The sequence below is a fragment of the Pelobates fuscus genome, chromosome 12 (genome assembly GCF_036172605.1).
Source record: "Pelobates fuscus isolate aPelFus1 chromosome 12, aPelFus1.pri, whole genome shotgun sequence".
Classification (NCBI taxonomy): Eukaryota; Metazoa; Chordata; class Amphibia; order Anura; family Pelobatidae; genus Pelobates; species Pelobates fuscus.
In genome coordinates, this window is record NC_086328.1 from 98,271,483 (window position 1) to 98,415,661 (window position 144,179).

Sequence of the window (144,179 nt, forward strand, 5' to 3'; positions counted from 1 at the left end):
CTCTGTAGATGATCTGGATATCCAAGGATGGCCTGGTTTCCCACCATAGACTGCAAGGGATTTAGCTTGGTTGAAAATAAAACTAAAATGTATTGATACATAAAACAATAGAATGTAACTTTAAAAAGATAAGTTTAAGATAATAGCCAAAACGCATTTCGCCTCTATGGCTTCCTCAGTTGGCTGTATGTTAGTCTCTGTGTCCATGTGCATCTTTAAATGGCAATTTCGCGGACTTTTAGTGCATGGAACGCACCTTGCGTTCCATTTCCCGGTCGGCGCTTACTTCCTGGTTCCGGTCACGTGGGGCGGTCTTTTAGTGCGTGGAACGCACCTTGCATTCCATTTCCCGGTCGGCGTTTACTTCCTGGTTTCAGTCACGTGAGGCGTCACGTGGGGCGTCGACATTTTCGTTTTTAAATCGTGGGTGGAACGCAATGAAAAAGCAGATCCCTTCTTCTTTAGTAAAGTCTATATGGGTTAACCAAGAGTAAGAGACAAATCACTTCCTTCCACTATCAAAAAGATAAAATATTTACTATCAAAAATCAATTAACATTTTTTCCAAAAACTTAATTTATATCCTCAGATGCCCGTGTGGCCTTATATATGTAGGCAGAACAATCAGACGCCTACATGTCAGAATTGCAGAACACATAAGGAATATTAAAAAGGGTTTGGAAACACATAGCCATATCCCTGTTATCTACATTCTCTGGCAATAATGGTTGCGCATCACTCATTTCTTCAAACGGATGTGTGAATAACTCCTCTGACATACCAAGTGAAGCGGCTGTGGTGCTAGTTTTGGTGGTGGCGGCAGGCGGGTGAGTGGTATCTTGAGAGGTGCCCGAAGCTAAGCTGGAGGAGAATGGTGCGTCACGGTTCCGAGCGGAAGCTGTAGAAGATTGGGTGTCCTGTGTTAGCCAGTCAACTATGTCCTCAGAACTTTTCAAGTTCAGGGTACGTGGCCTCTGAAAACTGGGCATTATTCTAGGGCCAAAGGGAATCACAGCACCACAACCACGATGGCCCCTGCGGGGTGGCCTGCCTCTGCCTGTCATTTTTTTGGGGATTAGTGGTACTATGCGTGCAAGCCACTGTGAGACCAGATATGAGTGGCACTGTGCAGTGGCAGAGGTTGGCAGAGTAGACGCTGTAGGTCTGACACACCCGCTTGAAGACTACTAACTGCTATTCAATCTATAACAGTGAAAAAAGTTTTTTGTTTTTAAATGTCAAGCTTAAGCTATTGTGACACCAGATATGAGTGGTGGCACTGGGCAAGTGGGCACAGTATCCACTGTGAGCCTGACACAGAAGCTGGCAGACAACTAACTTCTATTCAATCTATTAATGTCACGATTCGGGGAACCCAACACGCTAACACACACACACACACACACACACAGAAAAGGTGCAGTACCGGACCTTAGAGTGGCCGGGCTAAGCACACACAGAATAGTCAGGAGACAAGCCGAGTAAGGAGAACCAGAAGACAAAATAACGAGAAACAAGCCGAGGTCAAAAGGTAGGAGAAAGTCACAAAGTCAGATTAACAAGCCAGAGAGTACGTAACCAGAAAACATAAGTTCAGTATCAATACTAGCAAGCAAAGACCACAACAGGGCAGGGAAGAACAGGAAAGGTAAGTATTTAAACCCTGTGGTTAATTCTGATTGGATAACTTCCAATCAGAATTAACAATCACACGTGGGAGATATCTATGTCTCCCACTGTGATTGTCGTACTGTATCTTTAACGCCGGGTCAGGTGGCTGACCGCGGCGTGTATAAGAGTGGGCGGTCCCCCAGCGTTCAGCATCATGCATGCTGCCGCTGGGGGACGGAGAGGACGACGCGGGCGGCATCCGAGGCTGGGAGGATGCCGCCCAGCGAGCGTATGCCGGGAAAGGACCCGCGGACGGCTGGAGGGTGAGTGCCGCGAGCGGACTGCAGCCTCCCCTCGCAGCCGCCCGCGGGATCCTGACAATTACAGTGGAACTTTTTTTCTTTTTAAAAGCATGCTATAGTCACACCAGATATGAGTGGCAAAGTGCACTTGCAGAGGTTGGCAGAGTACAAGCTGAAGGCCTGACACCCAGACGCTTGCAGACAACTAACTGCTATTAGCTTACAGTGAAAAAAGTTTTTTCTTTTTAAAGGCACGCTATAGTCACACCAGATATGAGTGGCAAAGTGCACTTGCTGAGGTTGGCAGAGTACACGCTGAAGGCCTGACACCCGCTTGAAGACAACTAACTGCTATTCAATCTATAACAGTGAAAAAAGTTTTTTGCTTTTAAATGTCAAGCTTAAGCTATTGTGACACCAGATATGAGTGGTGGCACTGGGCAAGTGGGCACAAGCTGGCAGGCAGGCAACTGCAATTAGAAAAAAAAAGCAGACTGATGTTCTAGCCCTAAAAAGGTCTTTTTGGGGTGCTGTTTTTATAGCAGAGATCAGATGAGTCCTTCAGGACTGTAGTGGACACTGAATACCCTAGCCTAGCTATCAATTTCCCTATCTAATGAGCAGCAACTACACTTTCCCTCCTCTCACTAAGAATGCAGCTTCAGAATGAATCTAAAATGGATGCTGTACAGGAGGTGGGAGGGTCTGGAAGGGAGGGTCTGCTGCTAATTTGCTGGAATGTGTCTGCTGACTGTGAGGCACAGGGTCAAAGTTTGCTCAATGATGACGAATAGGGGGCGGATCGAACCGCGCATGTGTTCGCCCGCCGCGGCGAACGCGAACACACTATGTTCGCCAGGAACTATTCGCCAGCGAACAGTTCGGTACATCACTATAGAGCAACATACACAACTTAAATGTAATTAAAAAAATAATATGACTAGCACGCCAAGGGACTTCAAGGTCTTATTTTGCCACAGTACTATAAAAAGGTTGTCTAGCCCTGTTCTAGGGAATACAGATATTTCTGTAAATATCAAGTCTAAAAAGATCTTTAAAGTGAATCTACCTAATGACAAATGAGTTAATCCACTAAATAAATAATAACAGTTAATTGTGTGCCCTCAGAGTAACTTTTGTAGAAAATATAGTTTTTACTAAAGCAATTCAAATTACATATTTTATGGAATCAATCAACTCTCTGTGTAAAAACAAACTTGATTTTAAGGCTACACCCCCTCGGACAAGCTGCTTGGTTGTTTTCCATAATTTTCTTTCGACATCTAGAATTGAGGAAAAAATCCATACACAGGTAAGTAAATAAGCACACAGACAGAACAACACATATCACACATATATATATATATATATATATATATATATATATATTGAAAAACATCACATAAGAACACAGCTGAGCAAACACAAGCACATGTCATAGAGAATATAAAATGTTAAGCTTAAAAAACATGTATCACCAATGGTATAAAATATATATGCGATTATTATCACAAGGAACTTAGTAGGCAGCTTCTATATACTCTTCAAACTCTTACCAAATCTTTTATAAAGTAATATACATTCTAAATAGGACCAATTTAATACAATTATAAGGACATAGACTAATTGACTTAAATGAACAAGAAAAGGCCTTCTACATTAACCTAACCTATAGGAACTAAATTATTTAATGTTTTTATATGTTTTTATGAAGGCAATCCAACATAGCAATGTCATATTATTGATAACATTTTAAATAACACTTCATGCACCATAACCAGTACAGCCTGTTGTAAAGTTTAGGGTGTCAGGAATGCCATGGCACCCTTCATTTTAATAATTCAAACTGTTTCAGAACAGTTTCTTCTCCCGGTCACCACTACCTTAGCCTGAAGTGCCAAAAGCTCTTATTCTGTGCTAAGCCTGGTGGTGCAGGTTCATGTCATTGGTGGAAAGTGATCCCCTCAGGTAAGAAGTGCTTTAGTTGTTATAGTGCTTGGAGTGATCCTTTAAGAGATCATTTATTTTAATGTACAATATGATTAACAAGTTTTAAAGATTATCCAAGATTTATTACAACAGGTTTATAAATATATTACAACTTATATCAAAGTATTGGTATTATGCTGGTACATTGAGTAGCATTAGAAGGTATATAAATAAAAATTCCCAGGCTTGCTTTTCCCCATTTAGATGAAATGTTATCACCTGTTGTTTGATCAATAAGGGGTAAGCAAAAATAAGCAGATTTATTTCCCAGCATGTTTCAATTTCATGGGCAATACATTAACAACATACTTCAGAGATATGCATCATAGTGATTTTATTAATTTTGTATAGAAACCAGGGAGATAATATAAGATTAATATTTAAAAGTCCACAATTAATGCTAATGCCAGGCTCCTTTTTTAATATCTGCTACTTTTCTCATACCTCACCTCTGCCAATCCTTACCTTGGAATTGGTGAGATTTCCTTTAGAATTACTTTTTTTTTCTCAACTGAAAAACTCTTTACAACTGTAAACGTAATACCAAATTAGTCCTAATTAATATGTTTAATTCATTTTGGTTCCTCTGTTCTACCAAGACACTTTTATAAATACACATTACAAAGTGGTGTAATGCAATGGCTATTATAGCCATTCCCATTAGTCATTTGGAAATATACATTACAAAGTGGTGTAATGCAATTGCTATAATAGCCATTGCATCACACCTCCTTGTAATGTGTATTTCTGAATGTGTCTTATTGTAATATAGTATTGCTTATATATTTTTTTATTTCTTTTTTGTTGTTAGTTTTTGTTCTGTCTAGTCCATATTAACTTTTTAAATTGATTTATTAAATGTTAAGTTTTATTATAGGGTAATGCACCATTTAGTATTCCATTCTCATTAGCTAGGTGTTGCATCCTCTAACTTTCCTTTCTTTGTTATGCATTGTTATGCTGGGGACTCAAATTAAACTTTATTATCTGTTAACCATAGGTAATAAAATTAACTAAATTTTGTTACGTATGGATCTACATGTATGTTTATTTGCTAATATTTATATGGTTAAATGTTTATAGAGATATTCAGTTAGAGATGGTTAGCTTCTGCAAAACCTCTCACACTGAATGTAATCACCAGATCGACACTCCAGTGGTGTCCCATTTGGCAACTATTTGGGGAAACTGCTAATATATCTAAGTGGTTAAATATCAATTACCTATCACCTCTATTAGCTAGCCTTCACTAACATTTAGATACTGGAGTTAATCTTTGCAACAGTAATTACAATTTCTCTCTGTTTTTTGCTAATTGGATCACAAGTTAACCCTTTGAGATCCCCAGATATTTTGACCATTTCTAATAAAGCCTATACCGAAGGGGTTATCTCTGAGCTAACTTGCAGTCAAAGAAAAGCTTTAATAGCTTTTGTACTCACTTTGCCTCATTTATTGTTTGGATTTGTTATAATGCAACTGCTTCTAAACAATACCCAATTAATATCAGCATTCTAAACTTCACCTTGTGTTCAGTTTTGAATGAGGATATTTTATCTTTGTATCTCACTAAATAGGGGTTAATCCCCAGACACCACTGGAGTGTCGATCTGGTGATTACATTCAGTGTGAGAGGTTTTGCAGAAGCTAACCATCTCTATAAACATTTAACCATATAAATATTAGCAAATAAACATACATGTAGATCCATACGTAACAAAATTTAGTTAATTTTATTACCTATGGTTAACAGATAATAAAGTTAAATTTGAGTCCCCAGCATAACAATGATTAACAAAGAAAGGAAAGTTAGAGCATGCAACACCTAGCTAATGAGAATGGAATACTAAATTGTGCATTGCCCTATAATAAAACTTAACATTTAATAAATCAATTTAAAAAGTTAATATGGACTAGACAGAACAAAAACTAACAACAAAAAAGAAATACGAAAAATATATAACAGTACTATATTACAATAAGACACATTCAGAAATACACATTACAAAGAGGTGTGATGCAATGGCTATTATAGCAACTGCATTACACCGCTTTGTAATGTGTATTTCTAAATGACTAATGGGAATGGCTATAATAGCCATTGCATTACACCACTTTGTAATGTGTATTTATAAAAGTGTCTTGGTAGAACAGAGGAACCAAAATGTATTAAACATATTAATTAGGACTAATTTGGTATTACGTTTACAGTTGAATTTTTGTAACAATAATTAAAACATCTCTATATATCCTGCAAACTATTTGAAATAGGTAAATACCAAGGATACTTCCTAACTAACTATCCTAAATTTGCTTTCAGAGACTGGAGTATCTTTTAGCATAATAGTATTAACTATTTGGGGAAACTGCTAATATATCTAAGTGGTTAAATATCAATTACCTATCACCTCTATTAGCTAGCCTCCACTAACATTTAGATACTGGAGTTAATCTTTGCAACAGTAATTTAAATTTCTCTCTGTTTTTTGCTAATTGGATCACAAGTTAACCCTTTGAGATCCCCAGATATTTTGGCCATTTCTAATAAAGCCAATACGAAGGGGTTATCTCTGAGCTAACTTTCAGTCAGAGAATAGCTTTAATAGCTTTTGTACTCACTTTGCCTCATTTATTGTTTGGTTTTGTGATAAGTGTTATAATGGAAATGCTTCTAAACAATATCCAGTTAATATCAGCATTCTAAACTTCACCTTGTGTTCAGTTTTGAATGAGGATATTTTAGCTTTGTATCATGTTTAAATGTTAAAATGCATGGCAAGCAATCATCTCAAAAGCAAATATGCAGAGTCTCACTATTTAATTTGTGTGAAAAAAAGAATTATAAGAAACACAACTTTTTTTTCCCCATATTTAAAATGTGTTTGTATTGGTAACCATTTGATATCCTAGCTGGTAAAGAACACTGTTTTTCACTTACCTAGGTATACAGAATCAATCTCACCTACACCTACAGTATCTCACAAAAGTGAGTACACCCCTCCCAATGTTGTAAATATTGTATTATATCTTTTCATGTGACAACACCGAAGAAATCACACTCTGCTACAATATAAAGTTGTAAGTGTACAACCTGTATAACAGTGTAAATTTGCTGTCTCCTCAAAATAACTCAACACACAGCCATTAATGGGAGGGATGGATCAGCGCTGTAGATATCTAACTAGAGGGAGTGAAAAGAGGCTGGCAGCTAACCCCATGAGTAGGGATCCCTCTTTCCCTACTAATGTAGCACCACAATTTTGATATGTACTGTGATATATACAGTATGTATTGTATAATATATAAATATATAGCTAAAAGTCCAAAATGGTAAAACAAGTCCAAGAGATAATGTAGTTATGCACTTATCAGAAGTATTTTTCTACCAAGTGTCTGGGTAATTCCTCAATGGGTGTAGCAAGGTGGGTTCAGCAGTGGAGTCTGTATGAAACAACAGAAAGGAATAATAGGGTAGTATGTTCTTACAGGGGAAAATAAAAGGAAAACAATATAGTCCTACTCACGTTTTATGGAGCTGTAACTAGCTCCAGTATGAATGGCATATAGTGGTACAATCCCCACTTGCAAGGATACGTGAGAATGAAGACTTTGTAGTAGGTGGACTATGAAAATAAATAAATGGAAACATACTCACGTTTGCCAGAGCAGGCAGACTGCTCTATGGATCAGGCATGGGTGGTATAATCCCCACCAAGGATGTCTTTGGAGTAGTACTCACTGGAGATAAAAATCAGGTGCAAGGCAGCATGAGTTAAAATAAAATATGTAGTGATAATAAAAATGTAGAAAAAATAGTAAAAAGGCACACTCTAGTAAAGTGTAAAATAAGCCAAAGTACCTTTATTCATACAATAATAAAACACAGATTCAAACAGCATAAATAGTAACCACAACGCGTGTCACCTCTAGGGCTTCTTCAAGTGGAGCTAAAAAGGAGTGATCTGTGATCTATAAGGGTTTAAATAGGGGAATGAGGATTCACAGTACAGGTTCCACTCAGAACAGGTCTCGCCATGGTCGACCAAAGAAATAAATGAATGTCCTAGCATCATATCCAGAGGATGTCTTTGAGAAATAGACATATGAGTGTTGCCAGCATTGCTGTAGAGGTTGAAGTGGTGGGGGTCAGCCTGTCAGTGCTCAGACCATATGCCACAAACTGCATCAAATTGGTCTGCATGGTTGTCTTCTTAGAATGAAGCCTCTTCTAAAGATGATGTACAATAAAGCCTGCAAATAATAAACTTATTTGGTTCAGATGATGTCAAGCATGTACAAAGACAAGTGTGTCTTGCCTACACTCAAGCATGGTGGTAGGGGTGTCATGATCTGGGCCTGCATGAGTGCTGCCGGCACTGGGGAGCTACAATGGCAACATGTACTGTGACATACTGAAGCAGAGCATGATCCCCTCCCTTCAGAGACTGTGTCGCAGGGCAGTATTCCAACATAATAACGACCCCAAACACACCTCCAAGACGACCACTGCCTTGCTAAAGAAGCTGAAGGTAAAGATGATGGACTGGCCAAGCATGTTTCCAGACCTAAACCCTATTGAGCATCTTTGGGGCATCCTCAAACAGAAGGTGGGGGAGTGCAAGGTCTCTAACATCCACCAGCTCCACAATGTCATCATGGAGGAGTGGAAGAGGACTCCAGTGGCAATCTGTGAAGCTCTGGTGAACTCCATGCCCATGAGGGTTAAGGCAGTGCTGGAAAATAATAGTTGCCACACACAATATTGACACTTTGGGACCAATTTGGACATTTCCACTTAGGGGTGTACTCAGTTTTGTTGCCAATGGTTTAGACATCAATCACTGTATGTTGAGTTAATTTAAGGGGACAGCAAATGTACCCTTTACATTGTAGCAGAGTGTCATTTCTTCAGTGTTGTCAAATAAGCATCCTCCCTCAAACCTGCATACGAGGAGGTGCTGGTGATTCCTCCCATTTTACCTTTGTGGAGCAATCCTGGTACATTGCCAAGCTGCCTCAAAAAAGCATATATAAGGTTCATCACAGAATGGTCAACCTGTTGCCTTCCTCTTCTCCATTTCAAAAATTTCACTGCTAAGAAGATGGGAACATTTAAAGGGATCCCATTGTGGATCCTTTTAGTCATCTTGGGCTCGTTGAATGGTAAGAACATATTACCCATTTAATTTTATCAATAACATTAAGAGAAAAAAAAGCAATGTCATAAATGTTTATAATATGTAGTCCTTTTTCAATAAATATAATACAAAAAATATCAATTTCCATTTTAATTCGCTCCTTGACATTTTAACTTTTTCAATTTAAGTACTTTTTAAATACGTTTTCAGTTCTCTATTTTTATCAGTATAGCTTTTGCATATTGCTGGAAAAAAGCTGCAATTCTGTATTAAGCATATGGACAAATATATTTTTTAATATAGAAAATCATAATTAAAAATGATTGTCAATTATTAAAAGGTGTAAAGACTGTAAAAGATAACCTTATGAGGCTAATGAAAGTTTAAAAAATAAATTCATATAGAAAGAATTCCTAAAATTCAATGTACAACCTCAATAGGGAAGCTCGATAGAACTAAAGATATTTTTAAAATAGTATTAAAATACTAATTGAATATTGTAACATTGATTGCATTAAAACACCTTTTCCTTGCTGCACTTTAAAGTATTGTATGTAAAGTATTTGTTTACCGTAACTGGGCAATTCCAGGCAGCTCCTTAGCTTTTATAATTCCAAAGTAAATTATTCTCACCTTGTAAGATCTGGGTGAATATTTAACCCTTTGGCCAAAATGTCCCTTTTGGTCATGTTCCTTCATCATGTGTCATTTTGTGTTGATTATTAGGAAGGCAAATCTAGTAGTATCTTGGCAGACAAAAAGCAGAGGTTGTGTAGGGGAATGCATTCCTTTAAATGGCATTAAAACTGCCAACTGGCTATGAACAACAAATTATATTGCCAGGGGTGTGTATGTGTGGTTATAAACTTTAGATTGTAAAACCTTTTGGTATTTGTTGTTTTTGTTAGTTAACCACACAGTTGATTTAACTTGTCATGGTTCTGAAGAAAATAAAAGCGGATTAGGCAGTCATGTGTGTGTTAAAATATGCACTTGTAGATGAGAGTGTTTGGACCAGTAGATTGCACTGATTGTCCATATGATATATAGCCTTTTTATTTTTTGATTGATTGGATTGTTTATTTATTTATTAGATTATATCTGATAACTACAGAACCAGCTGTGCCGGTTTGAAATGTTCTCCTGTATTTTCCTTCCATAATCAACTTTCAGATGTTTATACGTTTTGGAATTCTACTCTTCTGTAACTTCATTTTTTTTTAGTAGATATACCACCAATGAAAACATGGATTTCCATAGGGAGTATTGTATTGTCTTGTCTGGAGCCTTTGCAATCACTCCTCTTTTAACTCAAAAATGTATGTGGCTGTTAAATCACGGACGTCTAAATGCAGCTAAATGAGAAGTCTTTGCAAGGAAGGTGCTTTGGACAATTGCTGCCTCTTGAGTTTACCTCCACTGAGCTAATCAAACAAGGAAGTAACAGGACCACTTGCCTGATTGACAGCCAGGGGGGTGTAACAAGGTTAATCTATTAAAAAAAAAAAAAAAGTCAATTTCCTTTGAAATGTATTTTGTAAAATGGAAAAAAAGTGGACACAGTCTTTACATAAAGCACTTCAGGAAGCTGAAGCACTGTTCATTTAATTTCCTATCTCCATTCTGCTTTTGTGTGTCTCTCCCATTCTCCTACCACCATTCTCTCTCCCTCTCTCTCTTTCTCTACTTATCTCTCTACCCTCTATCTCTCTACCTATCCAACAGTTATGCGCTGAAGCAGGGCTGCTGAGATTATTGTTGCCTAGTAAAATAATAATAAAAGCACTTGTATCCTACCACCTAAGAGAGATCCAGGGTTGAAGTAGTCCTTATCTGAGGCTTTAGCCCTTAAAGCCCCATCTAAAGCGCCCAGGCTTTAGCCCTTAAAGCCCCATCTAAAGCCCCATTAAATCAACTGCTGTATTTGGCATAATGAATACTCATCTTTATTTTTTATCTCCTCTCTCTCTCTCTCTTCCTCTCTTCCTCTATGTTCCCTATATGCTTGTCCATCAATATTTTTTTATTTGAAAGTCCATTCCAATTTATAAATAGTATGCATTCTGGGGATATATTGACTAATCACAAATAAAAGATGTTATATTACACTGCACAATGCCAGTTATCAAAAGGGAAGTTGAAATGTGCAGCATAAAGGTGAAGATTTTAACAAAATAATTTCTAGGTTCATAAGTATCATAGACTTTGGCTCAACGCCAAGTGTTTGAAGTGTAACACAGGTGTGGTTATAGCTTGGAAATGAACATTTACTGTTAAATGCTTGATTTTAATGATATCTAGAAATACATCACTACTGTGTAAGATAAGATGGTGTTAACATCAGACAACTGTCGATGTGCAGACAAACATTGTTTCATGTAAAACATGAACTAGTGAAACTAAACACTTAGTATTAAAGGAACACTATAGTCACCTAAATTACTTTAGCTAAATAAAGCAGTTTTAGTGTATAGATCATTGCCCTGCAATTTCACTGCTCAATTCACTGTCATTTAGGAGGTAAATCACTTTGTTTCTGTTTATGCAGCCCTAGCCACACCTCCCCTGGCTATGATTGACAGAGCCTGCATGAAAAAAAAAAAAACTGGTTTCACTTTCAAACAGATGTAATTTACCTTACATAATTGTATCTCAATCTCTAAATTGAACTTTAATCACATACATGAGGCTCTTGCAGGGTCTAGCAAGCTATTAACATAGCAGGGGATAAGAAAAGTTTAATTAAACAGAACTTGCAATAAAGAGAGCCTAAATAGGGCTCTCTTTACAGGAAGTGTTTATGGAAGGCTATGCAAGTCACATGCAGGGAGGTGTGACTAGGGTTCATAAACAAAGGGATTTAACTCCTAAATGGCAGAGGATTGAGCAGTGAGGCTGCAGGGGCATGTTCTATACACCAAAACTGCTTCATTAAGCTAAAGTTGTTCAGGTGACTATAGTGTCCCTTTAAGTACTTTTGAGGGGTGTTGGATACATATCTCAATGTTTTGCTCTCTAACTGGTGTCATACGGATTACGTGTTTTATTATTCCTTGGTTTCAAGCTTTCTTTATGAGTACTTACTTTTAGCTTAGTTTAAAACATTGTGCTTTATTGAATACATATTGTAAATTCTAGGAATGCTCCCTTTTGACATTTAGTAGAGTGTGCTAGATGGCATGTTTCTTTAAAATTCTGGATAGACAGATTGACATGCAGAGATAGAAGATAGAATGGTAAATATACATCTAGACAAACAAACAGAGAAGCAGAAAAATGTCTTACAAACATGTTAGACAAAAATATAAAATGTCTTACTTCAAGTTTACACGATATGAAGTTTAGATCTAGATGATGTATTCTAATCTTCCAGCTGTGGCACTAGATTTTGTGTTAGGTATACACATAGGATATTAAAAGAAAGTATTTTAAATATGCAATTTGTATTACGGCACTTAAATTACAGTGGAACCAATAATTATTGCAAATTCCAGATTTTGTTTTGGTATTCGGACAAATACTCTGCCCTTAAGGAGGTTAATGTTTTATAAACCATGGCAAAATCCAAATGTCCAGTCTATTGAATGAGCAAGAAAGTAAAGTGCCAAGTACCAGCTGCTAAAACCTCTTTTTAGCCTATCTATACAATCTGGCGTTGATAAAAAGTGAAAGCACATGAATTGTTAATGGTATAAGATAAAATGCAGCACAACTGTCTAATTAAAAATTTAGTTTATAATCTCAACATTTACTAAATAAGTTAAATTCAGTTATGGTATGATTAAGACAAGGATTGATATTAAAATAATAATAATTTTGAAGTGCTTAATTAGAAAAAGCACATACAAAACTGGGGTCTATATGTATTGGTATTCATTTTATTGACCTCCGATGGATGAATTACTGAGTTCACCTTGCTGGGAGACAAAGGGAAATGGTCACTTAGGGATAAGTAAAGATTATACTAATAGTACTAAAAAAAAAATGAACTAAACAATTAAAACTGTGACTCTGACTTCTTGTCCATGTAGCTGAGATACAGTATGAAGACTACACTGTAGCTAATACCATTGATTACACTTTTGGTGACAGCACCCAACAACAACAACAACAGAACAGTAAGTCGAAATTATTCACACATTTTATTTTAGAAATTCAGAATATATACTAATAAGAAAATATGTTTCCAGAGTTCTGCTTGTTGTTAAAGTATGCATATTGTAGCTATATGTTATGTTGTGTTTTTTGGTTTTTTTCATGTTATATATGCTGGGAATTACATAACCAATATCATTTACTATGATTTTTCCAAAAAGTCAATGAGCTAGCCGTCTCTCATATTTTTATTGAACTTGTCCGTGGATCTCTTCTTTTCAGTTATAGTAACTGGTCCTCCAAGGATATCCATCATACAAGCTGTGCCTACCACCCCGGTTGTAAAAGGTAAGATAATGATACTTATATAAATGCATTTAGTAATTAATATATATGGGCATATAACTTATCATATTTATGTATCAGATAAACAACAGCTATAATCATTACAAACAATTGCATTCCCTTTCCATTTCAATTGATTTCATTATTGGAAAGCAATTAATAACATTTGCATATATGGTATCCTGCACCCTTTATAGCAATCAACACGGCTCACAATGGTAAAGTCTGCAGCACTTGGGGGAACTTCCACTTCAAAAATTTCAATGGTTATGTGTTCTACTTCCCGGGAACCTGCAACTACGTTTACTCATCCCACTGCAAAAGTTCATATGAAGACTTTAACATCCAAATCCGACGTTCAGTCGTTAATAATATCCCTGTTATTGAAAAGATCACCATGAAAATTGATGAACTTGTAGTACAAATTGACATCAACAATGTGCAAGTCAATGGAGAGGTGTAAGTTATCGTTTCTGCTTAACTTGGGTAACACATGTAAATGGATATTAATGCACTATGTAATAAAATAGTTAAAGGGACACTGCCGGTACTATAACTGCTTCATCGTATTGAAGTTGTTACAGTGTCTGGAATCTCCTGGCTCTGTTTTTCCACTCAGTGTTAAATTGCTTTCAATATTTTAATAATAAACACAAGTTTTAAGCTGTCCATCCCTTCTTTGCTGCTTGGACACATAACGATTCATGACAGCTTTTAGCCTATCACATCATGCATTGATAATATATATTGGTATGGCTAAAAGGAATTGTTCACTCTCTGCCTTATCCATACCTCCACTAGAGACCATCTGTGGGTGTCCATGGATTCTTATTTAGTGTTAAATATGGTTCAATACATGATTAAATAATACTGAATGGAGGGACAGCACAAGAGCACTATTATAAATTTGTTGAGTTTAATGGTTATAGTGTCCCTTTAAAAACAAAATTCACAGGTTCATTTTACAAAACATTCTCAAGAAATAGCAGAAACATGTTATGTTTTAAATAATTTTGAAATGTATTCTTGTTCATCGCCTACATAGCCTAAATCAAACATTTGATTGACCTGACACAAACATAATGATTCTGAAACAACATTGATCCTAAATTCTCATATAATGCCATAAGCACAGACTGCTATTATAATTTCAGACTCAAGCCCATATTTGTATGATTGTTATGTTTGGAAAGGACCATTGTCCAAAATTTGACTGTGCACGTTCATCCTATTGGGGCTTACTATGATTTTGCAGATCTGGTTTATTGTTGGAAATCTGACAGTGTACATTTAAGCCTTGGTAAAAAAAAAATACTCCTCAATTATATAAATAATTTTAGACATTTATGTTTTGCATATGTAGATGATGCTAAACAGAACATTTTTGAATTTACTTTGGTCTTAAAAAACTAAATAGAAATGGTGCTAAGCTATGTTAATGGCAAACCTAACCTATGCTCATTCTAAATTCATAATGCTAAGTGTCATGTTGACATAGCATTCTTTGCATGTGTATCTACTTTGTTAAATTCAAAGCTTAATAATACTAACACGTTTTCTAAATACTTGTTCCAGAGTGCAATTGCCTTACGGTGGTGGTGGGGTTCAGATTGAAGTTAATGAAGTGTATCTAAAAGTGAGCTCCAAGCTTGGATTGGTCTTCATGTGGAACGAAGATGAGAGCCTATTGGTAAACAGATTGACTAAAATATCTTTACAAAAAGATGTCAAAAAATGTTTGAGCTTGAGTAAACAAAACATATTAAGCTTGTGTATGTTTCTCTCTTTGTATAGCTCGAACTTGATCAGAGGTATGCCAATCAGACCTGTGGGCTGTGTGGGGACTACAACAGCATCTCCATCAACAATGAGTTAATTTCTGATGGTTTGTATATTTGTGGTTTGATATTAAAGGTAGTTTGGAATAAATTATATATAAAGCACCATTCTAGTGAAAAACATTATACTATGCACTGTTCACTTTGAGTTTTTAAAAACCATATCAGTGGAGAATTGTACTTTGTCTTATTCACTTGGAACTTTTGATGCTTCATATTTTAGACATATTTATGAGTCTTTCATTAACACTATAATAAGAAAATATATCAATGTGTTACAAGTTATTTATAGATTTAATAGAAAATGTGAAAGTACATTGGTTATGCTCCTCCAACATGTATTTTTACAGGTGTCCAGATCACAGAAACTCAATTTGGAAACCTGCAGAAAATGGATGAACCTACAGAACAATGCCTGGATGTTCCACCACAACCCAAAAGCAATTGCACAGACTATGTAAGCAATGGCATGTATGACAGGGATATGTAACATACTTTTAGAACATGTCCACACCACAAATTGTGAATTTACCGTAGTTTGAATATTTTGAGAATATTATGTTACAAGTACCAAACATTTGTACATGACTGAGAAACAAAATGTGTTATAATTAATACATTAGCCTTATTGTGGAATCTACAATGTAATGAGTCTTTGCTTTCTATTCTGATAAATGTTGCTGTAAATGCCTGTGTTCCTATATAATTGAGTGAATTAGTAAAAAAAGAAAATGTATTCAAATCATCTTTTATATTTACTAAAATATTAAGTTAATTTGATCATTAAAAAGTAATATCCATTAGCAACTAAATTAGTAGAAATGAACAGCTAGGAAACAGTCTAGCAGAAATAAATTTATATTTACAATTTTACATTACAAGATTTTCTGCATTCATCAAATGCTAAGTTTGCAAATAACTTGATTGAAATGGTTTGTGATACATTCTCTTACAGGAAAATATCTGTGAGAGAATCTTGATGGGAGCAGCCTTTTCAAATTGCCGCTCTTTGGTGGATGTTGAACAATATATTGAGACTTGTGTGAAAGACCTTTGTCTCTGCAACAGCAATGTCACCACTCTCTGTTTGTGTGATACATTTGCTGAATACTCAAGACAATGTGCCCATGCTGGAGGTCAACCACAGAATTGGAGAACACCCGATTTGTGCCGTGAGTTAATTTCTTTACATATCTTGCAATAGCATTTCTCTTATTAAGCATATTCTTTTCCTACGTTTAATTTTATTACTTTTAAGAAAATAGAAATGCATGGGATATCCTAATATAGTGATGATAACCGATGTTAGTATGGTTTCATTGGCAAACTAAGGTTATATTAAGTGTAATACGTGAACCATTAGATGATTCTACACAAAATTCGCTTATATTGATTACTAATTTTATTTGTTCATGACAGCTAAAAAGTGTCCTCATAACATTGTGTACCAAGAATGCGGCTCACCTTGTCCTGATACCTGCACGAACCCAGAAAGAAGTGTCATTTGTGAAGATCACTGTTTAGAAGGCTGTTTCTGTCCTCCAGGTACTTTTTAGAGCATGTTTCAAAAGAAAGTGTCAATAATTTATAGGTAAACCATAACAGCTATAGTCATATGAAAATATAATTTCCTTGTATGGTTTCATTAAAATAAGGACAACAATCCATATATTGGCTGACTTGCCTTGACTCTTAAGCTTAACAATCCACTTTATTCAAGGGACTGTATTTGATGACATCAGTAATGCAGGCTGTGTTCCAATTGAGAAATGCTCATGTACATTCAACAGTGATACCTATACTGCAGGGACATCTTACTCCACATCTTGCAGCACCTGGTGAGTTCTGCATATATCATTATGCTTGTGAATAACAAGCTATTTTGATGATTTAATTTCTGCATTGTCTACTTCAAGGGTGGGTAAATGTTAGATCCCCATATTTTGTAGGACTGCAAAATCTGATACTTTTACATTCTAAAGGCTGGTAAAGCATTATGACAGTTGTAGTTCTACAACATCACAACATCTGGGGCTCTACACTTTGCCCATTCTTGGTCTACGTGTATGTAATCTAATGGCTCATGTTAACATTCTCAAATTATTTATTTAGCTGTAATATGTAATATGGAAAACATTGGGCACACGCATGTTCCTCGGAAGGTCCAATGCATAAGAAACAAGATTAACCTTGCACAAGATGCATAAAGGACAGATATAGCAGGGAGTCAACTTCACAAAAGGAACTCGGAGATGGGTTTTGCAAGTAGAAAGCAGTCCCCCATAACATAGGCATCGTAGGGCAGCTCCCTTCTATCAGCCTGTACCTTTTGACGAGCCACAGAATCCACCAGGGAACGCCAAACCTGTTCCCAAGTTTTATGCACACCAGCCATATGTTCGTCCAGAACCTGCATACCCCGCAAAGAGAATGCAGATGGGAGAACAACAGGATGCCGGCCATAAACAACGTAAAAAAAAAGGACTGTTACCGGAATACTGATCAGCATTATTACGAGTAAATTCAGCCCATGGGAGCCGGTCAGCCCAATCATTCTGATGGTGGGAAACAAAACAGTGAAGATATTGCTCTAGGGACTGGTTGGCACATCTAGCAGCTCCATTAGCCTGGTGGGTGGTAGGTAGAGGAAAAGGATGGAGTAATACCCAATACTCTGAACAAAAGGCTCTCCAGAACCGGGAAATGAACTGACTACCCTTATCGGACACTATACAATCAGGTATGCCTTGTAATCTAAACACCTCCCTGGTGAATATAGCAGCCAATTCTTTGGAAGAAGGTAATTTGACAAGTGACACAAAATGAGCCATCTTAGAAAATCTATCAACAATCATTAGGATGACAATTTTACCATTGGAATGAGGAAGGTCAACAATAAAATCCATGGAAAGATTAGACCTAGGTCTCTCGGGTACAGGTAAAGGTTGTAACAACCCACAAGAAACCCTATGGGAGGACTTCATGCTGGCACAAGTTACACATGCTTGTACATAATCGGTGATGTCTTTGCACATAGAGGGCCAACAAAAGTTCAGTGGAACTGCAAATAAAGTTTTAGAAATACTAGAGCAACATATAACTTATCAGCAGGTTTCTCCTTTGGTGCCTCATTTGTTTGGTTTGTATAATTTGTAGGATAGATGAAGAAATAGAGAGAATAGTAGTAGCAATTATCCTGTCAGGTGTTATGACAGGAGTATCATCAAATTCTTGTTTAACAGTTGTTTAAAACTGCCTAGACAGAGCATCTGCTTTGGTGTTGCGGTCACCAGGTCTACAGGTAATGACATAATTGAAGCGTAATAAAAACAGAGACCGCCTAGCCTGTCTAGAAGACAACCTCTTAGCTTTGCTTAAATAAGAAAGATTCTTATGATCCATTAAAATAATAATGAGATCCTTCGAACTCTCCAGGAGATGCCTCCTGCTACGCTACGATGATGACAAGAAGGTTCCTGTTGCTGATATCTTACATACTTTCAGCCATAGACATTTGTTTGTAATAAAATCCTCAAAGATGTAATGGTGTGTCAGGGGACTCTCTTTGGAACAGAACTGCCCCACTCCCAGCTCTGAGGCATCAAACTCCAGTACAAAAGGCAAGGAAGGGATTGGGTTCTGAAGAATAGGAGCAGAAGCAAACCCGGTCTTAAGAAAATTAAAGATATCAAGTGATCCTTTTTTGTCAATCTGGTAATGGGTGCAATATTAGAGAAAAAAACTTTTATGAAATGTCTATAATTGTTTACAAAGCCAATAAATAACTGGATGGCTTTCAAATCATGTGGTAAGGGCCAATCTATAACTGCAGAAAGCTTTATGGGATCTATATGAAAGCCTTTAGCAGAAACTACATAGCCCAGGAATTGAACTTAAGCTTGGTCAAACAGACACTTCTCGAGTTTACAGTAGAGTCCGTTAACCAGAAAAGTCTTAAAAACCTGTCTGACATGCATGTGATGAATATTCAGATCAGGTGAATATGTCAATATGTCGTCCATGTACACTATTACAAACTTGTGTATGTACTCCCTTAAGACATCATTGATAAAATCCTGAGACACTGATGGGGCATTACAGAGACCAAAGGGCATCACGGTGTACTCATAGTGATCACTCCTGGTGTCAAAGGCAGTCTTCCACTCATGACCCTCTTTAATACGTACTAGATTGTAGGCACCCCAGAGATCCAGCTTAGTAAATACTGTACCCTGTTTAAGTTTCCAAACAATTCCGTTATCAATGGAAAGGGATCGGCATTTTTGATTGTGATTTTATTAAGACCCCTGTAGTCAGTATACGGTCTTAAATCACCTTCTTTCTTAGATACAAAAAAAGAAGCTTGCCCCGGCCAGAGAAGAGGATCTCCTGATAAACTCTTTCTGTAATAATTCCTTGATGTACTCCTCCATGACAAGGTTCTCTTGGGGAGACGAAGGATACACTCTCCACATGGGAGGTATAGAAGCAGGTAGTAAATCAATCATACAATCATACGGTCTATGGGCTGGTAGCTTCTTAGCTTCTCTTTTGTCAAAAATCACTCTTAACCCCTTAAGGACCAGACTTCTGGAATAAAAGGGAATCATGACATGTCACACATGTCATGTGTCCTTAAGGGGTTAAAGACATGTTCTGAGGAGGTATAACAGTAGAAAAAGGAGGAGCTGTTGTTGCGTTAAAATAATTCAAAGGAGTAACTTTGGTGATACAAGTCTCATGGCATTTGGTACTCCATGATTCTACTTGACCTGACATTTCGGTATGTAAAAACCCTGTAGACATATGCAGGGTTTCCGTTTCGTGAGTAATCACCGGGGGAAAAAATGGTCTATCATCTATGGCCTCAATGGCCAAGGGTGTTTCCTTTTCCCTTAAAGATATCTTGTATGACTTTACAAAGTTGGAATCAATGAAGTTCTCAGCCGCACGGAGTAAACCAGTGCTAGAACATTCCCTATATCTAATAAACTGTTGAAACACAGGGAAACAGGGAGAAGTAGTCTATTTAGAGGCAAATGTGGGAACTCCTAGACAGAGCATCTAGGCCAGCAACCCAAGGCCGGTCTCCTATGCGGTCTTAGGTGCGGGAGTTTTCTGGCCGAATGGGACACTCTCTTTGCATGTGGCCTTTTTTGTCACAGTAAAGACAGAGTCCTTCCTTCCTCCTATACAGTTTTTCTGCATCAGTGAGCTTGGTAAGCCCTAATTGCATAGGTTCTACCTCTGGTATCATGGAAATCTCAGGAATATCAACCTTAGGTGTAACAGATACAGTAAGGCATCTATTTTTATTCCTAGTGTACTGTCTATCACAAATCATATATTCCATATCGATTAAGTAGCCAATAAGATCCACCATGGCTACAGGGAGGTCTCTGGCCGCTACCTCATCCAATATAGCATCTGAGAGACCTTCCATAAATGCTGTAACAAGTTTGCTGTTTGTGCAGTCTACCTGACAAGCCAAGGTACAAAACTGGATAGCGTAGTCAGCAACCTACCTGGATCCCTGTTTGATTCTCATCAATGCTTTAGCGACATTTTTAGCCCTGCTGGTAGTGTCAAAGGTCCTTTGAAAAACTATAAGGAAATCATCAACCAGTGGACCATTAGTCTCCCATATGGGATAAGCCCACTCAAGTGCCTTATCAGTGAGCTGATGCATGAGTTACTCCACTTTTGACCTGTCAGTTGAAAAGGATCGTGGAAACATCTCAAAGTGGAATTTCACTTGATTGAGAAACCACTTATAAGTCTTAGCATCTCCTATATACCTAGGAGGAGGAGTCAGGTGTGCTGACGCATTAGTCAGGTTAGATGCCTCTGGAATAGGAGGTACGGGTTGAGATGGTATGGATACCGGTGCCTCAGGGGCCAAATAAGGGGTGTCTGGACAAAGGTGTCTGAAGCGCCTGGGCCATTATCGGTGCCCATTTGCTGTCTTAATCCTGCAGGGTCCATGGCCCTATCATAATGTCACAGTGTAATACCCCAACACACAGAGTTTAGGATAGCAAGGGACAACACTAGGATGTAACGTATTGCAGGGCCTTAGAATGGCCGGACTAAATGTTAGACAGAGATAAAGCGTAATCCGAGACGAGACGAGGTTAGGGTAACGGAGAGACAGCGAAACCGAGAACTAGCCAGAGTCAATTTTGCGTACACTTTTTTGCAAAATATTTTCCATTTCTTTTAAATGTAGTTTTGCTACGTAATCACTTTCAAAACATAGATAATTACATAAAGAATATAAATGCATTATACATGTAGAATGATTCAGCCCAACATCTAACAAGATAGCTACAAAATAACTTTTATATTCTACTGTTTTTTTTTATTTGTTTGCTTTTAAATTACATAATCTTGCATTTTACGTTTGTGTTTGTACTAGAAAAATAATAATAAAGACAAAAAAGGTAAATACGTATAAAAATGAGAGGCATATATTGAAATTATTTTTGTATTAGTAGTAGTAGTAGTTTTAGTAGTAGAAGTAGCAGCAGCAATATTAGGAGTAGCTGTCACGTTTACATAGATTGATATGGAGCGCACCTGCAGATTTCTTAGGACTTAAATTGATGATTAGGAAAATTAGAGAATAATATAGGAATTGTATTTTTTAATATAGGAAAATACAGGTACTGTATCTTTAATTACTTCACTGTTGGTTTAATTGGAGTAAGCAGCTTCCTATATACATGCAATCTAGCACATTGGTGTTTGCAAGTTTTAGGGAAATGTAGAAAGCTATAAATGAAGTTGTAACAGCAGAGATTCGTTTTGGGGTTAGAGATAGCAGGCCAGGGAGCAGCTGGTGCCTGAATGCTTAACGGACTTGAGAGCAGACTATGGAAGGAATGCTCAGCAGGCTTAAGAGAGGGTAAGCTCTTATCACAGATGAAACAATTGACTTGGCTTCCAGAGGGTGAAAAATCAGGTTCCCGGAGTTCTCCTCCGGGGAGGTTCTTTCTGAGACAGGATGAGAGAAGTCCAGATACTAGCCGTGGTCGAGGAGAGGAGAAGGAGGTTAGTTCGAGTTCCAGTCCGGTTCGGTACACAGGTAGGTTTGCAGAGAAACTTTTTAGCCGGTTTGATATCGCGGTAACGCTGTTCAATAATCCAGCGTCTTGTATCTGGCGCGGTCGCATTATGTAGCGTGGCGAGACCGCGTCAGAGAGGGGGTGTGGCTAAACTCCGTCAACCCGGAAGAGACAAGGAATTACCGGTAGTTGGGGCATGACAGTAGCTAATTAAGTACAAACTTATACCACTTATATCACTGTACAACACAGACATGGTATATTTTAACAAAGAATAAATCACAATAGCATATTCAATAATATATTGAAAATAGCATTGCAAATTGTCATTTACTGTATCTTTCCAAAAATATCCAAAAGTGTTCATGCTAAATAAACAGAGCATTTTGTGGCAGAATAGTACTAAATAGCTATGACAAAATAGATAATCATTGATCAGTAAGTGATTAAAGGACATAACTGTGGTATTGGCAGCTAATAGGAAAATAATCAGTTGACCCTTTTCAAAACCAACTTCTTTTGTCTTTTTGTCTTTTTTGCCTAATAGTGTAAGAATATATTTAAGGAATCCTTTACATAAGGAAATTCAGCTTAGAAAAATATTGATAGCTATTGTTAATTTCTTGGCTTAGACATTAATGAATTGTAGAATTTGCTATAACTCATTTTTATTGTATGCAAACCACTTTTTAATCCTGTGAGGTATGTTTGAGGGCTTCACCTTCATGCACGCTTTAAAGCACATTCTACTTATAAAAAAAAAATATTTAAACAAATAAATCTTAAACTGAAGAGTCCTCTGGTGGTTTCCTTAGGTAATTTTCTTCTCTTTTTTTTTCATACAGTGTCTGTTCGGCTGGAAAGTGGGACTGCCAGAACATGCCTTGCCCAGCAACCTGCTCCATTCAAGGGGGGTCTCACATTACAACTTATGATCAAACTCACTACAATGTTTTTGGAGACTGTAATTATGTGCTATCTAAGGTAAAGAAAAATAATGACATTATAAATATGACAATATGTAAATAACAGGGTAGTATACAAGTTGGAACGTTGTATAGCAAATGTAGTTAAAAGTGGTTTATGTAATTAATATTGTCATTAATATTAATACTATTTCTTCTTCTAGGTCTGCAGTGGTTACGATTTTACAGTTCTGACAGAACTGCGTAAATGTGGTCTTACAGAGAGTGAGACTTGCCTTAAGAGTGCCACTGTAATGCTCAATGGAGGAGAAACTGTGAGTTTACATAAGTAAATCTTTTATATTTGTATATGTTGATGCTTTATAAATGCCAGCAATACTAATATTAATAATAACTTTTTTTTAGCAGCACTCTCTCATTTACCATTTTCTCAGTTTTTTTTTTATACTTGTCTATATTTTCCTGTCTACATAAATTTGTTTAAAGTTTTATTTCCATTTATCATAATCATAATTATTCTTAATATTTTTGCTTTAGTTAATCTAAAATGCATTGTGTTTCCACTTTCCAATATCCAATGTGCAATACATATGAATGGCAAATGAAGAGGAGAAATAAGTGTTTTATTTGAAAAATGTTCTCTCATTATTCCAACAGATTGTCGTTATCAAACCATGCGGCAGTGTGTATGTTAACAACATCTACACCCAGCTGCCTTTATCTGCAGGTATTAATTCTATTCTATGTTTTATAAAAAATGTCAATTCTATGAACACATCAGTGTACAATTATACTATATAAACTACACTTTTAAAAAACACCAATTACCAATTTTTTTTTAAAATGCATTTGTTATATTTATGTTTCTTCTATAATGCCTAAATGTGTTGAATTATTGTGACAACAGGCTAGGAACACTGAATTACTACATAATGGGACCTATAGTCTTTGTCATATGAAAGGTATATAAAGAAAATAGAATTTATTTTCAATTAGTGTAATTTGTGTACCTTAAATTGCAGCCAAAGTTACCGTCTTCAGACCATCCTCATTCTACATTGTTGTTGAGACTAATTTGGGTGTCCAGATAGTGGCTCAGCTCATTCCTTTAATGCAGGTCTATGTCATCCTAGACCCCTCTTTCAAGACCAAGACATGCGGTAAGAATTTATTTTCTTTTGTCTCCAGTTTTGATCGGAATTTGCTTGGAATTAGTCATTTACTATCAGTTAATATTTTCAGGTCTCTGTGGAAACTTTAATGACAAACAGACAGATGATTTCCAGAGCATTAATGGTGTAATAGAGGGAACTGCTGCATCCTTTGCCAATACTTGGAAAACCCAAGCATCCTGTCCTAATGTCAAGAATATATATGAAAATCCATGTTCTCTCAGCGTCCAAAACGGTAATTTTTCAAATAGTTTTGTTATTAATTAATTAATTTGTTTGTAATGGCTGCTAACCAAAATATGCCAGCTCTCACAGTAAGAAATGAATATGTGTAAGGGCATCTTCTTTTGGTAATTCTGCATAGTGATTTTATATTCGATACAAATGGTAAAACACCCCATTGTTTAATCGTCTAATACATCGCTTAAACAACTGATAAAAAAAAAAGTATAATGCTTCACAGTTGGAATTATAGGTACTCACTGCTCTGGTGTCTAGAAAGGAATGTCACTCCTAAATAGATAGTGCTATTTTATATTACAAAACTTTTTCAATAAGCAACATTCTAACTTTACTAGGTTTAGGTAGGTAGATGACATTCGTTTTTTCGCATTTTCGCAGAGAAATATGCCCAGCACTGGTGTGGACTTATTGCTGATCCATCAGGTCCATTTGTTGCTTGTCATTCCCAAGTTAATGCTGAAATCTATACTCAAGTAAGTAAAATACACTCTTATTAACTTATATTAACTTCTAAATTTAAACTTTTTATCTTGAAATTCTGATATGGGACTTTTTATTTTATTTTCTAACAGTTTTAGAAAGGTTTTGTCTGACTGTCTGTCCATCTGTCCATACATTTAAGATTAAAAGAAAAGGCGACATATGAGTAGACACATATAATATCTTAAATGATTTAAGAATCCAGCACATTTTGTTTTTTAGAACTGTATGTTTGATACCTGCAATTGTGAAAAAACCGAAGACTGCATGTGCGCTGCTCTATCCTCATACGTCTATGCATGCGCTGCCAAAGGAATCATACTTACTGGATGGAGATCCAATGTCTGCTGTAAGTAATGAAAACCACACTTTAAATTAATGAGTATGTATTCACTATACAAAAAAATTGTATTTAAATAAAAATGTCAAAACTGAGGCTAAAACAGCCAAGTTGTTCTTATAGGTGAGATGGAGATTTCATTAACTCACCTATATTTGCCCAAGTTCGGTAATCTGATATTTTAATTTTTTGCAATTCAGAGTTTAGTGAATAAACCTCTGTTGGTTTGTACTCATTATCCTAAAATCTTGACACAATGCTATTACACCCTAAAATTTATTGGGTTGTATATATTCGTAAAGTATGTTTAATTCTTTTATACAATACCACTTACAGGGAGAAAATCTGTGCATATATAACATACCACTTTCTCTTTCCAGCCAACTACATGAACACCTGCCCTAAAACCTTGAACTACACCTACTCTGTTACAACTTGCCAACCCACATGTCGCTCACTCAGTGAACCTGATGTTACCTGCAATATAAAATTCGTTCCTGTGGACGGTTGTACCTGCACTGAGGGCTACTACATGGATGACAGCGGGAAATGCGTTTTGGCTGATGCTTGCCTGTGTTACTACCAGGGCTCTGCTGTACCTTCAGGAGAAGTTGTGTATGACAATGGAATTCAGTGGTGAGTAGACATGTAAATTGTAATTATTTATTTTCTAAGTTAGCTGATTTTTGAGAAGAACAAAGCTAATAGATATTACCCTACCTCCACATTGAAATGTTATTTTGCCCTTTTGTGGCAGGTATTTAACACACAGGTTATAGTTATACAATGAAATGCAACATGAATTTCAAGTTTTAGGTCAAAGTAGCCAAACTTCAAGCATTGCTGACTTGATTTTACACATATTTTTTGCATTGTAAAGAACAGTGGAAGCCTATGTATTCCACTGAAAACATTATTAAACACCATTATATAACTATGAACCATATGACTGATTCCTGCACAAATAGGCAAAGTAACATTTCAATGCAGAGGTAGGTATCCACATTGTTTTAAAAAAAAAAAAAAATGCACTCTCAATAGAACAGTAATGAACATTTTTAAATACCAATCAAATTGTATTACATGTTTCTTTGGAATGTAAACTGTCCTTGTCATTCTGATTCACAGCATTTGCATTCAAGGACAATTAAGTTGTATTGGAAGTCCTGTACCAGGTAAAGAGTTCCATATCCTCATGGTTTTATTCATATCAGTATTATGAGCATAGCCAGTTTAATTATATGTTTTATACTAGGTCTAATTACAGTTTTTACAATGTGAAATAAAAAGTGAACTTTTGTAATTGCGTCTTCTTTCCAGCATGCTCTGCTCCAATGGTTTATTTTGATTGTAAAAATTATTCATACGGCACCCCAGGAGCTGAATGTCAGAAGAGTTGTCAGACTTTGGATATGGAATGTGTAAGTATTTACATCTTGGCCTTAGCTTCTTAAATGCAGCTTAGCCTGAGATTAGGTCCCCAGACTGCATGAAGGTGATCCCTGCGTCATTCATTACAGTAAATAATTGCACATGTGATGTCATCATTTCTTTAGGATGGGTTTCCAAATTTTGAAATAATGAGAAGATCATGCTTTCGATAAATAAAGGAACATGTTAATACATATATAATTGTTCAGCATGTTGAAAATAAACAAAATATACATATCTCATAAATAACATATTGTGAAATATTATTCATGTTGTGTTAAATGTGAATGATTTTGCTCTAGGGTTGAAAAAAATTATTTAGTTTCCAATATATTATGTGTATTTTAAATATTATTTTGCTAGAGTTAAACTGCTTAATATTTTAGTACCACTCCTTCACGTATACAGTTATTTTGTTTAAACTTCTATATGTTCATTCCATTTGTGTTTTCACAGTACAGTACCAAATGTGTCTCTGGATGTGTGTGTCCTGAAGGGCTGGTATCAGATGGGGAAGGAAAATGCATTGCAGAAGATCAGTGTCCATGCATTTACAATGATGCCACCTATAAACCAGGGGAAAAAGTCAAAATAAAATGCAACACCTGGTATGTTTAATCACGCTAACTAATGATTGTAAAATAAGAACCTAAAATGTTTTTATTTTAGATAAGAATGTATTTAAATCAAGGGAATATTTGTAGCTTTTACATACTTGTAGCTTTTACATGCTGTTTAAATTATTTTTGTATAAAGCTCTATGGTTTTTTTTTTTCCGATTTATAACAGTCTGGTCTGGTGTCACAATGGCTTTCTGAAAAGACTTTAACAGGGTTTTTCACTAACATTTTTTTTTTTTAATTCAAAGTGAATATAAAGTGTTCCACATTTCAGGTCAAGTATTGGCTTATAGCTTTATGTATACTGTGAAACCCTTTGCATAACCATGTGCATTTATTTGTTAATTTTACAATCATTCTGAATGTCATTGGAAAGTGGAGCTTCAGCTTTTGAATCTCACTTAAATAAATGTAGGGAAATGAGACGATGTGATGTAAAACATTAGGAAAACATGTATATTGACTCAAATGTATCATTCCAGAGAATCGTGCGAATAGTATGTTCATTTTTATGAATTGTCTGAGGTTTTCCTTTTCATAAATATATATATATGTATATATATATATTTTACATAAATAAATAAAAATCCATATAAAACATACAAAACTATTAATAATGTAAATCCGTTCTTGTCTATGTCCTAGGTTAAAAAAATATTAATATAACAGTTCCTATTTGGAAAAACAAAATGTGTGCAAAGAACAATTATACATGACATTTAATGCATCTGTCTTTTGTTTTCTAAAGTACTTGCAAAGACAGGATTTGGCAATGTACCAGTGAGCCATGCCTTGCAACCTGTGCTGTCTACGGCAATGGGCACTATATTACCTTTGATGGAAAACGTTATACCTTTAATGGAGACTGTGAATATACCCTCGCTCAGGTACTAAATGATTAGCCATTTTTTTGGGAGACATTTTTTCCAGGTATATTACAACAGACAAACATTACTGTGGACTATGTTTATATTGTCCGATCTCTTATTTTATTTCAGGATCACTGTGGTAAAGGTGGGAACAGTAGCACTTTCCGAGTTATCACTGAAAACATTCCTTGTGGAACCACTGGTACAACATGTTCTAAGGCAATCAAGGTCTTCCTTACAGTAAGTAGAGCAATTAATTCAAAGGATTGGCAATGTGTAATTCAGTTTAAATAGCTATTAACTGGTATGAAATTCTAACTTTGCTTTACTTAGATGTCCATGTAAGTATCAGTTTGGGTTTTAAATTCAGCTTAATAATTTCTGATTTTACAGATATGTTTCACTAGACTCAAAAGGGATAACACATTTTATGATTTCAAGGGATCAATGCATCAAAATTGTCGGATTCCCTGCCTCATTATTCTATATTTCCATGTAGAGCTATGAGATAATCCTCACTGATGAGAAAATTGAAGTAGTAGAAAGATGCATTGGAGGAAAAGTTAACTACAAGGTCAGATACATGGGTATGTATCTTGTGATTGTAGCTGACAATGGACTTATCCTAATGTGGAATAAAAGGACAAGCATCTTTATCAAGCTGAGTAAAGATTTTGAGGTAAGAACAGCATTACCCATTCAGATCTGTTGATCTATGTGTCAGGAATACAAATTGATCCAGCATGTAGAACTGTATCACACCTAGGACTAAAAGGTAACATGTTACCGGGCCTTAGAATGGCCGGACTTATCGTACCAGAGAGTAGTCAGAATACTTGCCAAGGTCAGGGATACAGAAAGATACATCACGATGAGGGAAAGTCAAAAGTCAGGGATACCAGAATACAGGGAAGTCAAAACTATGCCAAAGTCAAATACCAGAAATTAACGCTCAGGAACACACTCTCAGACAACCACTAAGGGAAACCACAACAGGGCAATGAGCAGAAGGAACAGGTAAGCTTAAATACCCCTCTTGTGGATCCGATTGGCCATAACCGGCCTTTGACCCCAGAATGTTCGTGTGCACAGGGTTGCCAAGCAGTACATTCATTAATGCCAGGAGGGCATTCATCACTGTGGGCACCACAAGCTGAGGTTGAACATGTGACACTATGCAAGACTATTAAAAAGACAAAATACTTGTAAATTATCTTGTGATATTCATTATCTTCCTTAATGGGTGAACCTGGGTCCAGGCAGAGGTTGAGAATACATCTATGGGCACTCTAAGCCATGTAAAATAAATGTTAAATTATTGGATAACTTTTATACTTGATAAACTTGATCAAACTTAAGCTTGAGATGAGTTCCCAAATGTCAACTGTTGAGATAAGTTTCCATTGATAGAGACTGAAGTTGGTAATTCTCAGACATGCTTAGAGTATAGTAAATTTAAAAATAATTCCTAATTATAATAATATTTTGGGTTTTATTGACTGTCATCCTAGACAAAGTTCTGCTGTAACCAGAGTTCAATGAATACACAAATTATATCTAAATGTGCATTTAATTTCCAATATTTCAAATGAGAGATTACTGACAATTAACATTAATTGCAAATCATATTAATTCATTTAACAATTTTTTTTTATTTTTTTTAATTCTAAGGGAACTGTGTGTGGTCTATGTGGTAATTATGATGGAGATGGCAACAATGACTTTACTACCAGGAGTATGTCTGTGGTTGAAGATGTAATTGAGTTTGGCAATAGCTGGAAACTTTCGCAAACATGCCCTGATGCCCAACTACCCAAAGATGCATGCTCAGCTAACCCATATAGGAAATCATGGGCTCTGAAACAGTGCAGTATCATCAACAGTCCAGAATTTTCTGCCTGTCACTCTCATGTGTGTTTTTCTTTCTTTTTTTTACTCCCAGTGCTGTACCATTGCTATATAGCTTATTGGATGCATGGCTTTGTCAGTAGATAGAATTGTTGATTTTTAATACTTGGAAATAATAGCACTTTACAAATGTTTGGCCAAAGCTTTAGAATACAACATGTTCTAGTAAACTCACAAATATCTGTATTTGGACAGGTTGATCCTTCAAAGTACTACGATGCTTGTGTTACTGACTCATGTGCTTGTGACACTGGTGGAGAATGTGAGTGTTTCTGTACAGCTGTTGCTGCCTATGCCCAAGTATGTGGAGAAAATGGAGTCTGCATTTCCTGGAGGACTCCATCAATCTGCCGTGAGTATCTCAGGCGAGTCAATTTAAAGAATAATTGAAATAAATATGAATTATTTCACAGTACATATTGACAGATGCAACATTGTACATTCAAGGTGGATTCAAGGTCAATTTAAAATCTAAGGCCAAAGTAGCTAAACTGGACTGAAAGCTAGACTAGGGCTAGAAGCATAGATAACTTGGAGAATTTGTCCAGTTCAACTACTTTGGATTGAAATTTAAAATTCACTTTAAATTTACCTTGAATTCCTGACATTTTCCCCTGATATAAAACTCTTGTTTCTAATAAATTATTTTTATTTAATATATCTGCAGCTATGTTCTGTGATTACTTCAATCCTGAAGGAGAATGTGAATGGCATTACAAATCATGTGGATCTCCATTCTTGAAGATCTGCAAAAATCCAAGTGGGAAATATCTCCATGAGCTCTCAGGTTTGGAAGGTAAGCTGTCAAAATATCATTGTATACTAATTATTTATTATGGCATAGATAGTATAGCATACATGTTATATATGCCATGGTCATTAATTGCATGCTTTACGCTCAAGAAGTTTGCAATTGTAAAATTGAAAACGTATTATTTTCCTTTCTTCATATTCATATTACTTAACAGCATGTGTTAATAGCTCCCGACTGACTCCTCTTCTGCAACTGTCACTAGTCTAATACTATCCTTACCTTTTGTGTCATTTTACCCCACTCCCTCTAGCATGTAAGCTCATTGAGCAGGGCCCTCAACCCCTCTGTTCTTGTGTGTCCAACTTGTCTGGTTACAACTACGTCTGTTCGTCCACCCATTGTAAAGCGCTGCGGAATTTGACGGCGCTCTATAAATAATATAATAATAATAATAATGTATTATTTTCGAATAGGCTGTTATCCCAGTTGTCCAGCAGCTAAACCATTCTTTGATGAGGATAAGATGGAATGTGTTGCTCAGTGTGGATGCTATGATAATAAGGGGACACAGTACAAAATTGGTTCTCCAGTGCCCTCCACGGACAATTGTCAATCCTGGTAAGATCCTTGAAAATATAGTAATGTATGGTCTGTATGTGAAATAAATTCTTTGTCAAAAGTTATTTCATCATAGATTTTCCCTAAATTGTAAGGCATAGTGCATAGTATCCGATGACTATCTAATCTTGCAATTATTTAATGATTCAAATAATGTTTTCCCCAACAGTTTATGCACACTGACCGGCATTGTCTGCGAGTACGATAAAGAAGGTAATGCTAAAATCAGATTTCAAGAACCTTTCTTGATGCTTGTAAGGATAGACCTAAATTTAATAATTTTCTTTTTTTTTTGTTATAGGTTACTTTGGTAAACTTATTTGGTTAGGTTAATTGAGGGTATGCTTGCTTAGATAGGTCAGTTTAGTACCTATTGAAACATCAAGGTTGTAGGCTTTAGCTCAATCATGGCTAGCTCTACATCCCTTTGATGTCCCTCAAAAGATTACAATTATCATAACAGTTTGGCAAAGTGTGAGAGCATTCTCCAGAATTTAGTTTGAGTCATGTTGGTTAAATATATATTCATTCAGTCATCTTAAAAAAAAAAAAAAAAAAAAATTGTAACACAAGCTAGTAAAGTATGTAATTAATTGACCAATCAAAAAAATAAGATTAATAAATTAATATATGCAAATATAGTGAACATTGTATTTAAGCTAACATTAGAAAATAAAAGCCAAATTAAGTTTCACAAAATGCTTTAAACACCTGGATACAATTAATAAAAGGTATCCATGTTTTTTTTTTTTAAATGGTATGTTAAACCTGTAATGGTTCTCTTAGCTGCTATGTTTTTAACATGGAAACATGGAAACATAGAATGTGACGGCAGATAAGAATCATTCGGCCCATCTAGTCTGCCCAATTTTCTAAATACTTTCATTAGTCCCTGGTTTTATCTTACAGTTAGGATAGCCTTATGTCTATCCCACGCATGCCTTTAACTCCTTTACTGTGTTAACCTCTACCACTTCAGCTGGAAGTCTATTCCATGCATCCACTACCCTCTCGGTAAAGTAATACTTCCTGATATTACTTTTAAACGATTGTCCCTCTAATTTAAGACTATGTCCTCTTGTTGTGGTAGTTTTTCTTCTTTTAAATATAGTCTCCTCCTTTACTGTGTTGATTCCCTTTATGTATTTAAATGTTTCTATCATATCCCCCCTGTCTCGTCTTTCCTCCAAGCTATACATGTTAAGATCCTTTAACCTTTCCTGGTAAGTTTTATCCTGCAATCCATTAACCAGTTTAGTAGCCCTTCACTGAACTCTTTCTAAAGTATCAATATCCTTCTGAAGATACAGTCTCCAGTACTGCGTACAAAACTCCAAGTGAGGTCTCACCAGTGTTCTGTACAATGGCATGAGCACTTCCTTCTTTCTACTGCTAATACCTCTCCCTATACAACCAAGCATTCTGTTTTCATTTATTTATTTATTTATTTATACATTTATGTGATTATATATTTATGTATTGCTTATTTTTCATGATAGCTTGTTATTGTGAATACAATTGTAAAATGTACAATTACAATGAAGTTATTTACAACACCACGGATGGTATTGGAGGTTGCATTATTGCTAGATGCAAGGAAAATGGTACAATCTACCGATTTATCTATGAATGTACTACTACTGCTAGACCATCCACTACATTCATGTTTACAACCAAACCTTCCACAAAAAATACAGGTAGGCTATATAAATGAAAAAGATATGTACTAGTGCTTTTTGTTAATAAATAGAATTATAGTGGAATTCCAGAAAAGAATATTACTTTGTAGCAGCCAAACCCCAAATAAGGTTACTTTCCCAAATATCACCAAATAATTACACTTCTTCTTCTACAGGCTATATAAATGTTATTTGTGACTACGGTTAAATGTATATTAAATATGTCTAAACAAGACAACTACTTAAATGTCAGTGTAATGCTCATCACTTATTCTTCCTGATTTGGATACAATACCAGTTGGAATATGAAATTTAGCTTACTGTCAGGGTTGTTTGGGAAATTTTGTGTTTTGTTTACTGCACCAGCACAGGGTTTTGCAGCATCTACATTTTCTGCAGAATTTGTTTCTACAAAATAGCTCTGTAACCTGGCAGTAAGAAATGATTTGAGCAATAGCTAGGTTGATGGGCCTGACTATGGTGCTAGCCACATGACCTTTAATGAGATCTACATATTAGTAACCCTGCTTACTATTGTATCTAAAAAGTAAATATTTATCCAAATAAAATTGTTTCCTCCTCATTCTCCTGGACATCTACCTTGTTTTTTTATTATCTAACAGTAACTAAAATTGCTACTTAGTTCTTTAAATACATGACACTTAAGAATTGCTCAAAACAATACAAGTTGGATTCTCTTAGTAAATGAAATGTTTTATACTGCTTACTGAATAGCAGTTTTCTAATAGGTTTCAGTAGGGGATTGCTATGGATTGTAAGCTCTTTTGAGCAGAGTCAACCAATTTTTCTAAATTTTGTAACTGTCGCATCTATAGTTTTATTTCACCCTTTATAATATTGTAAAAGTATATGGATGATGATGATGATGATGATATCCTTATTCTGCTAAGAGAAAATTCAGCCTTAAAACACACCTAATAATACACAACAATAACTCTGTATCACCAATGAATATATCCCATATGAACACACACACATATACTAATTTTTGTAAGTTTTCAAATAATTACAACAAATGGTTAATTTTTAGACTATTATCTTTTAAGGCTATAAACCATCTTCCGAAAATCTATAGATTTCATAACTCACACAACCAAAGACTTAATCACTAAATAAAACCATACCCCAACTTCACATAGAAAAAATTACAGTTACATACATCAGTACATTAAATGCATTTCATAAATTATAAGGCATATATATTTGTTATCCACAGCCTTTTGCTATACTAGGATGTTATTACAATTTAAAGTACCACCCCGATATAAAGAATAATAGCCAATAATAATATCAACAACCACTAAAATGATGTTTCCTGGTGTTGTGACAATAAAATGTATATATCACATTAAATCTCCTCCATTAATAGTGAAATATTGCAATATAAGAAATATTATTTTGTTGAGTATAAACAAATAAAAGTAAAATTACATAATTTACATTATTTTAGTTATCCCTGAAAAGCAATCAATGCACACACTTTCTGTTTAACATGTTTTTTTCTACCTATACATTCCATATTTAATATGATTTTTTAATTTTATATGAAAATTACGTGTTTGTGAAGGGGTTAAGAAAAGTGATCAAACATACAGTCAAGTATTGTGAGGATTTTTCAACTTTTGACCAATTTTACAATACTTTTTTCTTTACATGATACAGAAACTACCAGTACAATCTGTGTTAAAGAGGAATGCACATGGTCAATTTGGTATGATGTCAGCTATCCTACTATTGATGGTGGAGATTTTGAGACATACACAAATATAAGGGCCAAAGGATATTCTGTCTGCAACAATCCACAAGAAATACAATGCAGAGCTAAACTATTCCCTGACACTCCTCTGAATGAGCTAAAACAAAAGGTGCATTGCAATGTTTCTAGTGGACTGCTATGTTACAACAAGGAGCAATTCCCACCTATCTGTTACAACTACGAGATAAGAGTAAAATGTTGTAGCTTTGTGCCTTGTGTCACTGTTTCTACAACTGTTGCCACTACAACTGAACAATCAACTACCACTGCCAGTACTACAGCACCTACAACTAGTACAGAAACAACCACTGCCACAACAACTCCAATTCCTTTAACAACAACAACCTCAACTACAACAGCTTCAACTACGCCAGAAACAACAACTACTACAGAAACAACCACTGCCACCACAACTCCAATTCCTTCCACAACAACAACCTCAACCACAACACCTTCAACTACTACAGAAACAACAACTACTACAGAAACAACCACTGCCACCACAACTCCAATTCCTTCCACGACAACAACCTCAACCACAACACCTTCAACTACTACAGAAACAACAACTACTACAGAAACAACCACTGCCACTACAACTCCAATTCCTTCCACAACAACAACCTCAACCACAATACCTTTAACTACTACAGAAACAACAAGTAGTACAGAAACAACAACTACCGCAACTCCAGTTCCTTCTACTACAACAATCTCGACCACATCTACAGTTGAAACTTCAACAACAGTTGGGACAACATCTCCTACAACCTCAGAACCAACAACACCATATATTACAACTACTTGCTTCTGCCACATTGATAACTCGTTCTTCTTACCAGGTATTTTTTACATTTAAAAAAAAATAATCTTTTATTAGTAGTATTATTAGAATTATTATTTAAACAAAAATCTTTATAATGATAAATGGTATATCATTTTATTTTTAATCATATACCTTACTAATCATATTGTTATTCTGATTGATGGTGGGTATAGTTATGAATAATATCTAATGTTAGTTTATGCTGAGCATTCGAGATAAAGCTAGAAATAAGAATTGTAGATTATACTAGCTTTAGTGTAACTATAATCTTAATTTTATTAATGACAGGAGGCGAATATTTGCTTAAGTCTCTCTTTACTAGAACTCCACAGCAGCACATTAACATAGAGATAAAACCACCAGAGACAAAAAAAAATCAGGAATCTATAAAAGGCTTCTCCCAACTAACTATTTCCTCTTTCACGCTGCGACAAATAAAGTACATAAACAATACACCAAAAAAACAATAACAGGAGAAACAAACATAACATAACGATGAATACCATCTGAAATTGGAACCAGTGGATGAAGCCTTGACCTTTATCCTGTAGAGTAGCCGGATCTAAGAACTGTAGTCAAACCATTAAACTGAAACAAGATGATTATGATGTTATGACGTGCTGACGGCTCTGCGTGCGGCGTCGTTGTGACGGAGGAGGAGGGGCAGCCACCAGGGATGGCAGGTTTTGATGCGGCCGCTCCGGGATGAGGTGTCCGTGCTCCCGCTTCAGCCTCGAGGAGTCATTGCGGTCTGCCGTCGGAAAATAAAGCCTTTGACGCCCTCCTGTCTCTAGCCCTGATTAGGAGCTATCCGCTCCCTTTTTTTTAAGCAAATGCTAAGGTAACTCACCGGAGGAAACACTCTGCCTATATGCCTTCATAAGGCTGCTGTTGCCGCTTCCCACGTGGCAAACGCTGCTCCTTCTGCCAAAGATTCATATTTTTTCTCTACCTTTGTCTATCGCCATATTTCAAACGGTAATTCACACTATTAGTGTGCAACTAAACCCTACTAATAACAGCTAATTATCTTATATATCTTATATTCTCATTTTTTGGGGGAGAACGAACAGCTGTATATTCCTATTTATACTTTTTTTTGTTTTTGTATGCCTACTTATACATCTAAGGGGCAATTGTATACACCACTGTGCAATTCCAAGTGCAATTCCACGTTTGCATAATTAAAGAGCAAGCATACATATTGGTGTGCAACTTCAACTCGGATTTATTTTTTCAATATGGCTTCAAGAAAACCTAATGATACCAAGACTTCATCAAGAAAGGATAAAAAAGACCTTTCTCAAGACAAATCAATGAACATTTACTTTTCACCTCAACAGAACAAAAATTCTAAATTGACAGTGAATGACATAGATTCTAGTCTTGATATTCCTGAGGCTGAGGGCAGAAAACCTGCTGAAACAGATCAAATTACGTTTACTATATTGCAAACTACTCTCAGAGCGAATCTGGATGAAATAAAGACCGAATTAGCTATGACTGCAGCAGCAATAAAAATAGAAATTAAACAAGAAATAAATGCTCTCGCTGCTAATATGCACAGAATAGAAGACCAATTCAAAGCAATGGATTTTCAAGTTAAAAGTCTTATGCAAGAAAGCACGAACGCTCAAACTAAGATCTCGGCATTAGAACTCAAAATAATTGACTTGGAAGATCGCAGCCGGCGCAGAAATCTACGCTTCAGGAATATACCTGAGACAGACCCACAAGAAGATTTAAAAAAAACCTTGTTGGATTTCGCAGAAGTTCTGGGTATTGTGTTTGATCCACATGATCAAATAATAGAAAGATGTCACAGATTATTTAAACCTCACTCAATTCAGAAAAATCTTCCACGGGACATCATCGCCTGTTTTTTTTCATATGAATTTAAAGAATCAATTCTGAAGTCAGCCCGAACAAATCAAATCAACTCTGGTTGTTTTCAAAATGCACAGGTGTTCCGGGATCTCTCTTTTGAAACCAGACAGAAAAGGAAAATATTTAGTTCTGCAACCCAAATTCTTAGATCTCATAATATAAGATATAGGTGGCTCTGGCGGGGCTTAGCAACCGAGGCGAGCGGTCGCACTGATCGAGAGCTCCGAGGCCCAAGCGAGGAAAACGGGCACACAATCAGCCATCCTGCCACCAAACCACGGCAAAAGCCCTCGACACACACCCCAACACCATGGGGCGCAAAACCGGGAAAAAAAATCCGGGGAAAATCAACCCGGGACTCACCATAGGAGACATGTGGCGGCAGGCCCGAGGCACAACCGAAGCCAACATGGCGACACTCCACGGAGGCTGTTTGGATTTTTCCAATGACTTCTCAGGTGAGGAATACTTACCGACTCACACTGCCAGACGTCCCTCGCCACCGACCAACCCCCCACAAGACTCCATGCAAGTGACAGTGGCGATCCTTCAGCAAATGCTTGCCGATCACCACAAAGACTTCCACAAGGAGATCACTGCGCTGAGGGGAGACCTAAAGGGGGTGACAAACCGCCTAACCACCATAGAGAACCGAACCGAAACGCATGCTGAGGACAAAAGGGACCTCCAACGCACCGTGCAGGAGCTGCAGCTGCGGCTACGCTCTCACGACCACCGCATGGCCGAGAACGAAGATACCAGGCGGCGTAATAACCTGAAACTCAGGGGGCTCCCAGAGAACGCCACAGATGCGGACCTGCCGCAAACCGTCAAAGGCCTGCTCGCAAAGATAATGCCACCAGCACAGGCAGAACGCATCCGCCCAGAGCGTATTTTCCGGGTCCCCAAATCACCAAAGGCGCCCACTGGATCGACTAGAGACACCATAATAGCATTCCGGAATAGCTCCGACAAGATGGCGATATTGGACGCCCTGCGGGGTAAGGCGCCTCCACAACATGAGGGCAAAGATATACATTTCTACGCAGACCTCTCCAGCAATACCCTAGCTTGGAGACGGTCCCTCCAACCACTCACCGCCATCCTCCGCAAAAAAGGCCTCGGCTACCGCTGGCGGCCATCTCACACCATTGCGGTCCAACAGGGTCCTGAAATACACCGCATACGTGACCTAAGTGACGCGACGCCACTCCTGCACTCCTTAGGCCTAACTTTGGACTCCCTCACACCACCGATCCAGCAGAACCAATCCTCCCCGCAACATCGATGGGACCCAGCCAGGACTGTCCCATTTGTCCCACAAGGCCTAACCCCGGACTCTTACGCTACCATCACCACCTGAACGGAGAAGGGTGACCGCATAGACTGCCGGTCCCTACAACCAGCACGCATATGGAGGTCGACGTCTAACGGCTCAATCAACCCTGCCTCTGACCCCGGCTTGCAAGCACAGCACATAGAGCCGGCATCGGCTGACTGAATAGACTTACACCTAAGACATTGCTCTCACCTTGTTGACACCACGTAGTTTACATTTATGCTTAAAGTATTTATTTTAATTTTTTCTTTTTTTTGTCATTTTACCTGTAATGGTGTTGCCTCAGACGAAACTTGCACCTAATATTTTGCAATGCAAACAAGCATTGGTAAGGTTAAACAAGCCTGTATCTCTCACGTTATTACCAGTCCGACGGACGGACCCAGCCTGTTTACAGCGTAATTATACACTATAAGTTGGTGTTATACTGCTTTAAACGACCTTGCCTGCCTATATTACACATTATAAAATTATGCCTGTTTAACAAGAACCCCGCTCGTTGAGCGAGAGCACCTCGAGCCTGCCTATAACATTTTGTACACGGCAAACATAATACAATTTAAAAGAGCTACTTAATTAAGGGAATGCTCACAATAATTCCTAGCGTGAAGCCACTTTGTCATTACAACCTGTCATCACTGCTAGTACTCAGGGTTCTACCTTATCTCTTTAATCTAAGCAAGTTCCTTATATTGAAAAATGTGCATTTGTTCTTTAGGCAATGACATCGGAAAACTGTGTTAAACTATCGGCTGGTGACCGCTGTTGTGGCGTCACAGCCCCTGTTCGCATGATTAATAATCGTACTGTACTACTACTTGCACTGCCACCATGTCACCCCTTGCTGAGCTATTACAGTTGACCATATGTGTCTCCTTAAACCGTATTTGACTACCCCAGTTAGCAATGTATATATATATATCGCATGTAAAATTACAGCATAGTTCCACTGGCTGACGTATATGACACACAACGTTAATAACCAATGTCATGATATCCGCAAGTGTACTGTTTCCCACTGTGTGTCATCTCTAACCTCTCCTACCTGCCGAGCTCATTTTGATTCTTCACTAAAGCAAGACTTAAAACAATTGTAATCCTGACACGTATATGAATGTATGTACTCCGCAGGACTGTTCTGCCATATATTCCACACAAACTTCACACAAAGAAATCGTCCATATACCTGTCTAGTTAAGTATGTTTAAACCACCATACAGATGTTTAAAAGTCAATTACTTTCTTGTTCATAAAAATTGTGCTGTTGTACCTGCCACACTGTAAAATACTATGAAAAAGCCTGCAGTTGCTGTTGTGGCTCTGCAAGCCTGCTGTTAATGCATGCACAGCAAAAATAAAGAATTGAAAAAAAAAAGAAAAAAAAAAAAGATATAGGTGGCTATATCCTTTGAAACTATCGCTGACATATGAAGACAAAAGAGAGACTTTTGATACTAATATAGATTTAGTGGAATGGCTCAAGGGCAAGAAACTAATGTAGCAGCTGTCAGGATCGGGACAGGGATCCAACACGCAGAGTACAAACAGTAGCCAGATACGTATACCGGACCTTAGAATGGCCGGACTAACGTAAGTAGTACAGTATAGAATGGTCAAAGACAAGCCGAGGTCGAGGGTAACAGAAGACAGGTAAGCGAGAGACAAGCCGAATCAAGGGTAACAGAGATAAGCAGAGTAAGGTAAACAAGCCGGGTCAAAACCAAAAGGGATAATAGAATACACAAGCACTGAGTGACTAGAACAAGCTAGAACCACGACAGGGCAATGAGCTAATGAAAGAAGCTCTGTTAAATACCCTGTTCAGAGCAGTAACCACGCCTCCAAGGCGTCCTGATTGGTCCTGCAGCCATTGACTGACAGGTTGTTCCGGGGGAGTGTCCTGATGACTACTTCCTGCCTAGATGCTGTAAAAGGCAGTCACTCCCTCGCGGCCGGCCTAGCATGACCGGATAGACCGCGGGGAAGGGAGCCATCAGACCGTCTGGATGGAGGAACAGCTAAGTCTCTACCTCTTTCGGAGGTAGAGACCACAGGTACCCTGACAGCAGCTCCATTAAGTTGTTAAGAAAACAAGGCATATGGGGAGAAAAGAAGTGACATGCTGGGGAAAGGGGGGAGAGGGGAAAAGGGAAAAAAGGAAAAAAAAAAAAAGGGCGAAAAGATAAGAGAAAGAAATGATAAAAGGGACGTATTGAGAACATATAAAAGGGAAAGGTCTGAACTCTCTAATTAGGGGTGCAATCATTATTTAAAAAAAAAAAAAAAAAAAAAACTCCCTTAAATAATTGCTATGGGCATAATGGTATTACAATATGGATAAATGTATCACTCCTCAAATATAATAGTCTATATACATAAAAGTGATATACTCGCGGTATTTTGCTTTACTACTATTAGATAATATTGTATGATATGTTAACTTACCTTTATTCACTACTATTAAGAATGTCAAGGTTGATGGTCACATAAAGGATTAGATTATAAAGTTATTACAACTATGCCATGATCACTTAATATTTATATATAGGGGTGATTGATTAGTTGATTTTGGATTTTATTCTGCTTAAGTTGAACTAGTAGAGGAAAAGAAAAGTATGAACTAAAGTTTGATGCAATATATATTTATTTATTTATTTATCTATTTATTATTTATTTGCTTTCATAGAGTAATAATTACTCTCCTAAGTAGATTCACATTAGAAATTGTAAAAGTCACGGATAAATCTAAGCTGTTATGGCTTATAGGTTTAAGTAAGTTGATACACATTAGCAACCCTATAAGCCATGGGTAAATTAAATTGCTATGGCCTATATGTATATAGACACGTTACTGTATATATAAATAAGCGTTATATTCACTCAATTTTGTTTCACTACTAAAAGATAACACTGTGTGAAAATATGAAAATAGGTATAGGGAAAAGAACGTTAATTTTTCAATGCTTAATATCCATACTTATCACTATTTGGAAGCAAATATGGAAGGATGTCTATTGGGACAGATTAGATATTAACTAGTCTATGCATATTTTTATATAAACGTGCACAAATAATTGTCACGGGCACAATGGTATTACATTTTGCACGATATTTTTATTCTTTAAATGGTAATGTTGTTGGGGATACACGAATCAAGGAAAAATAAGAAAAAATTTGGGTACGAAATATAAACCCATTGTTATTCACTGCTACTAAGAAGTGGGGGTAGATGGTCACGGATGGGATTAGATTATGAAGTTAATAAATCATGGCATGATCACTTAATAGTTATATATATTGGGGAGGTGATAAGTTGACTTTGGATTTGAGGTGGTTTAAGGGGGGTAAGCCGAATTAGATAACGAAAGGAAAAGTGACGAACCAAAGTCTGATCCAATCCATATTTATTCGTCAACATAGAGTCAAAATTACTTTTTTAAGTAGCCCCACATTAGAATCCTATAATGTTACGGGTAAATTCAACCTGCTATGGCCTATACTTTTGATGTTGGAAATCATAGCAGACCCAAATATACCTTTATTCTGTACCTAATTTCTCTCTCTTATATAGACAACTGATATGCATATCTAATTTTCTTCTTTTTTACATCTAAATAACGACCCTGTCTGGTTAAGTGTATTGATACTAAAATATACTGAATACGATTGGTGGGACCATTCTGGAGGTCTCTCTTTCTTCTCGACTGAAATAGAAATAGTGGATGCAAGACTCTCTGAGGCTGTTTTTAGTTTTCCTGGGAGGTTGCCCCTCTTGGTGTAGTGATACTACATTGTCTCTGTTAATTTCTAGTTCTATCTGAAATTTACAGTGTAAGAAAGAAAAGAGGGGGAAGGGGGAAAGGGAAAGAACTAGGGAACTATGTTCTTTAATACTTGTTATATGTTGTTTGTGGCTATTGGATCGATTTCGATTCAATTTTTTTATCATGGGTGGTATATCTCTGTATTTGAGTCTTTTTTGTTTTTACTTTAGAGCACACGATACTTTGGAGAAATTCTTGATGACAGTAGTTGTCCAAATCTTTGACTTTAGACGTCTGGACCAAGGACATCAAATACTTTTGAAAACTTTTTATAAAAGATATGATTAAGTTTATGTCGTTAAATGCACAAGGCTTAAATACAAATAGAAAGAGGAGAAGATTGTATGACTCCCTAGTTGAACACAATATACAACTGGCATTCATACAAGAAACCCATTGGCTAAAGGACCTTACCCAGAAATGGGGAGGGGATAAGTTTCCCACCATTGTTCATGCTTCACTAACGAATAACAAAAAAGAGGGGTTGCAGTTATCTTCAATAGTAATATCAATGTGGAAATCAAGTATATCGAATTGGATACAGAAGCTAGATTTATAATTATTGTCTGTGCCATTGACAATACGGTTTATACTTTAGTCAATGTGTATTTGCCGAATGTAGATCCTATGGCTAAATTTTTGTCAATAATGAAGCAAGTTGATAAAGTACACAAAGGTCACCTAATTATAGCTGGGGACTTTAATTGTGTGAGTGACCCTAAAATGGACAAGTTGTACACATTTGGCACTTTAATCGATAAAAGAACTATTAAGCAGGCTAAAAAACTCTATAATATTTGCAAACAATACAATCTGCACGATATATGGAGAATATTACATCCAACTGATAAAGATTACTCTCACCAATCCTGTGTACACGGTTCATATTCACGGATTGATTTTTGTTTACTAGATGCAAATTCGATTCCTTTATGTAATACAAGTGAAATTAAAGATAGTATCTGGTCAGATCATAGTTTTATACTAATGGAGCTTGGAAATAAATCTCCCCCAGTTCGAAATACTTGGAGACCGAACGATGCTCTTATTAATGATCCAAAGAGTAAGGAGGAACTAACCCAATTACTAAAATATTTTTGGCTAGAAAATAGCTCCTCTGATACATCTCCAGCAAATAATTGGTGTACACATAAATCAGTTATGCGAGGATATTTAATTAAATTAGCCCACATTATGAAGATTAAAACTGGAAAGACTTTAAGTGATCTGTATATCGAGTTTTATAATCTATCGAAATTAAATAAACAGAATCCCTCTGCAGAAATTAAAACTAAGTTAAATGGTTTACAAAAACAAATAAATTTAAAGGCTGAACAGAAAATTAAAATAAATATTCACAAATTAAAACTAAATAATTACCATACGGGGAATAGAGCAAATAAAAATCTGTCTAAACGATTGCAAAATCATAATGCAAAAAATAGAGTCGAACAATTGATCGATGGTCAAAAGGTCTACTCGACCCCTTCTTCAATAGGGGAAAGATTTAATCAATTCTATGAAGATTTGTATAATTTAAAACTGTCCCCTAAGGTTAACGATATCAAAAATTATTTACTTGATACGCAGATAATAAAAGTTACTTACCAGGATTTATTAAACTTAAATAAAACCATTTCGGAGGACGAAGTTCAGTTTCAAATAAACAGATTACCCATTAATAAAACCCCGGGTCCGGATGGTTTTTCAAATTTATATTATAAACATATGCAGTTTTTATTGACTAAACCTTTAACGGAAATGTTTAATCAAATAGCCATAAATGAGTCCTTTCCAACTGAACTACTACAAGCAAATATTATTCCAATACTAAAACAAAATAAAATTAGCACCGATCCTAGTAATTATAGACCTATAGCGCTAATTAACGTAGACATGAAGATATATGCGGCTATAATCGCGGAGAGAATCAAGTCCATATTACGACCCTGATCCATCCGGATCAGATTGGGTTTGTACCGGGTAGGTTAGCATCTAGCAATACTAGGAGAATAATAGACATCGTAGACCTGGCCAATAGAGATCAGTTTCCCCTCCTGGCCCTGTCTTTAGATGCCGAAAAAGCATTTGACAGGGTCGGGTTGAGTTACTTAGCTGAAGTTCTTACTGCTTTTGGGTTTACAGGCTGGATACACAAGGCCATAATGGCTTTGTATTCTGCCACTTCTGCACGTACTGTGGGCCCTAATATTACCGCAGGGTGGTTTGTACTCAAAAATGGCACGCGTCAAGGGTGTCCGCTCTCCCCCTTGTTGTATATTCTGTCCATTGAGCCTCTGGCTATTAATATCAGGAACAATCCACTGATTAGAGGTGTTCAAATGAATACTCTGGATGCTAAAATATCTCTTTATGCGGATGATGCGCTACTCACGCTTTCCTCTCCAGAGTCGTCTTTGAAATCTTTAATGTCTGAAATTGATAGATACTCCATTATTTCAAATTTCAAATTAAATATTAACAAATCTACAGTAATGTTCATGAATATGAATAGTGAACAAGTCACTATCTTAGCTGACACTTACAAATTCATATGGACAGATTTAGAAATAAACTACTTGGGACTAGTTATAACTGCTAAGCCGGCTGGAATAATGGAGAGGAATATATTGATTTTCATCCGTAACATGAATCTCAAACTTAAAAAATTGAGAAATTTAGAAACCTCATGGCAAGGCAAAATCAATATTATTAACTCCTATATTCTACCTAAATGGCTATACTTGTTCTCCATGATTCCACTTAAAGTCCCTGTACCCTGATTCAATCAAGTTTTAATAATTTTATCTGGAACTACAAAAAACCTAGAATTACTCAAAAGATTCTAACCAAAAAGTTGAGTAACGGTGGTCTAAATTTCCCTAGTATTGTATACAGTTATCAAGCGAATATTATTAGGCATATCTATCTTCTCCAGGATCCTAAACAGGTTTCTGAGCCCTGGTATATTATAGAATCCAAAGTGGCTCATTTGGACAAATTACAACATTCTATGTGGACAATTACAAGGACCACTCTTATGAATTCACCCCTAACCAGCTCGTTGATATTATCTCAGACTCTGGAAGAATGGCTTTATATCAAGAAAAAATTAGGCATAAATAATCTTATACCTAAAACATGTACACTTGATATATTGGAAATTCTGATAGAAGACTTCTCGTTAAAGTATTGGAATAATGTTGATAAACTTAGGATTGCAGATATTATGCAGGGAGATAAAATTTTACCTTTCCAAATCATTATAGATACTCTCCACATTCCACGTGGAGAAATCTTTACTTACCTTCGCTTAAAAAATGTCATCTATAAAAACGTTATTAAAACATCTAATATATTTGCAAAGAAATTGGAATTTATATTTCGTAGTCAATCTATCAGAAAGATCTCGTCTGTTGCAGCGTCCTTGTTGGAGCTGCTTAAAGAATCCCCTCATAGACTGATTAAAACGTGGGAATTAGAATTAGATTTGCAGATTTCTGTAGAAGAGTGGAATTCCTCTCTAAGTCTGGTAAACAAATATATACACTGCCTTAACTTGTCTGAGTGCCATTTTAAAGTTCTATATAGATGGTACTACACTCCAGCCAGACTGGCTAGAATATATGATTCTACTGATCCAACGTGTTGGAGATGTGGAAGTCAGCCAGGTACTTATACACATATATGGTGGACCTGTCCTGTTGTTAAATATCTATGGTCATGGGCTTTTAATATTTTTACAGCTATGACGACAAATAGAATTGAGGAGAATGCCGCTTCGGCCCTCTTACATCTAAATCTGATTTTCAATTTCCAGAAGGAAGTTTGTTTTGCCATTCATTGCTTAGTCGCTGTTAAAATTATAATTGCGAGACATTGGAAATCATCAAAGCCGTTTGATAAGCGGCTACTGATCGATCAGGTCATGTTTCAAATGTCAATGGAATATGAGCTGATCAACAATTCGACTTTTATGTCGAAGAGGAAACAATGGTATAAAGATTGGTTAAAAAAATATAAGGGTTTATTTGGACATCCTTCTATCTAGACAGTTTTTTATATCTGTATTCTATTGTGATATATATGTTGGTTTTACTAAGTGATAAATCAAATAGAATATAAAATAGATGTGGAGATATATAGACTAATGTCGAAGAAAATAATTGAATAATTGCTCTAAATTATGTGCTCTAAATTTTGGTGACGGTTCTTGTCTTTTATTTTGTTTTAAGTGTTATTTTATGCTGGTTCCTAGGTGATTATTGTGATAATATGTTTTTGTATAATGCCAAATAATGTGTAATAATTTATCTAAATATTTATTTGTTTGTAACATTATATCCGAATTGAATCTCTTAGGCCCAGCATAATTGTCTTTCATTGTGAAAAAGGAAAATGCTTCAATAAAAATTTATTAAAAAAAAATAAAATAAACTGAAACAAGATAAACAGAGTCAAAATCACTGATTAGCGAATTAAATGTACTGAGAAAACATGAATCCTCATCGTAAATACTGACAGTGTAATATCCCAGATAGTGGGAAAAACCTGAATCCCCATCATAAAATACTGACGGTACCATATCCCAGATAAACCCCAACTCCCCCCTAACCAACCTAGCCCAGGAGACCAGGTGAATAAACAACAAGTCAGTCAAACCAACAAACAACAAGGGGAGGGAGAAACAGGGAGGGAAATATAATATCCTGTCATTAATAAAATTAAGATTATATTTACACTAAAGCTAGTATAATCTACAATTTTATAGCATGACAGGAGGCTTCATATTTGTTGTTTTATTGATCGCACAGCAAAGACCAAAGAAACACGATCCACTGTACCTACCTAAATTCTGCGAAGATAGCTCCTTGTAACCGGCAGGGAAGTGTATGATGTCTTGGAGAAAAACACCCGCCATGTCGGTACCTGAAGTCGCAGTGTTACGGACTGAAGTGAACCGAAAAAACCTATACGCCCCGCCAATGCCAACCACAACCAAGCGGTACATGAAGGGTGGGAAAAAGGGAAGAACCATTTAAACAAACGGTGACGTCGAACACCGCCTAAAGGTGGGAGCCCTACCAAAGTAAGTATATGAACCTCGGGTCCGACTAAGGCTGATAGGCAACTATGGTCCGAACCGTCGAACCCATCTGAAAGAAAAACAAGGTATAATAACGGAAATAAATCCAGAATCCGTGAATGGGCAAAACCCGACAGAACCCACCATGAGAGCATGACAAAAATGTGTGTACCCCCTGGGGAGATGGATACCTGTCCTCAGGAATCGTAAAGGGAATTCTAAGCAGAGCGAGACCCGTCGACAACAGTCGTACGCGCTACCTAATTAATATGGCAGTCCCTGGTAATAAAGTGACCGAACAATACCCGAACCCTGTAAAAGCGGTAACAAAATTAGGAGATCTGTACCAGACCCAACTATGTCAGCGTCGCCATGCAGACCAAAGTCTCACAATCCCCAAGATCAAATGAGCAAGGGTCCAGGGAATCCAGGAACTAGGTTCGACTCTGCCGAAGCGGAGATCATAATTCCAAAGTACCAGCAGACCGAGGCACCTGTAGAAAGGTCCTGAGACCAAACAAACTGAGAAGACTTGTCCGCGTCTCCGTGTCGAGCATTCCTGGGGGGAAGCGTCCATCGCTGAGCAAATGGGTCCATCATCCAGCCGAACTGGTCGGGGCCTGATCGGTCCTCCTCCATGGACCAAAGTCTTGATACCGGGTCCTCCCAGAGAAAACTATTCCATACATACGAGAACTCGGGCAGAGGAGAGCGTAGGAGGCACCCCATTGCATCCAATCCACTCTCCAGGACTCCACTCCTTGAGATGTAGAGGAGGTCGATTTTTCCCTGGTTGAAAACGAAATCCAGCGACTCGAACAAGGGAAAACGCAGGGAGCGTCTGACCTTTTGGTCTGGGAGGTACCTCGCAGGGGGTCCGGCAAGCCCGTCCAGGTAGACCGTACAGCAAGATGTCCTATATCGATGAAGAGTCGCGTCCGGGTCCCAACGCGTGGAAAACGAGAAAGATCTCTTCAGATAGTTCTGGTAATCCTGAATGTCCTTAATTCCTCCCAACCTGCCAACCAGGTTGTATTGTCACCCAAATGACTGATGCACAAGATACCTATCTCACCAGGGAGAAAATAGAGGCCACCTTACCAGAACTAGGCCCCACGGTCCCTAGAAGTTTCTTGAGGGCCACGTCTAATTCAAAGTAACTAATGCAATTTGGACCGCTGGTGGTGCTTGGGATAAAGGGATCTGAGCCCCTCGGAGACTAATGCCGGGACTCCGAGGGGCTCAGATCCCTTTATCCCAAGCACCTCCTGCGGTCCAAATTGCGTTTAGGATAGGGTCGTCTGCCACCCCAGACTCGGGGCCCCGTCTGGAATGTCATCCGAAAGTGGAGGCAAGTGTGAAATTCCGGGTCAAGGGTCCAATCCCCTATAAAAGGTACGGGTTGGAGCTGATATAAGCCTCCGTCAAGTATTTCCATGTAAAAAAGGACACATCTTATACTTCCTCGTATGTTCCGCTAGCACAACTCACTTGTGTAGCGGAGAACAATTGGCTTGCCAGTGCGGACTTAATAGTATAGGCACTGCAGTGGACCACACTCAGGATCTCCTGAATACTAGACCGGTGCTTAACCAGCAAAACCGCAGTGCCCTATCGGGGTCTAAGTCTGGGTTTGCAGCTACTTTGTTCGGGAGCCCGGCTGGGAATACCGCTCGAATTATCCTGCGGGCTTCTCAAGGGGCCCAGAAACGCACCGATGGTGCTAGGTGATCGGGCAGAGACCATTTCAAAGAAACCAGGTGAGCAATGGATCGAGGGTCGAACAGGGGTTCGTTTAAGGCGATCCACGAGACAACCTCTTCTTCCACGGTCGTCGGGGCACCTGTAGTGGACTTTGTTCTACATCTCATTGTGCCACTAGGGGCCATCATCATAATCCACACCCCCATCGTTCTCTCCCTCCGAGGGGAACCGGTCCGCCCACCATTCCACTAGGGCGGCCATGGTGGTGGGGGGTGTTACGGGGACCTTCACCCCTGCGCCAAATAGGCAGTGAGGAAACGCGTCAAGTGAGGAAGAATTTTGGACTTTTATACAGGACTGGTTTTATAGTGTATTATTCACTTTTTACTTATTGTATTAAAGTATATATAATTTTTAAACCATCCAGTCATTTTTTTTGTCTTCCTTCCTATTTAACCCCTTAAGGACCAAGCTTCTGGAATAAAAGGGAATCATGACATGTCACACATGTCATGTGTCCTTAAGGGGTTAATACTGCTTTGCTGCTATACCTGGGTCCACTATATCCCGAGGTGGGGATTATTCCACCTGAAATTCTCCAAACTAGAGCAGGTCGTTGCTCTAGTATATAAATCCATAGACGGGGATTATTCCGTCCAAGCTCTTAACACCGAGCTGATATAGCTCCTCAAAGTGTGAGTGTGAATATAACACCTTTGTTCTTGTGGAATTATATCGTTCATACATACTGTACCATTATTTGTATTTTTGTTTCTCCTTTTTTTTAAGTTACTCCGCTGGCCAGTATTTCTACTAAACGTATGTACAATTTCTGACCTTTAGCGCTGTTCACCTTTCTATTTTATCTGTCCATTTATCACAAGGTAGAGGGAACACCTTGTTGGTGAACTGCTGCTCACCCTTGAGAAGAGAGCGCTTATTACCCTTTTGCATTTAATAGCACATAATACACTTCTGTGTAACTGTACGTAACCTTCTTCTGTGTAACTGTACATAACACTCTTCTGTGCAGCCGTACATAACATCCTTCTGTGTAACCGTACCAAACGCTCTTCTGTGAAACTGTACATAACATTCTTCCGTGTAACTGTACATAACATTCTTCTGTGTAACTGTACATAGTATATTATTGTGTAACTGAACATAGCATTCTTCTGTGTAACTGTACATAGTATATTACTGTGTAACTGTACATAGCCTTCTACTGTGTAACTGTAGATAGCATTCTTCTGTGTGACTGTACCTAGCATTCCATGATTGTGTAACTGTAGATAATGCACTTCAGTTAAATAGAGCCTGACACTCCGTAAATAGTGAACTTGCATATTGAGTACACCTGTAGTCAGGAAACTCACCAACTGAGTTACCTCACAAGAGGTGCTCCATTGGTCAATATGATAAAACAGAGCACTGAAAGCAATCATCTGAACAAACAAAAAGGGGGGTATAAGTGGTAAAACTGCTAGTTGTGCCTGTAAACCTTGATGGGTTGTGCACAGCTCTATATAGCATGCCTGTGATCTATATCATCCACTATGGTTCCCAGTAGCCTAACCGGCCAGCCACATGGGGCACAAAGCCAGGACAGCCTGAGGGTGCAATGCGCCCAAGTCATAGCTGAATCCCAGTCAAAGTTACAGCACATGTGCCTGCCATCGACGGAACAAATGCGGTAAGTCTGGTAACTGGCCGGCCCCGCCCCCACCCGACCATGCGGTCGCGGGGAAGTTGATGCTTGGGGCTGCCACACTGCATGGGAAGGTAACCACCCCCCCACCCACGCCGCGGGAGCAGTTATACCGCAAGCGGAAGCGTGGGTCGGGTGGAAGCAGAGGATTTTGCTCGGCGGACGGAGCCGGCGGGCAGGATCCAACACGTGGGTCCGCTGGAGTATTACTCCGGGGTCCCGGCAGTTGGCAACGGAAAGCAGTCGGAGGACCGCTTTCCGGCAGGCTGCAAAATGGACGAAAAGTGAAAGGGCAAAGCCATCTGGAAAAAGTAGAGGGAGGGAGGGAAAAAAGGAAACCCCCACCCCCAAACGATCCCCAGACAGGGTGGCCCAAATCAGGAAAATGCAGAAAAGTCATAAGAGAAAATATATCCCTACAGCAAAAAAGTAGGGACAGAAAAATACAATCTAAATAAATAAATCATAATGGCAGTAGGAAGGTAAACACATTCTACACAAATAAATCCCTACAGCCATAAGAATGAAAATGCAGAAAAACAGAGTAAATCAATCAAGCAATCACTACAGCACTAAGCAGGTAGGTGTAGAAAATACAGTATAGCTAAATAAATAAATAAATAAATCCCTACAGCACTAAGTAGGCAGACGCAAAAATACCCTCTAAACAAATAAATCAATACAGTAATAAACATATAAATACAGTAAAATATCCACAACCACCCATATATAACAGGAGGCAGTGGTACTCTGACCTGTACTGACTGCGGAGCAGCAAAGAAAGAGGAAATAGTTAGTTGGGAGAAGCCTTTTATAGATTCCTGATTTTTTTTTTGTCTCTGGTGTTTTTATCTCTATGTTAATGTTCTGCTGTGGAGTTCTAGTAAAGAGAGACTTAAGCAAATGTGAAGCCTCCTGTCATGCTATAAAATTATGTTTTGTGAGCATTTATTTTGTAACCAATAAGGAATTAATTTAGTGATTTCTATTAGCCAGCAAACTGTTGAGTTTTTTTAATTGTTAATAATGGTCTACGCATGTTCAATAAACTCCTCCCAAATATTATTTACCTACAAACATGTTTTTCAATTTTATGTTACAGGGGAAGTTATATACAATAAGACCGATGAAGCTGGATGCCATTTCTATGCCATCTGCAATGAAGAATGTAAACCTGATAGGTTCCAGGGACCATGTCCAACGACAACTCTTTCACCTCCCACTTCCACCACTCCAGTGCCAACAACATCCACAACTACTACTAAATTTACAACACCAAAGACACTGCCAACATCCACAACTGAGATATCGACTACTATGTCTACAACATCAAAGACACTGCCAACAACCACACATCAGACAGCAACTACAGTCAAGACTACAACCACATGTGAAGTTTGTCCTCCCATACATGTAAGAGGATTTATTATAAATGATATCTATTTAAATTATAGCTATAGCTCTACAGATCTCTACTTATATAACACTAGGTTGCAAATATATTACATAAGAGCAAGTAGTAACATTTTCATAAATTCTAATTGTCTAAGTGTCTCTAAATTCTAATATTTGAGGCTGCCTCTAAGTAGCAGTTAGTTTTACTTGCACATTGTGTGAGCTAGACCGTTAGTCTAGGGCACCTTTAGGGTACAGATGTAGAGTTTCTCTGAGGGGCTTATCACAGGCTTTTTCTCAAGCAGTAGCACTCCCTGTTTTGAGAGATATCCTCTTATCTGTGTACATTATATGCCCTAGTAGGCAGTATACACTACTAGAGGCACCTCTGGATATTGGTGCATCTTACACTACTCTAATATCTGTATATGTAAAGGATCTATATACTCCATTATAGGATTCTTTTTACTCTGGGTATACCCCTTTGATACAGTTGCCTGCATTAGTGACTACAGTCTTTCTTTGCTCCCTGTGCCACCACAACCACTGTGAGGCAGCCTAAATCCCTGTCTATTTATTTATATAATGCTTGTGACTCCATGCCAATATCTTGGCTTTATCTCTATACCATATATATAAGCAGTCCCCACTTTACTTACCTACAGACGACCACTAATAATCCAGATATTCCTACTCTGGATATACTTCCTACATTAGAGCATTTAGGGATGTTCACTTATTGGTAACTTGCTTTACCAATTTTTACTGTATTTTTTTCTTGCTTTCTAATAAAGGTTTAACCCCCTCTCCCCCCTTTTTTCTTTATGTGACATTTACACTAAGAGGTATACATTTTCTGAGAGAGAATTTGGACTACACCCAATATATGTGAGTGTCTCTCCATTTTTTTTATCTCTCCTATTTTTGTTCTGATCTCAGTTGGGGTTAAGCCCCTTATACCTCTTGTAACCTATTCCAGAGCTTGTGGTGTTGGCTATTCCAACACCGTACATTCTCTTTCTCTTTATCACACTTTACACATACATCATTTCAGCAAATAAAATGCCTTAGGGGTCCAGCTAGCTGTGGTTATTACTTAAATAATTTTGAAACACACCAATAATTATATTTATAATTTATTTATATAGATAATAGATAAGAAAGTTAGTTTGTATGAATTGAATTTGGTGAATACATTCTGTCTCCTTTTATAGACAAATGAAACCTGGTTGATAAACAACTGCACAGTTGCCACATGCCAAGGGAACAATGTTGTCACAATTGAGCCAGTTTCATGTCCACCAGTAGAAACATTGACCTGTACAAATGGCTTCCCACCTGTCAAGGTGTTAAGTTCTGATGGATGTTGTTACCATTATGAATGCCAATGTAAGTGGAGTGAAAAACCAGGAAAGCAAGAAGAAAACACTGGGCTTTAGTGCCCAGTGGGTACAGTTCCTACTTTGTATTTTATTTTGGTGTTCTGACAATGCTGAAAATGAATTCCATTTCCCAAGAACACAAATCTTTTTTTCCCAACTCCCTTCTCTTCTGGTTGTTTTGGGAAAGTGATTATGCCAGGATAAGATATCAAATTGCACACTGACTGAGTAACTTAAAATACACTACTTGGGAGCAAGAAATACATAATTGTGTGGCTGGTGGTATAGATCTCCTAGTTCTCTTGGTGTGTTCCTTTGTTCAGCCCTTGTGAGTAGAAGATCCTTAAGATGAATGATGGATGAAGTGTAATGGTATTTGTGGAGCCTTGAAAATCTTGTAATGTTCTTGTAAATATCTGTTTTTCAATTAATGGCTGTATGTAGTATTCAGATAGTTTTATTCCAATCAATTTTTCATTTACATGGTATTTATATACCAAACTTTATTTTCTACCAGGGCATTACAATTTTTCCTGGAAGGAGCCATTAACATGTACAGAGCAGAGTAAATGATGAGAACCGCACTCAGTCCCAACGGCCAAGGGTGCTCCAGAGCAGGACCAGCAATCCCAATACAATAATCCAAGAAGAAAAAACTCACAGGCACTCCAACTTCAAGCCGCAGGCAGATTTATTATGACAGAATGCAACGCAACGCAACGTTTCGACCGGAAAGGTCTTTTTCAAGCTGACACCACATGGTGCAAAATGTGCTTATATAACAAACACTAACAACTAAGAAATCAATCAATCAATTACTGCGAATTAGTAGAAATTCCTAATTGATGAAAAGGTAATTTAAAAAGGCATTGTAAAAGAAACAAATATCAAATGTGAAATATTACAATATATACATAAATCAGATCAATAATGCACACTATATCATTAACTTCATACACACAAGACATGACTCATTCTATGATCATATTAATGCTAGGAATTCTAGAATGTATATATATAGGATAACCTATTCTGCCATGAGTATTCCCTGGTTACAACTACTATGCCCATAGAGGAGAGAAAACAAGAAAACCGCAAATAAAAAGAGTAAATACATGCAGCGTATCCTCCATGGTATCCAAACGTAACCCACTTCCAGGTCTGTGAACCGCACGTGACGTCATTGGAACGCACGTGCGAAATCCTCCTCCGAACGGATTGGCTGGAGGACCAAACATAACATTGTTCTGTGTTCAATTCACCATTGCACAGCCCACATAGTGGAGTATGTTCACTCTGCCACATCACTATCCCAAAGTAAATCTTCACAGCACATCCTAATCATTCAGGCATGTTGTATGGCACAGATCAGGAAAATAAATCTATTATATAGTTACTTCATTGAAGCACTGACTACTTGAGAGTTCCATATGTGGATATTAGATACTCCCTTTTTTTTCTCACATAGATTAGCGATGGATTCCTTATGCCTATATAGTCTCTGTCCTTATATGTACAGACTCTTATGTTCCATATGGGAATTCACGGTCCCTTTATTTCCGTCACTGTCTCTTTTTTTATTTCACTTTTTTTATTTAACTTTTGCTAGGGATAGGGGTTTGACTTTTGAGGTCTGTACCTTTAACCTGGAATAATGTCGACTGTGCCTATGAATGAGAGAATATAGTTAGACTATATAGTCTCCGTCCTTATATATACAGTCTCTTATGTTCCATATGCGAATTCACTGTCCCTGTATTTTCTTCGCTGTCTCCTTTTTTATTTTTTGCTAGGTATAGGTGTTTGACTTTTGAGGTCTGTACCTTTAAAATGGAATTGGCTTTTATTTGGTATGATGATTATTCTAAGTGTCCATCTCTGGTATTCCTATATGAATAACTATTACCCCTGTTTATTTACATTGATTTATATTGTATATTACATCTAATAGATTTATTTTCCTGATCTGTGCCATACAACATGCCTGAATGATTAGGATGTGCTGTGAAGATTTACTTTGGGATAGTGATGTGGCAGAGTGAACATACTCCACTATGTGGGCTGTGCAATGGTGAATTGAACACAGAACAATGTTATGTTTGGTCCTCCAGCCAATCCGTTCGGAGGAGGATTTCGCACGTGCGTTCCAATGACGTCACGTGCGGTTCACAGACCTGGAAGTGGGTTACGTTTGGATACCATGGAGGATACGCTGCATGTATTTACTCTTTTTATTTGCTGTTTTCTTGTTTTCTCTCCTCTATGGGCATAGTAGTTGTAACCAGGGAATACTCATGGCAGAATAGGTTATCCTATATATATACATTCTAGAATTCCTAGCATTAATATGATCATAGAATGATTCATGTCTTGTGTGTATGAAGTTAATGATATAGTGTGCATTATTGATCTGATTTATGTATATATTGTAATATTTCACATTTGATATTTGTTTCTTTTACAATGCCTTTTTAAATTACCTTGTCATCAATTAGGAATTTCTACTAATTAGCAGTAATTGATTGATTGATGTCTTAGTTGTTAGTGTTTGTTATATAAGCACATTTTGCACCATGTGGTGTCAGCTTAAAAAAGACCTTTCCGGTCGAAACGTTGCGTTGCGTTGCATTCTGTCATAATAAATCTGCCTGTGGCTTGAAGTTGGAGTGCCTGTGAGTTTTTTTTTTTTTTCTTCTTGGATTAACATGTACAGAGACTAAATGAGGGTTAGGCAACCTTTGGGACTCCGGATGTTTGTTGTCTACATATCCACAACATCTGGATACTTTGTCAGTATTATTGCTGTAAGAGCATTATGGGAGATGTAGTTCACAGCATCTGGAGTGGTCATGGTTGCTCACACCTGGACTAGACTATCGATTGATGTTAATCTATATTGTGTTTAACTTTTGCAGGTGTCTGCAGTGGTTGGGGAGATCCTCATTACATCACTTTTGATGGAACCTACTACACTTTCCTAGAAAACTGCACTTATGTTCTTGTACAACAGATTACCCCCAAATTTGACAACTTCCGTGTTCTTGTGGATAACTACTTCTGTGATGCTGATGATGGTTTATCTTGCCCTCAGTCTATTCTAATTTACTACAATTCCAATGAAGTAGTTCTAACTAATATTCTGTACAATGAAAGAATGACCAACAGAGTAAGTGTGAGAAGTTACATAGTTACATAATAATATAGCTGAAAAAGACTCAAGCCCATTAAGTTTAGTTTTTAACATATATGTATTACTGCTGCTTATCCAAAATAATCTGAAGATCCCAATTTGATGTTATTTCAAATAGTGATTTACACATGAGGAAATACATTTTAACTGATCCAAACTGAAAGTCCGATTTTTCCCTGGACTATCAAGCTGTTGTCATGCATATTATTGTATCACTATTACATCCTTAAATATTCAGTGTAGCGGATCATGGGTAACCCAACCGGTTACCTCCGCTAGCTCCCTTCCTTCAGCCAGTCATGAACCACTTAAAATGTGCATATACCCATTTCTTACCCAGGGTAACTGGAAGAGACCTAGTTCGGGAGGTGTAACAACTTTATTGGCCACACACAGTTTTTATACAAAACCCAATGCAAGGGGTGTGCACCACACAATCCCAGTGTCCCCTCCCAGGGGTTTCAACGTGGCACTGGAGACCCCTGTTCCCGCAACCCAAGCACAGAGTTACCCACATCCAGTGACAGGGGGTCTTCTTCCCAGGATGCTCAGCACCTGGGAGTCACAGCGCAGGAAAAGCCCCTGCCTATTTGACTCCCAGTTACAGAGGGTCCACCCACCCCAACCATTGTCCCCAAATGATGTCCACACCAACCCCAGGGACCCCCATAACAATACCCATTGTAAACAGTGTCTGTTCACAGGGTCCCTGTGTGAAACCAGGTAAGGGAAATGTCTCCTTTCGAGATATGAATGCTCCCCCTGGTTGGCGCTCATCTTTGCGAACGGCGACCACCATGGGAAGCACTCATTATTTACTTCCCATGCGGTTTCACATTTATGTTGCGAGTTGTTAGCATTCTAATTGATTGGTGTGAACATTCCAATAAGCACTGGGGAAGTCCCCGTTCGTGAACCAAACCCGGTGGGAAGCAGTTCACGAATGGATGGCGTTCATCTATACAAACTGGCAGCCACTCAGGGAATGGCATGCGTTAAGGCTTACCTTGCAGTTTGGGCATCAGGTCGCGGTGAGAACGTTCTAATTAGCATTCTAAATGGTTTATTGGGGTGGTCCCTGTTCAGGAGGCATATGGATTCCCTTTGTGGAGGCACTCCCGAATGGGGAGCAGGCATTTTGAACAAATACACAGTGTATTACACATAATAAAGACAGGGGGAATATACTAACAGCCGGGGTTACATCACACAGCTGCCCTTTAACCACTAGCCAGCATACACGGTCTAATCCCCAACTAATCGGCTTGTGGATGTCCGAGGGAGGGCTCAAAGATCACTTCTCCAGTTCTGTCTGTCTTGACAACCCATTGGTGTTCCCATTTTGCCCACCTGGTCGGTAATGGATGGTGGAGTCATATGGTTGGAGTGCCAGGCTCCATTGTAACAGCCTGGCCTTGTCTCCTGCGACACGGTTAAGCAACACCAATGGGTTGTGATGTGTGAGCATGGTGAATTGCTGTCCATGAATGTAGGATTGTAGCTTTTTGAGTGCCCACACCACCGCCAGACACTACTTCTCAATGGTGGCATAGCTTACCTCCCTGGGTAGTAGCTTCCTGTTGAGGTTAGCTACTGGGTGTTCTCCATCATCGTCCCCGACCTGGCTCAGCACCGCTCCTAATCCAAACATAGAAGCATCTGTGTGGATGAGAAAACGTTTGCAGAGATTAGGAGCAGCCAGGACAGAGGCATTTATCAGGGCGTTCTTCAGGGCTTGGAACGCCTGCTCATACTCTGGAGCACAGTTTTCCTGTCTGGCTAGGTTGTTTCAGGTCAGGTCGGTGAGGGGCTTGGCTATGGCACTGTAGTTGGAGACAAATTTCCGATAGTATCCAGCGGTCCCTAAGAAGGCCAACACCTGGGTGTTTGTGTGGGGACGGGCCAGTTCACCACTGCCTCAACCTTGGCTGACCTGGGTTTCTGCTTCCCACACCTGACCCAGTGGTTCAGGTACTGTACCTCGGCCATTCCTACGTTGCATTTACTGGGCTTGAGGGTTAGTTCTGCCTTCTTAATACAATCTAGTACCACTCCTACATGTGTGTCAGGTGTTCCTCCCAAGTGTCGCTGTATATGGTTTGCACAGGCATAATCCTGGAGGCCATCCAACAGCCGGTCCACCATCCTTTGGAAAGTGGTTGGGGCATTCTTCACCCCGAATGGCATGACCTTGAATTGGTACAGGCCAAAGTGGGTGCCGAAGGCTGACTTGGGGACAGCATCTACCACAAGGGGAATCTGCCAGTACCCCTTGCATAAGTCTATCGTGGTGAGGCATCCCCCTGAGCCATCCTTTCTAGGAGCTTGTCAATGCAGGGCATGGGTTATGCATTGGAGACCGTCTTGTCATTTAGCCTCCTGTAGTCCACACAGAACCAAGTGATTCCATCCTAATTCGGGACCAGGACTACTTGGGAGGCCCAAGGGCTCTGGAACAGTTTGATCACCCCCAGTCGGAGCATCTCCTGGATCTCCTGCTGCATATTTTCCTGGACCACCTTCAGTATCCAGTATGGGGTCTGCCTCAGATGTTTCTGGTCGGGAGTCTCCACCCGGTGGGTGGCTAGTGGGGTACAGCCTGGCATGCTTCATGAGGTCTCCCTCTTTGCAGCCAACAGGTGCCTCACTTGCAGGTGCTCCTGCTTGGTCAGCCGGTCCCCCATGTGGACCTTGTCTATGGACCCTGCTTGAGCTCCATGCTCCAGGAGATCAGGCAGGGGAAGATTATTATAATCTTCCAAGGCAGGCGCATATATAGCAGTGACCTCCTCGTTCTGCTCGTGGTATGACTTCAGCATGCTAACATGAAACATGCGAGTAACTCATGTACCCGAGAATGCCGGACCTGTTTCAGACCCAAAACCTTCTGACCGACTTGAAAGCTATGGTCCCTGGCTCCCTTATTGTACCAGGTGTGTGGGTGCCTCTGAGCCGCCTGGAGGTTCCCACGCACCAGATGAGTGAGCTCCTCCAGCCGATCTCTAAACTACAGCACATATGGGACAATGGGGGTCCCTTCCTGCTCCCCCTTTCCCTCCCCCGTGCTCCCTGACAAGTTCTAGGGGCCCCATCACCCTCCGACCGAACATCAGTTCAAATGGGTTCCAACGCCGTCCGCTGTGGCTCCGCCCCCTTTAATGACACAGCATGTGCACGTCGATGTTCTGACGCTAGTGATGTCATTGCATCGCGTGCGTGCCAACGTCATGACGCAAAGGCCTGGCCTGGTATACGTTTTCTTTCACATCCTGTGTGTTGGGTCTCTAAGGATTCCTGACAGGGAGAACCCTGTGGATTCCTGGAGCACCCCCCAATAGTAGGCGAAATTAAGATGTGGCAGGAATCTCTCCCAGTCTTTGTGAGTCGTGGCAAAGGTACTGAGCATCTGCTTCAATGTGCCATTGAAGCGTCGTTCGCACAGGCCATTGGTCTATGGGTGGTATGGGGAACTCAGGATCAGTTTAATGCTGCATAACCTCCACAGCTGGTGGGTTACCTCGGCAGTACACTGGGTGCCCTGATCTGAGACGATCCCTCAGGAAAAACCCATCCGGGAGACCACTCGCATCAGGTCAAGGCAGCTGCCTCTGGGTATCGAGTTGCATAGTCCACAATGGTCAGAATGTATTTCTTTCCAGAGGGACTAGGCTTAGCCAGAGGGCCTATGATATCGACAGCTACTCTGCCAAAGGGATCTTCAGTGATGGGTGGTATGGAGAGTGACCTTGTGCTGGTCGCCCCACTTCCCCACCTTCTGGCAGTCATCGCAGGACTGACAGTATCGCTTCATGTCCTGGGAGATACCAGGCCAGAAAGGCTTTGGGTGCGTCGGACGTGCGGCCGACCCTGTCCCAAATGCCCTGCTAGGGGGATATCGTGAACTATCTTCAGTAGCTCCTTTCGATACTTCCTGGGTATCACCAACTGTTTGGTGGTGGTAGGAGCAGTCCCTGGCTTTCCTTTTTCTACCAGGTGATGCAGTAACATGAACCCACTCCTTATCCAGCCCAGCTTAACTAGTGGCTCCCCAATTTCTACAGGAATCCAGTGAAGGGTCGGACACTACCTCCCTCCCAAACTCGGTAGGGGTGTCGGGGTAGGCGAAAGGCCACGGGGAATAGGGTGAAGAGGGCTGGCACGGGGTTGGGTGCTCAGGGGATGCCTATGGGAAATCGGGGCAAGAGGATGGTTGCGTGTGCCTACCTGAACCTCAGAGTGTGAGCGGTCCTGGGTGGTGCGGGCTTGCTGACAGGTCATCACTGGATAGGCCTCCGCAGTTTCGCTGGTGGGGATGTAGGTCATTGCCCAGCAGCACGTCGGGGTCCCTGTGTGAAACCAAGCAAGAAAAATGTCTCCTTTTAGGATACAAATGCTCTCCCTGGTTGGCGCTCATCTATGAGAACCCAGGGATGCACTCATTAATTACTTCCCTTGCAGTTTCACACTTATGTTGAGAGTTGTTATCGTTCTAATTGATTGGTGTGAACATTCCAATGGGCACATCCAGGGGAACATTCCTGGATGGCGTTCGTCTATATGAACTGGTGGCCTCCCAGAGGACGGCACGCGTCAAGGCTTCCCTTGCGGTTTAGGGCATCAGGTTGAGGCGAGAACGTTCTAATGAGCATTCTAAATGGATTATTGAGATGGTCTTTGTTTGGGAGGTGAATGGATTCCATTCGTGGAGGCACTCCTGAATGGGGTGGAGGCAATTTGCACAAATACACAGTGTATTACACATAATAAAGACAGGGGAATACACGAACAGCCGGGGTTCCATCACATTCAGTTTTTTTTTCTCTCAGAAAAGCATCTATATGTTTTTTTAAATCCATACTGAAGCTGATAAAACATCTTAGGCAGATAATCTCATATCTTTATTTTTTCATACTATAAAGAACCCTTTCCTCTGCTGTTGGTTGAAAATCTCATCTGTACATGGGTGACATCTTGTCCTTTGAACAGTCTTGTTTAAGAACAGGTTACCTGTATATGTCTCAATAATGTTATCATATCACAATGAAGATCTTTCTTCAAAAGAAAACTATTTCACATTTTCTAGTCTTTCTTCATAATTATAATCTTCACTTCCCCAAATTAATTTTGTAGGTCACCTCTGCACTCCTTCTAGTTCCATAATATCCTTCTTTAAAATATATCCTCAAAATTGTACTGCATATTCAAAGTGGGGTCTTACAATACATGTTTAAAGAGGTAATATAATATGAATTAAAAAATACCTCTTTGATGCCTGACAATACCTAACTGACCTTAGAAATTGTTGCATGATATAGAAAATCATTGCTTTATTAGTTATCTATAACTTTTACAAAGTCCTTTTCGTTTATTGTTTTCCTTAACTTACGATGTAGGGTATTAGTTTCTTGTGCATTTTTATTTCCAAAATGCATCATTTTGCATTCATCTAAATTAAATCTCATCTGCCACTTGGCTTCTCTGACCCCTAATTATCTCAGTCCCCCTATTTGAAAAGCTTAATATACTCATTGTATGTCATTAGAATGTATCATTGCAACATTCACTTTGCATTGATATTTTGTACCTAATGTTTTCCTACATAATTTTGCAAAGATTTATTTATAAATGGTGAAGAAGATTGTTCACTCCTGTACCTTGTCCTGCAGATTAGATTCAATGAAAATTGGGTAACCCCAGGATTCACCCAGAATGGTATTTCTATCACCAGCACTGGTATCAACACGATTGTTGAGATTCCAGAAATCAGAGCCTACATCTCATTTAGTGGATTGATCTTCGCAATCAAAATACCATTTAGCTTATTTGGTTACAACACAGAAGGGCAGTGTGGTATGTATGATTTGGTTTCTGCTTTTGTTAAGTAGCAATTGTAAGACAATTGTATCTGTTACTGTAATTCTGTTATATGTCTTTTGTAATTAACATTATGATTACTATATTCTATTTATTTTATGCAATACTTTATTTACATTTTATTTACAAGATTTAATTTCAATACAATAGAGTCTTAAACGATCTACAAAAATGCTACGTAATAGATGGGACTCAAAATTTAATTGCTATATTATTAATCTCCCAATTATAACACACAGGCACATGCTCCAACAATACCACTGAAGATTGCAGACTGCCTAATGGTAGAATTATCTCTGATTGTTCTCAAATGGCTAACCACTGGAAGGTTAATGTGACTGATAAACCATATTGCAATGTACCACCTCCAAAGCCCACTCCACCGCCTGGCACACTAACAACACCACCACCAGTGTGTAAACCTTCCAGTCTATGTGATGTGATCTTAAGCGAGTAAGTGATATATGCAATTTTCTTATTATTGTTTTCTAATGGTATTATTTCATTTATTTACATTATTCGAGGTAGCTGGACCTCTTTCATTTGCCTTCCAATACTATGACTTTTGCATGTGTTTACAAATATTCAATACAGCGGTTATTTTGTTTCTCATTACATGTGTCATTTCAATCGACATAGCATGTAATTAATGCTGTAAACGTATTACACATTTTTATTAATTAAATCTCTTCCATTTCATTGCAAGTGTCTTTGCTGAATGCCACAAGATAATACCACCAAAGCCTTATCATGAAGGATGTGTCTTTGACGCCTGTCGCATTACCAATGATTCAGTGGCATGCTCTAGTTTAGAGATCTATGCCTCCTTGTGCACTGCCAATGGAGTTTGTGTGGACTGGAGACCGAAGACAGCAGGCCATTGCCGTAAGTAATATGGTGGATATTTTGAACCATATATACTCCTATAACTAGGTTGCTGTAGATGTTCATGTCTCTTTACTTGACAAATAAGGTGAAATCTTTAGAAAAGATAGCGGAGAGCCCTGAATATTAATTGCACTTGACTAAAAGGTAAAAACGGTTACTATTAACTTTTTTTTTTTTTTTTTTGCAAAATATAGCATTCAATTGTCCATCTGGAAAGATATACAATGCCTGTGGACCAATACATGCTCCTACTTGTGAAAACAGGTACAATCCTGCCTTTTGGGAGTATCAAATTAAGCTTTTGTGTGCTGACAAGAACATCAAAACAAAACAATTTTTTTTTTTTTTTTTTTTAAGATCAATAGGCAGTGTTGTCACTTAGCAGGATATGCCTCATATAGACAAAGTTGCACATAAAGATATGCATGATCTTTCTAGCAAAATATACCAGTACATTTGCCAACACATTTACAAAATATACTAACAGGGATATCACAAAGACCCCTTAATACATGTACAAAATTCATGTAAAAGCATATTTACAAATAAAGCAACTAACAGGAATAAGAAGAACAAAACATAGTTGAAAACACACTAAATGCCTGTTGTTTCACACATACACTCATGTACACAAACACACATGCGCACACACATACACAAATAGCCTGGCAATAAAAACTAAGTTTAATTGGTGTAAATTCCATACTTTTCATATAGGGAGGTACCAAATGATCGCAATGGGCTCACAGAAGGTTGCTACTGTCCATCTGGGACTAAGTTGTTCAACTCTTACACCGATGTCTGTGTTGCAAGTTGCTGTAAGTATTTTAAAATTACGAATGGCAGAAGCCAACAGAAAATCCTTCTATTTTTATCTTGAACAAACAGTCATATATTAATTTTTAAGTCAAATCTAGTAAATTGAATTCAGCGTTAGCAAATATGACCCAGCCATTTAAAAACATCTAATTTACATGGCATATGGAAACAAGGCCTTGCCTTGTATATACATGATAGACAGACAATAACAATATACTGTTGCTTGGTTCTCTCTTGACAATCTATTTACACTTTGCAAGCACACCATAACAATCCGGAAGTAAACATGGGTTCTTTTATATTGAAAGGAAGACAATCTCTTTTCAATTGTAATCATCACTTTTATCACATTGTTCTTTTTTATTCATCTGTAACTACAATATTTAAAATATGTTCAGTATACACATTTCTATTTTTTATTTTTTTAGCTTGTGTTGGACCTGATGGAATGCCCAAGAAGGTGTGTAACTTTGTATTATTTGGGAAAAGCACATTGTTGTAGAAGAGTTTGCAGTTACTTAATTACTCATTTGTTAATCAATTTAATTATTCTTCTTGCATATGCACCCTCCCCTATGTAGGATATCACTAAGTATAACCAGTAAACAGATTTGATAAGTACCCCGTGTTCAATTTGACACTTTAAAATTTTTTTTACAGCCTACAGAAACATGGACAAGCAACTGCCAACAATGTGTCTGTGAGGCCACCTCACTCACTGTACAGTGCAAACCAGTGCAATGTGCTGAACCTACAACCATAACCTGTGATAAAGAAGGGTACATTGTTGTACAGCTACCAGACCCAAATCAGCCATGCTGTATGATAAATGAATGCCGTAAGTAAAACAAAAATAATGTAACAATGGTATTAATTTGTATATTGTTGTCAATGATTCCATAACCTAACTTGCACAATACAGTGATTCAAAGTGCAAATCCTTTCTACTCACAGGCTGCAATAGCACTTATTGCTTGAACAAGGTGAAAAACTGTCCTCTTGGATTCGAAGCCGTTCCAATTATTTTGGAGAGAGATTGCTGTCCAACATATGACTGCAGTAAGTATTACTTTTCATTATCAGGAAACATATGTGGTTCTAAAAAGATACATAATAATTAAAGTACAATTATCTTGACTATAATTATTTGGCGTTACTGTAGAGAGCATCAGATTTTTAGCCAAAGTAATACTAAATGTGTATCTATAGAGTTTTCTTTGATTTATGAGTTTCTTTTTAACTACTTGGCCTTTACTATTATGCCATTGGTATAGAAGTGAAGACTGTATTTAAAGATACCATGAGTAGTGACTCTACTACCAATGTATGCACAGATATCCCAAAATTCATACACTCTATGTGCATGAAACATTGGAGTTATATTATACTTGCACACTTAGAATTATAAGATTATGAATTGTTCAGTTGAGAGTGGAAAGACTGTGCAAAAAAATGACTCTAAGTCCAGGGCTCCATACCTTGTGGTGAGGATGTCTGCAGGCTGTGATCTACAGTTAAGTATATCTTTGTATTTATATATTTGGTGACAATGTTGCCTGCACCTTGTATTGACTATATTATATTATTAGTTACATAATATCTACCAGAATGTTAGATAGAAAGAATGTCTATGACCTAAGGACTGTTGGAAAAAAAAATTACTTGATTCTGTTCCCATGTTAAGAAAGCTGGTTCTCCATTAGTTACATATTATCTTAAGACATACAAAAAGATAATACATTATTTCCTAGTGAAAAGTTTTCTTATTTCGGCCTCCTACTATCATATAAGGAAACATTGTATGTAACATATGACTTTCTCTTGGGAAGGATTCTCCATTTTTGAATACACCATATAAGTTTCTTATGAGGCAAGTATCATGTAAAGGTGATAAATCTGAAATTATATGTAACCAAAACTATTATACTTCATGTTTTTTTTTACTGTAGGTTTTTCCTGTGTACAATGCAGATTTCAATATAAATTGCCAGTTTTATAAACTAACATAGTCAATCGAACAACTGGACCTATTGCTTCTTGGTTGTTTAACTAAGTGGAGCTAAACTCAAGAGACAGGCAATTGCTCAGAGCACCTGTCTTGCAAAGACTTCTCTTTTAACTTCATTGGGAAGTCTATAATTGGACCGCCGCAGAGTCTGGTCTGAGAAACAAGGGAAGGGCTTTCAAAGGCCTCAGACAAGAGGTGTGCAGTTATTGCAAGCTGTATTAGACATATCCCCAATTAAAAAAAAAATCCTCAATTTTCATACAGGGAGTGCAGAATTATTAGGCAAATGAGTATTTTGACCACATCACCCTCTTTATGCATGTTGTCTTACTCCAAGCTGTATAGGCTCGAAAGCCTACTACCAATTAAGCATATTAGGTGATGTGCATCTCTGTAATGAGAAGGGGTGTGGTCTAATGACATCAACACCCTATATCAGGTGTGCATAATTATTAGGCAACTTCCTTTCCTTTGGCAAAATGGGTCAAAAGAAGGACTTGACAGGCTCAGAAAAGTCAAAAATAGTGAGATATCTTGCAGAGGGATGCAGCACTCTTAAAATTGCAAAGCTTCTGAAGCGTGATCATCGAACAATCAAGCGTTTCATTCAAAATAGTCAACAGGGTCGCAAGAAGCGTGTGGAAAAAACAAGGCGCAAAATAACTGCCCATGAACTGAGAAAAGTCAAGCGTGCAGCTGCCAAGATGCCACTTGCCACCAGTTTGGCCATATTTCAGAGCTGCAACATCACTGGAGTGCCCAAAAGCACAAGGTGTGCAATACTCAGAGACATGGCCAAGGTAAGAAAGGCTGAAAGACGACCACCACTGAACAAGACACACAAGCTGAAACGTCAAGACTGGGCCAAGAAATATCTTTTTCTAAGGTTTTATGGACTGATGAAATGAGGGTGAGTCTTGATGGGCCAGATGGATGGGCCCGTGGCTGGATTGGTAAAGGGCAGAGAGCTCCAGTCCGACTCAGACGCCAGCAAGGTGGAGGTGGAGTACTGGTTTGGGCTGGTATCATCAAAGATGAGCTTGTGGGGCCTTTTCGGGTTGAGGATGTAGTCAAGCTCAACTCCAAGTTTCTGGAAGACACCTTCTTCAAGCAGTGGTACAGGAAGAAGTCTGCATCCTTCAAGAAAAACATGATTTTCATGCAGGACAATGCTCCATCACACGCGTCCAAGTACTCCACAGCGTGGCTGGCAAGAAAGGGTATAAAAGAAGAAAATCTAATGACATGGCCTCCTTGTTCACCTGATCTGAACCCCATTGAGAACCTGTGGTCCATCATCAAATGTGAGATTTACAAGGAGGGAAAACAGTACACCTCTCTGAACAGTGTCTGGGAGGCTGTGGTTGCTTCTGCACGCAATGTTGAGGGTGAACAGATCAAAACACTGACAGAATCCATGGATGGCAGGCTTTTGAGTGTCCTTGCAAAGAAAGGTGGCTATATTGGTCACTGATTTGTTTTTGAATGTCAGAAATTTATATTTGTGAATGTTGAGATGTTATATTGGTTTCACTGGTAAAAATAAATAATTGAAATGGGTATATATTTGTTTTTTGTTAAGTTGCCTAATAATTATGCACAGTAATAGTCACCTGCACACACAGATATCCCCCTAAAATAGCTAAAACTAAAAACAAACTAAAAACTACTTCCAAAAATATTCAGCTTTGATATTAATGAGTTTTTTGGGTTCATTGAGAACATGGTTGTTGTTCAATAATAAAATTAATCCTCAAAAATACATCTTGCCTAATAATACTGCACTCCCTGTATATGCATGTTTTTATTGTGGTTATTTATATACTAAACAGTGATTTTTATTTTTGGAATTTGTCATATCAAATTCAAGATGCATCAAACATAGCAATATTAATTTCTCTTGATTATTTTGTCTACAGGACCTATGGAAGTCTGTGTGTTTCATGGAGCCATATACCAGGTAAGCAGCTTATAGTAGTACATACTTATTAAAAAGAAACTATCAAAGTCTCAAAGAATATCAAAACTACAACATAGGCAGATAAAGTAAGCAGATAAACTGTATTATGAAGAAACGTGTGCTTAAAAATAAGTCAGTAGTAGGAATTTGATATACAAAGCTAAACTTATAAAAAAAATGTCATTCATAGCCTGGGAAACCAATTCCACAAAACAAAGAATCTTGTGAGGAATGTATTTGTACAGAGGAAAAAGATGCTAAAACCAAGCTAAATATGATCGCATGTAACACAGTCATCTGCAATAAAGTGTGCGATGAGGTGAGGCTAATTGATTACATTTTTTTGACAACGTATATCATCATTTCCTAGACTTCCATTTTCTGTGACTATAATAATGTAATTAATTATTTTTTATTTATGCATCAGGGTTACTTGTACAAGGATATCGAAGGCCAGTGTTGCGGAGAATGTGTACAGGTGGCATGTATAATGACGGTGGATGTGGATAACACTGTTGTTATTGAGGTACCTTCCTTCTTAATAATTATACCTAAATAGAATATAGAAAATGGTTTGAAATGTCATTTTATTATCAAACATTTATTTAAAAGTCCTAAGAGCGTGGCTCCATTGAAAAATAATTTTGCTTACCACAAACCAGACAAACTAAATTCTACAGTATGCTGCAAGTAAGACGTACGTGTTCTACGTTTACAGATAGATAGATAGATAGATAGGTGTGTGAAAGGGAAAGAATGAGAGTAAACAAGAGAATCTGCAAGAAAAAAATAGAAATGGAGAAAAGGAGACCGAGATGTATCCCTCTATCATGAATGTAATAATAATATGCTTTGTTTTACAGCCTGGTGATATCTGGTACTCTCCACTCAACACCTGCGCTTATTATGAATGCAACAAAACAAATGAGCACTTTGTCACCATGAGCATAACTAAGGAATGTTCAGTAATCAGTGAAGATGACTGCACATTGGTAATTGCCATCTATTGTTATAGATCACCTGTGGATAAAATTTTACATCATGCAAATGACTGGCATGTAGTACAATATAACCTGCTCTTTGTATATTTGTCTCCAACAGGGACATGAGTTTAAAAAAGCTGATAATCAATGCTGTGGTACATGTGAGCAGGTGGCTTGTATAATGAAACTGAGTGATGACTCCACAAAAATATTGAAGGTTAGATTTTATTTCAGAATCTTTAATCCATATCTTAGTATACTTTCAAATTTATGTAAAAAACAAAATATACATATTGAAGCACTTTCCCATTTTCATCAAAAAGTCAATTGGATTTAAATCTAGTCTAAGAAGCTTTTATTAACAATGCCCATCTATTTTAACCTGTCTTGAATTTAAAAAGAAAACCCAATACATTTTATACAATCTCTGTGTAGTGAATTAAATATCCTTATTGATTATAACTTTAAGAATCCTTCCCACTGCTGCAGAGCAAGTCTGCTTTTGTAGACCACTGCCGCATCCAGCCCAGCCACGGCTTCTATAACTGTTGTTTTTTTAAAACAAAACCGTACGTTTTTTGTTCAGCAATTCGGATATGGAAAATTTTACTAGTAACGCAAATTCAGCCTATTTCAATCGTACAAAGCATGCCTCATTCTGCTTACTGTATTTGGCCCACACTAGGCCATGTCGACTTTTATCATATGTATTTTAGTCACCTTGCAAGTTAATGTTTCACTCTACATCTTACGTTTTCTTTGTCTGTCCTGGGTATTCTTGCACTTTTTTTTTTTTAATTCTTTATTTTTTAAAGTGCAGAGATAATTACAAGTTTCATTGCTGTCAATAGGTGTTACATTAGTCGGTGGTCAGTTCTGCTTTGGTGACAGATTCAAGCTTCATTGCACTTTTTTTTTTAAGTAAATACAAGAATAAGCATAGTCAGATGTAACAAAGAAGGGTGACAGTCAGGTTATACATGTTGCTTAAAACAATTTAACTTGAGTTGAGACCATATCATTGTGTCGGTCGTATATTGTGACTAGAGACAACTATATGCATATGCTCATGTTGTGGCAATCGTTATTCTAGCACATTTTTATGGTACTGATATAGACTCTATCACACTAGTTTACTTCGCTTTTGCTGGTAATACTTCTCATTAAGCTTAAGCAGTGGCTAAATCGTTACAAGTTATGCTAGCTCTAAAGTGTGGGTAGTATGAACGCATAAAGCAGGACACAAGAGCAGTGTCCGCATTGAGATTATAGCTTGTGATCCCTGAGGCTCTCCACGTCTTGCTAGTCAGTAGAGTGTGTGTGAAAAAAATATTAAATTAAATTGCTAAACAAGGCTATGTTAAGCGGAGTTACTGCAAGTTAGGCATGAAGAGGCGCCCTCAGTCCCCACACAGAGATCACCCAGTCCTCTCCACCATTAGGATTCCGTCCCAGCACGCCTGCATGAGGCTGCACACATCCAGACTGCCACTCCGGCTGTGTCCCGTCTTTGTGCGTTGTCTCTGTTCAGGGTCTCCAGCTCACGGTGGGTGCATAGGAGGTCATCCTGTTCCTTCATGTTTTTCATCCCGATTTTGTAGTGGCAGGGCCGCCAGCGGTCTCTATTGTGGGGCCTCGGTGTCGATTGTTAGCGCCCGGTTTGAGCCCTAAGGCCGCAAGCCTAACAGTTTCCCGCAGCGGGTGCCAAGAGCCCAGAGGGAGGTCGCCATCTTTGCAGAGTGCGCGAGGTTCGGAGCAGTCTCCGCTGTCTTCTTGCGAGCTGAGTGTGTCCTCTGCCCATTTCTGGTATGCTTGGGGCCCCAGGGTGGACCGAGATGACCCCCCCCTGTCCAGTGGGGGGGGGTTAGGGGCCAGGGCCCCCGAGGCTGAAGGGTGTTGTCTCCTTACTGCCCCCAGGCAGGATAGCGGAATGGCGGCCGTCCACTCCACTCACCGCCCAGGTAGGCTGCAGTTGCTGGATGTCGTGCCACGGGGGAGCAAAATGTTGTTTCCAGGCTTTATAGTTGTGGCAGGAACCCTAGTGGGTATGGGGTCTCGCTCTGTATCTCCGGGTGCCGGGCTGAACCCACCAAATGAGGCAAAAAGCTGGACCATAGCGGGAGCTGGTCTAACATGCGTCCAGCCGGCATGGCGACCCGGCCCCGCCCACCTAAATATATACTTTTGTATAGCATATTTTGATTTCTGTGACAACTATTAAACTTACGGAGTCCATATTTGGAAAACCTTGAATAATATTGCATAATAATATATATATATATATAATATATCAGCTTTAGCTACCAAAACAGCTCTTAAACGATATGTAATCAGGACAAAAAGTATGTTTGTTTTGAAGAATGCTTTATGGAAAAAATAAAAAGTGTATAAAATATTTTCTCACCCCTCCTGGGTGGCATGGATGTATGTGTGTATATGTAAATAGATCGATGGAAATAGATGGATATGTGTCATTCTCAGGTCCTCTACCGGAGGCCTTGGAGTCTAAGGGTTCTGCGCAGTAGTTCCTAGAATTGAACTGTTCTGGACTCCGATGTCCCACCTGGAATCTGCTGAAGAGGAGGAGAGAGGGAAGGAGGAGTAACACAGGTCAGTACCAGAGCTGAGGGCACAAGCTCATGCAGAGCAGAGGGCTGGCGGTGTGATATGCTCCAGACTCCCCCTCCCATCGAGACTCAGCTCTTACCACAACCAGGTCGGAGGCACAAGCAAGTGAGATCTGAAGATACAGCAGGCCACCACTAGCAACACGCTGAAGCTGGACCCGTGGAACAGCGTGACTTCCCCAAGACACTCCGGTGGTGATCATTACCCTGTTCCAACGTTAACCAGTGGGACATTAAGCCTGCTATATTCCAAGCATAGCCCCACATGACCAGCTTTTCTTTTCTCTAAGCTAGGTCTGCCATAACTAATATGTCGGTCTGAACACCCTGTTTTATAGCAAAAGGCTCTAACTCATCCACTGACATCCTGACCATAAGCAAGTCTAATTGACTCTTGACATTTTTAGATATGCATGTATCTATTACTCGAATGTACCTTTAAGAAAATGTCTTGGTTCACTCTTCTACCTATCCACTCTTAAAATGTGCAGTCTAATCAAAATGCTGATAAACAGTAAAGTTTCACTATGTTATGTTTCACCTTGAACCTACATTACATGTGCTGTTGGAACATTGCAGGATCAGCTATGTTATTACTATGCACGACAAAAATAAAGGATTTAAAAAAAATAAAATCTACACTTTCATCAGGAAAGATTATATCTTAAACTGCAATGTTGACCTATTGACAAATAAAGGTGTATTTAGAAGATGAACAAGGGACATTTGAGAACCCTTATAAGGCAACCCTCCTGCGGAATATAAATGTAAAATGATTAATAAAAGTGAACACAATTTTAACCTTCTTTGTTCCAATACAGTGTTTTAATTATGAGACAGGCCAACATAACAAAAAGTCCTGTATGCCCACTGAGCACTAATTACACAAAAGGTCAAACAAAAAAAAAATCCTCCAATGATGTTTATTTACCAATTATCTGTATGTACTTAAAAATATATATAAAATGAGTTGTTACTTTAATTACATCAGTTATCAACTAATCTTTCCTCAGAGACATTGTCTCTTCTTTTATGCCATCCTTGGTAACAATACTTATTTTAAGAGCATCTCCTGTGTATACATCTCTCTCAGCTGCTGATATGAAGACATCTTTGACCAGCTGTATCGCCTTCTCCAATGTTAATGGTAGCTGTTCCACATTCTGCATATTCTTGTACCCAATCTGGTTATCAAGTAGGGGTTGGAGCATAGCACTTGCAGACCCACCCGCTTTGTAGGTATCTCTCTGGTATGATCCAACAGGGTCAAAACTGTAGACTGCTCCTTTACCGTCTTCATCAAGGCCCCCAATTATATTATATACGTAATAAGGAAAAAAGCGTCACGAGTAAAGAATGTTTGACAGCATTGCTGCAATGGCTCCACTAGTCATCGTCTTGTTGTTTGAATGCTTGTCCATTTTTAGCCTAGCTTCAATTATTTTTGTAAGTGTAAGGCAGTCCCCATGGAATCCACTGCATCCAATAACAGTTTTGTCAGTTAATTTGTAGCATTTTGGTGTATCCCTGCTGTGAATGGAGTATCCCTCACTCAGTCTCGTGTCCGAGGCCACAAGAGCAAAATCATCACCTGCAAGAGCCAGCACTGTACCTCCGTTGAACGTGTAAGGGCTGAATCGATGTTGGACTGGGCCGGTGTAATGATACTCCATTTTACCGCCGGCCGGAGCGTAGGCTTGAGGGGCAGCCGACATATACATCTTCAATAGACAAATTAACACCACAAAATGGATTTCTTGCACTTTTTGAACCTTCATTGTTTAGTAATTATGTGGCTAGGTATAGCAACTGACAGTCTAAATTTATGTCAGGCCCAAAATTGGGCCTACACATGTGGTAAAGGAAATACAATATAAACTTGTATATACATTCTCTGTACACATAAATGTAAAATTCCTTATTTTCTGTAAAGGGGAACATCTTACTAAATGACCTTAAATTCATAGAACTGTGTCATATGTTTAACAGACTGCTATATTTTACTGTTTTTACTTTAAGTTTTGAGATATTGAACTTTGCCCTTTGCCCTGTCTTGTGAGGAGGAGGGGCTAGGATGGCAGCAAGAAGAGGACAGGGGAGAAGCCATGTTCTCTGAGTCTGCTATAAAGAAAGTGTGTTCCTACCTGTTTCAATTGTCTATTACTGCTGGGACAGTGAAATAATAACAGGGGAAGGCTAATGCACTGCAACTACAAGAAGTTGGAGACTGTCTACTGCTCTGCTAGGAGAATTGGAAGACTGTCATTTTATGTTCAACTCCCTGCAGATTCTGGAACTTTCTGCAGGAGTGTGAATGAGCACTTGCATCCTGCTAGCAGAAGGAAGAGAAAGGATTGCCATTGCTGTTCTGCTGCTGTCCTACATTTTGCTGGATCTCTCTGGAAATATCTGCAGTTACAGAAGTCACTCAAAGGTACTGTCTCCAGAGATTGCTTCAGGATTCTCCCTTATAACTGTACCTGGGTAGCGTTAAATACACCTAAGGGCCCCAACATTGTGCACATAATTTACCTGCAGGTACCTAGAAGTTTAACTGTTCAGATGTAGTTATTAATGTTATTAAGAGAAGTTTGTCTGCATTCCTGCTGCTAAAGACTCTTGTGACTGTGTTTAACATTAGCCAGGGACTCATTGTTATTTCTGCTGTTATATGTGTATCTATTTAACCACAATACAGTGTGTATTTCCATGTCTGTATTTATTTCATGTCTCTGAGTTATTAAGTGGAGGGTACTCATCTACTCAGTGGGGTGGGTTCCCCAGAAATAGAAGTTGCACTGAGTGGAGGCAGTGCGTCAGAACAAGATGTCCCGATCTCCCAACTATAGCGGAGGCCCAGGATCCCTGTCAGCGACAGAAGAAGGTGTAACTGCTGCTAGCTATGGCTTGTTGACAGGAGCAGGGCAAAAAAGGGTTACAGATGGAGGCACTGCTGAGATGGATCAGGACTGCAAAATTGTAAAAAGAATCCAATGTCTCAGCCCCAAAGAAGTCAGGGACTGGGCCAGTAAGAAATTAATTCCCCCAAATTAAATTGTAGCTGTGTGTAACATGCCTCTTAACTTGGAGAGGAAATGTTTTGATGATGCCATTCGACAGATCCCAGGGTTACAGAAATTCCGCCTTATACAGACACAGAAGGATGAGAAGGCCGTACTTGCTGTTGCTCTAGTGAAGAGTCATAGACCACTAAATAAAAAAATATTGTCCTAAGTATTTACAGTTGCCAAACACCCAGCTCCCTGGGAGTCCTTTGATTTATGCTCAAGATGAGTCAGAAGATGAAAGTGACCCCAATGATGGGGACAGTGATCACATATTTGGTATTCCTCCTAGGAGAATAATTATGACTGATTCTGAAGGAGAAGGCAGTGATGAACACACACAACAGCGTCTGAAACTGCCCAAAAGAAGCAGGGCCCATAGGAAGCTTCCAAGTGTTCCCACAAGTCAGAAGACCGAGGAGAGCCTCTCCCTAACCAAAGTCTTAACTCAGTTATCTAAAAGTGTGGTCCAAGCATCTAATGAGCATAATTACACAAGACTTAAAGCTTTCTCTGGAGTTATGCCAGTGCCAACCGGGGAAGAAGGATTTGCTCTGTAGAGAAGTAATGTAACCCAGGCACTAAAAGAGTGGACCTGTACTGAAGAGTCCAAGCGACTGAGGTTGATCGAAGGCCTGAGATCTTCTGCACTAGAATTAATAAAGTGTCACCTACTACGCTTCCCGAATTCTCCTGCTGCCGATCTTTTAAAGGTCTTAGACCATACTTATGGTGAGGAAAGTGAAGAGGAAGAGCTCCGGTTACAATATGCTGCCACTGTTCAACAGGAGAAGGAATCCCTCACTTCCTATCTCATTAGATTAGAGTTAATGCCAGGAAAGTTGTTTGAGAAGAATGTTATCACATCAGATACGTTTGATGAATATAGAAGGAGACAAGTTCTAAGAGGAACTCTACCAAATGATCCTGTGGCTACAGCTTTGGTCAACCTTCTACTTGCTAAGGGGTTGTTGGATTATGCTGAAACTAATAAAAGATGCCAAAATAATACATAAACAATTTGACCATATCCTAAAGCATCATGATGGCATAAAGAAATCATCATCACCTGAAAATCATACAGCACCTAAAATTAACTTACCAACAGCTTATTAAACAGGGAAGAGACAAGGGAACAAGGAAGCTCTAAAAAAGTTCTCAGATCTCTCCTCAGCCAGGGAAGAAAGGGGAATTTAAGTGTTTTAGCTGCGGGAAAGCAGGACATGCTGCGAGCAAATGTCCCTTGAAGAATTCTCCTATTTCAGAGGGCTTAGTTGTTGATCCAGGCCCTACATGTGGCAGACCCTGGAAGAAGAAGCGGTTTTGGAAAGGAAGAAAAGAAGTTCTCTCATGACAACTTGGCTGGAAATTCTAGAGTAGGACCAAAATCCCTCGTATCTCTTGTGATTGAAGGCATCCATGCATCTGCCCTCCTAGACACTGGGTCTCCAGTAACGATAGTCTTCTGGTCTTTTTATGAGGAGCATCTAAGCCATTTACCAATGTTACCAGCAGATGATGTGAGATTGTGGGGGCTGGGTTCTCATAATTACCCCGTTGAGGGAGTTATTAAAGTACAGATTGTGATCCCTCAATTGGACACTGGGAAAGAATGCCCTATGAATGTGGAGGCTTTGGTGTACCCAAATCTAAATCGTCCCGGAGTTCCCATCATATTGGGGACTAATACTCAGGTGGTGAGAAATGTGTTTCGAGGTTACTTGAAAGAAATGGACAATGCCTGCTTAAACAAATTGAATGAACTAGAACCAGCTCTGAGGCAAGAATGTCACAGACTAGCCCTTGAAGCCAGAACAGGTCAGTTCCATTATTGGGGGCCAACGCCTGTTGACCTTCAACCAGGGGAAATGAAATCCATTACTGCTGTTGAAGTTTTACGGGAAGGAATGCTATCAGGAGAGTGTCAGTTTTGCCTAGAGTCTCTTCCTGAAGAGGATTCTAATTGGGAGGAGAACACTGGTGAAGCCAATAAGAATTCCAGCATACAGCCACTCTTGGAAACTGACTCAGAAGACAACCCTGGAGAAGGTCCCAGCGGGACTTCACCAACTAATGATAAAGAAGAAGCTACAGGTTCCAGCCCTGACAGAGACTGGCAGACAGCGCCAGAAACACAGTTGGTCCCTTCTACCTCTGCTCCTTCTCCTTCTTCCCCCTCATCTGGATTGAATCCTGAAAGTCCCAGCTTTGTCCCTCATTTACCAGTTAGGGACTATAACTCTATACGAGGATCTGGACCTCTGTCTATCAGATCCCTTCCCAATTGTGTGGGCGAAAGACCCTGTAATGAAGAAATTAGTGGACAACCACCGAGCAACCTAGGTAGAGGCAGAAGAAATCGGAGGGTCCCGAGATTCTTGACCAATGACAACATTGGGGAACCCACATATTCTCAGAACCCCCACACGTGCACTAAGTTAATCAATGTATTGCATACTTTGAAATATTGAGTGATAGATTTTCCCTGTATTAGATTGTATTGTACCATCTTGTAAAACGGTTATAAACCAGATGGACTGCTCCTGCCAGTGGAAGGCAAGGATTCTACAGAGGGGAGGATGTAACAGACTGCTATATTTTACTGTTTTTACTTTAAGTTTTGAGATGTTGAACTTTGCCCTTTGCCCTGTCTTGTGAGGAGGAAGGGCTAGGATGGCAGCAAGAAGAGGACAGGGGAGAAGCCATGTTCTCTGAGTCTGCTATAAAGAAAGTGTGTTCTTTCAATGGTCTATTACTGCTGGGACAGTGAAATAATAACAGGGGAAGGCTAATGCACTGCAACTACAAGAAGTTGGAGACTGTCTACTGCTCTGCTAGGAGAATTAGAAGACTGTCATTTTATGTTCAACTCCCTGCAGATTCTGGAACTTTCTGCAGGAGTGTGAATGAGCTCTTGCATCCTGCCAGCAGAAGGAAGAGAAAGGATTGCCATTGCTGTTCTGCTGCTGTCCTACATTCTGCTGGATCTCTCTGGAAATATCTGCAGTTACAGAAGTCACTCAAAGGTACTGTCTCCAGAGATTGCTTCAGGATTCTCCCTTATAACTGTATCTGGGTAGCGTTACCTACACCTAAGGGCCCCAACGTTGTGCACATAATTTACCTGCAGGTACCTAGAAGTTTAACTGTTCAGATGTAGTTATTAATGTTATTAACCCCTTAAGGACAGAGCTTCAGAAGCTTGTCTTTCACTTAATGACACAAGCATTTTTTGCATTTTTTGCTGTTTGCGTTCAACTGCAATTTGCATTTTACTAATTTATTGCACCGACGCATATTATATACCGTTTTTTAAAGGACAGAAAGGGCTTTAATTTGATGTAACATATATTTACATAAATGCTTATTTATTATTAAAAAATACAGAAAAATATTAAAAAAATGAAAAATCTTGATTTTTTTTTAACAGTTTTTGAAATAATGTGTGCACAATTAGTGCAGGGTAAGGAAAGTAATTACAAATCAATTCATTTAGTTGTTCTGATTTACAGAATATATAATGTGTCTAGGATTTTAAGTTTTTTTTGGTAGTTACAGGTCACAAAGCACAAGGAGTAAAATAAACTTTTAATGTGGAGCGATTTTAGAATTTGGTATGTTTGTCTTGTAAGCTTAATAGCCATAAAAGAAAACAAAATTGCCACACAAAGTATATATTTATATAAAGTAGACACCACAGGCTATTTACCTAAGGTTGTTTTGACAATTTCTACGTAGCCATTTTACCGCCAACCTCTGCTAAATATTGGAGTAAAATTGTGTTTTTTGGGGGTTTTGGCACACAAATTTAAAAACAAAGAGCTTCTCATGTGTATTTTGTAAAGTTGGTGTGTGCTATTCCTGTACAAAGTTTTATTATGTGTTCAGTTACTTCTGCTGAGTACAACGGTACCCCCATTGTATGTCTTTGGCACTATTTTGTGAAGCTACAGTGCCATATAGGAGACCTGTCCTTTTCAGTATTCACAGTAGAATTTTGAGAGACGGATTTAATGAGCCTATGCTTCCATTTGGGGTATTATAACAGTTTGACTGTTCAAAAAAAACAAAAACACAAAGGCCTACCATTTGTAAAAGTAGACACTCCAGGGTATCTCATAAGTTGCATATTGTGCCTTAACATGCCCCCATTTTTTTACCATTACATGCTAAAGTATGTGGTAAAAAATAATTTTGTGCATTTTTTACATACGGATTGCATTTTTGCTGGGCATTTTGTATATTTCATATGTGCCACTAAGTTCAAACCCCCGAAATTATGCTCAGCTAAGTCTTCTGAGTAAAAGGACACCCCCATTGTATGTATATGGCACTATTTCGTGAAGCTACAGTGCCATACAGGAGACCTGTCCTTTTCAGTATTCACAGTAGAATTTTGAGAGACGGATTTAATGAGCCTATGCTTCCATTTGGGGTATTATAACAGTTTGACTGTTCAAAAAAAAAAAACCACAAAGGCCTACCATTTGTAAAAGTAGACACTCCAGGGTATCTCATAAGTTGCATATTGTGCCTTAACATGCCCCCATTTTTTTACCATTACATGCCAAAGTATGTGGTAAAAAATAATTTTGTGCATTTTTTACATACAGATTGCATTTTTGCTGGGCATTTTGTATATTTCATATGTGCCACTAAGTTCAAAACCTCCAAATTATGCTCCACTAAATCTTCTGTGTAAAAAGACACCCCCAATTAATGTCTTTGGCACTATTTTGTGGAGCTACAGTGCCATATTGGAGACCAAGCCATATCAGTTTTTACAGAACTTTGGATTTTGACGCTGGGCCTATGTGCAATTTCCAAGCATCTTCGCAGGTTTTAAATTCAAACTACCCCACAAAGGCCTACCATTTCTTAAAGTAGACTCCCCAGGGTATTTCAAAAGGCAAATTTTGAACCTTAGCGTGGGATAATTTTTCCGCTAGCTTGTACCAGGTGTAGTGGTAATAAGCGTTTTTTCTGCCTTTTTGACACACAAAGTGAGTTTGCACAGTATATTTTGCAAACCTTATGTGTGCTACGACTGTATAATACTTCATATGTTGCTCAGCTATGTCAGCTGAGTACAAAAATACCCCCGTATGTACCTTTGCCAGGTATATGTGGACATCAGAGGGGCACATTTGGGACATAGTCATTCCAGTTTTTTTCAAACTTTAAATTTTTACGCTGTGCCCATGTCCCATTTTAGAGTATTTTACCAGGCTATATAATTCAAACTACCCCACAAAGGCATACCATTTCTTAAAGAAGACATCCCAGGGTATTTCAAAAGGCATATTTTGAACCTTAGCGTGGGATCATTTTTCCGCTAGCTTGTACCAGGTGTAGTGGTAATGAGCGTTATTAAATGTATTTTTTAACTTTTTAAAACTTTTTTTACTTTTTAAAACTATTTATTTATTTTTTTTTGTCAATCTTTGTTTTATTGAGGCATGTTAGGTTTCGGGTACAGAATAAAGAGGGGAAGACAATATAAAGTTGTTACAAGTCGGGAGTGTCACATCGCAAAACACATTATCTTCAAGATTCGACAGCCTCACTTTTTTTTTTTTTTTAAGAAAAACAAGTATATAGCGGCATAGCATGTGTAACCATAAACAGTGCCTATCTAGGTGAGTTAACAAAATAAAGAGTCCGTAAGCTATATAACACCATAGATATACTGTAGGCGATTTAAGTGGCAGGTTGAAAACATGTGACGGTAACTGTATGTTGCTTGCAACTGCGCTACATATAGGCATGCATTTGCTAGACAGTGGTCTAATCATTGAGAGCTTTGATATTAAAATTAAAGTAAAATTAAAATTAAAATTAAAACGAGGACATTTTTGGTCTATGCTTAGGATTACATAATAAAATAAAATAAATTATAACATGCTAGGTTAAACTTTTGTGTGAGAGTAGGTAGTGTTTCCTCAATCTGAGCTTTGCACGGAGAGCATATATTAGGGTAAACATGCTGAACTACACTAGCAGACATAATAAGCGTGATCTCGCATATAAACGGACACTGCACCTTTTAGTTTATCGTAACAGGGGAAACAGACAGTGAGGGGATAAGACAGATATTAAAAGGGACAATTTTATCCTACTATCCAAGGTGCCGATGTTAGTTACTGCTAAAATATAATGGTCAGCACAGTGTGACAGGTAGTCAGTGATGGTCAAAAGGGTCACAGCCTGAAGCTGCTGGAGACCAGATCTGCAATGTTAGTCCTTTGACTGTTGCAGAATTGTAAACGCTGCTTGGCCAAAGGACCAACTACCAATGTGCCGGGCTAAACAATGCAGTGGGGTCTAAAACACTAAGGAGAGTTAGCAAGGTAACATTGCTGTCTAGAGTCTTAGATATCAAATATTAACCCCAGGCTGGATCGGTACTGGTAGGGTTCGTTGGAGATTTGTCTCGGGTCAGACCGTGTACCGTGCGGCAGGAGAGACGCAGAGGGAATCGGAGGTCTTCAGCCAATACCACGGACAAGCCATCGAGGACAGTTCATCCACTGTTCGGGTGAGGCTAATGTCCTTGAGTCTGCCAGAGGTGCTGCTGAGCGCTGGCCCCTTGTATCCCAGGAGTGTAGTCTACGAGACTGGTCAGCGTCGTGAGGGTTACCTCTGTGCTGATTCGGTGCTGTTTGCTCTGCTGGGCGGAAGGTTGGACGGGTGAATCGTCGGGTCCTGCTTTGGGGCTTGAGGTCGCTAGCGTTGCTGTGTGTGGGCCTCTGTTCTTTTTCCCATCCTGCTGAGCGGAGTTTCTTCCGTCTGGAGGCTGCTCGTGGCTTACAAGGTGGGTTATTTGGCAGATGGCGCCGGGTGGCCGGGCGTATCCATGCCTTTACCGCTCTCATCGCTAGTTTGTAGTTTTGTGCCTGGGTTTTGAATTGCGCCCAGAGATTGTTGCTTAGCTGGAACACAAAGTCTATTGTGTGCTTAGGTGGCCTGATGGGTGGTCGCTTGGTAGTTGATTGCTCCTGAGCCGCCTCTTTGGCCGGGCTCAATTTGTTTTGCTGTGTCTCTCGCTTAGAGCCTTCACCATGCGGTTTCAAGAGGGAAAGCCCCGCCATTTTGGATCCCCAATCAGGGTCGCATGGCTCGGTGCAGTGGGGATGTGCGGATCAGGTCTGTAGGTCGCTTGGGAGGGACCGGGATAACCCCCGCCGGTCCAGAGGGGGGGGGTAGGAGTGCTACAGGCTCCGTTTCCAGAGTGCGAGTGGATCGGCCGCTTCCACTCAGTTCCGCTCCGGGTAGGCCGCAGCAGGGTTCCCAGGTACTCGAGAAGGGGTACACCCGAGTTTGGTGCCTATCCGTTTGTCTGGGAGCCCCCAGTCCCGATGTGGGTATTGGGCTTAAGTATCCGTTGTTTTTGCCTTGTTTGAGTCGTTATTTTAGCCCGTTAGCCAGGAGCTCCGGCTTGCTGCGTCCAGCTCGCTCGGCGTTCAGGCTCCGCCCCCCTATTTTTTAAACTTTTGTTATGCTTATTAATTTTTTTAAACTTTCGTAAAACTTTTTTTTACAGATTTAACATTTTTCTAAGCTTTTTTTTTACCGTTAACCCCTAACTAGCAGTAAGCAGCACTAACAGTAAATTCCCCATTTTCCCATAACTCCCTAGCAAAATATTTAATTATACAATCTTTAAATTAGTTAATTAAATACATTTAACCCCTGAGGGTTAAAAAATAAATAAAAGTTAATCGTCAGGGGTTAAAAAAAATTAGATCACAGTATAATACTGTGATCTGTATTTTGATCACTGTAGGCAGTGATCGACTGGCAGGGAAGGGGTTAATTTTTATTTGGACTGGGTAAAGGGTTTATTTTTTTTAATTTTTTACTTAAACGTTATTAAAACTTTTTTTTAACTTAATTTTTTTACTTTTTAAAGCTTATATTAAAACTTTTTTTAACGTTAACCCCTAGTTAGCCTAACACTAAATCCCCCAATTCCCCACTAACTTCCACCCTCCCCAGCTAGCTAAATTTATCATTTTAAAATATTTAAATTAATTAATAAAATAAATTTAACCCCTGAGGGATCTGTGGTTAATTTTACCGCGTGACGGACGAGGTCCGTCACCCGTCGTTAAGGGTATCCCCTGGATGACGGACCTCGTCCGTCACCCGTCCTGAAGGGGTTAAGAGAAGTTTGTCTGCATTCCTGCTGCTAAAGACTCTTGTGACTGTGTTTAACATTAGCCAGGGACTGCATTGTTATTTCTGCTGTTATATGTGTATCTATTTAACCACAATACAGTGTGTATTTCCATGTCTGTATTTATTTCATGTCTCTGAGTTATTAAGTGGAGGGTACTCATCTACTCAGTGGGGTGGGTTCCCCAGAAATAGAAGTTGCACTGAGTGGAGGCACTGCGTCAGAACAAGATGTCCCAATCTCCCAACTATAGCGGAGGCTCAGGATCCCTGTCAGCGACAGAAGAAGGTGTAACTGCTGCTAGCTACGGCTTGTTGCCAGGAGCAGGGCAAAAAAGGGTTACCTATGCATTTCAGTTAGTCACCCTACATTTTAATGTTTGTCTGCCCTCTGGGTATTCAGATACTCATTGGGCCAACATTGTTCGGTAATTCACTATTTAGTAGATATGCCCCAAAGGACATCATGTATGCATTTAATTATGGAATTTTCATTGGGGTATAATCTAAAACAGCTAGCTATACGGTATACATGCATTAGGAACATCATTCAGTCATGTTCAATTTAAGCAATGAAGTTTTACATCTGATGCGAATATTACTGAGATATTCTAGCATTTCCTGTTTCTTTCAACCCTAATCTTCCATGCCAGCTGTGTATGCATAAGTATTTATCATCCTCCTAAGCATTCCAGGTGTAGGTCTTTGTAATGTATGTCTTATATCTCCTGTCTTTTCCTATGTATTATGTACGGCCATCACGGCCGCTAGCCTGTTCCACCACTGTGGCATTCTAGAGGCCTCTGTTCCCATTTTGATTCTGTCTTCCAACACCTCATTTGGGCTCAGTGCGTATGTATTATATGATGTTTTATAAGTGTTTATATACAGTTTCTGTTTTTTTCACCATTTCATAAATTAGATAATTTTATTACATGACAGGAGGCTTCCTATTTTGCATAACTTTCTTTACTTATGCCTCCAGCAGCACAAGTCAATCAATCAAAAAATTTTAACCAATCCTAGGCCAACATAGCCTGTATATAAGTCTTTGGTGGGCGTGTCTATTCCTCTTTCTTTGCTGCTTCCAGAAGGCACAGGTCAGAGTACTACTTCAGAAATTATTTATTCCATATTGACTTTTATACTGTTAGAATTTCATTGGTTTCTTCTATTATTTAATACTGTCAGTAATATAGTTTTATTTATTTATTTATTTTTCTGTACTGTTCCCTCTTGCCCTACCTCTCCTCACCCTGCACTGTCTCCCTTTCTCCCTTTCTCCCTGTCATCTTTCCGTGGCATTTTAACGCGACCGCGTTCGTTTTCGTGTTAGGGAGGTAACATAGGGACATTTCGGGAGGTGGGTGTGGGGTTGGAGGGACTATACCGTTCTCAGGGCGACCTTTGTAACGGACGGCGGACCGCGATCATATCGTGGACCGCGAGCATATCGCGGACCGCATTAGCGTTTTGGCGCGAACGGCGGCCATCTTGGATCTCGCTCTCGCGAGACCCACGACGGCCATTAGCGTTTCCAACGGTCGTTATTCAAACGACCCATTCTCATAGTTTCTGGTACTCGTTTTTTCCCTCTGCCCATACTGTGCATATAACCTTTGTCAAGTACTGCATATATATATTTTTTCTTAAAGACACAGTTCATACACTCCTATTAAGGGCACAGTGCTTGCAGGCTCATCCCCTGCTGCACATATTTAAAGGCACAGTTCATGCAGGCTCATCCCCTGCTGAACTTCTTAAAGGCACAGTTCACGCAGGCTCATCCCCTGCTGTACGTCTTAAAGGCACAGTACTGTCAGGCTCATCCCCTGCTGTACATCTTAAAGGCACAGTACAGTCAGGCTCATCCCCTACTGTACTTATCAAAGTCACAATACAAGCAGGCTCATCCCTTGCTTTCCATCTAGAGTCACTAGTGCAAGCAGGCTCATCCCCTGCTACACACAAAGAGTCACTATACTAGCAGACTCATCCTCTGCTATAATATAAGTGCCAGTGCCAGCAGGCTCATACCCTGCTATAAATCAAATGATACAGTGCCAGCAGGTTCTTCCCTGCTAAATACATAAGTGTTGTACGTATGCAAGTGACTCACTGCTAGCAGGCTCATCCCCTGCTATAAATGAAGTGTCTTAGTACAAACAGTCTTACCCCTGCTTTAAAAGCTAAGTGACTCAATACTAGCAGGCTCATCCCCTGCTATACCATTATATATGTGACTCTATATATGACACCACATTAGTAGTGAAAGCTGTATCTTACGGCATTTCACATACTTCGGAACCTAACACTCTTCTGTCTTCCACAGACAGACCCAACATACATCACAAGATGAGTGACTCACCACAGTTACCACCACCAGATTGGGAGACAATTATTAACTCAGCGGTAGCCGCCTCCGTGGAGAAAGCTATTGGCAGACTGCTCATGCAGAACCCAAAACCTGATACAGCCACTGATCAATCCACGGAAGTAATGGAAGATGTCCTCCCCGGAGACCTCCACGCCATAAAATGGCAACGGAAGGGCACCGTATTGGACACCCAGAGACAAAGAGGCAAAACTCCAGTGAAAAAGAGCCGCCAGGCAGCGAGGAGAGGACCTTCCCCTCCATACTCTCCGTCCTCAGAGGACGACGATCGCAGTCCCCCTCCATCGCTCGATATCATGGACGAATGGAAGGCGGGGGCTTCACGCTCGGAAGACGAAGACTGGCTAGACATCCAAGGAGAAGACAAGGAATGCGATCAAGACACATACCTTGATCAAGAAGAGGGCACCTTCATAGACCCCCAGGGGACGGCCATGTTTGACCCCCGCACGATCCGACACCCAAGATCGACAGAATGGGGGTTACCAGATCACCTGGCTCAGTTCATCCACTTCTGGCTGAGAAAGCCAATGGACAAAGAAGTCAGGGCAAGGCTTCGGGCAGAATGCCCAAGACCAACTCTACCAGATAAAATCGCAGTGACCCCAGAATTTGATTCTACTGTATCCCTGTTAATGTCCCGTGCGGGCCGAGACCCGCGGAAAGGAATAGAAAAAGGCCTTAGGGAATCCCAAGACAAGCTCCTTGACATCCTGGGTCCTCTAGCGAAAATGCTATACCTGGCTGACCTAGCCCTTTCCCAAGGCACTACACTGGACGTCCACACTATACGCGAATGGGCACAACGGGCCATTTGTATGCTGGGCAACACCAATGCAGCAATGTGCGCAGAACGCCGCGGAACTGCATTATTGAAAATGGACCCGAAACTGATGGAACTGGGTAAGAAAGAGATGGGACCGCTAGCGAACGGTCGGCTATTTGGTGACTCATTCATAACTGAGCTCAAAAAACATGTGAGCATCTTCACCACTCTGAATAAGGCTCAGACCTCCATCAAACAAGTATTTCGTAACACCACACCACGCAGGGGAGTTTTTGCCAGGGCTGGTCGTCAAAGGGGCCGAGCCACCAGCCGATTCTGGCCCACAGGCCCCAGACACCAATCATCTCAAGCATTCTTCCCAACCTCGAGATCCAACTTCCAGCGAGGATCCTTCCGTTCAAGAGGCACCCACACCCGCGGACGCTTCAATGCAGGTGAGCATTCCCGACATACCTTTTCTATATTCGCACATGACTGCAGGCAGACTGTCTCTTTTTTCACAGGAATGGGAAAAGATATCCTCGGACAGCTGGATCCTCAATACAGTAGCCGGTTACGAGATCGAATTCTCAGACACCCCGGTACAGGACCGACGCCCACCACCAATAAGAGCGTCGGCAATACACACCGAAATCATAGATACGGAGATCCAAACCCTGTTCGACAAGGGGGCGGTGGAACCCGCCCCAGACGATACGGGTTTCTTCAGCAACATCTTCGTAGTCCAAAAGAAAACAGGAGACTACAGCCCGGTCATCAACCTACGGCAACTGAACGTTTTTGTCACCTACAGACATTTCAAAATGGAAGGAATCCACCTTCTAAGAGACCTATTGTCGCAACACGACTGGTTCACCCGACTAGACCTAAAGGACGCCTACCTATCGGTATCAATAGCTCGCGTCAGCCGTCCATTCCTCCGCTTCACATGGAAACATCTCTCCTACCAATTCACCTGTCTCCCATTCGGCCTCAGCTCAGCACCATGGTGCTTTACGAAACTAATGAAGCCGGTAATGGCTTACCTAAGAGAGAAGGGCATCCGCTGCCTAATATACCTGGACGATATTTTGATATTCTGCGAATCAGCACCCAGGCTTCAATCTCAAACGAGATCCATAGTGCTCTTGCTAGAATCTTTGGGTTTCATCATAAACAGAGAAAAATCTTCACTCCAACCAGCCAAGGTGGTTCAATTCCTGGGATTCGAAATAGATTCGAGAACATGTACCCTCCGGTTACCCACTTCAAAGATTGCAACAATACGGAAAGAGATACGCGGGTACTTCGAAGAGACTCAATACCGCTTCGCCTCCTGGCCAGAATAATAGGCCTTTTGTCATCTTCCATACAAGCGATCTTCCCAGGACCGCTACACTACCGGGCCATGCAACGGGCGAAGGCCCATCACCTGAGGCAAGGACAGACATACGACCACTGGATCCCAGTGTCAACAGAAATTCGGACAGAACTCCGATGGTGGCTCCTCCACATGGAGGCCTGGAACGGCAGAGCCATATTCGGTCCGAACCCGGACTACGTCCTGGAGTCGGACGCCAGCCTATGGGACTGGGGAGCCCACTGTGAACAGGCGTCCACCGGAGGACCATGGTCGGAGGAAGAGAAACTCCTACACATCAACTGCCTGGAGTTGATAGCGGGCTCCTTCGCGATCCGGAGTCTGGCCAAGAACATGTCCAACTGCTGCATTCTCTTGCGCATGGACAATTTTTCGGCAGTCCGGTACATAAACCACCTGGGCGGAGCCAGATCACGGGCCTTGACAGAAGCGACGAGGGATATCTATCGATTCTGCCTACCCCGCAACATCACGATCAAGGCAGAATACCTACCGGGAGTCCACAACCTCACGGCGGACTGGTTCTCTCGAGATTGGCAGCAGCGATTGGCGCCTGGACACCACTACCTTTCACAGGATAAGACAAGTAAGAGGTCCGCTACACATAGACCTCTTCGCATCACGGACGAACACTCAGCTACCGAGGTATTACAGCTGGCTTCCGGACCCTCAAAGCGAAGCAGTCGACGCATTCCTCCAACAATGGCCACAAACGGGAGCTTACGCGTTCCCACCATTTTCAATGTTGGCGAGAGTCCTCCACCACCTACACAGAGCGAGGACTTCTCTAATCTTGATCACACCATTGTGGAAGAGCCAAGCATGGTTCCCGGACCTTCTAGCTCTGTCTCAAGACCATCCGCTACTCCTACCAGTGTTCCCATTCCTCCTAGTGAACCCGGACGGGGAACCTCATCCGTTGATTACACAAGACCGATTGGAACTGGTGGCCTGGAATCTTTCCGGGGATCCTGGAATGTCTCAGGCCTATCGCAGACGACTAGAAACCTATTATGGGACTCCTGGGCACCTGGCACTAGACGCAGCTACCTATCCGCATGGAACACGTGGAATCGCTGGTGCATGGAAAGGGACCTCGATCCCTTTACAGCACCTATTCCCTGCATTCTAAATTTCCTGTCAAACCTTTTCTCAGAAGGACGAGCATACCGCTCAATTAATATCACCAGATCCGCCATTTCGGCGGCCCACACCCCAATAGACGGTACACCAGTGGGTCAAAACACCCTAATATGCCGTCTACTTCGGGGCATCAGACTAGCCAGACCTCCGGCCCCGAAATATAACACTCTTTGGGATGTAGATGTAGTTATCCGATTCCTGAGGAACTGGCCGGACAACGAGACCCTGTCTCTGTGACAAATATCAGCCAAATTTACTCTCCTATGTTTAGTTTCTTTTCGCAGAGTCGCGGACGTTAGGGCTTTTGACGTAAACGGTTTCACTGTAACACCAGAAGGGGTTACCTTCACGGTGTCTCGCAGGACTAAGACGGACTCCACATCCGTATCTTGCCCTTTTTTTCCCGACGGTTCCGCGGCTATGCGTTGTGAACACCCTACTTCGGTACGTAGAGGTTACCGAATCGCTCAGTTTTTACCGATCGGGTCAACTACTGGTATCTTACACTAAACCGTACAAACCCGTAACTACCACTACGTTGGCTAGATGGGTTCGATGGCTCTTATCCCTGGCAGGCGTAGAACCGAATTTCGGGGCCCACTCGGTACGCGGGGCGGCGGCTTCGCGTGCATATTCGCAGGGAGCATCTCTTACGGACATCTTGCGCTCGGCAGACTGGACTAGAGAAAACACCTTCAGAGTTTTCTACTTTCGACAGACATCTCACGCATCTTTTTCGTTGTTAAAAATGCAAAAAATAACAGAGTTAAAAATGCAAAATAGGAAGCCTCCTGTCATGTAATAAAATTTGTAGATTATGTTAACGTAGTGTACGTATAATCTTAATTTTAATAATGACAGGAGGCGAGTATTTTCCCCCCCGTAGACATTGGGTTTTATTCCCCCCCAAATACACGCCATTCAGCATTTAACAGACAGTTATGACGACCTTACAGACTGATATCTTCATACTGTATGAAATCTCACATACACAGTTTCAGTATAGATATAACTGTAGCTAACAACTCAATAGACTTGTCAATGTAATACCTAGACTTTAGATATATTAATTAACTAAATCGGATATATAGGTCTTGCATGCGGACAATAGTCCATTTCCACACCTTTCACCTATTTCCGTTTTTTTCCAGCATGAGATGATTCGGGTACCGGGCGACAACACCTCTCAAGCTTCAGTCCAAGCTACGTTCGTTTAAAGTTACAGAGTTCCAGTTTAAAGGACACTCCACAACCTGACGTTACAGGATTTCACACATCAAAGAAAGAGGAATAGACACGCCCACCAAAGACTTATATACAGGCTATGTTGGCCTAGGATTGGTTAAAAGTTTTTGATTGATTGACTTGTGCTGCTGGAGGCATAAGTAAAGAAAGTTATGCAAAATATTCGCCTCCTGTCATTATTAAAATTAAGATTATACGTACACTACGTTAACATAATCTACAAATTATTCATAACTATTGTGTTCTCTACCATCTCATCACCAACATGTCTTAGCTACATACACAAACTCCACAAGCATTCTCCATTTCACATCCTACCTTCACCCGCATTAATCCCAACACAGCCCGCACAGCAACCCTGAAACTCGGGATACGCATATTTCCTACTCCTGGCATCACTATGTCTTTCCGACATGTGTTCAAATGCTCTGTAATGGGCAACCTGCCACAGGCTAATTTGGCACCTCGTTTGGGCATTTCATTGAAAACATTTATAGATTTTGGATTAAGTAAATAATGTCTTGTTTTAGGTTCTGGGTAGTACATCCATAGGCACCTAGTATATGGTATATATCATTATTTTACAGTTATGTAGCGGTAATATTTCCTCAATCTGATTATCTTAATGCCACAAACAGGTATTACCTTAGATGTGGCATATTAGATGAGTTACAATAGACAATACGCCTTGGGCCACACTGTCTATATTTACATATGCATTTCTGCATAGTCTACGGTTTTGCTTACAAACATATTTATGTGTCATGTCTTATCATATTTTGAGATTTCCCTAATATCATTGCATGGTTATCACTACAGTACCAGTCTGTGGATATTTGGTCCTGTGGCTTTCCGGGATGCCATGGGGCCTGTACATAGGGGGTACAGTGGTACTCACGATGTCTTGCTAACATCCATTTCCTTATGTCTTATCCAATCATATTCTTTTACAGGCTATCAATTCGTAGCATCATTTGCTTTTCAGACCTCACACCCATTTGTCAGTTACGGTTATTTGCATAGGTTATAGACCTCTCCTTCCCCTCTCTGCCTCCTTTAGGGGATACTGTAGATTTCTGTTACAGGTTACAACCATACCATACAGAACTACACAAACTCTTATATGAATTCAGGTATGTTTTAGCCACGATGGCTCTCACGCAATATAGACCTTTTTATTGAGTAGGTTTTACTGGCTTATTGGGATCTAGGTGACCAATAGATGTGAAGTTTCTGGCATCTCTGTGTTGCGGTCACCGGCCCGCCGAGCCTCACGGTCGTGCCCGACCGGCACGACCGCACCGACTACAGGAGCTTACCTGCTCGTCGGCGAGCCGGGAACCGCGCACGTAGTTCTTCCGGGCATCACGCCCGAATCCAATATGGCGCCGACCACGTGGTCGCGTCTATGGATAGCCCCGCCCCCGAGAATTATACTAACGTGTGCGTAACGTCACAACGTCAACGCACACGCACGTTCTGGGGTCAGAGGTCGCCCTCTGACCAATCATAGCTTAGAGAGGGGTATTTAAACCCCTAATTCACCCCAGTACTTTGCCATGTCGTGGTTTCAGTTTCCTGGTTTCCTGAAAGTGCTATTTTCGTGTTTCTGATTTCCTGGTATCCTGATCCTTGGCGTTTCCCTGTTTATTCTGATCTCTGGTTTCCCTGACTTGGCTTGTTTTATCGGTATTGAGTATTTTCTGGCTTCCTTGACCTCGGCTTTCCCTTTGACCATTCTCTGTCTCTAGCGTATTAGTCCGGCCATTCTAAGGTCCGGTTTACGCTCTATCCTGTTATTTTCCTTTTCTTACTTATGTATATGTTTACATAGTTTCTGCGTGCTGGACCACATTACTAGTCGTGACACTCTGCCTTGGAGATAGTGGTCCCATGAGGCCAACATCCATCCTCCACGCATGAGGTATTACGTCTCCTGGGTCAAAACATAGTTAGCCGCCTAGCACAGTGGCATAGAGAGGGCCTCACTTGTCACACCCAATCTATCTCATGAGTTTAATGTCACCGAGAGGCCAACACCCCACCACGATGTTCGGTGGCCATGAATCCCCTAGTGCCAAAGCATAGCACTTCTCAAGCCACTTGGCAACTAGTAGGGCCTCACCTGTCACCAACCTAGTGAATTGCTTCACCACATGGCACTAGCTAGCCAGCCAGCAAAACAATCCTGATCCAAGCTACTTATTAACATAGTGCAGTATGTCTCAGATCCCTGTAAGAAGGTGATGACATGTCAATCTTCAGTACTCCAATCTGGTCCACTGCACCTACATGAAAAGGTGACATCTATCAGGTTCTATCAGGTCATGGACCATTCCTCGTATTACGGCTGAGCTACGCAGATGCAGCGTTCCTTTCCCAGCAACGGCCAGGAAAGCGGAACAGTTCTGGCTCATGCGTACCAATACGGACAATGCTGATGCTGGAGTAGGCACAAGTTGCTTGAGCAACACCAACCTCCATGCAATGTTCTCAGCACTCGTGTCCTATATGGGGTAAATAAATGAGAGACTAGAAAAACTAGAAACACATTGCCGAACCATGCCGTATACTGGACGCTGACCCTCACAGGGTCCTCCGGAAGCATACGATCATAACACAATTCAATATTGAGCATGTGCGCCTGTACGTTCAGATATCCAATGGTATATTGACTTTCTGTCATGCTATCAGACTTTCTGTCTGAAAGTTCTTACACTAATAGGTGAATAAGGATATAGATAAGTTGCGATGCCACACCTATCAGACATATTGTGACATTATTATACTAAAACATGTCATCTGTAAATTGAGCCAGGCCCTACCTCGTACTCATAGAAGTCACCATGACGGGCCTGCCATGGCTGATTTAATTGGTTTCTATTAACTGTATGTTTGTTCTTTCAGGGTAAATTTCACTACTATCATATTCAGCATTTCATTAATACGTAGCTTCACCACGATGCCTTCTTCAGCTTCCAGTATTAGGCACCTTACTGGAACATATCGACTTCTATTATATGTCTTGGCCCCCTTCATGGCCAAGTGTCGCTATTGACTGGATCAATAGCGATCATGTCAAGTCCAACTTGGGCCTACACATTTGGTTCACAAATATAAACTAACTTGTATATACATTTACTGTACTTACATTAACTACCACCCTCATGGGACTCATCAGCTAACAAAGATTTACTTTGGTTTAGTTATACTAATTCCAGGTTGTAGGTTTACTTCTCATACACTTGTTAGCTTGAATTGTCCACCGTTATGGTCCTTATAGATACTTTTCATTGTATACTTTTGTTGATACTGATACTAGTTACCTATGCTAATTTTACGGTTTTCTTCAGTATTGATACTTTTCCGGTTTTTAACCCTTTCTTCTCTATTATTTCCCCTCTATAAGTTGGTTTGTCAACTTGGCCCTCGCTATATTAATCACTTATCTACATTCATCACTACGTTCATCTGTCTCCGGGCTATCCCATTATTTTCAGGCAACAGGGGCTTATACATGTGACAGGTTCATGATTCCCTTACTTTACAGAGTTTCTGCAATATTAGAGTTTTGCTATACGCCTAATGCTCTTAATTTATGGTTGACATCACATGCTGGTATTTTCATATTCATGCCACTTGGTTTAGTCTAAGTCGCTTGTGTTACCCCTCAATTGTTTGCAAGGTATATATTGGTTGCTATTTTTTTTGCCACCTTCTATTTAGACTATCTCACTATACCATCAAGTTACGCCTGACTGACATCCAACATCACATGTTTCTCTACTTTCCAACAAGGCCAATTTCCTTTCATCCTATGCATTCAGACTATATTTAAGGGTATCCAAAATATATCTGATTTGCTAGATTCAGCCCGTTTCGAACCCCTCACTAACTCTGTCATTAAAACCGCTATTTACCTGGCCTTTTACGGCTTCCTGAGGCCATTAGAATTCACCATCAGTGGCCAACACCATGCACAAGGTTGCCTTCAAAGCTCCTACCTAATTAAACATCAAGATCATTACATACTGACTCTACCCATGACCAAAACGAGTCAACTGGGTCAACCCGTCCACATTCCATACTATCCCATGAATAATATATGGTGCCGGTAAAGGTTTTCGATTCCTACCTCCTCACCGTACCGAATATCGTATCTCTTCCGCTACTGTAACTTCACAGGGCTAACCTCACTACCTCTAAGTTCATGTTATACGTACAGTTATTGTTAACAAGGCTCGGTATGAGCCCTAGTCTTTATTCAGGACACTCGTTTAGGATAGGGGCCGAATCTACGTTCCAGTCCATGTCATTAAAACTCTAGGTCGCTGGAAGTCATCAGCATATACAATATACATACCCCAGCGGTACTGGAAATACAAAGGGCATTCATTAAAATGTCATCTTAATGTACTTACATTGTATTATGTTCTTTACTCAATAAATGTATTTTGAGCATGATATGTATTCCTTTTTGCCCACTTTATTTACTGGACTACAGCATACCTATCACAGGTTTGCTAACAACAATAATCAATGTTGCCCCAAACACAAATTTATATATATATATATATATATAGTTAGTAAGCACCTTGTACAAAATACCCTCCATAAAATGAGATTTCTCATTTTCTTTCATCATAATATATAGACAAGAATACCTTTATATGATTTAAATGCCACCATGTAATTGTCATTTTTATAATGTTATATTTTTTACATTTACAGCCTGATGAAACATGGACCCCACCCAATGAGGTCTGCATCTCTTACGAGTGCAACATAGTTGAGGGCCAGTTTATTCCTGTGACAGTGAAGAGAACCTGTCCGATTGTCGATTGTGATGCTGTAGGTTATTTTTATAGTAACATTTATCTAGGTGCAAAAATATGAAAAATATATATAAACACACTAAGAAGAATTGGACAGCCTAACAAATATATGTGCATTTTTCTTGTTTATCATAGGGTTACGAATACAAAATTAAATCTGGACAATGTTGTGGAGAATGCATCAAGGTGGCATGCTTAATTAAGATGGGTGACAATTCAGCTAACATTTTACAGGTACTGTTGTTAGTTGATGTTATGGCTCATAGCAGTATTATGATGTAAATATTTTAGAGTCAGAATAAGGATACATTTTGACAAGATATTCTGTGTATCTAAAGTGTACATTCTGTATAGCTTCTTAGTTAGAATATCACATTTAGGTTTTTGGTGAACTAAAATAATCAATGTTTGGTCGGCCCCTTTGCCTATAGCTAGCTGAGAATCATGGTAGTTGGAATCAAACAAAAGATGAATAGCAGAGAGTAATGGCAGCTGGTGAAGTTTAAATATAGAAGGGCGGTCAACTCTATCCAAAATTTTTAATCTGACCCTTGACAATTTGGGCTCTCCTTCTTAATCCCATGTACTTAACTCCTTACCCAATGAGAGGTCATTCCCTATTCTAGAACATAAACCTGTAGATACCCCTGATGCTGTTAGTCAATGACAACTCTATAGCACAGGACAATAAATAGGCCTGCCTTGAATAAAAGCCCAAGGCAAAGCTAATACACATTGTATTCTATTGTAAGCACAAACTAAGCATGTCTGAGGTCTCTAGGTCTATAAAACTGGCAATTTGTTGCCAATTTTCTGGACCTAAAACAAAATTCCTCTTAGCAGAATCTTTGGCTAGCAATACGTTTGAAGAAGAGGAAAATGCAGAACCAATCATGGTAGACACAACATGGTTTTTCTAACATAAATTTAAACATCAGTCCTTCTCGGAATTCATTTATTTATTTTCAACAAAACATCTGTCCCTATGCACCGGCCTCCACTGACATAGAATTGGCAATTCCAAACAGAAGTGATTTATAGCAAGGTTTTATATATCACACTTTTCTTTAACTTTTTTTTTTTTTAGCTTGGGCAGAGTTATATTCCAGAAGATGATAAATGTACTACCTACAAATGCTCTGATGCATACACTCTAGAAACAAACAAAGAAATATGCCCAGCCTTTGACTCATCGTTGTGTTTGGAGGTATGTTTTTGACATTCACATATCTCATGTAAATGGAGAGCACATAGAATTTAATTCCATTTGCAGAACATTTTGAATTAATGCATATACTAATGATATTTGATCAGAAATTAAAATAAGTGTGTTAATAACAATTGCTTAGCACATATGTACAAAAATCTATTTATGACATATACGGAGTGGCCTCTTCAACCAGTTCTTATAATATTTTGTTTATTTTTTCATAGGGTACCATTAAAATGTCAGAAGATAGCTGTTGCAAGACCTGTGACAGTAAGAACATTTTTATGAATTTAGCTTCAGCCGAATAATATAAAAGTTTTTTGATCTAAAATTTTTTGGGTAAACCCAAAACATGTCATGCCAAGTAAAAAATGGTCCATATAGTGCAAAAAAGCAACTCTCAAATTGTTATTCAAAGTTGGTATTACATGACAGTGGCTATCGATTGAATGGCAGTATGGACCAAAATGAATTTTTTAAGTGCCTTGGTCACACAGAATATCTATCATATCATATTCTCTTCTCTTCTGTCATCCTTGGCACAGTAATTTATCCCAGAATTATCAGTTTGAACAGTGTTTAAATGTATACATAAATAATAAAAATGCCTCTTGCCCTCATGAATTACTCACGCAACACAATGTTTAAAAAAAAAATAAAAAAATTCACTAAACATCATTTTTTTTTTTTTTAAAGCTGTAGAATGCCAGGTCCGTAAGCAGCCCACTCGCATCAAAACCAAGACCTGTGAATCAGACCAGACTGTGGAACTCACCTACTGTGAGGGAAAATGCATGACTACATCAATGTAAGTTGTTATGTTTTGCAAGTCGATGATAATACTAATATTGCATTGATTATATTTATAAGTGTTACTACTAGAGAATTTCAAGGCAAGGGATATTTTGGAGAACTGTGTCATAAACACACAGTGTGTGTGTGTATATATATATATATATATATATATATATATATATATATATATATATATACTTCTAGTTAATCAATAGCTTGAAAAATAAGAGTATGGATTTGAAACTTAAATACCATATTACTTAAATGTAACATGGTCTATATGATATTAACATTGTGTAATAGATAGAAGACCCAAGTTCATAACCAAAGTACAAATCAAAGTGTTCTGTAAAGTTGAGGTACATGTGTATATACTTCCTTTCTCCTCAATGTCTCATACAATGATATATCTACAGTTACTCAGCTGATGCAAATGCCATGCAGCATGCATGCAGTTGTTGCCAGGAAAGGAAAACCAGCAAACGACAAATAAACCTGGCATGCCTTGATGGAACCAGCTCCCTTTACTCGTATATCTACGTCGAACAGTGTGGCTGCACAACTACTGAATGTTAAAAGTATACTTCACCTGCAGGATAACAACAAAAAAAAGTTGAAACTATAATTTCAACTGAACAACAGCAACAACAAATAGTTGAAGAGGTCGTCAGTTTTACTGAACAGACCCAGTTACTGCAATAGAGTAGCAATTTATTTTTCAAGAAATTCTAGCATTCTATTTCTCTGGTTAACACACCCTGCTAGCAATGAAATGTCTTTTTGCTTTCTTTTGATTGAACTCCTCTGTGATCCTTCCAATTGCCATCCATACTGCTATAAACGTATATAAATAATTGTTTTCATCAGATATTTTCAGAAGAGGTTTTATGGATAATCATACAAGCAGTGCTCATTTTTACTTTTGCAAGCTTCCTGTAGAAGACCATAACTTTATTCACTCTCCTTTCCATGGGTCATACATATAGAGTTTTAAGATGCAGTCCTTAATATGTACATATTTGTAATGAGCCCTGTTAGTCTTCTTCTTGTCTCTACCGAGATAAGTTATATGAATGTACTTGTCAAATGATTTTGGACTAACGTAGGAGTTAATGCAACAAACAACATTTATACAGTGAGAATATTCGGTACCATCTGACTGATGGTTCAGTCAACGCACATTTAACTCTATAACTTTGTATTTTCAGAACTCCTTTAAAAGACTAGTGTAAAGTTCAGTGTTTTAATAAATATTTCAAAAATACTATACACAAAAAAGTAAATAAAGTAGGAACCTCCATCCCTCACACTGCTATTATTTTCATGTAGCATAATGATTTACCTCATTATGATGCTGCTGCTTTCTTTACTTCTCGTTACAAACCTTAGATTGAACATGGATGTGTGTTACTTTATTATGCTTTCCGATCCCCTTTGTTATTCTTACATTCTTTAGTATGCTGTACTATATCTCTTTAGCAGATTCTGTTTGTTATAGTGCTGGCAGATCAACATAATACTTTTAAACCATACCTGTAGTCCACAAACAAAGGGATGGGACTGCGCCAATAGGCAAGGTAAATAAATTAAAGTCCTAATTGAGGTAGTAATAATAAAACTGAGTCCAGTATAGTGGAACTTAGATCCTAGGTTGGTCTCTGGAGTTGTAGGGTTCCGCTCCTAGCGGGTTTCGAATATGTGGAAGAGGGCGATGAGTGATGAAAAGGGTGATGGTACAGGGTGATCCAAGAAATATCACATATAAATACAAGAGATCTTACTCACTTTCTGTAGAGCTTAATCCAGCTCTGGTTTGAATAGCTTGCAGCGGTATGATCCCCACTTGTAGGATATGCGGTGAGTTTCCTCTTCGGTGCAGTAACAGACAGCCAGGGGGGAAATAAAACAAAAATGGTAATGGTGCAGTATGTTCCAAAAATAGATTTAAAAAAATGTTAAAACATAGTAGATCAACTCACATTTGATAGAGCTTATACTAGCTCTAGTGTAGTAGGCATACAGCGGTATGATAACCGCCTCTGGGATATATGATGAGCGTTCTTGGAGATGGTAACAGGAGCTCAGAGAGAACATAATAAAACAGCAATAGTGATCTCAGTAAAATATTTCTGGTATTCGAAACCTGCTAGGAGCGGAACCCTACAACTCCAGAGACCAACCTAGGATCCAAGTTCCACTATACTGGACTACGTTTTATTATTACTACCTCAATTAGGACTTTAATTTATTTACCTTGCCTATTGGCGCAGTCCCATCCCTTTGTTTGTATGCTTTTTTCCCCATTTACTTCAAGGATACGTGAGGGAGTCCTTGTTTGGGATTGCTGCCTTTTTTCTTTCTCTTGATACATTAGCGCTGACTCTATTTTCTGTTTTTCTGTCATACCTGTAGTCCACCCAAGCATATTTTACTATATCTGTCACTTGGTGGCCCTGTTTACATAGATTTATTCAATAGCTGGTTGTTGATTTAAATGTTTTTGTATGTGATAGGTGATCATGAAGGATCATTTTATTATAGGTATTAGCAGTAGAAAGAGGGAAGGGCTCATGCCATTATACAGAACACTGGTGAGACCTCACTTGGAGTATTGTACGCAGTACTGGAGACTATATCTTCAGAAGGATATTGATACCTTAGAGAGAGTTCAGAGAAGGGCTACTAAACTGGTTCATGGATTGCAGGATAAAACTTACCAGGAAAGGTTAAAGGATCTTAACATGTATAGCTTGGAGGAAAGACAATACAGGGGGGATATGATAGAAACATTTAAATACATAAAGGGAATCAACACAGTAAAGGAGGAGACTATATTTAAAAGAAGAAAAACTACCACAACAAGAGGACATAGTCTTAAATTAGAGGGGCAAAGGTTTAAAAATAATATCAGAAAGTATTACTTTACTGAGAGGGTAGTGGATGCATGGAATAGCCTTCCAGCTGAAGTGGTAGAGGTTAACACAGTAAATGAGTTTAAGCATGCTTAGGATAGGCATAAAGCTATCCTAACTATAAGATAAGGCCAGGGACTAATAAAAGTATTTAGAAAATTGGGCAGATTAGATGGGCCGAATGGTTCTTATCTGCCGTCACATTCTATGTTTCTATGTGTCTATGTTTCATTTGCTATTTTGTAAATCTATACTTAAAAACATATTTCTAAAAAATATATACATAGTTATGATTTGTTTCTTAGATATTTACAAGTTGACAAAGTCTAGAGGGTAATGTGTTCTAATCTCCAGAGAATGTGATTTTAAATAAAAAATGATTTAAGCATTTAAAACACTTGCCTATGTGTTTATTTTGTAATCATAAGGATATTTATTCTTTATGAGGGCTATTGCACTATTGAGTGGGTTTGCGAATCTGCCAAAATTATAAAATATTCCTTAAGTGGGTATCTGTACAAAACAAAACTAATGGCATGATCACTTTGATTAATATCTAGACAGAGTGATAACTTGAAACACGAAAATAGTGCAGTCCAGATTTTTAAAGTGTAAAAGAAAGAACCTTATGGTTCATACTCTGTTCACCTGTGTCAGTATCAGAACATTTATGATGAATGAAAGCATGAAAAACATAGTAAGTCTTACTATCAGTGGAAATGGAAAAGCACCTGACAAAAATAAAAGGTTCCTCCAAGCAGGCTTTTGTATTCAAGCAACAGATCAAAGTCAGGTCTAAGTCAACCAAAGACAAAAACACAAAAAAACTACAATAAGGACTAACAATTAGTATGGACAATAGCCTGAATAAATGCACTTACTTAAAATATGCACCTGCTTGCAGAATACAGAAAAGGGTTCAAGCCTGATAAGGTCTCAGCAGGCAAAACAACATCTCTGCAGAGGTTTCAGTCATATATCTGACAACTTTCATGACAACTTTTTCACAAAATGGACTATTGGCCATGAAATAATAATAGCTAGTTGAGTCACCAATCAACGCTTGCAGTGTAACTGTATGTATTTATTGTCTTAGAACCTCTGCTCAGCCTTCAGTCACAGCAGTACTGATGTTTACTTTCGGATGAATTGATTTGGCTATATCAAAATTTTCCACTCTGCACAAGTCTAGAAAGTACCATGAAAAAAAATATATAAAATAAAATAACATAAAAATAAATAAATAAATATGTGGCTCCTACTAATTGCAGTCACTCCATGTAGCATGGCTGCATGGACAGTGTCAGAGGATCTTCTTTATCCTCTACCTGGTCTTACAGGAAGATAATCACTGGGAGCAATGAGCAGCTTCCTGCCAGACCATGTCATGGTCCATGCTACAAATGGAGGTAAAGAGGGCACATAAGGAGGGGAGAGGGTAGTAAGAAGAGTGGGGGAGGGGGAAGTCTGTAGTGATTTTGGGAGTCAGTGAGCATGTCGGTAGTGAGCTTGTATGTTTTTACCAATTAGTTTGTCTGCAGTAAGCTTGGGTGTGTCAGAGAGATTGTGTGTTAATGAGCTTGTCTGTAGTGAGCTTGTGTGTATTTGTGTCTATGAGCTTTTCTGTAGTGAGCTTGTGTGTGTGTGTCATTGACTTTGTCTGTAATGTGATTGTATGTATTTTCCAATGCGTTTGTCTATAGTAAGCCTCTGTGTGTGTGTGTGTGTGTGTGTGTGTGTGTTAGTGAGCTTGTCTGTAGTGAGATTGTATGTTGTGAGCCCGTGTGTAGTTTTTGTGAGTGATTTTGACTGTAGTGAGCTTTTGTGGGTCAGATAGCTGCTGTGTGTTTCAGTGAGTTGGTCTGCAGTCAACTTGTGTATGTCAGAGAGCTTGTCTGCAGTACATTTGTGTGTGCCAATGAGCTTTTCTGTGCGTGTGCTAGTGAGTTTGTGTGATTTATTCATGGGGAACATATATGCATATATATATTAATATACTAAAACGAGAGAATATTCTTGCACTCCAACAAAACAAAGCAATGTTACCTGGTGCTCTGGTAGCAAAAAATTATAAATATCCAAAAAAATACCGGCACTCCAGGAATTCTCAGTAATACAAGTTTTCTTTAATTCAGTTCAAGACGTCAACGTTTCAGCTCCTCATGGAGCTTTCATCAGGAATATATTTCATTAATATACTATATACGGATGTCTGCATGAGCATGGAGGATTGCCTGCTTGGGGAAGTGTCCCTAAGCAGGGCCAATACCATTAGACAGGAGGCAGCCTGGACGGAGCATGTTACAGTACTGTAGCACTCAGATTGTCTGGAGCGAGAAGCACACACATGCATATATACACACATACATATACACATACATACATACATACATACATACATACACTCACTCAATAATTCTCTTTTTGGTGAATAACCATGAATGAGGTGGTGCAAAGCAGCTTTAAATACTTTTAAAATATGATATGTGCACCACTTACTCTACACCAGAATCATCTACCTATGACACGTGTAAACATCTGAGTATACCATTACTCTCATGAGTAGTTCAGCACTCATTTTCTAAAAACACCCAAGTCTGGTGATGGTGAACATTTTTGAGCCCAAGGGCGCCAACACTTTAACTTGAACACTACTTATTTTCTCGAAATTACAACACTGCAATTAAACGCAAAAAAATTTTTTTTTATTTTTTTTTAAATAAATCTATAGGTTAAGAAATACAAATGTGTATTCCTGACACTACAGTGTTAAAATAACTATTAAAGTCCACTGGCCCCCCTTAAATAAGTCTAAAACTCACCTATGAGACTGACATCAGAATTGGTGGAGCCAAATACACTAGCCAATGTGCATTCTCTCATAGAGATGCATTGTAGCAATGCATCTCTATGGGGAAAGTTCAGATTCTCCATGCAGTGCATGCCAGTGCATTACAGTGTGCAGCACTGACCCAGAAAGCACCTCCAGTGGCTGTCTGAGAAGGTGCCACTAGAGGTGTTCCTAGGCTATGATGTAAACACTGCCTTGTCTGAAAAGGCAGTGTTTACAGCACAAAGGTCTGCATTGACTGACTATACTCACCAGAACAACTACATTAAGCTGTAGTTCTAGTAACTATATAGTGTCCCTTTAATATATAAAAAAAAAAGCTTTACACAAATTTCCCAAAGAAATGTATTTGTTAATGTACCTTTAATAGCTATACCATTTTAGTTGCAATTATATATTTTCTAAAGGGTAAGTAGGAAATTTATACGACATTCACAGAGGCGCTTATTTAAAAAAATAGTGAAGTGCATCTTTTCTTGTTAATGTTACTCAAGAGACCTGAAGGTGTGCTTTATGACATGCACACTTTGAAATATAAAGACTTTGAAAATTAAATATAAAGAAAAAACTTCCCAAGAATTAAAACTAACATAAATAAGCTTTTATTTTGAAAAAAATGACTGTCCAGGGGCATGGCTAACCACCGAGCAAGATGGCCGCATAGAAATCTGCTCCGGCACATGGGCTCCATCAAAATTGCATTTTAACATAGATGAGACCCTGTAAACTACTGAGTACGTCATGGCTACCTCCAAAGCAAAGAAGTCAGCCACAAAAGCGGATAAAATGAGCTTCTTCAGACAAAAATCGTCCACCACAACAGAGACCGCGCGGGCAGCCATCCAAGATGGCGCGGACGACTCAGACGCCAGCCTTCCACCTGCAACACCAGGGGAATCCCAGTCTACAGAATGCCTAACTCGGGAACACTTCGAAAAGGCCATGGAGGCAATGGCAGCAAAATTAATTTATACCTGGCAATCGACCGCAGACCAGATGAGGAAGAAGTTAAGGGACCTCTCTGCCAGAACCGCCTCTGTGGAGCAACACTGCGAAGACATAACATCCACGCAAACCGACATGACAGGGCAGATACAAGCCCTGCAACACAAAAGGGAAAGCATGGAAGCTCGCATGGCGAGGATAGGGCACGTAGGAACAACTTGAGGCTACGAGGAGTCCCAGAAACTGTCCTTCTGGATGACTTGCAGGTCTATGTGAGGGGCCTCCTGCATGCCTATGCTCTGGACATAACTGCGGACATGCTCCTCGTCGACAGGGTAAATAGAGTGGCAAAACCTAAACACCTACTTGCTGCAAGTATCATAATTATCATGAGTACTGTAATTAGTGATGTCGCGAACATAAAATTTTCGGTTCGCGAACGGCGAACGCGAACTTCCGCAACCGGGCAAACCACCATAGACTTCAATGGGCAGGCGAATTTTAAAACCCACAGGGACTCTTTCTGGCCACAATAGTGATGGAAAAGTTGTTTCAAGGGGACTAACACCTGGACTGTGGCATGCCGGAGGGGGATCCATGGCAAAACTCCCATGGAAAATTACATAGTTGATGCAGAGTCTGGTTTTAATCCATAAAGGGCATAAATCACCTAACATTCCTAAATTGTTTGGAATAACGTGCTTTAAAACATCAGGTATGATGTTGTATCGATCAGGTAGTGTAAGGGTAACGCACCGCAAACAACCACAAACAGTCCATTTGCACAACCGCAAACTCCCCATTTGCACAAGGTTGGATACCAAGCTAGCCAAGTCCCATTCCTTGTCCTCACTGATGTCATTGAAGGTCTCTCTTCCTCCACCCAGGAAGCAGGAGATAGAAAAAGATGTTTTGTCGGTCCTCCTACTTCAAATTTGGGGCACTGCGCGTGCAATCTAATGTGCCACCAGTTTAATCCCTATTATGTCCCCTATCAGGGGACATGTATATGGCATCGATTTTAGGAACCGGAGATGGAAAAAGATGCTTGGTCGGTCCTCCTACTTCAAATTTGGGGCACTGCGCGTGCAATCTAATGTGCCACCAGATAGGAGTAGTGTGTTAAGTAGTCCCCCTCATCAGGTCTTTTTTAGTAGAATGTATCGCCCACTGTCAGTCCCTTCGGGATCCATCCCTAATTCATCGTAATTGTCAGGGTATTTATATCGGTTTATATCGGCAGACATTTTGTGCTATGATAGAAATTAAAATGTATATTGTCAGAGTCTCTCTGAACAGAGAAGACTCCATATTGTTATTTTCAAGCTAACAAAAGACGCAAGATTTCTATGCTTTCTGTAACGCTAACTACTGAGCTGGGAGCTTAGGAATGTTTGTATATACAAATCAAGTGATAAGAAATGAGAACGGGGGATGGACAGACTGTCTAAATGCTAATGGAATAGAATTAATTCTAAACCCAGACATTTGTGACAGAGACGATTCAATAATGTAATTTTACTTTCGATATTGCATAACGTCCCATTGTAATTTAGGGGTCATATTTAGTTATAACTGTCATATTAGAAATTATAGCAGAATTTGCCAGACACATAGTCTGAAGAAAGCCCAAAGAAACTCTTTGAACTGACAGAAAACTTAAATTATAAATAACCATAAAGATAAGCTAAATTACGTCAAAATAGCCACCAGGAAAAGTTAACTCTTTCCTGGATAGGTATGTTTAGTGGGACGAGACTGCCCTCTATAGACCAAATACTTAAATTGCTATCTGGAAGGTAACCACACCTCCAGTTTTCTATTGGTCTATCACCTAGTGACAAACAGAGAATGTTTCCCTTTAAAAGTTAAGACAAAGGGAAGAGAGGGAGGCAAAGGAAGCAAAGGAGGAAGGAGAAGGGGTTTCAGATTCGGCTATGCAGAGAAATCCATAACAGATATTCACTCCAGGGCACTCAGAATTTCTTACACACCAATCACACATCCATTCAGTTCCTGAGACTACCTACTCATCAGATGAGAATATCTACTCAACTGGTAATTATACTGGTTTCATTTAATTAATCTAAATTAATTCAAATTTGTCTAATAGCATGATATATGACTGGATAAATCACGATCAGATTTCGATATTTACAAATCTTAGTTAACTAAGAAGTATATAGTTATAACCATTCCATTCTGCAGATGGAATTAGAATAATTATGTATTTATGTGATTTATCACATGTTAGCATATCGTGATATTTATTCAGGTGTATTGATTTGCTCTAAAATAAGATAACATATCTGTTTAGGCAAGTTAAAATTCTCCTTATAGAACATGGTAGATTACTCTTATTGGATGGTTCCAGGAAATGACTAATGAGCTGATTTAAATGTTATTTTCTTTAAAATTACATGAGAATAGGTCTTAATTACCTAGGAGGTCTAGCCAGCATTGAAAGGGTTATTGTAACTGTTAGTTAAAGTTTTATGGCCTTATGCTGCAAACTCTGTGAAACACCGTCATAAATCTCGTCTTGACAATTGAAGCGGTGTTAACCATTGAAATGCGTATTGCCATTGTATTGCATACTATGTTATACTAAATATTCATTGATTATTATCATGCATGTTACTTATTATTATTATTTAATTTGTCACAATAAATTGTATCTATTTTTATAACAAATTGTGATTTTTATTTATATGGAATACATTTCACTTACATGATAACGATCTTTGGGATCTGAGAATTTAAATAGTGGGCAGTTCTCAACTGCTTACTATTATTATCCCATAAATGTCCCCACAAATTGGAGGCACGGTGCTGAGATCGTTTAAGTTGAAATTATATTCCATAAACAATAATATTTGTGTAATTCATGCAATTTAATCTTGATATAGAAAATAATTTTGTTTTGAGATTAAATCAGTGTATAAAATATGGCCAGCGGCAGCGATGCATCTGTATCAGATAATACTGAAATAATTGAAGACCTAAGAAAAAATGCTTTAGTCCACATTCATAAACATATGAAAAATGATTCAAGCTATGAGGTTTGGTTGAAAGGCATAGAATGGGAAGCTAAACACGCCATTCTAAGTGATGAACACATAATAACGTATCTTAAAGAAATTGCTGGACAAAAGAACATAGAAAGGAAAATGGTGTTCATAATACACTCTTGGCCTTTCTTTATGACAGTACTTCTTAAGGCGTTTGATGAAAACAAGGTATTGAATACCAAATTGGACACGTACAGTGAACAATTGGGCATTCAAGATGGGAAATACCAAGATTTACTTGCTGAGCATAAAACTCGTCAGGCTGATCATGAAAAAGAAATGAAAGCTTTGACGGATAAATATGCACAGGAAATAAGTCAACTTAAAATGCAATTGGATGAGTATGAAGAGGAGAGTCAGAAATCAGACAGTGAAGTTAGCAGCCATCATTCTGTGCCAAAAATTTGCACAAAAAGGCAAGAAAATACTATCTGTAAATCCCCTCCTTGTTATGATTTTCCCACACCAGACCAGGTTTTCATAAAACGGTCTCAAAGTAAAGACATGTGTAATTCAGAAATATCGCCTGTGAAACAGAATTCTCCATCTCCTGGCATTGCCAAACAATCTTGGCAATCTTGGGCAGAACAGTTTGAAAAGACTGTCCTGGCCAAACTTGAGAGGGAGATTCCAGTTCAAGGTGATAGGAATGAAAACATACATGGTTCTGTACACTGACAGGATTCTGATGCTGATCAGAATTGTGACAGTGAACGAGAAGCTCAGAGTGATGGGAGTGAAAGTGATTGCGCTGTCCACTCTGAAGGCCATGTGACGTATATGCCATCTGCACTGTTGTACAGGTCTAATTCCTCTTCAGCAGACAGATCGCATAGACGTTTACCCAGACACAGGGAAAACAGAAACAGAGATCATAAATTAATGATGCCTGTTTATGAAACGCCAAAGGTTATTAAATTCCTTAGAGACTATCCCACAATTTTCTAGAGGTTCAGGAAACATATCTGAACATCTGGAAAATGATAGAGCAATGAATTCATTGGGCATGGTTGATGACATCCATAAGAAATGGTTCATCACGTGGACCTTTGATTCAATGTGCCGTGTTTGTCTAGAAAGTCTTCAAGCTATACAGTTAATGCCCTGGACCAAGATGAAATATGAAATAATCATGGAACATGGTAAGTATAAAACCATTGCTTCTGCAAAGAAGGCGCTTTATAACTTAAAGTGCCATCCAGATCAAAGCCCCAGAGAATTTTTAATAATTCTTAAAAATGCATACTCCGTGGCCCAAAGAAAACCCAGGTATGAAAGCCCAGGTATGAAAGCACATTTTCAAGATCTGTATTTTCATGCCATGCCGGTAAACATACAAATGAATCTCGCAAGAGATTACGATTGTAAGTTACCATTAGAATGGCTAGTCAGTCAGTGCATGAAATTGTATACTATACACCATGCACATGACGAAAATCAGCCAAAGGTTAAGAAACCTGATGATAAAATGGTGTCAGAGACTAAAATTCAGTTAGGTTTAGAAACCCAACAGAAAAAGAGGACCTATTCCGAGGTTTTGAAAACACCAAAACCTCAGAAACAGGAAAACGCCAGAAGCAATTCTGCAAATTCCTCTGATAACTCTAAAAAAATCCAATACCAATGGGAATAAACGCCCCTGGATTAATAAGAACCAAGGCAATTCCCAATGGAGAAGGAATCCTAAGGGAAATAGGAGATATGGAAACAGAAACAACCAATCTGCTTCCAATAACTACCAACAGTCTCAGCCATCCCAGCCAAATTCTAATGGACAAAGACAAAACGGCAATGGGGGAAATAATTTGTGTCGTCAGGTTGGTCAATTGACAGACCAGATGGGCAAATTAATGGAGGAAATGACAAAGATTAACCAAGTCTTTGCCAATAATCCTTTTTTTAGGGACAGCTCCAATTGCAGAGCCACCTGTGCAACTGCAGCAGCAACAAGTGCCGCAGCAAATATAGCTACTGTGACTAAACAGGCTAGGTTGTCAATAGATGTAATACCTAACCCTGTTTCCTTTCCAAGTACTAACAGTCAAATAAACAATAGCTGTGTTAGCAAACCTATTGCCTACCCCATCATTTCACTTCCGGGTGAAGGAGGCGCAACGTGTTCCTCTGTTTTTTCATTTCAGCCAAAGGCTAAAATAGCCCCAGCAGCCACTAGTTTCCAGGATCCAGACCTGAAAGGGTTAACTGATGAGATGCCGACCACTAGTTCCTCAGTACAGGTAGAAACTACTGCTGTGACCGGTAATGTATGGAAAACGAGTAATATGTTGACACATTCTAAATTCTTATGTGAATTAGAAGAACATGAAGGAACATGTCTGTAGAAATACAGGATTCGCTACCCCAGCCTTTCAAAGGGTTAATAGATACTGGTTCACAAGCCACTATCTTATCCAATACCTACTTCCAGCAGGTAATGGACTTAGCAACGGATAAGCCGAAGCTAAGAGATTTCCCCAATGCTCTGTTGAGTGTAGGAGGAAATGCCCTTCATGTTATTGGCAATACCTGGTTAAAGTTTAAAATAGGTAACAAAACCTTTAGACACCCGGTGATAGTGGTAGATCTCTCCTATAACCGACTGATTCTGGGTATAGACATACTCAGAAGACTTAACACAATTATTGACTGTGTAAATGGAATTGTATGGTCACAAGCTAAGGTTCCTATAACCTATGAGAAATCACATGTACAATCTGATCGTAATTGCCATGTGATAGAAGAAAGACCTGACTCGATAGAGGTACATTTTAGGAATAGTCCGTCACCTGACGTTACTATCCTGCAGGTGAATGATGCAATCGCACCTGTAGATGAGCACTCTGTAAGAATTGCTCCAGAGAGGATCCAGAATGTCTCTCTGGAAGGTGATGTTTTAACCATTTCTCTCCACAGGGACTATGTTGAATCTGTAGATCTGGCAGGTCATGCTCAATTCCTTGCCAGAATTGAAAGGGTTAATGACAACTTATTCTTTCCTATTCACATAAATGACTTAGGAAGAAATAGGAATGCAAAGCTGGACTTAAAGAGTGAGAACAGCTATATTAGCAGAAGTCTGTTAAACCAGATCGCTAATCCTAAAATGATCAGGTACGCTTCCCCACATGACAGGTGGATCCAGAACCTGGATGGCGAATCAGAGAGTCACAATGTGATAGCAAAATGTTTACTATCTATTTCCATTGGAAATAAGACAGTTAAACATTTATTCCTAGTGATAGACGAACCTTGCTATCAGGTTTACGTTGGCAATGATGTCATACATCGCTTTGCCATACACCTTGACCTTATTAATTCCAACTTGTGGACAAGGTTAAAAGGTAATCCTTGTGGATACCTTCACAAGGAAACCGCCCTGAAATCAGGACAAATACTACCATATGCGGTAAGTATCCAAGTACCTGATGACATAACCATTCCACAAGGGACAAGTAACTTTCTTTTACCCCTACAGGTCAAGGAGGGTCAGAGATTAGAAAACTCTGATGCCCTAATCTGTTTATCCAACAGGATACAACAATTAGGGATGGTGGTAACGCATACACCAATGGTAAGTATTGGTAAGAATCCCACCTATGTAATGGTCAACAATGTTACACCCAATAGTGGTACTTTACCAAAAGGAACATTATTAGGTCTAGCATTGGATGCTGAGTACTATACATTTGGTTTCTAAAACCAAATTATAGGCCTCATCCCTGAAGAATACTTAACTGAGGACGAAATTGTCGATCAAATATTCCATTCCTCCCCAGAAGGATTATTCACTATCCTATCTGTGTATCCCTTCAATGTCGAAGAAGGCTCATGTAAAATCGAAGAAGCATCACTCACCTTCGATCATCCGCTCAATGAGCAGGAATCACAAGAGTATCACGACCAAAGAGAAAAGGTAAGTCAACACTGAGCTGACCTAACTTCTAGGCTTGAAGAGGTTTATGAGATAGGCCAGCCTGAAATCTTTCCAGGATTTCAGGAAAGGCTAGAAGAGCAAATATATTTAGCTGACGGTTGCTCCAATGATGCTGAGCGACAGCAGCTAAAGGAAATCCTTTTGGAATTCCAAGATATTTTTGCCAAAGATTCCTATGACTGTGGGTTAACTAACCTCAACGTAGCCAGAATACAAACTGATACAAATTTACCACCTGTATTTATCAAACAATATAGACTCCCCTATATGATGGTCTACAAGACATCAATATAGACTCCCCTATATGATGGTCTACAAGACATCATTCAGAATTAAAAGGAAAGGGGCATTATATGTCCGGTGCACAGTTCGTATAATAATCCGATCTTGGGGATTCTGAAACCTAATGGACAGTGGTGTGTATGCGCTGACTTACGACAGCTAAATAAACACGTCTATATGTCTTGTTGGCCAGTGCCATACATAGACCAATGTTTGGTACAAATGCAAGGATCCAAAATATTCACTGCCATTGACTGTGCGCAGGGATATTGGACTGTACCAGTCCATAATGAAGACCAATACAAATTGGCCTTCACATTTGGAAAGCAGCAGTATACCTGGACCCGTATGCCCTTCGGTTACATAAACTCTGGTCATGAATTCGCTGTGTTCATTCATAAAGCTATGCCTGACGCACTCGAGAGAGGAACGTTATCATATGTCGATGATGTCTTACTGAAAAGCACTTCCTTTGATAAGCATATCATAGAGATTAGACATGTTCTCACTCAGTTAAGAGAGGCAGGGATTAAACTGTCTTTACAAAAGGTGCAATGGTGTCGCACCCATGTCAACTTCCTCATACATGAGGTAACCTCTGAAGGATTAAATCCCCAGAGGAAGAAGGTTGAAGCCGTACTAAAGGCTAAAACACCTTCAAACCTCAGGGAATTAAGATCGTTCCTTGGTATGACTAACTACTCCCGTAAGTTTATAGATAACTATGCAGAAATAACTAAACCACTCTTACACCTGCTTAAAAAGGAAACTACCTGGAACTGGGGGGAGCCTCAGGACCAAGCGGTAAGTGAACTGAGGAGGAAGCTCACTCAGGCACCCTGTTTAGCATACCCAGAGGGGGGTAAACCCTTCTATCTGGAGACAGGTTATACCGATTTAAGCATCAGTACTGTTCTGTATCAGAAGCAGGACAGTTTAAACAAAGTTATTGCATATGCTAGCAAGACTTTATCACCTGTTGAAGTTAAATTCAAAACGTGTGAGAAGGCGTTATTGTCGACTGTCTGGGCACTACAAAATTTTCGTAGCTATATCCAAGGTGAGAAAATAATTGTAGAAACAGCTCACCAACCTCTACAGTATCTGCAGAGTGAAAGAATTAGAGACGGTAATCTCTCTAACAGTCGGATTACTGCATGGACTCTATCCTTACAGGGATGGCCGTTAGAAGTCCGTTATAAACATAATAAGAGAAGCCCAGTTGCCCAAGGTTTAGCAGAATTACATGACTGTACTGCTCCATCTCTGGATGATAATGACACTGGAGATGACTTCCTAGAAGAGCAAATGTTATCCCCTTATAAAGTTAATGACGAGGAATACTGTCGACCACTACCGTGGGTATGCATTGATGGTTGTTCATATCACCACGTCGCTGGTGCTGAACGGAAGTTAGTTGCAGATATCGGAATCGCCTGGATAGGTGATTATCCCAATGTATCTATAGGATACAATATTGGTCCCAAAAGCAGTCAGATAGCCGAACTCTTTGCAGTATATAAGACCATCCAAATGGCAATAGAATATGGTATCACAGAATTTGTTCTCATAACTGATTCCAACTATGTTCGCAACAGTTTCGTTGAACATCTGCCTAGCTGGAAACGTAACCAAATGCTGAAAAGCAATAACAAACCTGTTAAACATGGGAAATTGTTTTGTAAAATCGATGAGTTGGTTAAGGAACATGGTTTAACCATATATTGGAAGAAAACCAAAGGCCATTCTAAAATAGAAGGTATTGACAAGGATGGTAATGACTTAGCCGATTCACTGGCAAAACAAGCAGCCATCAATGGTGAAACCCTAAACATTTATGATCTTATGGGTTCAATTCATGTTGAAGCCATCACTAGACGACAGGCTAGAGATAATGCCGACTTACATGTCGTGCAATGGAGTCAAGAAGCTCCTAGTGAGGACTTGATTACCAGTCAGAAGAAGTATCCCATCATAGGTATATTCTATAACCATATAGAAGACCCTACTGCCAATCCCATCACAGATGAGGATTGAAAAGATAATGAAGATTTACGAATCTTGATGAGATATAAAGTCCAATTTAGTATTATGGATGGGTTGCTGGTCAGAACTTCTAAACATGGTATTCATCAATGGGTAGTCCCAACTGTATACCGAGGGTTAATGCTCCAACACGCACATGATGCACTTACATCTGGACATCGTGGTGATAAGATCACATATGAGATATTGCATGATTATGCATATTGGCCACACATGTTAAGAGATGTTAAGACATACTGTCAGGGATGCTTGATTTGTCCGCAACATCAACCCCATGGTCCAACCCATCGTGCACCACTTCAGAAGAGGGGGGTGTCATTACCCTGGTCTGATATTCAAATTGACTTTATAGGTCCTGTAACAAGATCTTCAAGAGCTAACAAATACATGTTAACCGTTACATGTATGTACACAAAGTGGATAGAGTGTTTGCCTTGTAAAGAGAACACGAGTGCCGTGTGCGCCACTTTGTTGATTAACCATGTCTTTTCCAAGTTCGGTCTGCCTCAAAGAATTCAGACAGAGGTAGTCATTTTACCAGCGAAGTAATGGCTAAGATGTGGAAAATTCTAGGTGTTAAACGAAAGCTACATATTGCATACCGCGCTGCGTCTAGCAGGGGGGGGGGGTAGAGCGATATAACCAGTCTATCATTAATATTCTGAAGAAGTATGTTAAGGAGTCTGGTAAAGACTGGGACATTAAATTGCCCCTAGTTTTAATGGCGATTAGAGCTACACCTAGCACTGCTACCAAATTGTCACCTTTTGAATTGATGACAGGAAGGAAGATGGTTTTACCACAGCATTTACTATATCGTACTTCAGATCATAACTTGATCAATGCTGCCACTATGCATCAGTATAGCGAAGATTTGCACAAGCATTTACAGCATGCGTTTGCTTTTGCCCAAAAGAATCTAGAAAAAGCAGCGACAGGGGCTAAGACCTATTACGATTTAAAAAACACGAAAAAGGAATATGAGATCACAGATCAAGTCTATCTGTATAACTTTGCGCGAAATCAAGTCAAGGAAAATAAATTTTTACCTTCTTGGAAAGGGCCATATGTCATCATTGCCAAAATTTCCCCAGTAGCGTACAAAATAAAATTCCTACGAATGGTGATTTTATTGAAAAGTGGGTTCACATTAACCAGTTGCGTGCTTGTCATCCTAAATCTCAATTAAGGATTATAGGTGTGGATTCGGATGCAGCAGGGTGAACGACTAACCTGGATGAATGCTTGATTCACGTGGTATCGTATGATGTGAAATGTTGTGATGTGCCATGATCTCATGTACGTTCATGTTATTAACCATTTCCTTGCCATCCAATAACTACATTTTCTAAGTAGGTTACTAGCTTGTTTAACTGCTATAGGCATATTGCTGAGGAGTCAGTAATAAATGTAGTGAGGGATGAAGTTATAAAAATAGAATTAGAGAGAATACATATGTTGATGAATCGTAATAATGTGTTGTCCTAGGCCAAGTGATGCCACACTGTTATAAGTTTGTATGCTTAACAAACCTTGAATCATTAGTAGATAAGTCTGAAACGAGTTCCCAATCCGTGACTGTCGAAAGATGTCCAAGAAGGATGTGGCGTGTTTCTGGATCGTACTGCTCCTCTGCCAAGAGCTACGGACCGACCCGATCGCAGAGATGGGACCATCCTCCGGCATCCTGAGTCAAGAGACACCAGGGTTCATCTTGACAGAGAAGAGGATCCTGACTCAACGTGTGTTCGTCAGCTTGGACCCCAAGATTTCCATCGAGAAGGCATACAACATTTCATCGATGCAGCTTCCTGAGTTACTGTCACGATTCCGGGAACCAAGCACGCTAACACACACACAGAAAAGGTGCAGTACTGGACCTTAGAGTGGCCGGGCTAAGCACACAAAGAATAGTCAGGAGACAAGCCGAGTAAGGGGAACCAGAAGACAGAATAACGAGAAACAAGCTGAGGTCAAAGGGTAGGAGAAAGTCACAAAGTCAGATAAACAAGCCAGAGAGTACGTAACCAGAAACACAAGTTCAGTAGCAATACTAGCAAGCAAAGACCACAACAGGGCAGAGAGGAACAGGAAAGGTAAGTATTTAAATCCATAGGTTAATTCTGATTGGATAGTTTCCAATCAGAATTAACAATCACACGTGGGAGATATCTAGACCTCCCACTGTGATTGAGGCACTGTGCCTTTAACGCCGGGTCAGGTGGCTGACCCCGGCGTTCGTTAAAATGGGCGGTCTCCCAGCGTGCAGCGTCATGCATGCTGCCGCTGGGGGACGTAGAGGAAGACGCTGGCGGCATCCGTGGCTGGGAGGATGCTGCCCGCCGAGCGCACGCCAGGAAGGGGACCGCGGACGGCTGGAGGGTGAGTGCCGCAAGCGGACTGCAGCCTCCCCTCGCAGCCGCCCGCGGGACCCTGACGGTTACAGACTTGGTACCAGATGCACCTCCAAAGAGCACAGGACCGTGTGCGAAACATCTTGGAGCAAGCCCGGAAACCATTTGTATCCAGTTCTATTTCGATGAGCAACCGACCCAAAAGGTTCCTCACCGCTATAATTGTTGCATTAGTTTGTGCCACTGTCGGTGCAGTCGTCGCAACTGGAATGTCTGCAGCCAACTCTATTACTGTCCAAAAGCTGGATATGGAAATCTATGCGCTAAAGCAACACATTAACGATATTCATCAGGTGATAAACCAGCAAAGAACACTTCTCCAAGACGTGTTAACTATTGTGGAAGACACAGTTGTTACAACAAATTTGCATTCAGAGTTAATTGCCAAATCCACTGAGTTGCACCAAAGTCATGACTTATTTAAGCGTGAACTTCTATTTCTGCATGACCCAATATTGTTACACACACTTGCTTTTCTTGACAAAGTGCAAACTGGAATGATCGAATTGGCAGGGGGATGCATACCTCTGTATTTTGTATCAAGGATATTGTTCATGCGATGCTTGCCATTGTGGATGGAGAAACAATTGAGCCTATGCAATTAAATCTGGCCTTTGAGATGGGGAGCGCTATACCTCTCTTAATTGACCCGGAACGTGAGGAGATTTGCTTTTTATTGGCCATAACATATGTAACTCCCAAAAACATTTTTCAAATGAAAACAATTTACAACGTCGGTACATGGAAGGAAAATATCCATGTAAAAGTCCAAACCCCAGATGTTTTGACTTTTCAACCGTGGATACCAGATTGGTATTCAATACCCATTTTGAATGACTGTGAAAAATTCAAAGGCAATAATTTCCAATGTGATGGAAAACCTTTTGTGTACGATTCTACCAATGCTTTGTGTGGGATCAAGTACCTTAAACATGGCTCTGAAACATGTCAAGTAACTATGTTAAAAACCGACAGTAATGCGTTAGTACATGATTTCTTAGTAAAAGATAAATGGTTGGTAAGCACATGTCTTAAAAACATGAGTGTTTTTCGCAGGGACCAGGTGACTAATAAATTGCCTTACCAGCACCTGTCTCACTGATCAAGGTACCCCACGACTCTCGTATCACCATCGGTGACGTTTCGCTATACCCAGTGTACACTGACGTCATCGAAAGTGCTATCGAGATGGTGGATCCCTTCCAGAATCTAGATACCCCTCTAGATCCTAATCTAAAGTTCTTTCTGGACCATAAGCCCAACCACACTATCCGAATGTCAATCAGAAAAGATAACATTTCTGTGGACACATTTAAGTACTCTGAGCTAGATACTGACCTTATTGCTCGTGTTGACTGGTTCATCCATGTTAAGATTGTTATTGGGTGTGCTATGATAATAATGATATTATGGTTGATTGTACTAAGTGTAAAGTTCAAAACTCTTACAGGTACAAAAATATACAAAAATGTTTATTCCACGCACGGGCCTACGTTAGAAATTATGTGATTGCACAATATGTCTGGTAACTTCTGTAGTGCTTATTCATAAGCTAAATTAATTTTTGCTATGAAATGCACTAAAGGGGGGGTTATGTCAGGGTTTTATATCGGCAGACATTTTGTGCTATGATAGAAATTAAAATGTATATTGTAAGAGTCACTCTGAACAGAGCAGACTCCATTTTGTTATTTTCAAGCTAACAAAAGACACAAGATTTCTATCCTTTCTGTAACGCTAACTACTGAGCTGGGAGCTTAGGAATGTTTGTATATACAAATCAAGTGATAAGAAATGAGAACGGGGGATGGACAGACTGTCTAAATGCTAATGGAATAGAATTAATTCTAAACCCAGACATTTGTGACAGAGACGATTAAATAATGTAATTTTACTTTCGATATTGTATAACGTCCCATTGTAATTTAGGGATCATATTTAGTTATAACTGTCATATTAGAAATTATAGCAGAATTTGCCAGACACATAGTCTGAAGAAAGCCCAAAGAAACTCTTTGAACTGACAGAAAACTTAAATTATAAATAACCATAAAGATAAGCTAAATGACGTCAAAATAGCCATCAGGAAAAGTTAACTCTTTCCTGGATAGGTATGTTTAGTGGGATGAGACTGCCCTCTATAGACCAAATACTTAAATTGCTATCTGGAAGGTAACCACACCTCCAGTTTTCTATTGGTCTATCACCTAGTGACGAACAGAGAATTTTTCCCTTTAAAAGTTAAGACAAAGGGAAGAGAGGGAGGCAAAGGAAGCAAAGGAGGAAGGAGAAGGGGTTTCAGATTCGGCTATGCAGAGAAATCCATAACAGATATCCACTCCAGGGCACTCAGAATTTCTTACACACCAATCACACATCCATTCAGTTCCTGAGACTACCTACTCATCAGATGAGAATATCTACTCAACTGGTAATTATACTGGTTTCATTTAATTAATCTAAATTAATTCAAATTTGTCTAATAGCATGATATATGACTGGATAAATCACGATCAGATTCGATATTTACAAATCTTAGTTAACTAAGAAGTATATAGTTATAACCATTCCATTCTGCAGATGGAATTAGAATAATTATGTATTTATGTGATTTATCACATGTTAGCATATCGTGATATTTATCCAGGTGTATTGATTTGCTCTAAAATAAGATAAAATATCTGTTTAGGCAAGATAAAATTCTGCTTATAGAACATGGTAGATTACTCGTATTGGATGGTTCCAGGAAATGACTAATGAGCTGGTTTAAATGTTATTTTCTTTAAAATTACATGAGAATAGGTCTTAATTACCTAGGAGGTCTAGCCAGCATTGAAAGGGTTATTGTAACTGTTAGTTAAAGTTTTATGGCCTTATGCTGCAAACTCTGTGAAACACCGTCATAAATCTTGTCTTGACAATTGAAGCTGTGTTAACCATTGGAATGCGTATTGCCATTGTATTGCATACTATGTTATACTAAATATTCATTGATTATTATCACGCATGTTACTTATTATTTAATTTGTCACAATAAATTGCATCTATTTTTATAACAAATTGTGATTTTTATTTATATGGAATACATTTCACTTACATGATAACGATCTTTGGGATCTGATAATTGAAATAGTAGGCAATTCTCAAATGTTTACTATTATTATCCCATAAATATCCCCACATAATAAAGGTGAGGTAATCTAGACTTTTTTGACCTAGGCGACTTCTCTTCTCAGTGACAATGCCTCCTGCTGCACTGAAGGTCCTTTCTGACAGGGCACTTGAAGCGGGGCAGGCCAGAAGTTCTATCGCAAATTGGGATAGCTCAGGCCACAGGTCAAGCCTGCACACCCAGTAGTCAAGGGGTTCATCGCTCCTCAGAGTGTCGATATCTGCAGTTAAGGCGAGGTAGTCTGCTACCTGTCGGTCGAGTCGTTCTCTGAGGGTGGACCCCGAAGGTCTGTGGCGATGCGTAGGACTTAAAAAGCTCCGCATGTCCTCCATCAACAACACGTCTGTAAAGCGTCCTGTCCTTGCCAGCGTGGTTGTGGGAGGAGGAGGATTACTTTCACCTCTTCCCCTGTTAGATTCCCGTTGTGCTGTGACATCACCCTTATACGCTGTGTAAAACATACTTTTTAATTGATTTTGGAACTGCTGCATCCTTTCCGACTTGCCATAATTCGGTAACATTTCAGGCACTTTCTGCTTATACCGGGGGTCTAGTAGCGTGGACACCCAGTACAGGTCGTTCTCCTTCAGCCTTTTTATACGAGGGTCCCTCAACAGGCACGACAGCATGAAAGACCCCATTTGCACTTTGCCATGTTCTCACTCAGTTAAGAGAGGCAGGGATTAAACTGTCTTTACAAAAGGTGCAATGGTGTCGCACCCATGTCAACTTCCTCATACATGAGGTAACCTCTGAAGGATTAAATCCCCAGAGGAAGAAGGTTGAAGCCGTACTAAAGGCTAAAACACCTTCAAACCTCAGGGAATTAAGATCGTTCCTTGGTATGACTAACTACTCCCGTAAGTTTATAGATAACTATGCAGAAATAACTAAACCACTCTTACACCTGCTTAAAAAGGAAACTACCTGGAACTGGGGGGAGCCTCAGGACCAAGCGGTAAGTGAACTGAGGAGGAAGCTCACTCAGGCACCCTGTTTAGCATACCCAGAGGGGGGGTAAACCCTTCTATCTGGAGACAGGTTATACCGATTTAAGCATCAGTACTGTTCTGTATCAGAAGCAGGACAGTTTAAACAAAGTTATTGCATATGCTAGCAAGACTTTATCACCTGTTGAAGTTAAATTCAAAACGTGTGAGAAGGCGTTATTGTCGACTGTCTGGGCACTACAAAATTTTCGTAGCTATATCCAAGGTGAGAAAATAATTGTAGAAACAGCTCACCAACCTCTACAGTATCTGCAGAGTGAAAGAATTAGAGACGGTAATCTCTCTAACAGTCGGATTACTGCATGGACTCTATCCTTACAGGGATGGCCGTTAGAAGTCCGTTATAAACATAATAAGAGAAGCCCAGTTGCCCAAGGTTTAGCAGAATTACATGACTGTACTGCTCCATCTCTGGATGATAATGACACTGGAGATGACTTCCTAGAAGAGCAAATGTTATCCCCTTATAAAGTTAATGACGAGGAATACTGTCGACCACTACCGTGGGTATGCATTGATGGTTGTTCATATCACCACGTCGCTGGTGCTGAACGGAAGTTAGTTGCAGATATCGGAATCGCCTGGATAGGTGATTATCCCAATGTATCTATAGGATACAATATTGGTCCCAAAAGCAGTCAGATAGCCGAACTCTTTGCAGTATATAAGACCATCCAAATGGCAATAGAATATGGTATCACAGAATTTGTTCTCATAACTGATTCCAACTATGTTCGCAACAGTTTCGTTGAACATCTGCCTAGCTGGAAACGTAACCAAATGCTGAAAAGCAATAACAAACCTGTTAAACATGGGAAATTGTTTTGTAAAATCGATGAGTTGGTTAAGGAACATGGTTTAACCATATATTGGAAGAAAACCAAAGGCCATTCTAAAATAGAAGGTATTGACAAGGATGGTAATGACTTAGCCGATTCACTGGCAAAACAAGCAGCCATCAATGGTGAAACCCTAAACATTTATGATCTTATGGGTTCAATTCATGTTGAAGCCATCACTAGACGACAGGCTAGAGATAATGCCGACTTACATGTCGTGCAATGGAGTCAAGAAGCTCCTAGTGAGGACTTGATTACCAGTCAGAAGAAGTATCCCATCATAGGTATATTCTATAACCATATAGAAGACCCTACTGCCAATCCCATCACAGATGAGGATTGAAAAGATAATGAAGATTTACGAATCTTGATGAGATATAAAGTCCAATTTAGTATTATGGATGGGTTGCTGGTCAGAACTTCTAAACATGGTATTCATCAATGGGTAGTCCCAACTGTATACCGAGGGTTAATGCTCCAACACGCACATGATGCACTTACATCTGGACATCGTGGTGATAAGATCACATATGAGATATTGCATGATTATGCATATTGGCCACACATGTTAAGAGATGTTAAGACATACTGTCAGGGATGCTTGATTTGTCCGCAACATCAACCCCATGGTCCAACCCATCGTGCACCACTTCAGAAGAGGGGGGTGTCATTACCCTGGTCTGATATTCAAATTGACTTTATAGGTCCTGTAACAAGATCTTCAAGAGCTAACAAATACATGTTAACCGTTACATGTATGTACACAAAGTGGATAGAGTGTTTGCCTTGTAAAGAGAACACGAGTGCCGTGTGCGCCACTTTGTTGATTAACCATGTCTTTTCCAAGTTCGGTCTGCCTCAAAGAATTCAGACAGAGGTAGTCATTTTACCAGCGAAGTAATGGCTAAGATGTGGAAAATTCTAGGTGTTAAACGAAAGCTACATATTGCATACCGCGCTGCGTCTAGCAGGGGGGGGGTAGAGCGATATAACCAGTCTATCATTAATATTCTGAAGAAGTATGTTAAGGAGTCTGGTAAAGACTGGGACATTAAATTGCCCCTAGTTTTAATGGCGATTAGAGCTACACCTAGCACTGCTACCAAATTGTCACCTTTTGAATTGATGACAGGAAGGAAGATGGTTTTACCACAGCATTTACTATATCGTACTTCAGATCATAACTTGATCAATGCTGCCACTATGCATCAGTATAGCGAAGATTTGCACAAGCATTTACAGCATGCGTTTGCTTTTGCCCAAAAGAATCTAGAAAAAGCAGCGACAGGGGCTAAGACCTATTACGATTTAAAAAACACGAAAAAGGAATATGAGATCACAGATCAAGTCTATCTGTATAACTTTGCGCGAAATCAAGTCAAGGAAAATAAATTTTTACCTTCTTGGAAAGGGCCATATGTCATCATTGCCAAAATTTCCCCAGTAGCGTACAAAATAAAATTCCTACGAATGGTGATTTTATTGAAAAGTGGGTTCACATTAACCAGTTGCGTGCTTGTCATCCTAAATCTCAATTAAGGATTATAGGTGTGGATTCGGATGCAGCAGGGTGAACGACTAACCTGGATGAATGCTTGATTCACGTGGTATCGTATGATGTGAAATGTTGTGATGTGCCATGATCTCATGTACGTTCATGTTATTAACCATTTCCTTGCCATCCAATAACTACATTTTCTAAGTAGGTTACTAGCTTGTTTAACTGCTATAGGCATATTGCTGAGGAGTCAGTAATAAATGTAGTGAGGGATGAAGTTATAAAAATAGAATTAGAGAGAATACATATGTTGATGAATCGTAATAATGTGTTGTCCTAGGCCAAGTGATGCCACACTGTTATAAGTTTGTATGCTTAACAAACCTTGAATCATTAGTAGATAAGTCTGAAACGAGTTCCCAATCCGTGACTGTCGAAAGATGTCCAAGAAGGATGTGGCGTGTTTCTGGATCGTACTGCTCCTCTGCCAAGAGCTACGGACCGACCCGATCGCAGAGATGGGACCATCCTCCGGCATCCTGAGTCAAGAGACCCCAGGGTTCATCTTGACAGAGAAGAGGATCCTGACTCAACGTGTGTTCGTCAGCTTGGACCCCAAGATTTCCATCGAGAAGGCATACAACATTTCATCGATGCAGCTTCCTGAGTTACTGTCACGATTCCGGGAACCAAGCACGCTAACACACACACAGAAAAGGTGCAGTACTGGACCTTAGAGTGGCCGGGCTAAGCACACAAAGAATAGTCAGGAGACAAGCCGAGTAAGGGGAACCAGAAGACAGAATAACGAGAAACAAGCTGAGGTCAAAGGGTAGGAGAAAGTCACAAAGTCAGATAAACAAGCCAGAGAGTACGTAACCAGAAACACAAGTTCAGTAGCAATACTAGCAAGCAAAGACCACAACAGGGCAGAGAGGAACAGGAAAGGTAAGTATTTAAATCCATAGGTTAATTCTGATTGGATAGTTTCCAATCAGAATTAACAATCACACGTGGGAGATATCTAGACCTCCCACTGTGATTGAGGCACTGTGCCTTTAACGCCGGGTCAGGTGGCTGACCCCGGCGTTCGTTAAAATGGGCGGTCTCCCAGCGTGCAGCGTCATGCATGCTGCCGCTGGGGGACGTAGAGGAAGACGCTGGCGGCATCCGTGGCTCGGAGGATGCTGCCCGCCGAGCGCACGCCAGGAAGGGGACCGCGGACGGCTGGAGGGTGAGTGCCGCAAGCGGACTGCAGCCTCCCCTCGCAGCCGCCCGCGGGACCCTGACGGTTACAGACTTGGTACCAGATGCACCTCCAAAGAGCACAGGACCGTGTGCGAAACATCTTGGAGCAAGCCCGGAAACCATTTGTATCCAGTTCTATTTCGATGAGCAACCGACCCAAAAGGTTCCTCACCGCTATAATTGTTGCATTAGTTTGTGCCACTGTCGGTGCAGTCGTCGCAACTGGAATGTCTGCAGCCAACTCTATTACTGTCCAAAAGCTGGATATGGAAATCTATGCGCTAAAGCAACACATTAACGATATTCATCAGGTGATAAACCAGCAAAGAACACTTCTCCAAGACGTGTTAACTATTGTGGAAGACACAGTTGTTACAACAAATTTGCATTCAGAGTTAATTGCCAAATCCACTGAGTTGCACCAAAGTCATGACTTATTTAAGCGTGAACTTCTATTTCTGCATGACCCAATATTGTTACACACACTTGCTTTTCTTGACAAAGTGCAAACTGGAATGATCGAATTGGCAGGGGGATGCATACCTCTGTATTTTGTATCAAGGATATTGTTCATGCGATGCTTGCCATTGTGGATGGAGAAACAATTGAGCCTATGCAATTAAATCTGGCCTTTGAGATGGGGAGCGCTATACCTCTCTTAATTGACCCGGAACGTGAGGAGATTTGCTTTTTATTGGCCATAACATATGTAACTCCCAAAAACATTTTTCAAATGAAAACAATTTACAACGTCGGTACATGGAAGGAAAATATCCATGTAAAAGTCCAAACCCCAGATGTTTTGACTTTTCAACCGTGGATACCAGATTGGTATTCAATACCCATTTTGAATGACTGTGAAAAATTCAAAGGCAATAATTTCCAATGTGATGGAAAACCTTTTGTGTACGATTCTACCAATGCTTTGTGTGGGATCAAGTACCTTAAACATGGCTCTGAAACATGTCAAGTAACTATGTTAAAAACCGACAGTAATGCGTTAGTACATGATTTCTTAGTAAAAGATAAATGGTTGGTAAGCACATGTCTTAAAAACATGAGTGTTTTTCGCAGGGACCAGGTGACTAATAAATTGCCTTACCAGCACCTGTCTCACTGATCAAGGTACCCCACGACTCTCGTATCACCATCGGTGACGTTTCGCTATACCCAGTGTACACTGACGTCATCGAAAGTGCTATCGAGATGGTGGATCCCTTCCAGAATCTAGATACCCCTCTAGATCCTAATCTAAAGTTCTTTCTGGACCATAAGCCCAACCACACTATCCGAATGTCAATCAGAAAAGATAACATTTCTGTGGACACATTTAAGTACTCTGAGCTAGATACTGACCTTATTGCTCGTGTTGACTGGTTCATCCATGTTAAGATTGTTATTGGGTGTGCTATGATAATAATGATATTATGGTTGATTGTACTAAGTGTAAAGTTCAAAACTCTTACAGGTACAAAAATATACAAAAATGTTTATTCCACGCACGGGCCTACGTTAGAAATTATGTGATTGCACAATATGTCTGGTAACTTCTGTAGTGCTTATTCATAAGCTAAATTAATTTTTGCTATGAAATGCACTAAAGGGGGGGTTATGTCAGGGTTTTATATCGGCAGACATTTTGTGCTATGATAGAAATTAAAATGTATATTGTAAGAGTCACTCTGAACAGAGCAGACTCCATTTTGTTATTTTCAAGCTAACAAAAGACACAAGATTTCTATCCTTTCTGTAACGCTAACTACTGAGCTGGGAGCTTAGGAATGTTTGTATATACAAATCAAGTGATAAGAAATGAGAACGGGGGATGGACAGACTGTCTAAATGCTAATGGAATAGAATTAATTCTAAACCCAGACATTTGTGACAGAGACGATTAAATAATGTAATTTTACTTTCGATATTGTATAACGTCCCATTGTAATTTAGGGATCATATTTAGTTATAACTGTCATATTAGAAATTATAGCAGAATTTGCCAGACACATAGTCTGAAGAAAGCCCAAAGAAACTCTTTGAACTGACAGAAAACTTAAATTATAAATAACCATAAAGATAAGCTAAATGACGTCAAAATAGCCATCAGGAAAAGTTAACTCTTTCCTGGATAGGTATGTTTAGTGGGATGAGACTGCCCTCTATAGACCAAATACTTAAATTGCTATCTGGAAGGTAACCACACCTCCAGTTTTCTATTGGTCTATCACCTAGTGACGAACAGAGAATTTTTCCCTTTAAAAGTTAAGACAAAGGGAAGAGAGGGAGGCAAAGGAAGCAAAGGAGGAAGGAGAAGGGGTTTCAGATTCGGCTATGCAGAGAAATCCATAACAGATATCCACTCCAGGGCACTCAGAATTTCTTACACACCAATCACACATCCATTCAGTTCCTGAGACTACCTACTCATCAGATGAGAATATCTACTCAACTGGTAATTATACTGGTTTCATTTAATTAATCTAAATTAATTCAAATTTGTCTAATAGCATGATATATGACTGGATAAATCACGATCAGATTCGATATTTACAAATCTTAGTTAACTAAGAAGTATATAGTTATAACCATTCCATTCTGCAGATGGAATTAGAATAATTATGTATTTATGTGATTTATCACATGTTAGCATATCGTGATATTTATCCAGGTGTATTGATTTGCTCTAAAATAAGATAAAATATCTGTTTAGGCAAGATAAAATTCTGCTTATAGAACATGGTAGATTACTCGTATTGGATGGTTCCAGGAAATGACTAATGAGCTGGTTTAAATGTTATTTTCTTTAAAATTACATGAGAATAGGTCTTAATTACCTAGGAGGTCTAGCCAGCATTGAAAGGGTTATTGTAACTGTTAGTTAAAGTTTTATGGCCTTATGCTGCAAACTCTGTGAAACACCGTCATAAATCTTGTCTTGACAATTGAAGCTGTGTTAACCATTGGAATGCGTATTGCCATTGTATTGCATACTATGTTATACTAAATATTCATTGATTATTATCACGCATGTTACTTATTATTTAATTTGTCACAATAAATTGCATCTATTTTTATAACAAATTGTGATTTTTATTTATATGGAATACATTTCACTTACATGATAACGATCTTTGGGATCTGATAATTGAAATAGTAGGCAATTCTCAAATGTTTACTATTATTATCCCATAAATATCCCCACATAATAAAGGTGAGGTAATCTAGACTTTTTTGACCTAGGCGACTTCTCTTCTCAGTGACAATGCCTCCTGCTGCACTGAAGGTCCTTTCTGACAGGGCACTTGAAGCGGGGCAGGCCAGAAGTTCTATCGCAAATTGGGATAGCTCAGGCCACAGGTCAAGCCTGCACACCCAGTAGTCAAGGGGTTCATCGCTCCTCAGAGTGTCGATATCTGCAGTTAAGGCGAGGTAGTCTGCTACCTGTCGGTCGAGTCGTTCTCTGAGGGTGGACCCCGAAGGTCTGTGGCGATGCGTAGGACTTAAAAAGCTCCGCATGTCCTCCATCAACAACACGTCTGTAAAGCGTCCTGTCCTTGCCAGCGTGGTTGTGGGAGGAGGAGGATTACTTTCACCTCTTCCCCTGTTAGATTCCCGTTGTGCTGTGACATCACCCTTATACGCTGTGTAAAACATACTTTTTAATTGATTTTGGAACTGCTGCATCCTTTCCGACTTGCCATAATTCGGTAACATTTCAGGCACTTTCTGCTTATACCGGGGGTCTAGTAGCGTGGACACCCAGTACAGGTCGTTCTCCTTCAGCCTTTTTATACGAGGGTCCCTCAACAGGCACGACAGCATGAAAGACCCCATTTGCACAAGGTTGGATGCCGAGCTACTCATGTCCTGTTCCTCGTGCTCAGTGATCTCAATGAAGGTATGTTCTTCCCCCCAGCCACGTACAACACCACGGGTACCAGATAGGTGACAATGAGCACCCTGGTATGCCTGTTGTGGTTGGTCTTCCTCCTCCTCCTCAAAGCCACATTCCTCCTCTGACTCCTCTTCCTCACAATCCTCTTCCAGCATTGCCGCAGGTCCTGCAAGCGATGCTGATAAGGCTGTTTCTGGTGGTGATGGTGACCACAACTCTTCCTCTTCCTCTTCACGCTGATCTACGGCCTGATCCAGCACTCTTCACAGGGCTGCTCCAGGAAGAAAACAAATGGTATGATTTCGCTGATGGTGCCTTCGGTTCGACTGACTAGGTTTGTCACCTCCACACATGAGCCTACAGGCATTGCGCATGAGCGTCCAGTAACGTGGCAAAAGAATTCCCAGCTCCCCAGAGGCTGTCCTAGCACCCCGGTCATACAAATATTCATTAATGGCTTTTTCTTGTTGGAGCAGGCGGTCGAACATTAGGAGTGTTGAATTCCAACGTGTCGGGCTGTCGCAAATCAAGCGCCTCACTGGCATGTTGTTTTGCCGCTGGATATCTGCAAAGTGCGCCATGGCCATGTAGGAACGCCTGAAATGGCCACACACCTTCCTGGCCTGCTTCAGGACGTCCTGTAAGCCTGTGTACTTATGCACAAAGCGTTGTACGATCAGATTTCACACATGTGCCATGCACGGCACATGTGTCAACTTGCCCAACTTAAATGCCGCCAACAAATTTGTTCTGTTGTCACAAACCACTTTGCCGATGTCCAGTTGCTGCAGAGTCAGCCACTTTTCCACCTGTGCGTTCAGGGCGGACAGGAGTGCTTGTCTGGTGTGACTCTCTGCTTTCAAGCAAGTTAAACCCAACACGGCATGACACTGCCGTATCCGGGATGTGGAATGGTACCTGGGGAGCTGGGGGGGTACTGTTGATGTGGAGCAAGACGCAGCAGTAGAAGAGGACTCAGCCGAGGAGGTTATGGAAGAGGATGGAGTAGGAGTAGTAGAGGAGGTGGCAGCAGGCCTGCCTGCAAGTCGTGGCGGTGTCACCAACTCTTCTGCAGAGCCACGCATTCCATGATTGGCAGCCGTCAGCAGGTTTACCCAATGCGCAGTGTAGGTGATATACCTGCCCTGACGATGCTTTGCAGACTAGGTATCAGTGGTCAGATGGACCCTTGCCCCAACACTGTGTGCCAGACATGCCATTACTTCCTTTTGCACAATCGAGTACAGGTTGGGGATTGCCTTTTGTGAAAATAAATTTTGTCCGGGTACCTTCCACTGCGGTGTCCCAATAGCTACACATTTTTTGAACGCCTCAGACTCCACCAGCTTGTATGGTAAAAGCTGGTGGGCTAATAGTTCAGACAAGCCAGCTGTCAGACGCTGGGCAAGGGGGTGACTTTCTGACATTGGCTTCTTACGCTCAAACATGTCCTTGACAGACACCTGACTGTGGGCAGATGAGCGGGAAATGCTCAAGGTGAGAGATGGAGTGGCGGATGGTTGAGAGGGGGCAAGGAGGACAGCAGTGGTTGATGTGGCTGAAGATGCTGGACCAGGAGGAGGATGGCGGCTTTGAGTTTGTGTGCTGCTTGTACTCATGTGTTGATCCCATAGGCGTTTGTGATGTGCGATCATGTGCCTACGCAAAGCAGTTGTACCTAGGTGGGTGTTGGACTTCCCACAACTCAGTTTCTTTTGGCACAGGTTGCAAATGGCATCGCTGTTGTCAGAGGCAGACACACAAAAAAAATGCCACGCTGTTGAGCTCTGCAATGACGGCATTCTGGTGGTGGACACAGCATGCGTTGATTGGCGTGCCGTCGGGCCGACCCCGGGTGCCGATGCATGCTGTCTGACTGTGCCACTAGCTCCTTGCGACGACCTCCCCCTGCTTCCAACTCGTCTCCTCCTCCTCCTCCTCTCTGTCTCCCCATCTGAACTTTCGCCCTGTTCTTCTTCTTGCCGAGCGGGCACCCACGTGACATCCATGGACGCATTGTCATCATCAACCGCTTCACTTGTATCTGGCAACTCAGCAAAGGAAGCAGCAGCGGGTACATCATCATCATCATCACACCGTACATCCATGTGTGTAATGCTGCCTGCCTGAGATATATCCCTGTTATCTACATCCTCTGGCAATAATGGTTGCGCATCACTCATTTCTTCAAACGAATGTGTAAATCACTCCTCTGACATACCAAGTGAAGCGGCTGTGGTGCTAGTGTTGGTGGTGGCGGCAGGCGGGTGAGTGGTATCTTGAGAGGTGCCCGAAGCTAAGCTGGAGGAGGATGGTGCTTCAAGGTTCCGAGCGGAAGCTGTAGAAGATTGGGTGTCCTGGGTTAGCCAGTCAACTATGTCCTCAGAACTTTTCAAGTTCAGGGTACGTGGCCTCTGAAAACTGGGCATTATTCTAGGGCAAAAGGGAATCACAGCACCACGACCACGATGGCCCCTGCGGGGTGGCCTGCCTTTGCCTGTCATTTTTTTGGGGATTAGTGGTACTATGCGTACAAGTTACTGTGCAACCAGATATGAGTGGCACTGTGCAGTGGCAGAGGTGGGCAGAGTACACGCTGTAGGCCTGACACCCGCTTGAAGACAACTAACTGCTATTCAATCTATAAAAGTGAAAAAAAACATTTTGGTTTTAAATCAACGCTATTGTGACACCAGATATGAGTGGCAATGTGCACTTGCAGAGGTTGGCAGAGTACACTGTGACAGAACCATCCGTCTGTCTATTTTTTGTGGATTCGTCTATTTTATTCCGTCCGTCCAAATGACTGTTTCCAGTACTTTAACCATCCGAATTACTATTTTTCCCGAATAAAGCTACCGAACGGATGGCCACCCAGAAGAGAAGTGTGCTGCTGGTTAACCTTTTGATCCCAATTAGAACGTTGTGGTTAACCGCAGACACTTCTCAATTAAACCGACTTCATGGTGGCCATCGTTCGTATGTTGACCACGAGGCAGCGGCCATTTTTAATCGTACGAAAACCCAGCGGTGTTCGGCTCTGATTCCATGGAACTAAAAACGGACACTCTTTCTGCCGAACACCGCGGAAACCATGGGTCACCTGGCTGTCTCGACAAAACCATACGAATACCGGCTTTTCGGGAGTTTTACCGTCGACAAAAAGTATTAACCCTTCCCATGGAGTCGATCGCCTGCCGAAAGACTGTAAGAACTTTGACTCCATGGCGATTGAACTATACGTATGGGATCTGAGCGCTATTCGTCAATAATGTGCCCTCAGATCCCGGCTATCTGGGGATATGTGATGTGGATATAAAATGTACAGTCATTATAAAGTTATGCATTTTTATGTATTTTCTAATTTTATGTTTAAAATGGCGATGGGTCTTTGTCCTGGAGATAATTGCATTTCTTCCCAATTATCTCCAGGGCAGGAAGGAGGAAACCATATTGCATGGTGGGAAAAGTCTATGCCTGTATGTCTGGAATGTCCTACTGTACATCCGTAATTTCAGTCTTCCATTTGGTCCCCTAGGGGAGTGTCCACCAAGTGGGAGACCCGCATAAATACGGGCGGGTAGCCCACAGTAAATCCAGATCCTGTTTGTCCCTCAATACGGAGCTTCTGTCTCGTTATTGGGGGGATTTATTATTCACGCTTAGAGACTACTTATGGGAAATGTATGCCGCTTGGCGGATCCTGTTCGGGAGATTACCGCTTCCCCTGGTTATGGTTCGTGGATTACAATTATACGAACAGCGAATTGATACGGTGAGAGGGGAAGGTGAACTAAATGGCGCTTTTACGTATAGACACAAAAGGTGTCTTAACAATTGGTGGCAAGCGACGGGATGAATCCCACAACACAGAAGGTCAGCTACACAGCCCAATTGAAGGAAAGAAATGCAGTATGAAAGTAAAGACGTGCTACGCTTAAGGACATACTGGAACGCGAGGACGATCAGCAAGCAATTTAAAGAAACGTAAAATTATTGTTTTGCTAGTGGAAATGGATGCAACACAGGGAACGGAGAGAGCTAATGTGCCCAGCAGTTTGGATTTAACACCCGAGGAAATACAATTTAACCGGGCAGTGCAAATAAGGCTGGCACACTTTGGCCCCAACCCCTCAGCAGACATTGTGGAACGAGTGCAAGCCGCAGTACTAGCACACCAGGCACTCCAGGGAAGAGGAGCTGCAGCAGCAGAGGTACCCAATAACAATTTCGGAAGGAAAAAGGTACCCTTTGCTGCATTTAAAATTTTTATTGAAAATGAAGGAGAAATTGATGGGTTCCTGGCCGATTTTGAGAGGCAGTGTGCCCTACTCCAGGTACCCACGGATGAATGGGTCACCATCCTCTCTGGGAAATTATCCGGCCGGGCTAGTGAAGCATTTCGGGCCATCCCAGAGGAGGAGATCACCAGCTACCGGGCAGTGAAGGATGCACTCCTAGCTAGGTATGCGGTGACCCCAGAAGTTTACAGACGGCGCTTCAGGGAAATCAACAAGCAGGTTGGCGATTCTTATGTAGAATGGGCCTGCAGAGTTCACTGTACTGCAGCCCACTGGATGGCAGGATGCCAAGCAGTATCTGGGGAGGAGGTGCTGCAGGTATTTCTACTGGAACATTGCTTCGATAGACTGCCTGCCGGGCTCCGGGAGTGGGTCAGAGATAGAAAACCCTCTACCCTACCTGATGCGGCCCAGTTGGCAGACGAATATACCGATGCTCGCAAATTGGACAGTACCGTTACCAAGGTTCCAGCCAGAGTGGAATACCGACCAGCAGCCACTCCGACTCCAACAGCCTACCAACCACCAGTGCATCGCACCCCAGCGGTACCACCGACCACTAATTATGTGCAGCCATCCAAGTTTAATGCCCGAGACTATTCCCAACCCATCCGGTGCTTTCTGTGCAAACAGTTGGGGCACAAATGCCCGGAGTGTCCGCTGAACAACGCCAACCAAGCTCAGTCCTGGAGGAGACCAGCCAACGGGAATCAGCGCCCACCACAGCCTGCTGCTCACTGTGTAGAGCAGGAGGAATTCTGGGGCATTTTGCACGAAGCCGACCCAGTGCAAGCAGCCCATCAGGACAATCGCCAGCAACACCGGCAGACTGTAAAACTGAATGGCCGAGTGGTAAATGGACTTAGAGACACAGGAGCCACAATGACACTGCTTCAAAAGAACTTAGTCTCAGAGCACCAGCACACAGGAGACACAGTGGCATTGAGGGTAGCAGGGGGAGCCGTATTCCGTTTACCTGTTGCCCGTGTTCATTTGGATTGGGGAGTGGGCGCTAGACACGTAGATGTTGGAGTTATGAAAGACTTGCCCGCTGATGTTCTTCTGGGGAATGATTTGGCCCCTTTGGTTTCGGCCTATGCTCTGATGGGCCCCCTGGACGTTAACCCAGTGACTACCCGTGCCCAGACCCGTGCCTCTGGAACCTGCTGAGGAGACCCAGGTAAGACCCTTTTCCCCGACTGGTACCTTAGATCAGGCCCCCTTACGCTGGGATTCCCCAGAGGAGTTTGGGAGGGAAACCCGAGCAGATCCGACCCTCCAAAAGTACAGGGATAGAGCAGATGCTGGAGAGGAAGGGATAGACGGGGAACGGTATAAGTGGGTGGGGGACAGGCTATACAGAGTCCCAAAAATTTCCCAAAAGAAGATAGCCTCTCCGCCGAATCGACAGCTGGTGGTGCCCGCAAAATACCGGCAGGAGATTCTGCGGATAGGGCACGATGTCCCGTTAGCAGGACATCTAGTGTCCCGTCGCACAGCCTATAGGATCTCACAGAATTTCTTTTGGCCCAACTTCAACAAGGCTGTGCGGATGTATTGCAGTACTTGTGACACATGTCAACGGGTAGGAAAGCGGGGAGACCACCCTAAGGCTAAGCTATCCTCAATGCCTATTATAGGGGAGCCCTTTTCCCGCATAGCTGTTGACATTGTGGGACCACTAGCCAGGGCTAGTCCATCAGGTAAGAAATATATTCTTACTGTGGTGGACTATGCCACTCGCTATCCAGAGGCAGTAGCGCTGTCTAATATAGAGGCAGAGACGGTTGCTGATGCCGTGGTTAGAATCTTTACTAGGGTCGGGTTCCCTAAGGAGATCCTCTCCGACCAGGGAACCCAATTTACCGCTGTGCTCACCCAGCAGCTGTGGAAAGTGTGTGGCATTAAACCCTTGCTTAGCTCACCTTACCATCCACAGACTAACGGTCTCTGCGAGCGTTTTAACGGTACCCTCAAACAAATGCTGAGGACCTTTACAGACACTTTCAGGGACTGGGAGAGATTCCTGCCTCACCTGTTGTTTTCGTACCGGGAGGTGCCCCAGGAATCTACTGGGTTCTCCCCCTTTGAGTTACTGTATGGGAGACGGGTCCGCGGACCCCTGGATCTCATCCGGGACCACTGGAAGGAGGAGACCGAGCAGGAGGGGACCCCCATAGTGCCATATGTGTCACGATTCGGGGAACCCAACACGCTAACACACACACAGACACTCACAGAAAGTGTGCATTACCGGTCCTTAGAGTGGCCGGGCTAAGCACACACAGAATAGTCAGGAGACAAGCCGAGTAAGGGGAACCAGAAAACAGAATAACGAGAAACAAGCCGAGGTCAAAGGGTAGGAGAAAGTCACAAAGTCAGTATAACAAGCCAGAGAGTACGTAACCAGAAAACACACGTTCAGAATCAATACCATAAAGCAAAGACCACAACAGGGCAGGGAGGAACAGGAAAGGTAAGTATTTAAACCATCAGGTTAATTCTGATTGGATAATTTCCAATCAGAATTAACAATCACACGTGGGAGATATCTAAACCTCCCACTGTGATTGAGGCACTGTGCCTTTAATGCCGGGTCAGGTGACTGACCCCGGCGTGACATATCTTGGACAGTCTTCCAGCGTGCAGCGTCATGCATGCTGCCGCTGGGGGGCGTGGAGGAAGACGCGGGCGGCATCCGAGGCTGGAGGGATGCCGCTCGCCGAACCCACGTGGAGAAGGGGACCGCGGACGGCTGGAGGGTGAGTGCCGCGATCGGACTGCAGCCTCCCCTTGCAGCCGCCCGCGGGATCCTGACATTACCCCCCCCCTCGAAGACTGCCCAGAGGGCGGGAAGCAGAAGGCTTCAAAGGAAACCGGGCATGAAAGGAGCGGACCAAAGAGGGAGCGTGCAGATCAGAGCACGAAACCCAAGATCGCTCCTCAGGGCCGTACCCCTTCCAATCCACCAGATATTGCAGCCGACCCCTAGAAACACGAGAGTCGAGAAGGGCAGCCACTTCGTACACATCACTGGGGACAGCACGAGGGGAAACAGGCCGCCCGAGGGGACGAGAGAACCGGTTGCAAAGCAAGGGCTTCAAAAGCGAAACGTGAAACGTGTTCGGAATGCGCATGGAAGAGGGCAAGTCCAGGGAGTAGGAAACGGGGTTAACCCTACGTAACACCTTGTAGGGACCAAGGAACCTGGGAGCGAACTTCATCGAGGGAACCTTGAGGCGGAGGTTCCTAGAGGACAACCATACCCTATCACCCGGAACATAGGAAGGGGCCGCACCCCTATGGCGATCAGCAAACTTCTTCTGAACAGCCGCTGAACGGGACAGCGCAACATGGACCTGATCCCACATCTTCCGCAAAGAGGCGAGGTGCTGGTCCAAAGCGGGCATTCCCTTGTCGGAGAACGCACCGGGAAGGACGGAAGGCCGAAACCCATAAGCAACCTCAAAAGGACTTAAGCCAGTAGACGAATGTGAGACCGTATTCCTGGCAAATTCAGCCCACGGAAGGAGGCGAGACCAGTCATCCTGGTGCGCATTAGTGAAGCAGCGCAAATACAATTCCACAGACTGATTAGCACGTTCGGCTGCACCATTAGATTGCGGGTGATAGGAGGAAGTAAACGACAAGGAGACCCCCATCTCAGCACAAAAACCCCTCCAAAACCGAGAGACGAATTGAGGACCTCTGTCAGATACAATATCCTCAGGTACCCCATGCAAGCGGAACACTTCCTTGGCAAACACCTGAGCAAGCTGAATCGCAGAAGGCAGTTTCTTAAGCGGAATAAAGTGCGCCATTTTAGAGAACCTATCCGTCACAGTTAATATCACTGTCTGACCATCGGAAGGAGGAAGGTCTACAATAAAATCCATGGATAAGTGGGTCCATGGTTTCTTGGGTATCGATAGAGGCATCAGGAGACCCTGGGGTCTCACATTAGGGGACTTACGCTGCGTACAGACCCGACAAGCCTGCACAAAATCCACCACGTCTCGCTTGAGTGAAGGCCACCAGAACTGTTGAAGGAGGCCCTTATAAGTCTTGGTAACCCCTGGATGACCAGCAGTTTTGGCGGTGTGAAATAAAGTTAATAACTTCTTTCTGTCATTCACTTTAACGTATAGTTTGCCAACAGGCGTCTCAGGGGGTGCTTGAGTTTGGTATGTCTTAATATTATCAAGAACAAGAGACGAAACAACCAAACGGGTAGCAGCTATTATCTGAGACGCAGGTACAATAGGTTCAGGGGTCGGGTTAACAGATTCTAGAGGTTCATACTGTCGAGAGATAGCGTCAGCTTTGGCATTACGGCAACCAGGTCTATAGGTAATCACGTATTGGAAGCGTGAAAGAAATAGAGACCATCTAGCCTGCCGGGCGGACAACCTTCTAGCATCAGCTATATAGGAGAGGTTCTTATGATCTGTTATAACCATAACTTTGTGTCTAGAGCCCTCTAATAAGTACCTCCATTCCTTAAAAGCTAACACAATAGCTAATAGTTCCCTGTTCCCAACATCGTAATTCTTTTCCGGATCAGATAACCTTTTAGAAAAGTAGCAACAGGGATGGAGGGGTTCGTCATACGATGACCTCTGTGACAGTACTGCTCCCACGCCTGATTCAGAAGCGTCCACTTCCATAACAAAGGGAAGAGAAGGATCAGGGTGGCGTAGTACTGGAGCAGAGGCAAATGCCTTCTTGAGAGTGTCGAAGGCCTTAAGGGCTTCAGGAGTCCAAACCCTAGGGTGTAGACCTTTCTTAGTCAGCTTCGTTATAGGGGAGATAAGTGGTGAAAAGTTTCTTATAAATTTCCTGTAATAGTTGGCAAATCCTATAAAACGCTGGATAGCCTTAAGGCCTTGGGGAAGCGGCCAGGATAGTATGGCTTCTAATTTAGCAGGATCCATACTGAAACCCTGTTCGGAAATTATATATCCTAGAAATTGCACCGAGGTCTGATCGAACAAACATTTTTCTAATTTACAATAAAGTCCGTTCTGTAATAACCTTTTAAGCACCATCCTAACATGATTATGATGTGTCTGCAAATCAGGGGAATATACAAGGATGTCGTCAAGGTACACCACGGCACAGACATGTAATAGATCCCTGAGGACATCGTTTATGAGGTCCTGAAACACAGCGGGAGCATTACACAGTCCAAAAGGCATGACTAGATACTCGTAATGTCCGCTACGTGTATTGAATGCTGTTTTCCACTCATCATTCTCCTTTATACGAACAAGGTTATAAGCCCCCCTGAGGTCTAATTTAGTGAAGTATTTAGAACCTTTGACCCGGTCAAACAACTCCGTGATGAGGGGAATAGGGTAGGCGTTTTTAATCGTTATATTGTTCAGGCCTCTGTAGTCTATACAAGGCCGTAGGTCACCCTCCTTTTTGGCAACGAAAAAGAAACCAGCCCCAGCAGGAGAGGAGGACCTTCTGATAAAACCTTTACTTAAGGCTTCCTGTATGTACTCCTCCATTACCTGGTTCTCTTTTTCAGAAAGAGGGTAAACCTTACCCCTAGGCGGCATAGTACCAGGTAAGAGGTTTATGGCACAATCATATTCACGGTGCGGGGGTAGTTTATCTGCCTCCCTTTTTTCAAACACCTTAGCTAGGTCTGCATACACAGGAGGAACATAAACAGAAAGTGGTTTGGCTGTGGGTACATTAAGCAAGCCAACAGGACAAACACGAGTCATACATTCCCTTTGACAAGATTTCCCCCAGGAGAGAATCTCCAAACAACCCCAATCAATCATCGGATTGTGTTTAACCAACCAGGGGATGCCCAAAACGACAGAGGCTGTAGGGGAGTTGATTATTTGAAAGGACAATCTTTCCTTGTGCAAGGCACCCACAGACATAACCAGTTCTTTGGTCTCATGGGTCACCAGAGGTTTCTCCAGTGGTCTACCGTCTATGGCCTCCACAGCCAAGGGAGTGACCTTTTGGATCAGAGTCAAAGATGCGGTTTTAGCAAAACTCTCATCCATAAGATTGTCAGCAGCCCCTGAATCTATCAAGGCTTTGGTAATCACGGTAGTATTACCAACAAAAAGGGTAACCGTAATAAACGGTCTAGTAATGGGGACGTGAGGGGTAAACGACATAACACCCGAGGCCGACCCCTCTATAGGCCTTGGGTGCTGCAGTTTTCCCCGCAATTCAGGGCAGGTTCTTAGAAGATGTCCCCTTTTCCCACAGTAAAGGCATAACCCTTCCCTTCTTCGGTATGATTTTTCTACCTCAGTTAACCCAGTAACACCCAATTGCAAGGTTTCAGGGGGAGGTTGGCTAGAAGGGGGTAATGCCAGTAACGCAGTACTGGGTAAAGCAGGTAACATCTGTGTATACATACGCCTCTGACTACGTCTCTCTCTAATACGATTATCAATACGGATGATATAATCTATAAGATCATCCAGAAGGACAGGCAATTCCCTGGACGCTATTTCGTCCAGGATGTAAGCAGCCAAACCCTCCTGAAAGGCTGTAACGAGGGCATCATTATTCCAAACCACCTCAGCTGCTAGAGTGCGGAATTCGATAGTGTAATCCGCTACAGATCTGTTAACCTGTCGGACCCTAAGCAGAGCTTTGCCAGCAGAAACAACCCTACCGGGTTGATCAAATGTGCGTTTGAATGCGGTCAAAAAGTCTGCAAAGGACATTGGGGAAGCATTCTCCCACATGGGATTAGCCCATGCTAAAGCTCTCCCTGACAAGTGGTTTATCAAAAAGGCAATTTTAGTTCTGTCAGTGGGATAGGAACGTGGATTCATTACCAAATGGATGTCAATTTGATTGAGGAAACCACGACACAAAGCTGGGTCACCACTATAGCGCTGTGGCGGTGTCATATGGACTACATGAGCAGGAACGGGTACTGGAGTGGCAATGGGTTCGGGCACAGCAGCAGCCACCTCTTGGACGGCAGGCTGCAAGTGTGCAGTACGAGCCAGTATGGTCTGTAAGGCTTGAGCAAACCGATCCATACGGTGGTCCAAGCCATCCATTCTAGCCTCCTGATTAACTAAAAGCTGGGGTATGTCAGCAGGTTCCATTATGGCCCTGTTGTAATGTCACGATTCGGGGAACCCAACACGCTAACACACACACAGACACTCACAGAAAGTGTGCATTACCGGTCCTTAGAGTGGCCGGGCTAAGCACACACAGAATAGTCAGGAGACAAGCCGAGTAAGGGGAACCAGAAAACAGAATAACGAGAAACAAGCCGAGGTCAAAGGGTAGGAGAAAGTCACAAAGTCAGTATAACAAGCCAGAGAGTACGTAACCAGAAAACACACGTTCAGAATCAATACCATAAAGCAAAGACCACAACAGGGCAGGGAGGAACAGGAAAGGTAAGTATTTAAACCATCAGGTTAATTCTGATTGGATAATTTCCAATCAGAATTAACAATCACACGTGGGAGATATCTAAACCTCCCACTGTGATTGAGGCACTGTGCCTTTAATGCCGGGTCAGGTGACTGACCCCGGCGTGACATATCTTGGACAGTCTTCCAGCGTGCAGCGTCATGCATGCTGCCGCTGGGGGGCGTGGAGGAAGACGCGGGCGGCATCCGAGGCTGGAGGGATGCCGCTCGCCGAACCCACGTGGAGAAGGGGACCGCGGACGGCTGGAGGGTGAGTGCCACGATCGGACTGCAGCCTCCCCTTGCAGCCGCCCGCGGGATCCTGACAATATGTTCTGGAACTCCGGGACCGCATGGAGAAACTGTCCCTGATGGTAAGGGAGAATCTCCAGGCGGCCCAGGGGAGACAGAAAAGATGGTACGATCAGGGTGCCCGACAGCGAGCCTTCCAGGTTGGGCAAAAGGTATTGGTGCTCAAACCTGTGAAGGCTAACAAGATGCAAGCATCTTGGCAAGGCCCGTACAAGATAGTAGCGCAGATCTGCGATACTACCTATTTGATAGCCAGCTGTTCAGACAAAAGGGTCCAGAGATCCTTTCATGTGAACATGCTGAAAGAATACCAAGAACGACCTGAGAATATTGCAGCCGTATGTGCCCCAGCTACAGATGAACCTGAGAATTTGCCTCTTCCCGATCTGTTAGAGAGGGACCCCCAGACTGACCTCACCTCCCTCGTACAGCTAGGAGACAGGTTAAACCCCACAGAAAGGGTACAAGCAGAACAGTTGTTGTGGGAGAAATGAGCAACCTTCTCCCAGGAGCCAGGTTACACCCACCTCACGGTACACAAGGTAGAGACCCCTGTACAGACCCCCTTACGACAGCCGCCCTACCGTATCCCTGAAGCAGTCCGAGACGGAATGCGGAAGGAGATACAGGAGATGACCCAGCTCGGGGTCATCGAACCCTCCAACAGCCCTTGGGCTTCGCCTGTAGTCCTGGTACCTAAGAAGGATGGGACCATCCGGTTCTGTGTGGACTACAGGCGACTCAACGAGCGGACCACCACTGATGCCTACCCGATGCCCCGGGTAGACGAATTACTAGATCGAATTGCCAGGGGACATTATCTGACCACCATAGACTTATGTAAGGGCTACTGGCAGATTCCCCTGTCCGAGGATGCTATCCCCAAGTCGGCATTCGTCACCCCATTTGGCCTGTACCAATTTAAGGTCATGCCCTTTGGGATGAAGAATGCCCCGGCGGATGGTGGATAGACTCCTGGATGGCTTCCAAGAATTTGCCTGTGCATACTTGGACGACATAGCGATCTACAGTGGGTCCTGGGAGGAACACCTGGTACACATAGGGGTGGTACTGGATAAGATTCGGGCCGCTGGCCTGACATTGAAGCCAGAAAAGTGCCATCTGGTGTCTCTATACATGGATACCAGGAGACAAAAGGGCCAGGAAAGAGTATTGTGCATGTGTTTGGAGCCTGCTTGTGGTTAACCGCAGACAATTAAACCGACTTCGGGGTGGCCGTCGTTCGTATGTCGACCACGAGGCAGCGGCCATTTTTAATCGTACGAAAGCCCAGCGGTGTTCGGCTCTGATTCCATGGAACTAAAAACGGACACTCTTTCTGCCGAACACCGCTGAAACCATGGGTCACCTGGCTGTCTCGACAAAACCATACGAATACCGGCTGTTCGGGAGTTTTACCGTCGACGAAAAGTATTTAACCCAGATAGCCTTCCCATGGAGTCGATCGCCTGCCGAAAGACTGTAAGAACTTTGACTCCATGGCGATTGAACTATACGTATGGGATCTGAGCGCTATTCGTCAATAATGTGCCCTCAGATCCCGGCTATCTGGGGATATGTGATGTGGATATAAAATGTACAGTCATTATAAAGTTATGCATTTTTATGTATTTTCTAATTTTATGTTTAAAATGGCGATGGGTCTTTGTCCTGGAGATAATTGCATTTCTTCCCAATTATCTCCAGGGCAGGAAGGAGGAAACCATATTGCATGGTGGGAAAAGTCTATGCCTGTATGTCTGGAATGTCCTACAGTACATCCGTAATTTCAGTCTTCCATTTGGTCCCCTAGGGGAGTGTCCACCAAGTGGGAGACCCGCATAAATAAGGGCGGGTAGCCCACAGTAAATCCAGATCCTGTTTGACCCTCAATATGGAGCTTCTGTCTCGTTATTGGGGGGATTTATTATTCATGCTTAGAGACTACTTATGGGAAATGTATGCCGCTTGGTGGATGTCGTGGTTCTGCTGTTAGCGGCAGTTCGTGAAGTTCTGTTCGGGAACCGGAGTCCTTTCACGGATCCTGTTCAGGAGATTACCGCTTCCCCTGGTTATGGTTCATGGATTACAATTATACGAACAGCGAATTGATACGGTGAGAGGGGAAGGTGAACTAAACGGCGCTTTTACGTATAGACACAAAAGGTGTCTTAACATACATGCTGAAGGCCTGACACCCGCTTTAAGGACACTGACTGCTATTAGCTTACAGTGAAAAACTTTTTTTATTTTTAAAGACATGCTATAGAGACACCAGATATGAGTGGCAAAGTGCACTTGCAGAGGTTGGCAGAGTACACGCTGAAGGCCTGACACCCAGACGCTTGCAGACAACTAACTGCTATTCAATCTATTACAGTGAAAAAAATGTTTTGGTTTTTAAATGCAAGCTTAAGCTATTGTGACACCAGATATGAGTGGTGGCACTGGGCAAGTGGGCACAGTATCCACTGTGAGTCTGACACAGAAGCTGGCAGTCAGACAGGCAACTGCAATTACACAGAAAAAAAAGCAGCCTGATGTTCTAGCCCTAAAAAGGGCTTTTTGGGGTGCTGTCCTTACAGCAGAGATCAGATGAGTCCTTCAGGACTGTAGTGGACACTGAATACCCTAGCCTAGCTATCAATTTCCCTTTCAAATGAGCAGCAGCTACACTTTCCCTCCTCTATCTAAGAATGCAGCTTCAGAATGAATCTAAAATGGATGCTGTACAGGAGGTGGGAGGGTCTGGAAGGGAGGGTCTGCTGCTAATTTGCTGGAATGTGTCTGATGACCGTGAGGCACAGAGTCAAAGTTTACTCAATGATGACGAATAGGGGGCGGATCGAACAGTGCATGTGTTCGCCCACCGTGGCGAACGCGAACACGCTATGTTCGCCAGGAATTATTCACCAGCGAACAGTTCGGTACATCACTAGTCAGGATAAACGAGGAGGAAAGCCCAGGTCAATCTGGAGAACAAGTATCAGGAGACAAAACAGGAACAACACATGATCACCAGAATCAAAGAACTGACAAAGTTCCCAGGTCAAGGCAGTGTTTAAATATCAGGTTAATTAATTATCTGCTTCAGGTGGGCTTAGATAGATAGGAACAGCCACAGGAAAAGTCCAGCCCCCAGTGCTGAAAAACTGAAGTGTGGCCCAGAGGCAAGATAGCAGGACCCTCACTTCTAGGGTGACCACGTCTGACTGTTACAGTGAGAACTGTGACAGGACCCCCTCTTTAAGAATGCCTTCCAGGTCGGAATAACCCTCTTCCTCTGAGAGATTGAATACATTCTCTGGCAGGAGGCATGTTCTCCCATAGGCATCCATGCCATACGTACAGCCTTTTTTCAAATTAATGGGAAACCGCACCTACCATAGCCTTTGCTCTAGTAGTTCTCACAAGGGAGGTATTTGCAACTTGCAATGCTTTTTCAAATACTTTGAGATCCTGCTTACGTATAACTGTGCCATTAGAGACATACGTGCAGTCAGGTGAAGAACTTTCATGGCAAGGCAGGAAGTGGTGATGGTGCTTGCTTTAATAGGAATCTCTTCAGAAAGAGGTACGGATGTTTCTGGAGCAGGAGGTGGAGATTCCTCAGGGGAATTGGTTGTGGGTTCTTCAGGGACATTGGTAACATTGAATGTTGTAGTGTGGGTACCCTTTTGTGTCACAGAACATGGACAGGTTATACAGCAACCTTGGTAGTTTCCAGGCTGTATTACCGGGATGACAGGACGGGTATGTAAGGTACCCAATAGGAGAGCTTTTGTCCTAGGTGGACGAGTTGGGCAGAGAGAGATGACGTCCCCTCTTTCTCCACAATAAAAGCACAGGCCATGGACTCTCCTATGGTTTCTTTCCTCAGAAGATAACCTGGTGCGGATGATACCGATCTCCATAGGTTCTGCTTTGTCCATTGTAGTCTCCCTTGGAACCGAATCATAAAGAGGCAACGAGGAGGCGTGACTTTGGTACAGGGTCTCTCTGTTTCTGGGAACCTGGGATCTTCTGGGACGTGGAGCAGGCTTTGTCACAGTGGTCTTGCACTGCGAGTCCATTGCAGTCACGAAGGACCCCCAACTGTCGAGGACAGGACTTTTAGCCAGCATCATCTGGTGTGCCAGTCTGGGCCAGGCTGGACACTTACTGGGTAAGCAGTTTGCACATATCTGCGGACTCCATGATGGTCAGTTCTTTATGTCAGGTTCTTACAGAGGTGGAAATCTGGTAGGCAGAGATTTGTCATCACCCTTGCAAATATACACAGTCCAAAGTGATAAGGTTAAAACCACCAGGACTGA

The 144,179-nt window shown here is 40.6% G+C and overlaps 1 protein-coding gene and 1 pseudogene across 1 annotated transcript; one reads left to right on the top strand and one right to left on the bottom strand.

The window, feature by feature from the left end:
• The first annotated feature begins 8,977 nt into the window (after window positions 1-8,977).
• On the top strand, window positions 8,978-98,294 carry LOC134578520 (mucin-5AC-like). Its single transcript, XM_063437504.1, has 55 exons — window positions 8,978-9,065; window positions 13,072-13,158; window positions 13,418-13,483; window positions 13,678-13,939; window positions 15,056-15,170; window positions 15,275-15,365; window positions 15,669-15,775; window positions 16,274-16,490; window positions 16,738-16,863; window positions 17,039-17,156; window positions 23,231-23,369; window positions 23,515-23,625; window positions 23,969-24,038; window positions 24,334-24,471; window positions 24,554-24,718; window positions 25,105-25,199; window positions 25,429-25,555; window positions 25,927-26,182; window positions 26,675-26,721; window positions 26,837-26,967; window positions 27,434-27,585; window positions 28,346-28,484; window positions 28,596-28,706; window positions 28,966-29,145; window positions 30,138-30,377; window positions 30,570-30,726; window positions 31,042-31,170; window positions 31,602-31,746; window positions 31,916-31,959; window positions 33,246-33,443; window positions 35,109-36,044; window positions 37,394-37,807; window positions 38,374-38,916; window positions 52,679-52,989; window positions 54,186-54,360; window positions 57,269-57,519; window positions 63,210-63,393; window positions 63,657-63,870; window positions 64,124-64,302; window positions 64,500-64,569; window positions 65,023-65,123; window positions 65,553-65,584; window positions 65,785-65,962; window positions 66,079-66,183; window positions 69,052-69,092; window positions 69,283-69,411; window positions 69,520-69,618; window positions 69,956-70,084; window positions 70,194-70,292; window positions 95,607-95,726; window positions 95,846-95,944; window positions 96,798-96,917; window positions 97,145-97,190; window positions 97,617-97,728; window positions 98,132-98,294. The coding sequence occupies exons 1-55, from the start codon at window positions 9,005-9,007 to the stop codon at window positions 98,289-98,291; spliced, it is 8,871 nt and encodes a 2,956-aa protein (XP_063293574.1). The 5' UTR covers window positions 8,978-9,004; the 3' UTR covers window positions 98,292-98,294.
• On the bottom strand, window positions 73,506-74,447 carry LOC134578487 (proteasome subunit beta type-1-like; annotated as a pseudogene).
• Window positions 98,295-144,179: the final 45,885 nt, after the last annotated feature.

Excerpts from the sequence above, each read along its gene's own strand:
- LOC134578520 (XM_063437504.1), top strand. The coding sequence starts at position 9,005 with ATGGGAACATTTAAAGGGATCCCATTGTGGATCCTTTTAGTCATCTTG. Across the intron at positions 31,747-31,915 it reads ACGGACAATTGTCAATCCTG|TTTATGCACACTGACCGGCA; the intron begins GTAAGATCCTTG and ends TTTCCCCAACAG. Across the intron at positions 69,093-69,282 it reads TTCATGGAGCCATATACCAG|CCTGGGAAACCAATTCCACA; the intron begins GTAAGCAGCTTA and ends TGTCATTCATAG.